This window comes from Excalfactoria chinensis, chromosome 4 (genome assembly GCF_039878825.1).
Source record: "Excalfactoria chinensis isolate bCotChi1 chromosome 4, bCotChi1.hap2, whole genome shotgun sequence".
Lineage (NCBI taxonomy): Eukaryota > Metazoa > Chordata > Aves > Galliformes > Phasianidae > Excalfactoria > Excalfactoria chinensis.
The window spans coordinates 22,046,525-22,190,703 of NC_092828.1; the positions used below are offsets into that span (position 1 = coordinate 22,046,525).

Genomic DNA, 144,179 nt, shown 5'->3' on the forward strand with positions numbered 1-144,179 from the left:
CTTTGTTAGACAGGATGAGGCAAAGGGGCTCACAGCTCTTTTCTTTGTCTTGGGAAGATTCTCATTTTTAGTATTTCTGCTGTGGGAAGGAGCTCCTGGTTCCCAATCCAAAGGAGTGGCACTTATCTGACATGACACAAGAATGGGCTTTTTGGGAGTTGATGTCCAAAGGTATTTTTCTTAATCAATCTCTGTGTGGAGTGCAGGAGTCAACCTACCCTGGGGCTAATCCCATCCTGAAACTGTGAAACCTGGTAGCCCAGAGTTAAGCCACCATTTCACAAAATGGTGCACTGAGGCCATTTTTTTTCTTCCTTTTTTTACATTCAAGACACAATTTCTTCATCAACCCTGCCACTGAAGAGAGGTGATGCTAGTGAAGTGCCTCCTGAGTGATGGCAGCTCCAAGTCCACCTGGAGCCCCACAGAGTGGGACACGAAGGTGCCCTGTAGTCTTGTCCCCCCACTGGAGCTCCTTTTATAGGGAAGTTTGGCTCAATGCTATTTGGGAAGTTTCACATCTCGTGGATTATTTGCACCATTTGCTTCTAAGAAGAGAGTTTCCTGAAGGAAAGTGATCTGATGACAAAAGAGCACTCAAACTATATCCACAGAGCCAAGCAAGTGGTAATTTGCAGATCGTGAAGGCACTGTGCAGACTATTAAACTAATGGAACAGCTGTTTGTGGAAGAGGGGCAAGAGTTACAAGCTTTGAGAAACTCTTTTAGTTACTTGTTAGTTTGGGAGCATTGTTGCAGATGTTGGAAATACAGATACTATCTGTTCAACAACTAAATGCAATACAAAGTTTTTACAAAAGCAACTAATGATTAGATAGGAAAGGATTATCCAGCAGGATGATACAAGAAGTCATTTAGTGATCACTCTGAAAATGATGCCACTTCTTCCTCCCAGGTCACCTGAGAGCTGATATGTCCAACTCATTCTTTTCTGTTGCTAAGAACATGCAGAGATAACTACTTGTCTTTGGAGGTTTTATGGCCTGAAAGAGCACAAAAGCCAGACGGGGGCTCCTTAGCAGTGGTCTCTGATTGTAGTGACAGCATAAGAAGTTGAAGGTCTGGGATCAGCCCAATTCAGCTTAAAGACAAAGCTCTTGCCTAGCAAAACTGATCCAATCCTGTGGCTGTTGCATACAGACTCCTCTTTTCTACCATGATGTAAAAAAGTTGCTCTGTGGGCCTAATTTTGGTGATCCAACATCAAAGAGAGTTGCATTTCACTAGACTAGCCAGGCACTGAGCGGGATTTCTTTAGATTTTAGCAGACTTCTGGTACTTAAAACCACTTTGGTCAGGATAGCAGATCTGGAATGGCTTGGGAAAATGGCATCACTGAAGTACCCTCCTTTTGATCATCAGTATTTCAAGGCAAGCATCAAACTGAATAAAGAAAGTGAAAGGTTTGTGGCTTTTGGGTTTGTAACAGCTGCCATCATGTCTCTGAGAGAGGTTGCTCAGTCCTGTACATAAATTTGCTTCTGTTCTGAAACATTTATTTTCCAGTGCCTCTGGACAGATTCCCATCAGTTTGGATCCTGTGTGAACCCACAGAGTAAACAGCAGGTTGTGATTTTCAGACAGAATGAAGTTCCAGAAACAAAATTCTGATCTTCACATCTAGTGCCTCCCTTACTGAACTTAACAGAAATTTCCAGAACCAATTAGACTTCAATTTATTTCCCTTTTTATTTTAATGACAACAAAAATGCACACATCCAAAGCAAATGCATCAAGGAACTCAGAAGTAGAAAATTAAGAACCGAAGGGCTACATTTATATTGATTCTAGATTTTCTTTCTTTTTTTTTTTTTTCACTTTTGCTAATAATTATATGGTAACAAAATGCTAAACTGATAGTTCCAAATACAAAAGAAAAGGAAAAAAAGTCAATACTTATTATATTCAGCCTCAGAATGGGCAGGTAGATATGACCACTTTTTGACACATTTGCCAATATTTCCTTCTCTCCTCCTGTTAGCAACTGTCTGGTGAAACCTGATGAGTGGACACAAAGGGACAGATCTATCCAGAGCCTAACTTGGGGGCACGTTCAGTCCATTATGGTGTGCAGGGAATGCATGCTGATCGGAATCCCGCCAGCATTACAAGGTTGTCTTTAAAGCTGGAAAAATGACACGAAGCACGCGTTGTTTGCCCCCCAGAATGTATGCACAGCAGCTCACACTGCATTCTCAGGAATCAGATTGCCTTTGAAAGGTAAGCTGCTGGGGTATATTTGTTATTCTTCTGATTTATTGATGGAGTGGTTTCTCTTTGCAGGGGGTGGAAGGTTTTTTATCACTTTGTCTGGGTCTCTTGTAGGAAGTAGCCCATCTATTTCTAATAAGGACAGAGTCTGTAGGGGTTTGATTAACCTAAAGTAGCATCTGAAAGCTGGATCACTTTTTCTCCTTAGAAACACCATTAGATCTGTTTTGATGACACTGATGATCAAACCTAGAAGGTACCTTCTAACTTGGAATCAAACAAACTTATTTACGCATGAACTTCCCAAGGATTATGAACCTTAATACTTCTAAACTGGCAATCTGGAAGGCCAAGAAGCCAGAGAGGGGCCATCCGATTGCTTTGTGGATGTGCAGTGACTCATCCAGAGGGACTGTGACCAGGCCACCAAAGATGGCATCAATAAAGAGGACTTCCCTGTGTCCCGATGAATCCTGTGCTTTACTTTCCTTCCTTTCTTAAAATTGGTTTCTCCAGATAACAGGTGAGTTTGAAGGGTTCTATACACCAAACTTTGCCAAACACAAGCCAGAATTTGTAGAACAGGAAAAGCTGCCAGATCTAAGAGGGTATATCTTCACACCCTTCAAAAGCACAGAGTGAGCTTCAACATGGAGGAGAGCCAGGCCAGTGCTCTGCTGAGGGATAGTGGTGGTTTGTGTGATAATACTAATGATAATGTAACCAGTTGCCCAAAATTCAGTTGTACCAAGGCAATCTGTGTTGTATTATGTCTCCGAGAACTTAGGATGTTGCAAGAAAATGTCCTTGGCAAGCACAACAAGGTATTTTGAAAAGTCTTACTTCTAAGATAAGTGGTGCTGGATTACATCTGGATTTTGTTAGCACTCCCTATTAGGAGTGTGCTTTACTCCCTGTCTATATGCCAGGCCCACCTGCAGGAGGCTGCTAGCAGCAAGTTACAGCCTTTCCTGCTGTCATAGTGCAGATGTGGAACTTCCCACAGCAAGAGGAGTTATTGACACTCACAGAATGATAGAACAGTGTGAATTGGAAGGGATCTTTAAAGGGCATCTAGTCCAATTCCCCTGCAATGAACAGGGCACTTATAGCTAGATTAGGTGCTCAGAGCCCTTCCCAGCCCTGACCTTGGATGTTTCCAGGGATGGGGCACCCACAGCTCTGGCAACCTGTTCCAGTACTCTTATCATACAAAACATTTTTCTTATATCCAGTCTAAATCTCCCTTCTTTACCTTCCCCCTTCTTGCAGTATTACCTGGAGCTCAGACGTTACTGTCCAGAAACAGCTCATGTTATTCCTAAATGCTTTAGGGCTATCAGCTCCCAGTGGGTTTTCCCCAGTGCCCTCCTGGACATGGTACCAGTCTGACAGCGTGTGGGCAACTCCTATATCACCCCAATCTCACCAGCAATTCCGCCTTGCAGGCACAACGAGCGTCAGCATCCTCTCGTTGATGAGGAGCTCTCTCAGGCCAGGCTGCTGTGCGTGGGGTCTTTCAATCCAAGGCTACCGGATTGACGGGGAGAGCATTTCGGCCTGTCCGAACCCCAACGCACCCCTAGAGGGCACTGCCGGATTCCTTTTGGAGCGGGTTGGCTCCGCCGAGCGAGAAGAAAACGCGTCTCTTCCCAACTCATTGGGAAATCACCTGAGGCCCGCGCTTAAAGGCACTGACTTGAACAGCACTTACTGAGGCTATGCAGTGTGCAGGGACCGAGTCCACTCCTGCCAAGGAAAGCTGTTGCACAAACATCAGAAGTTTCGAGGAGGAAGGTTAGTTAATGAGATTTCTCCATGTTTTGAATAGTTCTGAGTGCTGCTGAAAACTCACTTGCTTCGTGCTCTTGTTTTTACCTCTAATTAGAGGAAGTGTGGATGAAATAAAAACCCAAAGGTCTGCCCAGGACTTCACAAAATCCTCCTGAAAGCAGATGTTTCTGGATTAATTGATCAAATGAGATAGATCAGATTTCAGTCTGGATTATTTTCTGTGCTTCTGTATACCAGAGAGTTTGGCAATGGAGATATGGGTAGCATGACCTATATGTTCCGGTCCCGTTATTATCCCATACATCAATACCATGAGGACAGATCTCACTGAGAAGTTCTCCTGTCCTTCAGCTGGCTGTTTGGTTGGCCTCAGATAAACACAGACGCTCCTGTCCTGATGGCAAATACCAAGCCTGCCAAAGTAATAATCAGCTTGTCTGAACACAAAGGCATAGCAAGAAATAGCCTATGGCTTCAGTTTACTCAGACTGCAAACAACGCAGCGTAATGCTGTGGCTGTGATGTGTCACAGTGCTGCAGTTGCCAGTCTGGGTTCTGCAGGCACAGCCCACATCTGTGTGCACACACTGGCAGCAAGCTCTGACGAGGAGCTCTGACAAGGAACAGCAGCTTTACCAGATTCCAGGGATTTGCTCTTGCTGTTTGTTCCAAAAATGAGCACGTCTCCTCCTAATAAATGTTGCATGCAAATACGGCTCAGTCATTTCTATGTGAGATTTTAATTCATTCGTTTAAAGATGTTCATTTTGGAGTGTATGCAAATTTGCATATGTAATTCAGCAAAGGCAGAAGCAATCTTTTATTCTTATCACTTCTGACATTTTAATCAATGATTTATGTCTTATTCTCCCATTTATTAGCCCTCTCTCAGAATGCTAAGGCAGATTATTACTTACTGATATTTCCATACATATACAAAGCTCATTAAGACTCTCTGACAGAGGGATGGCTGAAGTGCAGGAATGGAGGCAGGTGTTGAGGTGCTTGCCTTCCCTCCTCTATGGACTGGTTGCACTCGTGTGACTAACAGCTTCACTGTGCCACTGCCATCCCAGCTGTGCAATAGAGATGGCACCACCCTAATGCAGGGGTGAGGCTAATGGGAGCATCTGAAGCTTTCTGAGCTCCCTGGCTGGTAGCTCCCGTATAAACATTCCTCTGGTCACAAAGAAAATTAATGAGGTACAGACCTACGTAACAGAGATATTATCCATTATTTCTAGTTTTTCTCACTCTTAAAGGCAGCTGAGAAATGGCATTCTCTTATTGCAGAGATTACCCCTTGTAAGTATTCATCATCACACACTCACTGTTTCATTATTTTATTCTTTATTTAGCCCAAAATATGGCTTTCACTGCTGTTTCCTCCCTCTAAGTCTGTTAGCTTAGCAAATCTGAAAGACTAAACTGTATTTTATTACCTCTTAGGCACCACAAGCAGAATAATGTATCCAGTCTCAGTGCTGAGTGGTCAATGTGCTGTGATTCCTTGGAGAACAGTTGAGCTACAGGGTTGAGTGAAAACGGTCTGACTGTGACATAGAATTACTGAGGAGTAATGTAAAGGCCTGGTTTACGTCTGGGAACAATTAGTGACTAAGAAGAAAACAGTTTGGATCACAGATCCCATTTTGAGTCTGAACAAGGTCTCAGTTACTTACAATGAGAGAAAACAATAAGAGATTTTTTAAAAGTATAATTTCAACTTAAAGTGTGCAGTAGTAGGATGAGAGGGTGGTGTTAAACAAAAAGAGGGGAGGTTTTGGTTAGTTATGAAGAGTTTTTTACTTGGACAGTGGGGAGACACTGGCTCAGGCTGCCAGGAGAAGTTGTGGATGCCCCATAGAGTCACAGAATGCTTTCAATTGTAAGGGACCTCTGCGGGCCATCTAGTCCAACTCCACTGCAGTGACCACAGACACTACAGCTAGATCAGGTTGCCCAGGGCCATATTCAGCCTCACCTTGAAAGACTCCAGGGACAGGGCACCAACCACAACTCTAGCATATTCCAGTGCCTCACCAACCTCCATATAAAAGATTTTTTCCTTACATCTAACCTAAATCTATCCTCCATCCCCAATGGTGTTCAAGGCCAGGTTGGAAGGGACCCTAGGCAGCCTGATCTAGTGGGTGACAGCCCTTCCCACAGCAGGGGTGTGGAACTGGGTGGATTGCAAGATCCCTTTCAACTAAAACCACTCAGATACTATGAGTCTATAAATCCAGCCCTGCAATTCTCACAGAGTTAGAGCTGTGCTCATGTGATTTTTGGAAATACATTTGTTTTCATACATGCAATAAAGGCAGCCCTAGTAGAATTCAGTTCCAACTTCCAGAAGAGCAAGTCTGTTGATGGTACTTGTGAATACTCCAAGCATGTTTACACTTAAAAATGGATACTGTAATCTTGTACTTTGTTCATGGAGCTGTGCATTTGATAAATGTCCATCAGGTTCTCAAAGAACAAGTACCTATGTGAGAAACGTTATTTGGTACAAATGCTGTCATATCCATTGCACACTCTAGAAAGAGAAGATTTCTGGAGCAGCCTTTCACAGAATCATAGAATTGGCTTGGGTTGGAAGGGACCTCAAGGATCATCAAACTCCAGCCCCCCTGCTGCAGGCAGGGCCGCCAACATCCATATCTAATACTAGACCAGGATGTGCACAGGGCCCCATCCAACCTGGCCTTGAACACCTCTAGGGATGGGGCATCCACAACCTCTCTGGGCAGCCTGTTCCAGCTTTGAAGCCTCAGTTCAAACTCTTCAACAAAGCAATGTATGAATTGACCATACTCATACTCGATCCTACATCCCTTGTAGGAGCAAATCTAGGTGACTACAATTACCACCACATCTGATAGTTATCCCAAAGTAAGGATGATTGCCATGAAATACCCAAAATATATATCTCAATATCTTCACTGTAAGAAACTCCAGCCTGATGAATAATTCACTCAACTCTTTTTGTGGGTTTTGATGCTGTCAAGCCTAGGTTAATGGGATAAAAATGGATAAACAACCGGCACTGCAACTTTCTAATAACAAGTATTTAGAATGATACTGCTAGCAAGCAGCATAATACTGCAAAAGGGTCACCATTGAATGACTTTCCTGAGCATAGAGAGTGCTTGGTTCTCGCTCTGCAATTTCTCTCATCTGAGAGTTTTGGCCATAAACCTAACATTATTCACTGCACTCTCACTTTGGGATTTGTTTCTCAAGAGCTGGGTAGGTCCTATAGAGTGAACACCAAACTTCCCCTCGATGTGAAAAAGCAAAACAAAAGATTTGGACTACGAGATAGGAAGTGCAGTAAGATTTTGACTTCTTACTATATATATAGTCATATTTTCAGTCAAGTATGCATGTTCCGAGCTTCTAATTTAACCTGAAGTCCCTGAGCAATACACATGAGCAGCACAAAACCTGCTGCTCCCTCAGTTGCTGGCTCACAGACCCCACCGGTCATTCCAGAATCTTATGAATGCTGCATTTTTCAGGTTTGATATGTTTGCCAGCACCCCCACAGGTCCTAGCCATTTTTTTGCTGGTCATAAGTGCTATTTATCCACTGAACTTCAGGGTTTTTTTTTGTGGTTTCAGAAATAATTCCACCAGAGACCAGAGCTGCAGACCCCATAGGCATTTGTTTCACTTAAATCTTAGCTTTAGGTAACATTTTCTTCAGAATGGACAGCTAATTAGTTTAGTTACGTTTGTCTGAGAACATCAGATTCAGTCACATTGTCACTGGTAACCAAGGAAGCTCACAAGTTCTTCTAAACATCAGTAATCACACAAACAGCTTTCAGATATTTTGTTCTTTATATACCAACTCTGCCCCAAAACAGTTATCACAACAAATGAAGTGCCACTCTGTTGTGGGGTGTTTACATATAGGGCATTACCCTACGTGCAGGTAAATCTACACACTGGGTAGGAGAAACAATACAGGCTACAGCCTCAAATACAGGGGGAAGTCATGGTTCAGACACACCTTGAGTACAGTCATCACCTCCGAGGTCTGGCAAGCTTGTACCAGTCAAGTTGCTTACAGTACTCTTGGTAGTTTTGCTTTGAGTCACATCAAGCCTTACTGTTTCATCAAATGGAGATCTTCTTCCCTACAGGTTTTTCAAGTAGGTTTATTTTTGTTTTATGAGTTTTCTTCCAGCATTTGAAGCATCTCATTTCAAAGTGTGATGAGAGTCTGCTGACTTGACAGCTACCAACTACTACTGATCCAATGACCAACTGTTCTCTATTCACTTGCTCCATGCTACTCACAATTTGACTATATAGTCACTGCACTGTTTCTCTGTTCTATGCTACAGAGCTCTGGTCCATCACTACTTCTTACAATGGCGGTACTCAATCACTTTACCTACTCTTGGCCCTAATGCTCTTTGCTTTTCTAGTTGTCCTGTGGTCTTTCCGAGCATCACTTCCAGCACACACTATTTATGTGTCTACACCACACAGTCTGCCAAACTGCTTTGCGTGCTTCACTCAGTAAAAATCTCTCTCCCAGCAGATATTCAAGGAATGTCACTTCTGCACCATCTAATACCCAGATGCCCTGATGATTATCAGAAATGTATAAACCAGCAATAATATCCCAAAGAGATCTCAGTATGCAAGTCAATAAATATACATATTAAGTTCACTGGTCTGTATACAGAGAAATTAAACCTTTTTCTTCTAGAAAGTCTACCATATAAAGTATAATTTCAGCTACTGCACAAGAATATGAGCAAACAAAAGATGTGAGGCTTTATTGCCTTTTTTTATTCAAAGCTGAGGTACAGACTACTGAAAAAAAGTAGACAAAATATTAGACTTTTATCCTGCTACACTTTTCTACCCTCTTTCTCATTACAATTCATTCCAACAGACGGTCAGTAAAAGAAAACAGACATTATGACATCAGTAAATAGCTCATCTAAGCTCAATAGCTCTATTTTTATTATTATTGATTAAAAATTAGTCTGAGGGCTGCTGAAATGTATTTGCATGACAAATTTTGCACTAGGGATGCCAATACTTGCTGTTCAATAGTTCTGCCTTCAGCTTATCTAGTATCCATCCATTAACAAAGGATGCACTCCGTTGCACTCTTGTGAAGCAAAGAAATGCACCTTGGCAGTAGGAACCTCTCACAGTGTGACAAGGATAAGTGAGATTAGAGGAAATGCTAAATCTAACTTAAGGACTGATGATCCAAGAAGGTACATGTTTACAGACTGCTTGTTACGAATATTGTGCTTTGCACATCAGTGCTGTATGGTGATGCTTGTGCTGGAGCACATCACGAAAGGCTTCAAGAATGATCCAATATGGAGGTCTTTATAAAAGTCTGTAAAAATGATTGATAGCTTTTATATCTGGGGTTGTTAGAGCTGTAGTATTGTGTAAAAAATCCATTAGCAATATAACAATTCTTAACTCAATGAACAAATGAGTTGCATCTCAACACATCGTATCTTTTGGAAGCCAGATTCTAGCTAGTAAAAATAAGGTTTCTTTGCTTACCTAAGGCTATGAAGAGCTCTTTCACAGCCTTCTCATAACAGCAGCCTCCAATCTGGGGTCTGTCAGTCAGCCACACTTAACAATCCAGCCCCTACTCCAGCTGAAGCACAAAGTGTGGCTACAGATCTGACAGAGAAGGAGTTCTCATGTAGATCATGGGTGATGGAGTGAACAGAGGAGACGCACATGGAGGAAGGGACCCATGATCCCCAGGACCAGATCACAGTCAGGCTGGCAATGTTGCAGCAGCTCCCAGCAAAGGCGAGGGTTGGTGCTATATCCATGGTAGCTAGCACAGGGACCACCACAATCCAACCTGTAACAAGCAGAAATAATCACCAATGTGATCTTTCTTGGAATCACTGCTTCTTTATGTTTCATGGAACAGTGGTGCCTGTCTTTTTACTTATAAATGCACCAGGAACAAGTAAGCCTGTCTTGGTTTCAGACCCATATCCTTTGGGGCCACAGAACTGATTAGGCTCTAAAGGCTTGCTGTAGTTTAAGACTATCAGGTATTTTTCAGTTGTGCAGTCAGCAAAAGATTAAAAAAAACCAAGAAGACTTGAGTATATACCAAACTTGCCCTGCAAAAGATTTGGTTTCAAAGGACGTCCATTAAAGAAAAACAACTAAGTGGGACTTTAACAGTCAAGCAGGACATGCTCTGTATTTGTGTAACAATTACCTCCCAGTTTCCATTTTGTTCCTCTAGATCATCTTGCTTCAAGTATTCAGTCTCCATGATTTATAGCTAGACCTGCTTTGTCACCATCTGCTCTGCCGTTGCTCAAGAAAGAACAAATCCCCAGAAGACATGACTGTCCAGACTAAGAATCATAGAAGCATCCTCTGCACATTCAGCCAAACACTGACTAATGGAGAGCTAAGCTGTAATCAAAAAATCCCTTATTTCCCGTTCACTGCAGTTCAAATCCATTTAATAAAAATAAACCCCCAAACTTAGTGGAATTCAGCTATCCTCCTTGGGGATATAGGTTACCATCTGTCTGGTTTCCAGTGGTACATTTAAAAAACATTTGTCCCATTTTCATAGAACATCCTGCTGCACAGCAACCACTCTAATATCTAATTACACAGCATTATGCATCACATATGTCACAACGAGAATAATTTGGCCTAAGTTCCTAGTACGTAGTCTAGTCTGTTTTGCTATTTTAAATTAAGTTATCCAAACACCTACAAAACCAACATTATGCTTCTAGCTAATGTAATTAGAAGAAAAAAGTAAACATTGGACCACCCAGGGAATATTTTTGATTTAATTTGTATAAGATTTTCATTTCGAAAACGAGCCAGAATATAATTCAAAGTTTAATGTACTTATTGCATTAAAAAAAAGAAAGAATAAATAAATTCAAGTTCATAAAGGCAAGCAAGAGAACACCAAAAATCTTCTCACATGAAACAATGACATCTACCCACTAATAAAATATGCAAATACCAGAAACGTAGTATGAGGCTGCCCATCCCTGAAGTCTTCCCAGTTGGCCCCAGAGCGTGGGCAGTCCTTCTGTGGCTGGCCAAAGAAGAGCATCTTCCCAAAACACATCTGCTTGGGGTCCTCAGTGTGGAGCTCACCTGGCTCTGCAGGGACCTTCTCATTAACTCCACCAAGCCCAGGCACTTCTGGGAGAACCCAAAGAAGGCCTGGAGAGGCAGGCAGACTGCACAGCAGCCTATTGGCCGTGACTCTGAACACCTTTATAATGAGGATCAGGGCACAGATTCAATGGAAGCATGATGACTGCAAATGCACACAGAACCACCTAATAGCAAAATCCCATGGTGGTGGTGACATTCCTCAGCCTAGACCAGTGGACTGTACCACCTTGCCTGGCTGTGCTGTATTTCTGCCCAGCTCACACATGGACTATGCTCCAGCAGTGGAGCCTCCTCCACAAAGAGGTGCCTGTTTTGTTGGAGTAGAGGACAGTTTAGGTGGCTAAATATATAATAACTTGAGAAGCTAACTCTAATGCCTTGAGCATGAATGGCCTTTACATACAATGTAGACGAAGCAAAGAAAGCTTGCATGCCCTGGTCACACATTACAAGAGTAGTTTTTATGGTAACAACAACCCTAACAATGTGGGCATTGTCCATCCTCAGTCTCAGAGGGAGAGTGCAGGGCTGGAGGCACACAGGTAGTGGGAAATGCCCATTTTCAATCACTTTAATATGTTATTGATGTTAAACTGTAAGGGTTGGGAATTTACCGTAGTAAGTGTCAGGTTTTACATAGAGAATGATGCTATATACAAAATGGACATTAAATTCCCGAGAAGAACTACAACAAAAGGAAAGTTTATAAATCACTTACATTTTAGAGAACTTGGTCTGTTCTACAGGAGTCCCCATAGGACAGAAAACGCTCTTTGTAGGAAAAACTGCACAGCCATCACATAACATTTCATTATACTGCTGAGCTAGTCAATGAGATTTAGGAAATATTCAGACACTGATACCAAAGCCTATCCTCTAACTGTCTCCAGTGGTAATATTGCAGTATCAGGAGCAGTTAGCTGAGAGGAAAATCATCTGGCACCCATGAAAATTTATCTACTGTTTGAGGACAGATTATCTGAAGAAGATCAGTCCGACTCTGAACTTACCTTGGAGAATGGATCCTGAACTGTACAACATTCAAGTCAGCATCTGAACAAGTAAAGTAAGGAGTCTTTTCATTTTAAGTCTATCATCAGTGGACATTTTAGCTCTCCAATTGGAAATAAAGACAAAAGGAAAGTGATCTCTGTGTCTTCCTTCCTGTAACTTTCAACTTTTTGCTGGGTCAGAACTCGCAACTTTATGCCCAGATCTTCATGTAAACAACCACATTTGGGCACAGGATTTAACAGTTCATCCCCCTTCTCATCATGGAATTAGCCAGGACAATGGGTGGCAATGCAGACTTCCCATTTGATAACAAGATAATAGCCATGACTTTCACACACACAAAAACTGTTTTTGATGTCCCTGACCTTCACAGGGAGAAACATCTGCAAAAGAAAACTGAATGTACCTAATATTTCATCCCCAAGCAATGGAAATACTCTGCAACATTCTTTGCTTAAACCTGAAATGTTTACTAAGATATTAGCTCTATTTTATGACTGCTGATCAATGTATGACAGCAAATCCACATATGTAGTCCCAGAAAAGAAATAATAGTATCAATTATAATATCAATAACAACAAAAATAACAGCTGCAATAAATTCAGTGTAAGAATCTGAGATACCATTAAAAAAAACTGGAAAACATAAAGACTTTCAAAAATGATTTTCAAGACAGATAACTTTTTACATGTCTTAGTTTTAACAGAACTTTTCCCAACCAACTAAAATGTCCCTGCTGATACCATTGATAATATCTGCTTGGTTTGTTTATAAGAAGGCATTGGGCTGAGTCTGCAAAACTCGAATGCAACTTTGATTACAAACCGGCAGGATAAAATTAGCTGCATTAGTAAAAATGAAGCTGAGCATTTCCATTTTGAATACACCAAAGACTGTGATTACCCAAAGCACAACTGTAACCCCCAGAGCATGTCTGACAGAGGGTGTGGGAACAAACAAGTCTGAATGAAGAGTATGAAGTCTGAATGGCCCAGCATGTGCTGCTGAGAGCACCTGGTGTAATAGAATAACTTAGTGTAATAGAATAACAACAATTAACCATGCTGCATGCTGAAGAATGAAACAGTTTCAGAGCAATTGGCTGTTCACAGAAACAGGACTTTATAACTCTTACCTAGGTTAACCTACAGAGTGCGCAGCTATTTCACTCCTTGGTATCCTAAATGCTAGGATTTGCAATACTTCTTATTAATGAAAGTGGTGGAAGTATGAAATCCTCGCACTGTGCCAGGAAGACATCAAGTCAATATCAAAATCATAACATTTTTAGTTAAAGCAGTTTATCCGGACTTTGGAAATGTTTAGACTACACAGCTGAAAGTTAGAAACCAAACAATTGAATTAAGCTGATAACAAATGATCATTAATTAAGACTGACATCAACAGTCCTGCAGTGAGGAAATTTCTAGGACACTGAGCCAAAAGTCTAAAGACAGCCAAAGGAAGTTCCGTATCATTCATCGTTAATTTTAACCAAGATAAGATCACTGGAAGGAGCCAAACGTGGGTAATACGAGGGGATGTAGGCTGCCTGTGTGGTAACACTTATTTCACTTCTGAGAGGTAGGCTAGCAGGACTCAGTATGCAGCTTATTTAGGACTGCTTTCTATGACTGGATAAATGATGTTTTAAGGCTGAAGCTGCCATTTATTATTGGTGTTGTCAAATACTGGTTAACTACCAAAACCAGCTGCTGAACTTGGTTGTGCTAGGCTGTGTCTCAGCACATACTGATGCCAGCCCTTGCTCCACCTAGCTTTTAGTCTAAAGCCTCTTTTCCTTTAGTACAGGAAAAGAACAATCATGCTGGGTAATAAAGTACCAAGCAGTGCAACGTGCTCAGTTCATCACCAGTCCAGCAGCAAACACCTCAGCAGCCAGGTTATGAGAAAATGCTCTGCTGAGCCCAGTGGACTTCCAAGGGACAAATGCAGTCTGCAAGGCACAAGCAGAAGCTGTAGGTGTCACTCTGCCTACTTTTGCTTTCTGCAACAGTTACCAATTCATTTCATCAAGGCATCTCATGCAGTACTCCCAGCCCACATTGTGAATGGCAGAGTGAAAGTTCTCTCCTTGGCATCTCTCCTTGACTTTTGCTGGAAAACTACTCAGTGAACAGCAAAGACAACAACATCCGAGACTATATTTGAACATTAGTAGTTTTGTATCCGAGATAGGAGTATTTGTTAAGTGCTTGCTGTGAACTGCAGAGTATCATAAATCCTGTTGATTTTTGTAGGTCAGATCCCAGAAGAAATCTGAGCAAAGAGACTGAAATGCAGATAAGGAGAAAAAAATTTCCTCAGGCTGCTATATGTAAGAATAACAAGTAATACTTAGAAGGAAAGCTGGTAATTCCCCAAACACGACTGCATTCAGCCTATGCAAATATTTCAAGTGAAATTCAAAAGCTAAATATTTTAAGTCAATATTACTGCTCTCCAAAATAAGTAAGGTGCTCGCTAAAACATTCCATGAATGTACACGTAGCTCTTCAAAGATGTGGTCCTTTAGGCCTCCTACATGCAGTCTGTACTCGGTCCACACTCAAAGACATCCTCCTACTCAAGGATAAGAAACGTAAAGAAACCTTAAATTAGGCAAGTGAGCAACAGAGGCAATAAAGTGCAGTTCCCAACAATGCAGTGTAGATTGGTTTAGAAAGGCAATCCAGGCTTCATCTTAGACACTTTCCAGGGCCTATAGTTGACTGTATTATTACAGGAAGAGGGCATTTTGACCAAGACATCTGCTCAATGTTTGGCTGCTGTAAAAAACAAACAAACAAAACTACCAGCAAAGTATTTTGGACAGAGTATTAGTGTGCCTGCTCTCACACTTGAGTTAAAGCCACTCCTCGGTTATTATTGAGCCAGAGTTTAGAACTCTGGCATATCAGGCTCCCTTAGATAAGACTCCTTTCCTGCACATCAATTTTGTTTGGGTAAAACTCAGGGCTGTGCATTTCAGATCAGAAACCACAAATATTCCTTCTGCGTGCCTCACTTACAACTAGAACAAAGAATCTGGTTCTCAGCCTGTTAGCTCACCTCCTTAGGATAATCCAATGCCTGGATTATCCTAAACACAGATCTAATACATCACAACCTACTATCTTCAGACATGGGTTATTTCATGCATTTGAGGAAAACCACTGTATACAGGAAGCATTCAGAAGCCATACCAAAGACAGAAGGAATACAATGAACAAAGCCTAACCATCTTGTACAGACATGCATTTATCTAAATACAGAACAGAAGATGCAGTCTCCAGATGGCAAAGTGTAGCCTGATGGAACAGATGTGGAGCCCATGGGATCAAGGGAAGACATCCACACTCTACGCTGCAAGACTTGTCCTTGCTTTCTAGCAGTGGGTAGTGGCTTTATAACGCTCAGAATACAGTTTTAACATGAGTAAATCAAGTGTTTTTAAACTTTCTGCCTTTATTATTAAAATACTTAATAAAATCATGCAATTGGGGTTTGACTAAATTGCCATGGAGAAATTCAGTGTGTCAGGAATTACTCTTTAAGGTAAAAAGGATTTGTTACAAATGAGCTTTAAGCAAGCTGCTTGTGTAGAACTTTCGCATGTTAAAAACAAACTTCTAAAGGAAGGTGTTTGTATCTTACAGGATTGTTCTCCCATATTTCTGTGAAGGAAGAGTTTTACTTTATGGCTTAGGGCACTCTTATCACATAAGGAAGCTATTTTTACACTATATAATTCACCCATCAAGACAGAAGAATTTTCTACTGATTTAAATAGATTTAATAAAGCTTACTTGTAAATAAGACAGTGATTTAACAAGAATTACAGTGATTGAATATACTCATTATCTACTGTATAGAAGGTAGAGTTGAATGCACTAATTTGGGAGAACTTCCCATTGGGTCACAAGGCTCAGAGAGGACACCCTTCCTTTCTCAACTTGAACCATGAAGGTAAGGAGCCTGAATATGGCTGCATCCACTCTTAGTTCCATACTGAGTTCCATACTTGCTCCATGGCTTATATCTAATGAATCACAATCAATTTAAGACATAACCTTAGCAAAACTAAAAAAGCTGCAGACAATTCATCACCTACCAAGGTTCTGTATCGGCAAGGCATCTTGATGTCAAAGCCCAAGAGATCTCTGAAGCTGTATAACCTTGTCTCGTCCTCTTCAATATCTTTATTGATGACCTCGATGAGGGCATTGAGTGCACCCTCAGTAAGCTCGCAGATGACACTAAATTGGCTGGGAGTGTGGATCTGCCTGGGGGTAGCGAGGCCCTACAGAGGGATCTAGACAGGCTGGAGAGCTGGGCTGAAGCCAATGTGATGAGGTTCAACAAGACCAAATGCCGAGTCCTGCACTTCGGCCACAACAACCCCAGGCAGCGCTATAGGCTTGGGGCGGAGTGGCTGGAGGACTGTGTGGAGGAAATGGACCTGGGGGTACTGATTGATGCACGGCTGAACATGAGCCAAGAGTGTGCCCGGGTGGCCAAGAAGGCCAACGGCATCCTGGCTTGTATCAAGAATGGTGTGGTGAGCAGGACTAAGGAAGTCATCCTGCCCCTGTACTCAGCATTGGTGAGGCCTCACCTCAAGTACTGTGTCCAGTTTTGGGCACCTCAGCACAAGAAAGATATGGAGGTACTGGAGCAGGTCCAGAGAAGGGCAACGAGGCTCGTGAAGGGCTTGGAGAATCAGCCCTATGAGGAGAGGATAAGGAAGCTGGGGCTGCTTAGTCTGAGGAAGAGGAGGCTGAGGGGAGACCTTATTGCCGTCTTCCAGTACCTGAAAGGTTCTTACAGTGAGAGTGGGGCAGGTCTCTTCTCACTATTGACAAGTGACAGGATGAGGGGAAATGGCCTCAAGTTGCGCCAGGGCAAGTTCAGGTTGGATATTAGGAAGAACTTCTTTACAGAAAGGGTAGTTAGGTACTGGAATGGGCTCCCCAGGGAGGAGGTTGAATCGCCATCCCTGGATGTGTTTAAGAGTCGTTTGGATGTGGTACTCAGGGATATGATTTAGCAGAGGTTTTTTTAGAGATGGGGTACTGGTTAGGCTGTGGTTGGACTTGATGATCTTCAAGGTCTTTTCCAACCTGGGTAATTCTATGATTCTATGATTCTATGATTCTATGATTCAAGGGAGACCTCGTCACACAGACAGATGCTACGCAGGAGCTTTCAGGCCCATGGACCACCACTGTTTTTGAGGCAAGATGACTGTCTCACGGCCATAGGCTGGTTTTTAGGCGCATGCTCAGCTGTTGAACCAGGTGTTTGCTACCAGCTCTTTCCGCCCCACTGTCTGAGGATGATGTGTGGTCATTAATCTCCCTTAATGAGGGATAGGGTTATTATCCACACTGTTACTTCTCTACCTGAGCAACGTCCTATGCTCAAAGTCTGGCCCAATGAGGGGTTTGTTGGGAATAAGTGTGTAAGGAGGGAGTGTGATGTCAAAAATCTTTAACCAAGAGATTTCTTTACATTTATTACTTACTCTGGTACTTTAGTTTTGTAATAATCATAACAATTTAAGATTAAAAGTGTTCTCTCCTGTGTAACACTATGTATTTCATGTGTATTTATATGTATTTATTGCATTGGTAATTTCTTGCTCCTGTCTTCTTGGAATGTACAAATGTAATACTTAACTGATGAAAATGAAGGAAGCATTATTGCATCTCCCATAAGGTCACCATTCCTATCTCTTGTAGACATCTGTCCTTGCTGCTCTCCTTCTAGCATCTCAGTCTGCATATGGATGCTGAGAGAGGCCGGCACAGGGAGAAGGAATAATGATTTCTGAGGCCTGAACCCAGCTTGTCCACCAGCTGTGCTGCCAACTTTACTGCTATGAGCTCACACACATACCTGTACACCCCTAACCCAACAACCTGCTCCTGAAGCGAGCCATGTAGCATTGGTGTCATGGTTCATCTTATTTATTTGGTCTGCCATTGGGCTAAGGAAGCTCAAGTTTCATTTTTCTCCCCTCAGATCTGTAATTACCCGATTCAAAAGGTTCGTTCAGTGTGATTGTAAGTGTCCACATCCTGCTCCAGAGTACTTACAGGCCAGTTATAAAGCATAAAATACCGAGTGCCAATACCTGCAGCTGCAGCCCCTGGCTGCATCATAGTGAAAACAGATAAAAACCCCAATCAACAACAAAGCTCCAAAGCCAGAACCCCAGGAATGGTGAGATCATTGGTAGGAGCTGTGAATCTGTGCAAGGAGATTTCAGCGCCTTTTTACAAGCCGTCTGTTTGGTGGAAGTGGACTAATTACTGCAGACATGGCCGCAGTGCTTTCAGAAGTAATTTAAGTTTGATCATCGCACTGAAACTGTGCTGTAATGAGCTCTCCCTGTGAGATAGCTGTGGGGACAGTGAGAAAAGCCTGCTAGGTCATTTTGTCGTCAATTTAAGGTATTATTATCTTTTCTGCTTTTTACAGGGCTGTTTTCCTTCATTAGTTTTAATACTAAAGCCTTATAAACAACAACAGCGATGGGAGCAATAGCCACAAGAGCTGTTAAAATCAGTGCTTTTCATCCAGAATTGGTGACGGCACATTACTTGAGAGCTGGGAAGCTTCAGCTCGGGATAAACAACACGCAAAGACACCGTGGGTACCTCGCAGGGACGTCACCCAACACCACGCGTCTAAATGAGCCACTTGTAGCATCGCGATGAGCCCGAACTGAAGCTGAGGATGCTCAGCAACCGCCTGGAAGACTTTGTTCCCCCTGTGGTCGGTCGTTGGTCCCGCTAGGGGGAGCAGGGAGAGGGGAGCGCCGGCTCCGGGTGTTAAACGGACGCGGAAAATATTTTGCCTTAACACGATGTTTAATCCGCATTTGTTCCTCCTATCCGGTACAACTGAGATAAATCAAAATGAGAGGGTGGGTGGGGGGGACAAATATGTTAGAGAGAGAGAATAACCCGAGAGAACGGCCCGGTTAAGGGGAAACAGACGGAAGTATTTCCCTTGAGGGCTGCGCCCGGGGTCGGCAGGAGGCTCAGCCCCGAGGGACGCAAAACCGAAGCCTGATCGCCCCGATGTCGGGGGTGCATCGCTGTGGGTGGCACACCGGGGACGCATCACTCACAGAGATGCTTCCCTGCTCAAAGCAGCAGCCCAAATCTGCTCGGTTCATTTCCAAGATTACTTCCCCTAGAATAAATAATGGATAAACGGCTCCTTCTGTGGTTGTTGTGATGCTGGCCGACTCGCTATTATGCTGTCGGCGGAAAAAGGCTCAGACGGCCACAGAACAGCCGCGTCGCTCTGCTCGGCCCCGCTCTCCCAGAGGTGCGGTATATCTGCGGGTCCGCGTCTCGCACCAAGTACCCGGGAGAGGAAGCGAGTTCAAAAGCAGAGCCCCAGCGCTAAATCCCACGCTCGCTCGTTTTCCGACTCTCTCAAGGCATTGCCCCCAAGCCTCCTGCCTTGGGAGGAGCGCCGTCTGCTCATGCAGAGCCGATCGAGCCTCGGCCGACGCCTCAGAGCCCCCCCCGAGGGCGCGGGGCCGTGCGGGACGCGGCGGGGCGGCAGGTGAGCGCGGGGCCGGGCGACGGGGGCGGCTCCTCCCGCGGGGCGGCGGCGCGGCGGGGTCGGGCGGAGGGGGCAGCCCCCGGACGAGGCTCCGCACCCGGGGCCGCCCCCTGCGTGCCCCCGCCGGGGCGGGCGGGCAGCGCGGGGCGATGGCGGGGCGGCGGCGGCTGCTGCTGCTGCGCTGCCTCCTGCTGGGGCTGCTGGGCGGCGGCGGCGGGCAGCGCGGCGGAGGAGAGTATTGCCACGGCTGGGTGGACGGGCAAGGCGGCTACCACGACGGCTTCCAGTGCCCCGAGGGCTTTGACACTGCGGCGGCCACCATCTGCTGCGGCTCCTGCGCGCTGCGTTATTGCTGCGCGGCCGCCGAGGCGCGGCTGGAGCAGGGAGGCTGCACCAACCACCGGGAGCCTCCGGAGCCGGCGGTCAGCGCCCGTGAGTGCCGCGGGGCGGGGAGAGAGCGGCCGCGGGCTCCGGAGGGGTGAGGGGGAAAAAGGAGAGCGGGACCGGGGAAGCCCGCACGGAGCGGACGGTGGCGGTGTGGTGAAGGAAACGCGGCGTACGGAGCTTCTGTTGTGAGTTGGTGGAAGAGCTGTCAGCAGAATGGAGCTTTGACCCGTAGCTCTAAGGAACGGACTTTTAATTTAGCTCTGATGAGAGCGGTCAGAGGCTCCGTCTCCTGTGATACTCAGTGCCCACCGGGAGCAAAACAGCAGCGTGGGACTTTGGGAATTCCGTGGGGTTTATTTCTAAGCCAGAGAATGGGTGTTTCCCTTGGCTAACGCAGCTTTTCCTTTTCTTTCCTTGCCAGAACCCATCTATGTCCCGTTCCTCATCGTCGGGTCAATATTTATCGCCTTCATCATCGTGGGCTCCCTGGTGGCTGTTTACTGCTGCACGTGCCTCAGGCCCAAGCAGCCGTCCCAGCCCATCCGCTTCTCCCTCCGGAGCTACCAGACCGAGACTCTGCCCATGATCCTGCCCTCGTCCAGCTGCCGGGCTCCATCCCGGCCGTCCAGCACGGCCACCAGCTCCAGCTCGGCCAGCGGCTCCCTGCGCCGCTTCTCCCTGGCCCGCGCAGAGCCGGGCTGCCTGCTGCCCTCACCACCGCCCCCGTACTCGGCCGGCTGCTTTCCCGCAGCCCACACGGCACACCTGGGCTCACCGCCGGGCTTCCTGCAGGCACCGCCCTACCTGGGCTACCCCGAGCCGGCCCTGGGTGGGAAGGGCTGCGCCGACCTCGCGCAGAGCTGAGCGGAGCATCACGGCCTTCAGCAGTGCGAGGACTGACTGCGGTGCTCCGCTGTGATGGAGGCTGACCTGTGGGTGAGCTGCCATTGAGAAGCGCAAGGCCTCAGAACAGTCCTGAGTTCTTCCCCCAGCTTGGATTACAGCTACAGATGTTTTGTAAAGTATTCCGATCTTAGTTGCCTTAATAACCAACTGCTCCGGTGGTTTGGTCTGAGTTGTGCAGAGCACATTGAGATACAACTAGAAAACCATTCTGGGACAAAGTTACACAGTTCAAGGTGCTGTAAGCGATGTTTTAACCATAAATGATATTAACTTTGCTAACAAGCAGTGGCCTCCCTCCACGGCTCCAATAACCAGCATAGTTCTACCCAGCAGCAGTAAGAAGTAACAGAGAGGTAACAGTACTAAACCAGAGTTCTGCGCACCCTAACCCAGCTGCCTGCTTCCATGGGCAATATGAGGAGGTATGTACTAAAGATACTGAAGGCTGTGGTTTCTAAACGTACTGATAACATACCTGAACTCACATTGCATGTTTGTACTGTTGAACTTAAATAATAGAGATAAAATAGCACAAATTAGGCTAGCTGAAAACATAGCGGTCCCGAGCAGTCAAATAATCCTATGCTAGAAGAACAGAAGGTGTTCGCTAATATTTCCACATAACTGCTTGGCATGGGATCCCAGAGCTGGTGCTGCACTGAGGTGTTTTGGAGAGGGACGTATTTATTGGTGGCCTTTTGCTCGGTGCCGTGGGTACGTTGGACGAACTGATCCCGAAGTTCTGTATGTAAAATTAGCCGTGTATAAATGTAAAGCTTGTAATTTAAGATGTATTTACAGCATTGACAGCACTAATTATTTCGTAGTCACACCGACAGCTTATCAATAAACGGTGGTGGAAATCCGGTGTCAGCTGTGTCTGTGCACATACAGTGCTCCATGAACGCAACTTCACTTTGGCAGTGGGACTATTGTACATATTTTCCTGTCAAAAACAGTATTTTGCATTTGTGAATGCTTTACATCTTTAGCTGTGCACCTGTTGTGCAGCCTTAACGTGACGTGAGTCTCTGCAGCTAATAGACTAATTAATATCTTGTATACGCACCTCACAACGTAATGTGGTCGAAAACGACACTGATTAGTTGGGTACTTTAATCTGAAACAGCCACAGGAATACGTTTTGTTTGCCCCCTACATTCCTTCATCCAAGTAAATCAACAAACCAAATGAAAGAAGAAAAAAAAGGCATCTAAATCAAACACACACAGCAAGCCGAGGGGAAAAGGCACGAGAAAAATGGGCAGTTATTGAAGGGCCTCCTTTATAGTTCATTTTGTGACTAATGTGTGGACTTCCACAGGGAAGCTTCTGCAGTGACAGAGGCTGAACGTCCCTGTTTTGTAAGTCCCAGACTCCGGTGTGTGGGATCAGATGAAGGCGTTGGAGCTGGTCAGTACAACAGGCATCAGCGTATCAGTGCTTATGAGACTCACAGCACTTCTGGTCTGAATTGTGGCAAACCTCACTTTGTATTTTTGAAGAGATACTGATAGTTACTTGTTCTTTCTCAAGAACTGAACAGTGGGCTTTTTTTTTTTTCTTAGCAAAGATCTAACAATGTTTCCTTGCATTTATAAAAAATTAATTCTGACAATATTAGCTTTAATGATGTTTTTCTTTTTGCTGCATCATCATCATCATTACAATCCACGATATTTCTAAGGAAAGCATCACTCCACGGAAAACATGTTGCCTTTTATGTAGAAGGATTTGACTGTTGGAACCCAGACCTAACAGCGTATGTGCTCTACAGCATATAACAACATACAGCAGAAATAAATACTGAACTGTATCGACTTCAGTGTGGTTTGGAAATATGTGATACGTCTTCAGTTGGTAGAAACATTTCTCTTGCAGTAAATACAAGCAAAAGAGATCTCACGGGCAGAAGCATCAATGAGATCCATTTGGGCTGGGAAAGATCAATTTTATTTTCTTTAAACATTGATTTAGGCATCAGAAGCGCTGACAAAGGTGACAGCAAGCTGAAATTTGGCATTGCTCTTGAAGATGTGCCACGCGTGAGCGATTGGGAGTTTGGCACAGTTATTGCCTATTAGCATTTGTCAGTGTACATGAGAGGCCAGGCTCCTGCACAGCTGCAGCAGGCGCTGAAGTCGCACCTACTCATGTATTAACGCAGGGACTGATTTTTGCTGTGCTCGATGACAGTCTTTCAGGTGTGAAGGTTTATTCAGCTTAGGTAGAGGCTCTAAGGTTTGACATGTATGTGAAATTCAGCCTCATAGGGAAGAGCTGCCTGAGCTCATTCCCTTCCTCCTCTGATGCTGAGTTTGGCCTCACGAAATGATGGAAAAATGATACAAAGGAACGGCTCTATTGAATCAGGCCTTGAAGCGTATGCTGTGCTGAGCTGCTGAAGGAGTTCTTGGGAATGATGACACCAGGTGTGGTGGGGATGGCATTGTGCAAACGGGCTGACCAAGAATGGTGCATTACTGTTAAAGTAAGGACAGTGACAGTGAGGCATACAGTGCAAGGGAGAGGAAGAGAGGTTGCCGGAATACAAACCCAGCGGTTGAAGTAGTCATTGCCTATGCTGGTCATTTCCAGCGCAATTGGATTTGGGCTCTGAGTTAGAGAGCTGAATTTTCTTCCCAACAAGAAGGACTCAATGGCAGAGATGCTGCTGTGAGTTACAGAAAACATCCATTCTTTCAAAGCCTTCAGATAGAACACAAACGGCATTTTGGTCAGCAATTTTAATGACTGGTGAAGCAGTTTGAAGGGCAAGATGTTCGCCTGAAAAAGAAAAGACCATTTAGGCAGTACTTGCTCACCATCCACACTTAGCAGAGAAGGTTTACTTCATTTGTTGTGGTGAAACTACTTCATTCTCCCTTTGCTGGAGTGACACTGATGTCAAATAGATCAAAATGAAAGAATAAATCAAAATGATCCACAGTGGGCTGATTACTGCCATTCACACACGTTACGTACAAAATGCCGTGACTGCAATTAGCTGCAATGGCATGTCTGAAACCCGAACCTGTGGGCAAATAGGAACAGTGACATGAATTAGATCAGCCCTTTGTTTTGTTTTCTTGTACTAAGGGTTTCTTCCATACGCATCTCCAAAACACATCAGACCTCCAGTGAGCAAAGGAAAGCATTTGATGTGCTCACAGGATTTACTGAAGGATTTTATATGAAACGAGGTATGCAGCATAGCAAATGGCTAGGTACACTGATGGGCTGCTTGTAGTGCTAATGCCCCCAGAGTATAATAAAATGATATATGACAATTTCAAAATTATTTTGCTGCTACTATTAGCATGCAGGTTGACAGTAACATTAAAGATCTGGAGCCAGCCCTTGATGCTGCCTTTCTGCATGCAGCCATGTGCTGTGCAGGCTGCTTTGAAGAGAACTGCTTCTGAACAGTCTGCTGTACTGCAACATCCAGGCAAAGTTTTTGATTTGCAATTATGCTGAGGCTGCAATTCCATGATATGCAGTCTTTGCTAGCAGAGCCAGGAAGAAATGCCTCTCTTCTTTCTCTTCACCTGACTTACGATAGATTCAGGTCTGTAGTACAGTCGGCTGAATGAAATGGTTTTGCTTATGACTAACATTTCCCATAAGAGAAAAGGGTAAGGACTTGAAAAAGATCCTGTATTGTTATAACCTGGATTATATCCTGAGTAATTTCAATGCCGTTGTGACTGTCAGTGTAACAGAGGATGTGGAATTGCCTTAAAGTAGCTTCACCATTACGGATTTTTATTCAGTGGGTGGACACTGTTAGGGTAAAGAAGAATCCGCTACTATTGCATTCAAAGGATACGGTACTTACCACTGCTGTCTGAAAAATGAGGCAAGATTTCCCTATTCTTGGTTTGCCCTTTCTGTACCGCATACTTCTCTTTCCGAACAGGGTAGCAGCACCAGAACTACCTTAGGGCTGGGCTGCAAATCATTACAGTGCTGACTCGCATCTTCTTTTATGACTTCACGTGAGAGCCAAGTAAGACAGCTGAAAGCATCTACTTTAAAAAAGAAACTACATTATTATACTTTTTCAACTTAACACAGTAGTGTAAGTGGTCTTTGATGCTTGTGAAATGCCATTCCGGATACGTCCCACTTCAGAAGAGAAAAAGAATAAGAATGACGGAGATACGTATTTTACCTTGAAAGCAACCCCTTGCACTTGCAACCATTCACTCACTTCAATAAAACATCTTCATTAATGGCAAAGTTTATTTATTTATTTTTTTAACAATTAAAAGACAAAACATTTAAAATTTGCAGTTCAAAACATGCACATTCACCAAATGCTAAATGACATGTAACACTGCATAGAACCAAATGTGTTACTAAAAGAGAATAACTATAAAACACAGTGCATTTAACATCCAGTTAAAACGAAACCTGAGAAACTACCATAAACACCGATTCAAGAAGTCTTCGTTCATGCAGCTTCATAATTTCCACAACAGTTTCAGCAGTAATGGCTCAGTGGGGCTGTAAAACCTCACTTTGCCTCGAATGCAGATTTTGCTTGTACATAGCGACCACTTTCTGCAGCAGTTCATACATATCAAACACCGAAAGTCTTAATGGAAAATTAAGTTGACGTATAAAAAAAAACAACACAACAATATTAGTGCATTTATGGCTTCAGTTCTACAATAAAGAAACGCAATAAAACATAACTTTAAAAAATAGAAAAAAAACAAACATTCTGGTCACAGCTTTTGCAATTACAAACCACACTATTTAGGGAAATGCTTTCATTTAAGCAATCCTCCAAAAGTACCAACCCTCCTATGCACCCAACTCTGCACGCCGTTACTCAGCTGAGCAGCCCTCATACTTACGAGCAGCCCAATTGAAGCCTATGTGAGTAACGGCTTGCATAAGCAGGAACCAGGTTTGGAATGCTAAAATATTCCTTTGTTTAATGAAGACCTATTAGTTAACAGAGAACAAACTGGGGAAGTGAGGGTGGGGGGGGCGAAGGAGCGACTCATTTGTTGAGTTTGCTACCAGTGAAAACATTCAGTACCAAGAAAATGGAATCAACAAACTCATTTGCTTACACAGCGCTAGCTTCTGGCTATACTATGAGGAGACTTTTAACGAAGGCGGTAAAAATGAGGGCAGAGCAACCACCATGCATTGCCTCAGAACACTGAAAAAATACCACCTCATGCAGACGAAATGACAAATTCATCAGAACTACAAGCGCTCTTACACAACACAGAAGGAAACAGGAAAATAACTTCTCTCCTTAAATTTAACACATGATTCCAAATTACTCATAATTCGAGACAGGTTTAAATGTAATGAAAAGCCCTAAGACACATTATACGCATCTTTGTGACACAGGGAATTTCGTGAATGAGTGTGGGCATACAGGAATTTTCTTCTATCTCCTATTGTTTCAAAATATTTTATCTTCTTATACAAATACAATGATGATCGAGTATAAATCTGTTGAAACTGCCTTGCAAAAATAAGTGTAAAATTAGGAATCCGCAAGAAAAGTTTCCAAATACAAGTTAGCAATAAGTTTGTTAAAATTGTTTCCAGTTACTCTTTTGAATCACTTATATATCTACCTATCTATTTAAAAATAATTAAGCAACAGTATTTATATAAGATATCTGATTTCAAAGTGGCACCGCTCCAACTTTCTGACGTAAATTTTTAACACTAGCTTGTAATTATGCAGCGCACATGGATCAGATGGAAAATTCCATGTGAATTCTGTATTTAGTACAAATCTGAATTGTTAAGCAGTGAGAACAAATGCACTGTTACAAACATTTTTGCCCACACTGTTTTTTTTTACTTCAAACAAACAGCCGCAAAATCCCCTTACCTTAACAAAGAACAAATCAGATGACAACAGATCATATTACTGTGTACTTCACAGGAAAATAAGGCGCATATTGCAGATTTGATTTAAAGAGTGGGCACACATCGGTAGGTTGATCTCATGATTAAAATGAAGTTGTACACAAACGTACAAAAGCGTGGTTAGAGTTGTTACATTTTCTTTTCACTGCCTCTATGAAGCAGTATCTTCCTACCACTAATTCCAGACAATACATAATATGCGGCATGTGGGAAAAGTATAGAGAAAAGAGAAGAACGCTACGACAGAAGTGAAATTTGAGTAAAGATGTAAATATGAAACAGAGACAAAATTATACTATCTCAAACAACTTACGGTCTAATTGAGAGCTGTTTCTGTTACATTTGTAATACAGATAAATGAGGGATATACTACGTGTCATTTTCAACAAGCTGCTGCAATGGGGCGACACTTTAAATATGAAGAATGACTGCTCTGGTAATTCTCTCGCAATATATTATAGTGAATTTATGGTGCTCACATAAGTTCTGCAAGATCTGTAAATAAACCACCTTGAGCAGAAAAATAATAGTTTAGTTAGAAAGAGAGAAGGGCTGGACTGGGGCATTTATAAAAGAAAAACAGCATCATGGTTAATTTCAGAAATGTTTTCAAGTTGGCCATTGTCCTTTCGATGACAGAAAAATAGGGATCCCCATTTCAGGAAAGGGCCATGCCCCCAAATTTTTTCTTCCTGCCTCAGGTCAAGTGATTTGCCCCTCCCATATTGATCCATCTATTTATCTCTGCCTGAAATGGCTTTTCTGAAGGCAGTTCTTGTCTGCATGACTGACTGGCAGTACTGTTTCTAGTGGGATACGTCCCCTTTGTCCTTGTGTCTTGTTTTCTCTTCTGTTTAGAGATCACTCTGAGAAAATGGGAGGAAGACATTGCATAACATGCATGTGAAATGCAGGCTGCCTTCCCATTGATACGCCTCCTGAAATATGTACTTTCATATCGTTTCTGTCACTGGGGTTCTGATTTGTATTTCTAAGCTTCTTTTAGAACAGTGCACAAGAAAACTGGACAGCGCAACGAAGTTACATGTTAAGTGTTTAGTTAGATGAAAGGCAGAGAGATGAAATCACCTCTATTAAGTGATGTTATAAGATTTTTTTAAGACCCACTGAGGACAGCAGAGAAGATGTATAAATATATGGCCTGTTGCTTGGTTAGTTGAAATTGGCTGAACTGGAGAGCAAAAGGAAATTCTTAATGTAGCAGATCATGAAGGATGTCATTGTTCTGCTTTTCTGTTTAGCTGATCTCCATTCAAGGAAATAAAGTATCATTTCTATACAATGCACTGAAATTTAATTAAAAATGAAAGCATCTGTTTCTATGGAAAAATGTATTCTAGATGTAATTACGATGGCATTTAAAATCAGAATTAACACAGACTAAAAAGAGACAAGATTTAACTAAACTCTGACCTTAAAAAAACTTTTTGTTGTTTGAAACCTGATGGCCACTGAATGGCAAGCTGAGAAATACCAACTATAACTACCTAAAAGCAGCATTATCACCATACTCTTACTAAGAGACTTTTAATTTAACTCCTCTTCCATCTTTCTTTTAATTTTTTTTTTTTTTTTTTTTTTTTACTTTTTAATTTCTTTTTAATAAAAATCATAAGTGTATCTTTCTCTGCAGTCACTTCCTCTCTGTTTTTGATTAAAGGTGCATGTATAGGTATTTTGTATGATCAGTATGTTTGAAAGAGACTGCTGAAATGCTATTTCACACCTTTATAGGAAGCAGCTTCAGCGCAAATAAAACAGTACATGCCACATAGTACTGCGGGGCATGCTTTACTCTGTATTTCAATGAATGCATTATTTTAGTATAAAAAGATTGAAAATGCGATTACTTTTTAAAAATAAATTAACAAACTTGCTACTGAACCTACTGTATAAGCAGATACAACTATCAAATCAAACTGCAAAAATAATTAATGTTTGATAGGGGAAGTAAGGCAGTGCAATCCTTTACAGTTTGAACATAAATAATGTGTACTCAGTTTTACAAGGTGGCAGCCATTTTCAACATATGCACTACTAAATGAAAATAAGGGAAAAAATTCTATAAGGCCAAGGGTGCAATACTTGCACTTTTGAAAGCAAATGCCATCAAGGCCACTCACATGAGACGCACTGCACTGTAAATCCTTCTCTGCAAGTGCAAAGACTCAAGCATGCAGTTCTGAGATCAGGACTGGTGTTCATTTCCTTTCAAAGGATTTCTGACAACAGAAAACATTTATGGAACTTCTTTGGCAAGCGTTTTTAGGCTAGTTTGACACAAACAACTATAAACATCTCGACTCAAAATCTTTCTTAAAGAAGGCGAGTGAACACCATTAAGATACTATTTTTTCAGCACTTGTTGAAATCGAAGGCTTGTTGTCAACTGCATTTAAATATGTTACCACTTAAAAACCTTCACAGATGCCAATGTTCTGTCAATGTGAAGTATGTTTAGCGATCTGACCATTACCTTCCAAGTACATAACCAGTATTGATTCAGCTTCATTGTAAAATAAGCAAGCTGGCAAGATACAAGGTAAATTCCCATCTGTTTACAAAGGCTAAGCGAATACCCGGTAAAAAATTTAGAGATGTTGTGTTACAGTATAGTTGCACAGTGCTTATGTCTACTGAATACACAAATCCAAACTGTATGGAACAAGACCATCACAGATCTTAAAATTGCTGATAACTGGGCCATGGTCACAGCTCCAGCAAAGATCTAATAGTCTGTCTCACAAAAGCAACTTATGAGGCCTGAACATTGAGCTGCATTCTGTCACCATTCCTCAGGCCTTTGTTTTGTGGTATCATAAGCTCGTATTACTTCAGACTGGGAAACAATTCCATTTTCATCTTGAGAGAAAGCATAGCCATCTGCAGATAAAGGAAACAGGAACCAATTAAGTTTTTATCACAGTTTGCATATTCCTCAGTATTTTAAAACTTTAATTAAAGCAACTTAGCAAAGGTCAATGAAGGTGAAGAGTACAGGGAGAAAACCTACACCATTCTTACATAATTTTGCAGTTATACAGAACTCTGTGCAAAATCTTAGGAATGAACAGAATATTAACCACAGTTAAAGGATATGGTGTACTGAGTCTACATTCAAACATGAATATGGTCACATACATTCTCAGTTCTTACAAACACAGCATCTAATAATTGCATTCTGTATGTGTCTTCCTTTCTTTTCTTCTTCACAGACTGAATTTAAGCAATGTAAGGATGCTTAAAGTTTAAAAAATTAACTTTAACATTCCCTTGTAATTCAAGAAAATGCATAAAGTAATAATGACGAGATGTTAAAAATGAGTTCTATACAGTCTGTAATACATAATAAAGGCATAAATTTTAAAGGTGAGCGCTACATGTACTAAAAGCCACTGCAACAAGTATAAGGATACTGCATCTGCATCTTTACTACATTAAAAACGAAAAGTGGAGTTTTACTTCTATGCTATCAATGGATATTAGGTTCTTTTTTGTTGTTATTTTTAAGGTGAACACTTACGAAGCAAGTTTTGCTGCAGAGAATCAGAGCGATACAGGTTCACATGGTTCTTCTTAAAAACATTCTTCAGTAGTTGGGCTCTTTCAGTTAAGCTAGAAAGAAAGCAGACATGAAAAAAATTACTAGTTACTGTATTTCTTTCATACTTTGAGTCTGTTTAAAAGGAATCAATTATTAAAAGAAAAAATGTTCATTTTTTTGTTTACTATTTGTGCCTGAATTAATTATTAAACCGATGATTAAAAGCCTGTGCAAGGGCAGATTATGAAGTCCAGATCCTTGGTATTGTTTTTTATTTCTTGCAGTACACGCAAAACATCTGTCTGAAGTACTGCTATGCACTGACAATACAAATAAATGAACAATACTGTAAACATTTGAGCACGATTCCTTTAGAAACATGTGGTGTAAAGGGAAGGTGCTGGCTTTCTAGAAGTAGTATGGGCTGGTTAGTGACAGGCCATATTTCTTACAGAAAGAATGGTTCAGCTTCTACTGAAACAGTACCCTAGAGGGGATAGGAGAGAAGATGGGGGAAAAGTTACACCAGGCTCAGGACACTGTTAATTTTGGTAACATACTGAAGATTCACAGGCTATATTAAAAATAATAATAATAAAATCATAACAAAAACACTGATTTCTCGCTCTGAATTTGCTATTCAGACTGTGAATTAGAGCTTACATTTTACATCTCCAGTGCTCAAAAATCCAGTCCCTCCCAGTGTGAACCGGTCTAAAAACGAATTAGTTTGCTTAAATCTATTCCAAGTTAATAGTGATTTTTTATTTCATTTTGTTAATTCTGCTCGTTTATCAAAGTTGTCTCTCTGTTAGGATATAATAAACATGAGGGATTTACACATACCTAACTCCAGTGAGTTCTGACCAAATTACTCCTCACTACTATTTGTCAATTAGCTAAGCAGTCTACCTTCTTAGACTACCTAACTAGCCTACCTGAGTGGTAAAACTGCAACTAGATTCCTTCCCTTACTAGACTATCATTCAAACCTGTAAATCAGAAATGCTTATTACTCCTTCATTAAGCTCTCCTTTATTGTATATGAAGCTGAAACACTGGCAGAGACTAGAGGTCTGCCTCCCTTTTCTGTTTCCCTACAATCTGGTGGTTAAAGCATATACCAGGAGGTCAGAGCTTGGCAAGAAGGAAGAGAGAAATAAACCCACATCCCCACATCCATAGAGTAAGGCTAACCACAAAATCTACAAGGTAAGTGGATGGGTGGGCTAAACTGCTTTTGGGGCCACGTTTTGGATGGAATGACTCTTCTTTATAAAAAGGAATTAGATACCAACTGCAAGAAAGCAGGCAGCATCTGCTGGCTGAGCCAAAATCCCAAGAAAGGAGGATTTAGAGTACTGAGACACACCCTACCTGCCATGTTTTCAGGAGGTAACTCTTTAGCTCTTTTTGAAAAAGAACAAAAAAAAAAAGAAGAAGAAAAAGAAAATTTCCTTGTCACTGCTCCACCAGGCAGTGTAGGTGCCTTGGTTTTCAGTTTGGAGCTACAAACTGATAATGTGATGAGATTCTGAAAAACTGGAGACTGAGGTTTAAATTACAAGGTGATACACGGGGTGAATAAATGAACACTTTCGCATGCAACGGGAGGGAAGAGAGGTGAAAGTCCATACAGATATTCTGATAGGGACATAATCTGTATCTCCTTTGCAGCACACCTGAGAAACCTTCCTTAGTATTAGCAGAAAACAGAGTATTTCAGTGAATTTTTTTTTTTTTTTTTTTACAGGTGTTATTTTCTAGTACAAAACTAATTTATTAAAAGAACAGTAGACCTATTCTAGTGTTTTAGTACCATCATTATCACTTGCTTATGTTCCAGAATGAAATATTCAAACTGACCAAGAGCTAAGCACTGAAAATACCACTGTAAGTTTTACATGAAGTATGCACATCTGTTTATGTATAATGAAGTTTCCACTGCTTAGAACTGATTGCTGGTACGGAAAACACAAATAAAGTAGGAAGTAATTTTGGAAAACAAAAGTGTTTCCAGCTATTCAGGTATTAAATTCTGCTCTCTTGCTATACTTGATGAAAGAGCACAGGCTCTTTATTATGAATCATCCTTTTGCCATCCAAATATTTAAAAATCTACATGCAAAGTCAGTGAAACATAGTTCCATAATTAACCAATCATAGCAACTAAGTGACTGTGCTCATCATGTATACCTGTATGGAAAATACTAACTAACTAAATACTAGCTGCATTTGAACCTGTTATATTCATTTACAGAAAAACTGTTACTACGTCGTATAATCCTGACCAACCATGGCTGGTTTAAAAATTAAAACTTTCCAAGGTGCTTGAATGAAAAACAATTATTATACAAAGCAGCATTTGTGGCAAATATCTCTAAAGATTGGGTTGTTATTTGTGCTATTGTTGGCCTATGTAGTAGAAATATTTTTAAGGTAAGTAATATTATTGCTGTTTCAGGTTACTTGGCAACTTATGAGATAAAAAATCCCTTTTTCTACTGTAACATAGAAAGGTACTTCTAGAGTTTTTTTGCACACTAGGAAAAAATATTAATTGGTGTCACAACTGTTTGTCACAGTTGTTCAGTCAAGCTTCTGAAGATCACAGAATCACTAAGGTTGGAAAAAACCATTCGGATAATCTAGTCCAATCATTTACCCATCTCCATCATGCCCATAGTCAGGATCACTGCCCAGGCTGCCTTGGAAAAAGATTATGATCCACTCTGGTGCCACAGCTCAGATGCTGGGACCCTGGTGTGTGCAGACAGATGGAGATGGAGCCTCATGTCCTGGGACACCCCTGGGATGCTTTGGGATTAATGGGATGCGGTGAGAGATGCATGTAAGTCACTTCATCAAAACATTACTTTAACAAGGAATACTTCATCCACAAAGAGTGAAGTTTTGTCTCTGCTACCTGAATCAAAAACACCCCCCAAAAAACATCATCGAGGAAACAAATCCTTAAAAGACACTAACATGAATAACATCCATTGATTTGTATGTGAGGCAGACGCTTTTATACACTTCAAAGAATACAGGACCAAAAATGACTTTGAGGAGAATAAAGAAAGATATTCTGGTGGGTAACTGAACTATCTTAGTGAAGCCTTCCTATTTACTTAATTGTGACATAAAGAGATGACTGTAAAACCAGTGGTGAAAACACCAAGTTCCTCTAATCTAAATACGAATGGATGTGGGAGAAATTCTGGAAGTTGATCAGGAGCATACTGTCTACTGAGCATATTGAAATAGCTGAATTTGGGAATGTGTGAGCAACCATGGTAATGAAAGTACAAAAGACTGAACAGATACATCACCTTACTTTCTTCTGCAGCTACAAGATGTCCCCCTTTCAGCACTTCCTAATACTAACTCCTGCTTTCCTTTCTGTAACTTATTCTTCTACCACTCCTTGTGAAATAGCATATAGCATATATTGCTTCTGGCTCACAGGATATACACATTGATATATGAGCTAACTTGCAGGAAGATCCTGCCCTGATGCTGCCTAAGAAAGATTTGCAGCTGGAGTGAGGCATCCAAAGTAATCAGCTTAGATACTCCACCCATAGGAAATGTTGGCCATCATCTTGGTATCCAACATTATTTAGTCTCAACTAGGTAAATTCTAGTAAGATGATTCCCACAGAATTGGAGGAAGGATACCATAAGATTAAAACAGACATGAAAACTGATTATCTTTATGAACAGAATGTGCTTCCTGAAAGAATGTGCTTCCTGAAATTGGAACTATAATAAAAGAAATGGCTCCTTGCATTTTTATGGTCTCTGTACATGCAAACCTTTCTTCCTATAAAGCCTTCTCAGTTTAGCCCTTAACCATGAAAATACCAGAGAAAACAGCAGTAAAAAAATCAAAAAAAGAAGAGGAAAATCAAATATCGACAGCTTTGGCTTTTTAAAATTTCACAGAAGTCATAAAAATGAAGGCAAGGAAAGAAAGTCCCAGTTCAGTCAAATGGCACTAATGTAATGGAAGTGGGTAGTGGGAGGAGAGTACTTCGTTATGGTCAGCAATTATTGGTTACAAGTTATGCACTAATTAAAAAGATGCAAGTATTTCACTAAGCACACACTAAGTTTACATATGAAAATTGTTCAGTTTCTCAGTTTTACCTTCTCCCTTTTCAAATGACCTGCCCTACACATAAAGGAGAATGCAGTAAGAGAATTGTGGAGGGTCAAGTTCAAGTTATTTCTTACCTCATAAAATCTGTTCAAATTTGTTTGCTCTTGACTAGCATTAAATATAGTGCCAGTTTGCTCTACTTAATTTCAACATGTCCCTGACAGATTTTGCTGTTTTTTCCTATGTTACCAAGGTCACTTTATTTTATTTATTTTTATTTTTTACATGCTTAAGCCCAATTTGTAACTATATGACTGAACGTTACAGGTTTAAACTCCCTATGCTTTAATTGTTAGCACAAAGTGACAGGTTTAAAATTTTATCATCTAAGCTCATGGAAAAACATGCAGGCTGAGTAGACCCAAAATCTTTCTACAGACACCGACACAGAATGCTTTTCCCTCTATTTTTTTTCATGGTATTGGAAAGTAATATTTTGCCTTTGATACACATATGAAACTCAATCATCGTTATTATTATTACTGATTTTATTATCATACAGAAGCCATTAATTTGTAGATTTTTACAGTACCTCTTGCCATGTACAACTGCCCCAGGATCCTCAGACTTTGCTTCCAACTCCTGAACTTCATCTACCAGTGTCTTAAAAGTAGCTCTTTTTACTCTGAAAGTAATACAAAATACTGTCAGATTTATGATTTTTGAATCAATCACATTATTTTAACACATATGTGCATTCAATATACAAATCCACTTTCCTAGGTAACTTGAAATTTAGCTTTAAATGAATAAATACGATAAAGCAAGTCTGAATAATATATTTCATCATCTGTTCTTGCAAAGCAGAAACAAAAAACAGGCATTACAATTACTTAAGCATTTAAAATGCTAATAACATTTATAACCGGGTGTCTGAGACTGAACAGGACACCAGGTTTGTCAAAAAAAAAAAGCTGAAAAACAATTTTATAAAATCAACAGAGCTCTATTTGCTTTTCCTACCGTTGTAATTAGAACATGCTATTGCTGTAATTAAGAACATGCTTAAAATTCAGTACTTTTCCCATAAACATCAGTACTTTTATACTCACACTTTGTACACTACATCAAAAAGCAAAGCTGTCATGGGAATACATAAAAGTCCCATCCAAAACACTCCAGAGCTGAACATCATAGCTGCCTGGAAGAAGAAAGCACAAGACATGATCATGTTACAAAGAGAACTAGAAAAAAACCCAACAACTTAGAAACATCAGTGACTTGGTTGAGACAATGAAAATCAAGTTTAAACGAACCGTTCTAGGATGACTAATGTAAAATACAACTTTAACATCTTTCTAAAATCCCTTGACCTGCCACAGTAATGCAGTAGACAGTAAGCACTAATTCATGTGAAGATGACAGTAAAAAGATCATGCTGCTCAGATCTTTTAGAGAAGGGGAATCTACATCTCCGCATCCCTGTTCTATATTACTGCACTGATAGGAGCGTTTTCCATTAAAATTAGATTCAGTGACCCCCCTCAGGCCCATCTCCCAAACTTTGTTAATACATCTCTCATTTGCAATCAATCCTAGCAGCTATAATGATTACTGATCCTTGCTATGGACACTGGATGCTGCTACAGTCATTTTGTACTGTAACTCAGACTGAAGTTGAACTGTCTCCAATAGAACTCTCTCTGCAGCTGCTCTCACACTGCTATAGACTCCTGTGCACAAACTGCTTAAAGATGAGAACTAACAACTAATTTCATAATTACGTAAGTATGTAACATGGCCTTAAATGAACATGTTAATACATAGTGGAATACTTGTAAGATATGTTAATGCTCTCTGCTCTGTTTCTATTCTTATACACCTTCCTCTATTAATACACAGGAATTCCTTCTTTTTGTAACTCGTCTATTAACATACTAAAACTAAATACAAAACAAGCACCAAAACATATGGACTTCAGAAGAAAATCTTTATTCTACCATTATAAGTACAAGCTCAAGTATTTACATTTATAATAGTATGGATGCAAAGAATTAAAAAAGCATATTACTGGAAGATTATTTTACAGCCAGTATTAAGACACCTCTGTAATGAAGTTAGATTGCACAGAGGTTGGAAACAACATTGCTACGCAAGGATAGTCTTTGAAATCCTTGTATCATTATTTGGAGACTAACTCCTCCAAAAAGCTAAATGTTAGTGTCTAAAATAAAAGTTAAAACTCTACCATTATCATTAAGCAGAACAATGTAAGCTTGCTGTGGCTGAAGCCCAACTTCTGAACGCTTATCTCTGAAGATTTTAGAGTTATATGTGGCATGTTACGTGCGTAAAACCAAAGATGAATTATATTTTTCAGAAACAGATCTCATTTTCATACCAGCAAAAGCTCCTTTCACCTCATTTTTGTATCCAAATTTCAACTGATTCTCTGAGAAGCGTAAGAACTGAATATCTGAACTGAAATCTTGGTGAACTTTTGTCAGCTGTGTTGAAAGGACACAGATACTGCCCCGAGATTTTAGTAATTATTTTTGCCAGTGGTTGCTGGAAAAGGTATAAATACTGAGCAATAACGGGTTCAAAAAACCCAAACCAATTCACAGCTTCAATGGGAAGAAAATAAAAAATTCTTTTCTATCAGGACGTGAAGAGTAATGTATTTGTGCAGCCCGTTTATAAGCAAAACATTGACTTTTGACATAGGCGATTAAATACTAATTTCCTAAGAAAACAGCTAATAGGAAATGTTTATCATAACTATATTTTACAGGATACTTTATAATTAAATAGAAATTAGAGAGGATAACAGTTTCCTAAACAAGAACAAAAAGCAGAAAACGTCACAATTTGAAGTAATTGCAACCGTTACTTCCTATCATTAATAAAATTTTTTAATTTATAGGACACAACTAAGAGCTGTCCTTCCATTAGCCACCCCGTATTAAATGTTTGCTGGTGAAACAGCAAAAGTGATAATGTAGGTCTTAGGATGTTAATTCTGACCATTGTAATGCTAACTATGAATGAAGGAACAACTGGCGCCTACTATTCAGTCCATCCAGCCTTTGGCTTTACAAATGAACAACATGAATTGAGGAAAAAAAAAGTTTTTCTGCGTCATATTTGAAAGCCTGTCAGATTTTTTTTTTCTTTTACAGAGTTAATCCAAACCTAAAAGATTTAAAGCCGACATTCGCGTTAAAGACAGAGGGCCTCTTTGTATTTTTTGGATGAAGAGGGGAAAAATAAAATCCCACAGAGGTATTTCCTTCCTTTCTGTACAAGAAAGCTCCCCCCTCACTCTGTAGAAAACATTTTTGTCTCTAACTTTTCACATCTCTCTACACATAGGCAGGTCATCTGGGAAATGGCAAACCAATGCTTTCCAGACAATGGCACTAACAGGAGCAGCCTGTTCTGGGGCCGGACTCTGGCTGCCTCTGTTCGTGGTTTACAAATTGTTCCTAATGTGAGAGATTTGCGGTCTATGCCAAGTTTTCCCCCCTTTAGGCCTTGTGAAACCAAATGGAATCTGCCACAAAAGTGGCTCCCAGGGGAATTCAGAAGTAATCCAAAATGAGAGCTGGAAAGCCTAGTTTATTGTAGGACTAACAAATCCTGCAGGGAAGATAAATAATTTGTCATCTGTACAGCTCATGCTCAATATTAGGACTTTCTAAAATGAATTAACACTGCTTACAAAGCGCTACACGCAGGCTTATATTTTTAAAGAAAAAGGTGGACTGAAAATCACTCCTGGATTAAAAATCCTGGAGGCAAAATGTTTTAAGGGATGGACTATTAGGAAATTACGTGCCAAAATGAACAAAAATATTTCCTTTTTCTTCACTATGAAATGCTCTTCTGAAACAGCTATTAAAGATTTAAAAAACAAGTAGCCTTCAAAAAGTAACAAGTGAAAGACAAAAGAAGACTCATTTCATCTGCCATCTATCGTCTCCCCATAAACCACAGAACGATTAAAATAATATCTCTTCAACACCCACAACGGTTGGTTCAAGCAGTTCAAACCAACAAGTTTTTCCTTCTCAGCTACCTTCAGAGGCAAATTCCTCAGTTTTAGTTATGTGTTTCTTTTCATAGATGTCAAAGTACTTAGCACTGTAATACTAAAACAGATTTGCAATTAATTCCCAGTGCAGCAAAGTCTCCACAAGGAGCTGTGGTCATGCCTGCAGTTTTTCTTTGCTCTTTGCAGTTCAAAAAATAATCCCATAGGTCCTATTAAATAGGAAATTTGCTTATTAGGTGACTTAAAAAGGCAGGCCCCCATTTTTTTAAATGCATTTAAAATAAAAACAGAAGCTAGTAGGCAATTAAGAAGCAGATAAGGGGATATTTGCAGACGGAATTCAGTTCTTACTTCAATGATTCCCCTGTGAGACAAGAAAAATGACTACAATGCCCGCTGTCACTTTTTCCCTTCGTTTCTCTGATTTTCTTCAGCTAAGGAGACTACTAGGCCATTGCATGGTCTTCCCTCATGGCACATAGGTACAAATGAGAAAAGCTATCCCTCAGAGGGATGGTTCCAGTTATATCAACGCAAATAATAAAGAACATTTTAAGTAATAAATGCACACAGCTTACTATAAATCCTAAAGCTTCAAGAAGCATTTCTGTGATGACAGAATCTAAACATTAGTGAAGTCAGTAGAGCAATACAGGTTTGTGAATCATCAGATTAGCATTTATCTGACCACAGTAAGACACTTGAGTCCAGAAAAGGATTAAATGCAAGGATGAACCTTACTACATATTTGCAGGACTGGCTTAGGAGTGTTTGTTCATTCTTCCCTTCTGAGCTACATTTACATTACAGATACTTAACTCTCTCCTTGCATTTTAAGAAAATCTAGATAATTTCAATAGTTATGTAGCCTCTAGAAAAGCAAAAAAAAAAAAAAAGAGCACCAACAACAAGCAGCCACCAAAGAAGTCCACAATGATAAAACAGAAAATATATACAGGAACAGCAATAACTGGCTAAAAAAATATCTAGTACTAAAGACTAAGTACAACTCTATTGTATGGTAGTAAGACTCAAAACAGGGACCAACCAAAGGGAATTAAATGGAGACATTATTGATAAAGTGGAAAAGAAAAACTGCTTATGAAAATTCCTTACTTTTGGATTCCAACAGTAAAAAATTGAAAGCAAACTTTAGGTATAAACATAAACAGTTCTGCAGACACTGAGTTTTTGATTTTAATCTTAATATCATAATTCTTACTTTAGTAAGTTTTATAGTTTTTAGCTACTTCGTGAATCAGAAGGGTGTACAAAAAAAAACAACACCCCCCTAAAAATTCAGAGCATAAAACAGTATCAAGAGACTCAGGATTAGTATGAGTGTAAAACAGACATTAAGTTGCTTATGCTTCCCTCCCAGTTAGATCTTTTCAACTTGAATCACACCCATATTTGTTTCAGAAAAAGAACTTATACTAGCATAGAAATTTAGCATTTTTATCACTTTAATGGAAATAATCTACGAGCATTGGATTCTACTGACACACATTCAAACAGTTACTCTGTTTAGGTGACATAAGTTACAGAAACTTCATTAGTTAATGCATAGTTACTGCAAGAAGATTCCACAGACAAAAATACAGAACAACTTAATTGCAGCATCACTTATTTCTTTCAGGTGCTATATTGCACGGTATGGCAAAACAGAAAAACAAACATTTCTCCCACTAATCCACTCGATGACAGACTGGAGATGTGTTTTGTTCAGCATCACAGAACAGTTTTCTGCATATGGAAGAGTTTATACAAAGTAAATATTGAATAAGAATAGATTTGTAATTTACTTTTAGTTACTTGTACAATATTACATGGCTTTAAAATGAGAAAATACTGTAGGTGTGCTTGAAAATGTATTGAGAGTATACTCCATGTATTCTCTTTGCAAATGCTATATGTGAAAGAATACTCAGTCAGTGCAGAAGAGATTCATGCAACTGGCTTACTCAGATCTACAATGAAAATGTTCTTTTTGTAGTTTTCAGTGGCACCTTTTCCCAAATGAAATGGCTTTCCAGTTTCAGACCAGGTAAAGTCACAGCACTGTGAAATTAAAGAATGAATTTGGATACAGGTTGTTGTCAGCAGTTTTAGCCAATGAGTAAATACTGGAGAAAATAAGCAGTTCACTAATCTAATCCTATGATTTTTACAAAATCTGTCCATTATTAAGGAAAGAAACAAACCGAAAGAGCAACAAAAAAACTCAGACATTCCCTTCAGCATGTTTTGTTCGACCAGGCTGAGGCAAAACAGACAAAAAGCTACTGAAACATTGGTCAGCTTGTTTCTTTAAGTTCTGCTAAACATATCTGGATAGTGCAAGTCTTCAAATGTGACTCACACATTTGAAGGAATCAGATAAGCAGCGTTTGCACAGAAAAGTAGAGATGTCCATGTGCATTTCTTTCTACCACACCATAGTATGTTTCACAGCTGTGAATCTTCTAGTTTGAATACTTATAAGACCCCTGGGACTTTCTTCAGCAAAACCCAGAGAATCTGCCCTGAAGGCCTCCAGGATAGCATACAAAACCCTGGCTCCCGCCTGAGGCACTGTATTTGTCAACAGGACTGTTTTAGTCTATAAAGAATATCGCTCAAAAAGCTAGACGAGTTTTTAAAATGAGCACTTAAGGTCTATAAGAAGTTTAAAAAAGACCATTCCAATGTCACAGGCCTCTAGCTATATTCTTAGAAAGAGAAGCAAAAAGCAACCTCTCCAACAACTGTGTGCATGCTACTCTATATACATAAGCAAACACACCAATTCCTACTAACAGAATAACTAGGTACATTTCAATCACAGACAGATTTTTATCCAAATTCATTTATTTAACTTAGTAACTCATATTACTTTGGTGTCGCATGGAATCCAAACTGCAAGAGTTATTTACGTTTCCTTGGCAGAAACCTCACTTTATGAGCAACTACTTTGCAAAGTTTTTAGGAAATGCATTCCTTCCAGCATCACCTTTTGCTCACAACTTCAGAGACAAAACATGCATTAAGTAAAATATCCAGCTATTTCAACTGTGAAGTAGTGAACTTTATGCCCTACCAAGTGCAACACATCCTGCTACCCACATTGTCCTTATTGCTACAGCCCTTCTTCTCTCTTGAACAAGACAATGTAAAAAAAAAACAAAACAAAAAAACAACCGAATCAAAACCACACACGACAAATTCCAGATATATTCTGAAGTTTCTTCTAAAAATATAGTGTGTATGAAGAAAAACACTTAGGTACAATAGCTATAATTACTTTAATTTAGAAAAATGTACGTAATTTTTTTGAGTAATGGAGGCAACAAGTTAACGTAAAATCTACCTATATACAGGAATATTAGAGGTTATAACAGAAAGGAAAAACAGCAGGAAATTGTATAATTTTCATCCTTTTTCTTTGGTGCCCAAGTACCGAAGAAGTACTTAAGTACTTAAGTCAACTCCTCATGTCTTCCACTGTAATTTAGTACATACATAAATGACTACAAACTAGTTTTCCCATAACAGTTTATGTGGGAGGAGAGATTTGTGGGTCTGATTTAACTCCAAGCAAGGGAAGGATATTCACTACGTTTCGCCCAATGTGCAGGTGTTTTTATATTGCTGAATTACATGACAGAAGCAAAGTTAAGAGCACCTGCTCTCTTACTTGTGTGTGGCTTAATCTTGATGCGCTTTGAGAACAATCAGAAGAGTTATCTTTCTGAAACAGTTATTCTCACCTTCTTATTCCCAACAGCCACACTTAGAAACAGATGCTAGTGTCTATAGAATAAATACTAAACTTCAGATGTTTTTGGAAATGAATGGTTTTGAGAATTTGGGACAGAAGTTCAATTAGAGCAGGACAAGCAGCAATTGCGTATCGTTTGTGGATGTAGTACTATTTGCAATAGTCATAATAGGTTTACACAAGCAGGATAATAGTAAAAGGAAAAACAATATTTACACTTAAGGATTAAAGAAATGGTACACTAATACATTTCAATCACAACACCAATTGAAAAGTAAATGTGTGGATGATGATCAGCTGCTCATGCAATGTTGTGGCAACTCAAATTTCTGAGGTATACTAGTTTCAAAGACAGCTTTAAACAGCACATGTAGTACATTGCTTAAGTATGAAAAGTCTCCAGCCAAGTCAGTGCTGTAATTTTGAGTTCTGAATTCAGTTAAGTCATCTCTTTAGAAAAGTAAAAGTTGCTGTGTACCTGTGATGCAGCTTATTTGTCAACTCTTCCTTGCTAGACCATATAATCACAGCATGTTAGCTAAGACTTTTTTTCAGAAGAGCAAAATTTCATTCTGTTTTCAATAAGCGTGACTTCGACATTGAAGGTATAAAAAGAAGTAAATATCCTACATACCTCAAGCTAAGAGAAGGATCCAATATAAATCAGGCTTGAACTAAAACCTGTAACAGTATTCTTTGCGCACATGTGGAGATTAGTTAAAATATACCTTACCTCTCCTGACATATCAGGTGCCATAGGAATGACTGGCCACAAAGAAGAGTAGATTCCAAAAAACACCACCCAGAGTGCTATGCTGCCCCAAATAGCTATATGGCTGAACTGTTAAAAAACAAAACAAAACAGTCATTGTAGATTTATTATGACATAAAAAAGACCTTTGCTACTTACTGTTTATGATGTATTTCTGATATACCTGATATATAACATTCCCATGCCTACTGTTAACTGTTATAGTCTCTTAAAGGAAGCTTATATTTTCAGCAGCAATGTCATTTACATTTTAAACCATTTTAAGCTCAATTACAAACAATTCAGTCATTTTATTTTTCTAGGATGATTTCAAGCCTTACTCCAAAGTCCTTTTCACTATTCACCATTTATTTAAAGTATGTATTTTCTGTCTTCCCTTGAGTTACCACAATTTGATATTACAGCAAAAGCTAGAAAATTGTAGAGACATAATAAGAAAAAAAATAATTCATCCACCATACTTCACAGTGCACTTGAGAATGTGATAAGGACATTTGCTTACCAAAGTCCAATAAGAGGTCTCTAATCCAGCCTTCAAACACACAGTTAGAACCACAAACTTTAAAGAGAGAGTGAGAGAGGGGGATTGTTATTAAAGATGAGACTCTTATCGAACACATACAGAATTTATTTATATGGTTACTATTTCAGGAGAACACAAAATAAGAGGTTTAACCATTTCTGTAATTTATGTTACGTTTATTCACACAAATAAGAGAAAGGATAACCAATCTTCTCAACTTAAATGATATTTTTTAAAATAATATTCAACAAAGTACTGTCTCTGTGTGACTACACACTGGTCAACACAACAGGTTCCAGTGTTCCAATGCAATAGAAATTAACAAAACGAAATACAGTCATTTCTATACAGAGCTGCAGAAGCTACGGAATGGCCTGTCTGATTTAAAGGGATGTGTTCCAAAAATGTAGAATTCTCAGCAGCTCCAAAATAAAATTATTTTACACTGCTGCTAGCTTTTTCTGTAAGCGTGTGAGTTTAGATCTGAAGTTTAAGTGCCCATTTGAAATCACCACGTAAAAGGAGACTACAAACTTTAAAAGGAAATGCAAGTAATGAGCAAGTAATAAAGTACGGAGGATTATTAGCCTCAAAAGACAGTCTTCATTTGTTCTATCTGGAATACTCTTGTTTTATATTAGGAATCTTAAACATTTCCCTTGCCTCCTAGAATGCTGGAAGTTTGCCTTTAACCAAGTTGCTAGCTTCTCTTTCTATGTTATTTTGGTTAACTGAGAGGTGTGTGAAAAGTGTTCCAACCGTAGTTCACTGCAGTCAGTACGAGATCATAAATGGCCAAAGTATTCCAACCGTACTTCACTGCAGTCAGTAAAAGATCATAAATGGCCTTTAGCTATTGAGAGGATGACTACAACTTTCTACATAAAGAGAGATTCTGAAGCTACAGACACTTGGCTGAAGACTTGCAATTCTTTAAGTTTAATTTAAAAAGTTTGTTAAATTCAGCAGTACTTTGTTCAAGAGTCACCTTCACCAAACTCAGAAAAGCCAGAGCCAATGCTGACAGTCCAAAACCTCTCTTCTGTGTACAAAATAACACACTGAAGCAGTTTTACGTCATTTCCCTTCTTCTTTCTCATTTTTCATCTTTACTTATTTTGACTCATTTTTATGGAGCAATTTGCGAACACATCATGTTATTCTCCTGTATGACATGCTCCATTTTCATTTAGAGATGAGCAGTAGATGAAAATCTACAATCCAACAGCGATGAGCAGTCAATAAAGCTGTTTGTCTCTTTCCTTTGAAATTTACAGAAATAAGTTTTCTATTCACTAAGGAAATAACTGATATAATTTTAGCATGCTTGTGAACAGGTATTAGAAGTTTTGCTTTATCTACAGTCCAAAACACACGAGGCCAAAAAACTGAGCCACAAAGACCAAACTCTAATAGCTACATTTTAGTTTCAGACATTTATGATTTAAAATCCGGTTTATTGGCCACACAGGCAGCTTCAAGGAGCCTCAAAAACTCAGAAGTAATCTCCTTTTATCAGAAGCTGAAAATCACTAGTTAAATATATCTGACAAGTCTTGCACTGTATCTGAAGCACAGAAGGATAAAAAATCTCACTGGAAAGCTTTCACCCTACCTACCGGATTATGCTTTTACTTCTGGAGTATTTCAACTACTGCTGCATCAATAAGGATGACAAAAAACCACCAAAACAATCCTCCCCCCCAAAAAAAAAGAAAACAACAACAACAACAACAAAACAGTGCCACAATTTCATTATTTAAAAATGGTGTGAAATCTCATTAGGAGAAAATTAAGGACCATGATGAGTGTTATAATTAACTTAGTCTATCCAGTCATGGTGCTGTGTTTGGATGCATGAAAAAATGAATTACGGAGAAAAATACTTCTCAGTATTACATGTGCTTGTTACTGTTGAATCTGTCATAAGAAGAGAAACTATCCTTTAGGGTCAGTTTAAGAAGTCTCATTGCATAGACTGTGCAGACAAAACAAAAACAGTGAATGCTGCTGTCAAAGGAGATAATGACTGTGTGAATAAATTCTCTCTTTGCATTACAGTGTTCCTCATCCCCAAACTGAAAGTCTCTCATATCTTCAAGATTACTCAAGATCTGGAATTCCTGTGCAAGGACAGGAATACCGCAATTGCAACACACGCTCCTCCCAAGATTTTCAATGTGAAGGGAAGGGAAGCAAAAGAAAGAGCTGGCTGTCTGGACTTAAAATGGTGAAGTAATAGTTTATTTGGAATACTTGACCATTTTGTAGGATAGTATCCATCAATTAAGACTCTCAAGACAGTGAGGTTTCAGTTCTCTAAGTAGAAAACTAGTTGCAGAAAGTGACCTCTAATGATTCATGAACACAGTCTGACAAACAGTAACCATCAGCTCCACGTTATGATAATGAAAGCATCAGGAATGAAATAATTTTGCAAGGCAGTGGAAAATGCTACTGTAAATCTAAAAAAGCAGGCTTTGATGTTCATGAACCACTGATTTAACAGATAATACTCAGATGTGCTAAGATTTCAAGACTGCCATCAGTTGATGGATGACAGTCCAAATACTGTAAGTAAACCCTAATCCTCTAACCTCTTAGTATAGCATATGTAACTTATTTTCTTCTGGTGTTAAGCCTGGCTTTGAAAAGGAGACACAGAGCAGAACCACTACTAGGATGAAGTTCTGAGACCATTTCAGAACTTCAGCTGTGATTACAGCAGTATGTTGAATAAATGGGGTAAACAATGTTGTACAGTGCTAACCCAACTCTACTGAAAGATAGCCACTGTAAAGATACTTTAAGAGACCCACTCTATAGAATGATGGCCATTAAAGATGTTTTATGAGCAGAAGTGGATGCTGGATGTCAGAATACCTGGCCCAGGTCCTAGGATAAGTGAAGTTACACAAGTCGTATATGCATTTTATAAAATTCACATCAGCTGAACTGAGCCAGGTTGCCACACACAAGTAAACAGCAGGGTCTAAACCTGGTGCAGAAAACCTCTTTCCCTGAGAAGAACCTGTTTCACTTCAAATGACAGGTGGTTCTGGTAGACACTTTCAACTTTGAAGGCCAGATGAGAGTGAGCAGGTCTAATTCTGCTTCTAAGAGTTCTTGGAAAACCAGTATCTGCTAAACAACACTGCTATCTATCCAGTAAGCGAGGAACAGGTATTTAGCTTCATCACTTCATTTTATGAGATGTAACAATTAAAAGAAAAAGCAGAAATAATTAGTAAGTACAAGAGTAGCATAAGGTTACCATTAGGTGTGGCCAAGTTCAAATACTATGGTAGTTTGACTGTCTTGTAAAACAGATCCAGCAAGTCTTAGTTGCATGTCTTTATTTCAAGTTCCTATTACTACTTAAGAGAGGGAGTAGAGACTTAAACTTAAGTCAACAAACCAGTTCCACACACAATTACTAATGATGTCTCCAATGCAGAAACTTACCTAAAATTATGGTAATTATTAATTAGGGAATTACAGTTCCCACTACTTCAAAAACAGACTGCTTTCAGTAAAGGACAAATGAGTCTTCTGCATCTTTATTTGTTTCAAAAACTGGAGTTAAGTTTTTGGAGGTTTCTCAGAGTCATTCAAGCACAATTTCACTTCAAGTCTTCAATACAGAGAATTATAAATGTAAATACAAAAACTATTTCTGGAGGAGTTAAAGATAAAGCCAGTATAGACAAACAGTTGATAGAGCATCAGATAGCTGTAGCAAGACTTACAGTATAAACGGTGTTTCCCAAGAGCAGATAATCTGAAGTTTTACCATTACCAAATACAGTGCCTGTGGAAGGAAGCAAACACTTAAATATACTTAGTAGTACTATACTATACTCTATTTACCATTCATCTCTGGATAGAACACCACACTACAAGGAACAACAAGCAGCAATAAGCTGCCACTCAACTTGCATCCAGTGGCCTCTCAGAGAAAACAGGCTGTTCCCTATTTTCCAGTATACATCAGATGTTACTCAGCATGGAATACTGCAAGAAGTTTTTACCTTAACCTTCTCAGGCACAAACAGTTGTAATTGTCTTACTCTCTTACGTCAACCACCAGAACATTCCTACAGTCCCAGGTAAATGACTGGTTTACGTGGTTGGATAGTGATAAGACAAGGGGGAATAGTTTTAAACTAATGCAGGGGACGTTTAGGTTAGATATTAGGAGGAAGTTTTTCACATAGAGGGTGGTGACACACTGGAACAGGTTGCCCAAGGAGGTTGTGTATGCCCCACCCCTGGAGGCATTCAAGGCCAGGCTGGATGTGGCTCTAGGCAGCCTGGTCTGGTGACTGGCAATCCTGCACATGGCAGGGGGGCTGAAACTACATGAGTGTTATGATCCTTTTCAACTCAGGCCATTCTTTGATTCCAAAATGCCTGTGAAAACATTTCTCCCAATTGTGCTAGAGAAAACTGCCTGGCTGAGAAAGCTGAGATGACTACTAATTTTACAGAAAAAGTACAAGGCACAAGCAATCCTTATGTTTATACTTCCTACAATGTGGAGGCAAAACAACCCAGGCCTACTAGAGATGCCATAAACACAAATATTCCCACAAACTGGAAATAACACTTTCAGTCTTTGACAATTAATATGGTGTGCTTCCCAACCACCCTGTTTCCTTCTACATCTCAGGTGCACATATGACAGCTAAGCGAGAACTGTGACAAGACTGAGCTGTCCAGGATGACCCGCTTTGATCTGTCCCAAGCCTACTGAAATGGATGTAAGCTACAGGGTTTATGTACCCCTGAAGTAACAGGAAAGACTGTATCCACAGGCAATAAAGACTTACAACATAAGAGACAATGCAAAGGACTCTAGTGATTTATGGTGTTTTAAGTATTTTACACAGTAGGTTATTATATAAATATAACAATTAAATAGTAATTTTCTCCATAGTTTAAATTTACTTCAAACATATTTATAGTTTCATATAGACAATACTGCTTCTACTTTTAAACACATTTTAAATAAAACAATTAAAATAGACCGCATTTGTTCCAGTTCTAGAAGTGACACTATTTCACAAAGCTATTAGTATTAATAAAGCATTACTACATTGAAAAGTTACTTAGAAATGCAATGCCTTTTAAGATTTATTTTTTAATTTTTCATCACACTTACCATGCTGGAGGGCTTTTAGTGGAAACCAAAACAGAATGAATGAGTGGAAGAGGCCATTTAAACAATGTACCCAGAAAACCTAAGGGAAAAGAGAAATCCATGAGAACCATTTGCAACAAACTAGCTCTGTGAACCCTGACCTTTCTTTTCATCTGCCTGTTAGATTCACAAAATGTGTTTCTGTCAGGCCACCACTGTGAAGTAACATAACTGACAGGCACTTTCTGCCTCTTAGCCCTTCATGGGTCATTTGTTTATTTTTATGTTTTGAAAAAAAGTATGTATTATCTCCTTCTTTTAATTTCAAATCCGAAGGGCAATTAAAACATACGGGAGTATCATCAGAAGAAAATAAACTAAACCAGACAAGTGGAACAATTGCTACATTCTAAGGAAGGGAAGAAGAAAAGGACTTTAGTTTTTATAATTTGCTTTTTGCATAATGATGTTTACAGCAGAGCAACAAACGACAAGTTTACATAAACTTACCTACATATTTCCACACACAAAGAAATTAAAACAGGACAAATAATATCTTCCTAAGATTTCTCCTTACGTGCTTCGTTCTTGAAGCGGACACCTTTATCACATTGAACTTTCTTTAATGTACTTTCTAAATAATTTGAATTAACTTCCAAATTATTTCCATTATTAAAAACAACAACAACAACAACAAAAAAAAAACAAAACACTTCCAAAACCAACTGTATTAAGTCTAACTAGAAACCACCTTCTGATGCTTTCTGTAATAGGTATCATACATATTCTCAAGTCTTTTTATATCTGTAACCTGTGCCTTCAGGATAGCAATTTTTTCCCCCCCTTTTTTTTGTTTCCTATTAGCAATGTGTTTGTCAATTACGGCCTTCATTAGAACTAACTAATGTGTATTATCAGAGTTCAGATGTTCAGACAATTGAAATAAAGTTGCTTGCCTCGCAACATTTTTCACAATGTCTCAAAGTCTTTTGTTAGATAATACAACTACCCTACGATGTATGATCCAATTTACACTCCAACACTTTGCACATTTGAACTTGTGCTACTCATTAACCTTTGTCTCTCCCTCTTGCTATGTCATTACCAGAAGTTTTTATTTGACAGAAAGCACAGGTGGATGCAAGAAAAATTAGTTCTACTTTTCCATTTTCCTGACCAATTCTTATTGTCACATGCTAATCCTTTAACCTCTGTCATGACCTCATAACCTTTGATCCCTCTTACCATAACAAACATCTGCATCAACATTCAAGACAGTCATGTTTCCAAATCTTTAACAACACCTATTCAACTTATATAGCTGGGAATTTTGTAGACTTTTACTCCTAATGAGTATTGTATGGGAAGAGCCACAGAATTTGAATGAAATTAAGTCAATGACAGAACTGTGCAATAAATATACATGTATAACAGAATTCTCATTTAAAAACTGAACTGTAAATCATGACATACATTACCGTATTAAAACTATCACAACACAGAAGTGCCTGAATTAACAGACCATTAAAAGTCTTACATTCGCAGCGACATAAAGTTAGCTTCCTTATCATTTTCAGGTTTGTGGCTGGAGAGAGTAAGTGAGGCTGACAGAGAAAAACCTCATGCATAGAATAGTCAAAGACAGTTTAGACAAGTAATTCTCTGTACAAGCACTTCAGTTTCATAAGAAAAGTGGCGCAAGAGTAACAGTATCAGCTCCCCACAAACTACAAACCATCACTTAACAGGCATTCAGTGGCAAATTAAAAATATAATCAGCTTCATTATACAATGACATTACTTGATGTCCTAATTATATGTAGAAAAATAAAATCAATAGGAACCCTTAGAATGTCACAATGCTTGCACAGATTCAGGAAACAGTTTAATTATTTCTTGATACAGATCACTGATGGACAAATCTGTAGAAATTGCATGTTTATATGCACTGTGGTTTTTCACTATCTAATCTCCAAGATCAGTGCTGACTATTTTCTGTTACAAGTAACACCAAATTTCTTTTCGTCTCCCATTTTAACTCCTGCATTTTTAACTGTCTTCAAGTATTTTCTTCCAAAACTTAGAATTAAATTGTAAAATCACAACCCCAAATTGACAAAGAATTGAACCATGCCCCTCCCTCTACAAATCTAATGACAGTTTTTATTGTTCTCTGAAACGCTTCTCCACAGGCTTCTGTAGTCCATTTCCATATAACAGTACAAACACATACAAACCAATGACAGAGAAGTTTAATCACTTCTGCCCATAGAAGACAGCTTTATTGCCAGCAGAGGAAAAGAATCAGGGCTGAAAATAAAAGAATGCCTGCTGTCCATTTCCATATTTTAGTAAAAACAGATAAGTATGATTTGTACCATTTACGGATAAGGAGACAACTGGAAACAGTAGCAATAAAAATCCTCTCTTAAAGATAATTGTGTTTTAATTACATTTGATTTTTATCTACCTTGGTATTGAAGTCCAGTGCATTTTGGGAAGTCTTGTACAACTCAGGATATTTCAGCATGTTTTCTTTTCGACAGGATCTCTCAAATATTCCAAGAGTCAGCGGAGGCATTGCTGTAAACATCTAGCATGGGGATTAAAACAACATATTGCAAGAATTGAGAAGTGAAGCCTTGCTTATGGATTATCGAGTTGCTTACTCAAGAAGCCTTTATGATAATGATTGAAAATGGAAACACAAAAAACAACCTTACCACATTGTAAAGGCCTATACACCATCTTTCAAAGAGAATTTGTCCAGAAAAGCCATTGACAAAAGCAAACCAGACCTGAAAAAGAGGAAAATCATACCATTCAAGTGTCTTGCAAAGTGTAGCAAACAGATTTTTCTTCAGCTTTACAAAACGGGGTATTCCTAAAAACATTTACAATACAGTTGAGAATGTTTTGGTTTAAACCTCTATGATAAAAATTATTATAGAAACAACTTGCTTTCAGAACAGATGGGCAATCTGGTCAAATATGTGAGCAATCCCAACTAAATATGAAAACATTTCAGGGATCAGCTATTTTCAGAATCAATTTCGTGATTTTTAATCATTTAAGACTAATTTAGCTCAATGCACTTGCATTTTTTTTTTTTAATGAAACACAGATTCTTAGAAATATGGAAAAAAACACATTTTCTCACATTCTTCAGCAAAGCAAGACCTCTTTCTTATTTTCCTTACCTCAAGCATATATTAGTTGAATGACAGGAGAATAATGTCTGAGGATGTTTTACTACCAAGTTATGCCAAGATACACTGTCTCTGACAAATACTCATTGTAAGGTGTCAGAAGTTGGGATCACCTAAACAATTCTCTAGTTAATTTAAGGCTCATGTCTTTCAAGAGAACTTTTACATGTCACTTTGCAGAGACTTTGCTACAGTTCACATTTTGTTTGACTTCATAATGGAAGCATGAATTGCTATAAATCCCATGTTTATCAATATGCACGCAGGCTGATGTGCAGATGATCAGATCCCATGAACAAACTTCTATTACATGGAGGAATGTCTGAACATTTTTGCAAATACTTTGAGGTAGAAAAAGAATTGAAATTAGCAACTATTAAGACGAAAAACAGAAGTTGATACCCAGATAAAACTGCTACTTATTCAAGCAATAAATAAAATGTATCTATGTCCAATTATAGGAAGAAGATTGTATACAAGAAGCGCAGAAGTTAGATATGCAGTACAAAGTCAGAGAACACAACATGGTTTAGGAAATCTTCAAAGTTTCTTCTGTTGTAACAAACATTCTGTTTTCTAATGTTTTATTCTATTCACTTGAAAAGCAACATTATTTAATGGAATTACAACATAGCTGTTGATTAATCAGTTTTTTATGAAATGTTGTGTATTTTACTTTTGGATTTTTGGAGTGGGTATCATTAAACTGTGATGAAATTAGAAGATCTTTACTAGCAGCAATTTCTCAGTAATTGAGAATGAGAGTAGTATGAGTGTTCAGTACTAAACATGAGCATCATTTTTTTATATGTTACAATTAAGCTTAAAGCATGAATCTAGTCTAGAACTTCATCGCCACTGTTCAAGACAAGTTGTGCTCAACTGACTTCTCTCCTTTCACCTCTTCATTAGGCATAGCTCCAGCATTATCAAACCCCCAAACTGGGAAGATGGCTCTTGGTAGGGGACCAATGGACAGATAACACTACATAATTTGCCCCTTTTAAAAACACTTAATTTGAAATGGTTTAGGGTGGTGTAAAAGCAAAGTATCATCAAGGAATAAGTGACTCTGTAGCCAGGCTTAAGCACATACATCTCTTTGCTGGTAATGTTAGATAGTTTAACAAAAATATAACTCTAGGAAAAAAATTATACCCTTAACCTTACAAGAAAACCAAACTCAGTAGAGCTAAATACAGTATTAATAGCGACAGTGACAAGAAACTCACAGCTTTCTTCACAGTGGGAAATTTAATTACAGAAAATTGTGCTCATTCTGATTATGGGGGAAAATGAATAAAGGCAATTGTACAAGCAAAATATGAGTTTTTATGACTTATTTTACATCATGGTAATTTTGGCACAGATTCAGATACTTAGGGTGTGCATCCTAATCAAACTGCTCAAATTACTGATCAAGCATCCCTGTAATGAGAGGAAAGGAGGGAGGGGTCTGAAAAGTAACTTGGACTGTAAGAGGGAGAAGTGAAAATTCAGACTATTTTGTGGTTCAGTGGCCATGGAATTTCTCTCAAAATAAAAGACGTTGGTTCATAAAATGAGACATATCTCAATGTAGATCCTTACATTGCTACATTTTCAAATCATATAATGCAAAAAAGTGGGCACAAACACTTTTGCTTTCCACTGTCCATTTTTTAAATGGAAGTCAAAACAGTTTATATGCATTATAATTGCACTTCACCACATAGTCTTTACTGCTACGGGGAATAGTTCTACATAAAAGATGAGGTGCATATTTAAATATATATTGAACCACAACACAGAGTGGAGAGAAAAGTTATTACTGACCACTTCTAGTTTCTTTTCAATAGTTTAGACTTTGTTAAACACTATTCAGACCACATGAAGTATCACTATAAACCTTTAGCATTCCTAAACCAAGAAACTTGTAGCACTAATTTCACCTCACCTCACAGCAGTCTACAAACAATGCTGCAGTTTAGATTACATGCAATCCATTACAGTACTTGTTTCTACTGAGCAGACATTTGAGATATAACACGCAGATATTAAGTAATGGTAGGTATTATTAACTATTTTCTGCTAATATATATATATATATATTTTAAACCTTCCAGACATGTTTTTCATATTAATACTTTCTAAATTCCGAGACAAAAAAGGCGTGGTCACAAAAGCCTCACAGACATTTTCCTGATGTAGCATTTCTGCATATTAAGCAGCAGCTTACAAATACTCATTGAGCTCTCTGCTCCCACGCCTGATCTGCAAAAAAAAAAACAACCTGAAAAGAGAGATTCAAGACTGGCAGTTGTCCTTTCCAGAGACATTCAGTGATGAATTTCTGCCCATTCACTCATAGCACTGACAGGAGCCATTAACATCTGTGAAAGATTTTGAGCTGACAAATGTTGAGTATATAGTAATTCAAGTAGAAGTCCTCTAATCAGAGAGGGTGTATATGACAAAATGCTTGTATGCGTGATACGTAAAGGGTCAAAATCCACATAAAAAATGATCTCTTTGCCCTCTGTCTGCTTAGCAGGTAGAGGCTTCAACTACTTCTGGTACTTTACTCTAGGATCTTTGCACCTTGCATTTAAGTTTCTCAGAGAGAATGCAACTAGAGGAATAATTACATCTGATTTAAGTTATACGTTTACAACATGTTTGAAGGTGGTTGAGACAGAAAAAATAGAAGAAAACAATAAGTATGTTCTAAAGCCCAACTTCATAAGTTTCTCTTTAAACAGGTAATACTGTTCTTTAGTAAAAGATTAAAAAATTGTGAAAAACTCTGAAAATTTGAAAAAAATAGAACTGATTTAAGAACTACTAATCCAGAATTATGGAATTCAGATCATTTAATGAGATAATTGGATTTTTGAAATACTGGAACAAAAAAACATCTATAAAGCAAAGAGGATGTTTAATAAATTTGTTTTCTTTTTCTCCTATGGTTTTGTATTTTACAAGTTTTTCTAAAGAGTCCGTATCCTCATTGCTAATTACAAAATAAAACATTTTAAATATTTTCAAATATTGCAACAGTAGAAGATCACTAATATAAACAGCAGAATCAGAAATATTATCCTAATGTTTACATCGAGTCTAATACGAGTATGACATTTTCCTTCAGTTGAAATTTAATACTTACTGTGCAAGTTCAAGACACTAATTTGGCAATGTATTAAAAATTAAAAAGATTTGAAGAATAATTGTTAACCATAAAGCTGCAATGTGATTACAAAAGTTGAAAACTACATCTACATAAATAACACTACAGTACAAATGTGGAAGATTCACTTGTAAAAATTATTGGTGAATCAAAGCTTGAAACATTTTTTCCCATATTTCTAACTCACAACATCACTGTTAATTTAAAGCTCAAATCAAACAAATATTGCTACCAGATACATATTGTAAAACTTCATTAAAAATAGACTCAAAGTTGTAAGGTTGAAATGGTCCTGAAGGTCTTGAGGACTACAGCTACACATGCTGTCTTAGCAACACAAGTGAGTAGACAGATATTTATTACAACACAGTACTACTACTACACAATACTACTGTATTTTTCACAAGATCCCATTCCGCTTAAAATTTCAAGTGAGAATAATAGGTAAGCTACCTTTAAGAAAGTAATTCTGTTTCAAAATAGAGCCTAAAGAGGCATGGCTACCACCTCAATAAGTAAAAATCACACAACAGCATAATTAAGCATATACATAAATAATAATAAGGATTGTTCCAAACAGCACAACGCAGTTCAGTAGAGAGCTGAAAAGAGACTTCAGTTTACAAATCTGGCAGCAAATGACACCAGCTCAACAAAGAGCTTAAACATGTACACCTCTTGGTAAATCAAGGCTATTTATGTACTTACTAGTAAGATTGTTGGTGGGGGTCTTTTAAAAAGTACAATAAAATAAAAAAATCACTAACATTAATGAATTTAATAATGATTTAGCACTAGTATTTACTGACAGTTAAATGCTTCTTAAAAAAAATCATACAGAACAATGAAAAGCTCCAAAATAATGAAGATTTAATTTTATAAAGTAACATTTACTGTAAAATTACCTCAATGATATAAAGGACTATATTCTTGTAGAAACAATATAAGATGCATTTAGCTACTCTGTTATAATTCCAGGCACCATGAACCAACAACAGGTTCTTCAAATACTTGAACTGCAAAAAATGAGAAAAAAACATATAATGAAAATGTGCATATTATTTATATTAATTTGATATTAAATTATATTTTTCTGGTCTTTTACAGTATAATGGCTTACCTGAGCTATTGAGTAGTCTGAAGAATTAGCAGCTTGTAGACCTTCATTTCCACTAATACCAACACCAACATGTGCTGTTTGTATCATACTAACATCATTTGCTCCATCACCAATTGCTAGAGTTACTACTTTAACCTGCTTTTTGACCATTTCTACAACTTCAGATTTTTGAAGTGGAGATACCCTAAGGTGTAACAGAAAAGAAAAACAAATAAATGCAGAACTTTCAAATGAATGATCTTGAAATGATCTTTTCCTTCAAAAGGCACTAAAACCAGACTAACATCCCAGACAATGATATTATCTTGTTGCTGGCCTTCACACTATATACCAAAAGCAAATTCCCATAAAAATTCACAGAAACCTTGGATTTGTTGAAACAAGGCATTAATAGGACTAGAAACACACAAGTCAAACAGAAAGGGGTCCCTAAAATGGAGTAATGGAAGAAAATCCAACATTGCCACTACCAGTAGTAACTTAGAACAACTGTAGGTTGATTTTTATTTTACTTTTATATTTTTTTATTTTCCTCTCTGCTAAAATACTTATTTTATAAATTTGAGAGGCAGACATCAAAGCAAACAGGCAGAAGTAACAAGTGTGGAGCAATAATGCATTAACACAACCTACAGTGCTAAGTTAGAAGATAGAACTTTCAACACTGATTGTTGATCCTCCACTGCTAGTAACTTCTCCTTCATTCTTTCGCATCAACCACCAAGAAATGTGGATGGGGAAGGAACAAACTATTTCATGGATGATTCTCAAAAGATTTGTTGATCAAACTGTATCAGTTTTGGTTACATCTTTCTGTATGTCACATGTGTATGCTTCATTTCAAGTTCACAATGTTCTATTTTGAATGTTGAAATTCAGTCCATATATTTGAGATATCATAACTGAAAATAACTTACAAAAATTACTTGCCAGCACTGGCACGTTTCACAAGGTGAGGAAGGGAAGGAGCAAACTCTAAGAAGTGTGGCGATCCAGTCTAGTGCTTCTTGGTGCTGGAACTGCCAACCAGACCCTTCCTGAATGAGTCATTTAGGGATACTTAGAAGAACAGAAGAAATGCAAAGACCTGAACCCTGCTTTTCTCTGCCTTGCACAGAGGTAACAATCTTTATGGTAACAGCCAGGCTGAATAATCTGCCTTGTCTTGACATTGCTCTTTTGTTTCTCTAACTGAATGTACATTTCCCACATTTCCTCTCCTTGCCTCCTCCAAACAAAGCACTAAAACAGAATAAATACCTCATATCTTTTAAGATAAAGAATGAAATTAACCTCTCCACATTTAACAGCCTTCTTTTTAAATAATGTTGAGCCTGAAGGTAGTAGTATGTCCAGAACTAGCTATGAGATTTTTGAGAAAGGCCACTGGGATGAGCACAACCTTCTGGTGAACTTGAGATAAAAGCTTACGGGCAAGTCCTCCAGAAGAATACCCATGGACCAAGTTATGTTAAGAAGTATTTCTAAGATATTTTAAAATTATTATTATTATTATTTTTAAAATTTGAACACGGCTGATGAGTATGATGTCAAGATTAGCCTTCCTAAACCAAAAAACTTGTGGCACTCGTTTCACCTCATGTCACAGCTGTCTTTGAACAAGTATGATATCGATATTAGCATTAGTCAGCTTCTACAGAAGATTACTGACCTGATTACATTTAAAAAAAAAAACAAAACTTCCAGCTTTCCAGGAACAGTGACTTACTACCCCTTCAGAAAATATTACAGAGGCAGTTGGAAGACGGCATTTGCTTTCACTGCCAAGTGAAAGTAATGTGTTCAGTGGATACATCTAAATTCAAGACACCAATAAAAAAAAAAACACAAAACACCTTCTGTTCAATTTGTTTACTCTGAGCTGTGCATTTTTACTACTAAATAATCAATTTGACATTCTTATTGCACACATTATTCAGAAGCCAATACAGAGCTGGAATTCAGTTTATTTAAGTCTTTAAGCCAAACATCTGCTTGGAATTAGTAACAGATGAAGATTTTTGAAGTAAAATATCTGCTGAATATTTGTCAGCTTCTCATGTTATGGTTACTCTTATTAAGAATTCATTGGTAAGAAATGATTCTGAACAAGTGAATATGGTATGTACATTTCAAAGAAAACAAAGTAATTTGTAGTTTTAAAACAAAGAAATGTTTAAAATTTTTAGTGCATGGATGGAAAAGATATTGATATTTTAATTTCATCACAACAATATATTTAAGTGATTTGTATTAATTAAAATGATAATTTTAAGGATTTTTTCTTCAAGATGAGAAACAAGGAGAAACAATTTTATACACTGAAGATGGAGCATTAACAGCAAAAAGCAATTTGATAGAATTTCTACTTTAGAGAAGTATGTGATATTAAAAATGTACATATTAGAACAGTGAACACTACAAGCAAATATTTAAGTTTTAAACCTCCAGCCAATTTTAAACAACCACAAAATATGCCAGAGCATATGCGTAGATGTGCATTGAAACCATATGACCTGAGTATATTACGGAAATATAGAAATTGGAGAGAAAACGCTGATAGAATGGAAACCTTCATTTTGTACTTCTTGTTGTTTTGTCACATAAATGTTAGCAATACATGACAACTCTATGTACAGAATACCTTACAATAGTTCAACAGTTCCATAGAAAGAGCAATGATGTCTTTTCAAACAGCAGAAAATATAGTTCAGGGAAAGAAAAGAAAGGAACAGTTTTGAAATAAACATTCTACACCCATCTATGACTTGTTATTTGTTATAATGAGCAAAATTGGAAAGGCTTCTGCTGTGCCTTTTCTAAAGCAATTATAATCAGGCATAGTACCCAGCATAAAACAAAATGGAATTGGATGTAACTAATGTACGGAGACCTCTAAAAATCTCAGAAGTATACTAACTGTGAGATCTCATGCTTACAACACTTCTGTACTGAAAAACAGCAGGAAACTGGGACTATAGAATACCCTGAATACTTGTCTCTGAATTGACTACGCCTATATCTGAAAGCTTTCTCCGCACTACTACAAAGGTCAAAACAGCAAAAAATATTTTGAGAGCATTAACTGGCTATACTTATAATAGTTACCTTGGACGCTGGTAACAGTAACAGCTACTTCCACCACTGTGGGATTTTTGATTGCATTTCTAATAGATAATCTATCTGTGTTGTTAGTGATCTTGTAAAGAAAAGTCCTTGCTTCTGCTTTTTCGCACATATATCACTTGGGCTAAGCCAAGCCCTCTGAAAGTTGAGAGGAGCAATTCTCATTTATCTAGGTACTAATGATTTGACTCCCCTTTTAGCTCAATCAGTCAAATATAGAAGAGGTGACGTACTACTCGGGAGGTATTTGTAGGTTTTGTGCTTAAAGCTTTAAAAATGCAATAAAGTCCCAAAACACACATGTGATCAATTATAAAACCCTTTCATACTATAAATACAAGAACATTAAAAAGCAAGCCAAACTGCTTTCGTATTGTGTGTATCTGAAAAAAAATGCACGTGCATCATATTTTGTTTAATCTCAAAAAAGTTTCCCTGTTAAGGCAAGCCTACAGCTCTAATAATGTCTACCTGAAAGGAATAAGCACTTGGTTGTATAAGAGGACATCAAAACAATCAGGAATAATAATAACAATAACATAAAGATGTTTCTGTCAACTTCAGGAAATAAAAATCACTTAGTGCAGTAGCTTTAACATTTCTGTGCACTTATGCAGCATCACCAATGGCTTACAGGAAAGGCAGTGAGATTAAGTTTTGCCTGCAGAGTAAGTTCTATAACAGAAGCCAAGTCGTACTGAAACCTGTAGTTAACTTGAGAATCAATATAAAGTTAAGATCAATCTTTTAACCTTGCTGAGACTATTCTTGATGGATAACACAATTTTCTTGGGTATATGCAATCTCAATTACTTTGTTTGCGAGCTATGCTGCTGTATTAGGCTTCACTACAGAAATATGTTGCTTGAATGACTGCACTTCAGCGTATTACTTACTGCTTTTCTTTATTTAGATTTTATGAGTGGAAGATATGTATATATATAATTTCTCTGTCACAAAAACAGTTTTCTAATTTTTACAATAAAAATACTGTAGAGAAAGAATAATGTAAACCTTACCTGCAACAAATAACAGCTTTACACGACAAAGCCAAATCCAGGAAATACTGCCTCACTCCAAAAGTCAAAGCATACTTCAGAGATTTACCGTCAATAATGAGAGCAAAATCATTTTCCTTCCTTAAAGCATCACCAAGAGTACTGCAATGATGGCTAAGTGTTTCCCTTGTTCCCTGTTGCACAAAGAAAGTGCATATAGTTTTTAGTCTAAGTATTCTTTCAGTAATCAGAAATTGTCACACACTTGAGGAAATTTCCTTTTGATTATGTTAACAAGTAAATAGTATGTTCATCTGTAGTTAGCAAGAAGTATTATGTATTTAGCCCACTTTAGGGAGGTCAAGCACAGCTATGCTAAGGAGTATCATGAAGAGAAAAAGTAATTTCTTGTATTTCTTTCTATGAAGGGTCTTCACAGAGCTACAGTACACTGTCCTTCACAGCTCAGAAGAAATAAGGGCTTTGGAAAAGAAAGGAAGATGAAAAAGGTTTTGCTTATAAAGATTCAAATTTGACCAACTGTCGCATCCTATGAAAACAGCAATATATACATATTAAAACAGGCTTAACAGCCAAACAATTGTGCTCCTTCAGCAATGTCAGGCATACGTATGTAGAATTTGGTGTAACCACCTAAAAAGAAAACTTCAAGAAGTTTTCAGAGTGCCTTTGTCCATTATGCAACACTACAGTGCGCAAGAAAGTATATCAACTTCTCATCTCCACAGACTATTCAGCTACTGACAAAGCTTAAGAAACACAAGAGCCTGTAACTTCCTATTATCCTCATCTATTGTTTCTTCTCATATGCACAGTATCAACTCTTGTTTAAATTGCCCTGTATTTTTTTTTTAATCCCAAACAGACATTCTGCCATGTATTTCCTTTGCGGGTTTATGTGTAGCTGTATGCTGAAATCCAGTGCCTTCAGTGATAAGCAGTGAAACATCCCTCATTTATTTCTACATCATTTCCATGTGGTATTTCTCAGTGAAACTCACTGGTAATCAAACCACTTTCTATTTTTGGTTTTAAGTATTCTTAAGATCACAATCAAAGGAATAAAGCTACATTATGATTTCTGTCCATAATTAGCAGTACTGCGCTGACATTTAGCAGTCCATTAAGTTAATGTGGAGGCAAAAATCAAATAAAATTTCTTTTATGTAAGAACTTTCAAGCAAAAACACATTTTGTTTGTGAAGCTAAGCTGATGTTCCTGTGAGTAGGGCCATAAAACAAGTAATGCTGCAAAAACAGAAATACTGAAATGTTGCCTGGAAGTGATTTCACTTCAACCCCACCTAAGCGATGCTAAAGCTAAAGCAGACATAGTGGAGTTATTTTTTAATGCCATTAAAGAAGGGTATTTATTCATACAAAGACCTTCTAATACAGCATATTTTTTGTAAACTTATTTCCCTAAGATGGGATAAAAGTCTGAAGAATTATTTTTTTTGTCTCTAGTTTCCTTTGTTTTGCACGCTAAGGCTGTATTAATGACCACACTGGGGAGATGTTTGCTTTTCAAAATGTTTTGCATGTCTTAAGGACATGGGACTCTGCCTGTCCCCAAAGGATCAGTGTTGAGATATTTGCATTTCAGAGGCCATTGGTACACAACAGCTATTGTGGTGTCACTGTAACAGCAAGGTCAAGAACAATCTACCACTACCATTCTTTTTTCAGTACAGTCAGCTCCTATAAGTCTTTATCAATCCTTATGAAGCCATGAGGCTATATCAATACTTTGTAGAACCAAGGAGGAGAGAAATATCACAGCAATCATTCTCTAAACACACAGGTCCCACTACACTGTGGGGCAAGGAAGTTCTGTGCATCCCAAGATTCCTACAACATGTTTCTACTTCAAGATTTCATGGTCCTCCTGTACTGTGGGATCTGGCTGCTCAGCAGCCCTCATGGGAGCACAGTTCCACTGCAAGATGGAGCACAGAGTTCCAGTATGAGTGGTGGACCTAAGCTGCTAAGAAGCCAAAGTTTTGGCCACATTAATTAACAGATTATATTCTAGTCGATTATTATTGCCTTCTTGTCAATTGACCTTGGCATGCAGAAGGGAAACTGCATCCACTCTTTCAAGCTGCACTGACTTAAGATTCTATAATCACAGCAATCTACTTCTCTCAAAATCTCCTAAAGCCTGCTCTACTCCCCAGTCTGAGTTTTCAAGGCCAGTTTTGACTCAAGCAGTTGCACTAGAAGTGGAGACTGACTCCCAGATCCAATCATAAAGCAAAGAAAAACCCACAGCAAGAAGACAAGGCATGTATTAACCAAACAGTGAAATCAAAGCCATTAAATGAGGCAGAAAACTTTTAATGTAGTCACTTGCTAAAATATCAGCCCAAAGTTCATTCACTATATTAAAATAATCTGCGCCCCCCAAAGTTGATTGCCACATTTAACTGTTCCTGAAAAAGCAACTTAAGTTATTAGCACAGACAGATATGCAAGCGACCAGTTTGCAAATACAATTTCAGTTGTCATGAAATCTGAGTCCCCAATGTATGTGATTTGAATTTCCTGTGGGTATAGAAATGACCTCTTGATCTCTACACAATAAGAAAAAAATTCACTTTGAAATACTGTTATTCAGTATTAATACTCAGTTTGAATACCATTTCTTCTTAGACTATATTAATGTATGTTCTTTAGAAATATTGCTTAAAATAAGTTTGACTTTTTAGTCATCACACGAAAAATGCTTAATGTGCAATACTTGCTGTTTCCTGAGTTTTTATTGGATTCCCTTTAGTAGTTAAGTAAAACCAACTCATTATTTCATCACATATGAAGAAGTATACAAAATTGTCAAACCTTTGCATTTCAAATCCTTTGATTTAGTTCTGCAGTAGTTCTGTAATCCATCAGTCTGTGTAAGTAATGTAAACGCAGTAAAGGAGCTCTCATGTTATAGAGTGGTTGAGGAATGAAAAACTCAAAAATAAAGAGCTTAAACCAAAAACTTTTTTCTCTCTCCACTCTCTAAAAACAATGATCACAAACTTTCATAAGCTATTCAAATAGATAGACTAAGAACAGAAGAAAACTGCCTTTCTTCACTAATATCACAAGCTATTTGTGAAAGAAGTTATATCAACAGAGTAGTTCCAAACATTAATTGAGAGCTGCTGCCTGTTCTGTTTTCAATTCTGATTTTATTTTCAATTTTATCAGGAAAAATATGTCAGTTAAAATAGTTCACATTTAAGGAGTCACTGTGATGTTCATGTTTCAGCGCTGAAAGCGGGCTATTCTAAATAGCTCAAAACATTTAAATAAGTACTTATTTTTTTAAGAAAAGTATTCCGAATTCATGTTATAGCCTACTTTTACACACTGCCACTGAATCCTTCAGTTAGGTCAATCCCCCCTTGCTGATTCTCATACTTCCCATTCACACTCCCATCCATTCCCTAAGTCCTAATGTAAACTTAGTTTCAGGGTTTTCTCCCAAAGCCTCTTGGACATAGGAAACTCTTCCACTATAAAGCTCATTTAAGATTCCCTGAGTAGACAGCAACAGGATATTTTATCTGGATATTTTTATGCAGAAAATAGTGATGCATTATTACGTATTATTAACTTACAAATTTGCCTGTTTTACTTACATCAAGAGAGCCTTCATTTATAACAATCAGTCCCATGTTCTTTCTAAGAAGTTTACAGGAGTGACCTGCGAAGAACATTTTTTTTCAACAGTCAGTTCCACCAAATCCACTGTAACATAACAGTATCATTTTTTTCTGTAAGCGAGAGAATTAAAATCAGAGCTCCCAGTTGAAAGCACTGGGGAAAAAAAATAGTATTTTACATTCAATAAAAATTAGGGAAAGTCAGTCAGAATAGTTAGAATGTTCATTGTTGCAACTCGTGACAGTTTTTTCTTGTTCCTCTTCTGAGCAACTCCCAGTAAGACACATATTTTCTGTAAATCCCCTTCAGGTATTTGAAAACTGCAAATAGATCTTCCTTAGCACTGGAAATTTTTTGAATTAAAGCTGCATTTCATGTAACACTGCACATGTAAACTTAAGCATTCTTTTGTGTAACATGATGCTTTAAGCAGAGTTTGTGCAATGAGCTAATTATGCCAGGACAGATAAATATATGATATTATACATAATTTAAATGAAAATATTGGTATGACATTTATTTCCACAAACCTCAAGGTTTGAAGAAATGATGAAAATAACTTCAGACCAACCATCTCATGGGCAAATATAGAGATTTTTAACATTAAATAGAGTAATTGTAATAAAGTACATTTATCAAAATTATTTTTAGAATACATTTAGGCTACTGTAAGGAGTACTAAGTCTTCCAATCAGTTTTCATGTATTATCATTTAAAAATACAGGTTTTACTGCTTAGTTTAGTTAATTCATTATTCCCTTTCTCCTTCCCTTAAAATACAAGGAAACAGTAAATCTCTGATTGATGGTAAAGATTACAGTACTTTACTTCACAAACTACGTGCTTTACTTATTTAAGATCATGGTTCCTAACAACATTTCTTGAAAGAATGAAAAATAAAGAAAGGAAATACTTATATTTTGTTAAAATTATGCCTTCTCATTTTTTTCCTCCTCTCTATGATAATATGAGGGTATTTTTTTTTGCTGTTATTATTGTAATGGATCAAAAAAAAAAAAGACTATTACCAACTCTCCTTCTATCAGAGACTGAAAAATAAATTATTATTTAAATTCTGAAATGCCACACAGTAGTATTATTCCACAAAATACCTTTCCATTCTAAAAAACAATTTTACTCCAGCAACTTCTGCAAGTTCTAAATCTATCAACAAAGCCATCAAGTAAGTGCAATTGTGATACCGATGTTAATGGCAGTCTCTTGTTTGTCCCCAGTAAGTATCCAGATTTTTATGTCAGCTTTCATGAGTGTTTCTATGGTCTCAGGCACTTTGTCTTGTAGTTTATCCTCAATTGCTGTTGCTCCAAGCAGCTGAAGATTCTGTGAACGTAAAATATTCAACACATGAAGATTTTCCAGTTTAAATTCAGTTTTAATCTTTTAGTCTCGTTTTGTTTAATATTGTGTATTTATGACAAAATTAATGTTCTTAAAATTCATGATCATGGTATATTTTAAGACTCTTCCACATATCTGCTTAAATTGATCACATATATAAACTCGAGTCCCACAACTGACTGAACATGTATGTTCTCACCTTTCTTTCTGATTGATTAAAAACTCAATCTTTTTTCAGGCTCTAAATTTTAAGCAGTTTCATCAATGGAATCTCACAGTTTTTGAAAACAACAACAAACCATGCCCCCCCAAAAAAAACAATTCAAAAACCAATCCCACCACCCACCCCCATACAGAAAGACAGCCAAACAAAGAACAACAAAAACCCAACAGGAATCCACCAAAAATCAGGGAAAAAAAAAAAAAAAAAAAAAAGCAACCAAATGTCAAAACTTCAAGCAGTATCTTCTCATGAATGCCTTCTGGTTATCTGTTTAAGGGTCACAGGGACCTCTTCTGCTGGGGTAGTGAATTCTAATTCTGTCTTCTGCTAACTGAAGAGGGCTTACAGAAAAGTCATCTTTCTCTGTAACATGCACCGTCTCCAAGAAAAGAAATATAAATTCATAAAAAGGGGAAGAAGAACAGTTTAACTCTATAAAATTCCCTAGTGCAGATAAGAAAATTCACTTAAAATTTTATCACAGTGCTGGGCAATGTGATCTAGCCTTGAATTAGCCGTGCTTTGAGCAGGGGTTACAACTGGATGACCCATTAACCTTAACTTGTATACTGATCATAGAACCAGATAAAACTAAGCAGCTGTTTATTTATTACCTATTTTATTCCACAAAACAGCAACCCTGAAGAACAAACAACAAAAAACCTTTGCAATAGCTCCACTCAAAAATCAGTACTTTGCAGGAAGGAAGCTATCTGCTGTTAAAACTTTGACAAAGCAAAGCTTCCTTTCATTACAGTCACTTCAGTTGCAAGGGCTATACAACATATCCATCAGTACAATGCTAGAGCTTTTTTTATCAAAGCATTATCTGTCAGTCACTCAGATTTCATATTATATAAAGAAATCACCAGAAAACTGCACATACTTTCTCAATTAGTTCATAGCTCTCCTCAAGTTTGAGTGCTCTGTTTTGTATAGCTGTAGAAGCGCGGTGATAGACATCTAACCATTCTTGATAATCACTTTCTGAAATCTCAGCCACAGCAAAACACAAGGTTCTTAAGCCTAAAAAGAAAGCAGATAGTAATTGATTGTTAATTCTTTCCTTGATAGAGATATGAGTAACTACACAAGCGTTTCTTCATTATATTTGCTTATGTCTGATTTTCAGCATACTGCTGCATGTCTTGAAGAAATTTGTTCCATCTAAAGCAAAAAGTATTAGAAACTTAATTAAATGCTGCTACGATGAGAAGCAATAAATCTATAACGAAGGTTAAAATATATCATCATGTTATAATTTCTCCCCTTTCACACCTCCCCAGACGTCCTTAGAAAGTTCTGAGCTGAAATTTGAAATTCACCACATAGAAGCCAAAGCTGAATCTCATCAAATTTTATTACCTCAGATTTTCTCAACATTCCAAATTTGTAAAATAAAACCTTTGTATACAGGCAACGTTTTGGGATTTAATTTAATCTTTGTAATAGTTAATAACAGATTTTTTCCTTCAGCAGAAACCTAGATTGAGCACTACATTGAGAATCTGAAACTGCAAAATTATGAAACAAAACCACCATGTTTTCCCACCACACAGATTTTATTTCAGTTTAAACAAACAGGTACGTCCTAAAGGTTTGTTTTCATGTATCTATTCTATGGCTCTAACACATGAAACTGGATTAACTATAGACGGAGAAGGGCATTGCTCTAGCCAAATGAAGTCATCTCAAAACAGAATTTGATGGCAGGGAAGTTTAGAAGACATATAGGCAGGACTATTGCAGCACACTTGGGGCATTTACTCACTGTCCTCTGGGAGGTGAGGAGCATCTTAACAAGAGGGATAGACAAACACAACACATTTGCAGCACACTGTGAATGTATTTGTCTACAAGTTTCTGTTGTGCACAGATCAGCACTGACAGCAATTCTGAGATGATGAAAGAGGTTTGACATGGCATAAAAACATGCATCTTAAATGAAAGAAAATCAACTAATTTTGTCAAAATGTAAACCATTTACATTCCTAATATGTTGACAACTGAGTAGTGCTACCATCACTGCTTCTTATCACCTAGCTCCAAAGAATCAACAAATGAATTACTATTAATATTTTTGTTTAAAAAGGATATGCTAGCAAGATTTAAATTAATAAATATGAGATAAAGGGGGGGGGGGGGAAGAAAAGAATTAATGACTAATAAAAGTAGTATTTCTGCAATTCCCTCAAAATATTTTATGCAGATGATAAAATAAAGAAATTACCAAAGATGAGCAAACTTGTTTTTCAAGGCTTTTTAAAAAATATATTAATTTTTAATTTCAGAGGTTAATTTTAATTTAAAATAATCTTCCAAGTAGAAAGTGGCAAACAGTATCATTAAGTCTGCTTCGTAACAGACTGGAACAACAACACAGAAAAATCATACACTTTCTCTATTTATCCAAGCAGGCATTAACACTCAAGCTTAGTAAATGCTTAGATATTAATGCCAGCCATGCTAACCACTTCATTTTTGAACACACCAAGAACATGCAGCAAATGCCAAGGACATACTGTACAGCCACATGAAAGGCTACACATGAGAAACTTTGCAACATCATTGGCTGCAATTTAGATCTGATGCAAAAATAAATACCAATTTCATTAATCGATTCCAGAGAGAAGTGCTTTTACTACTTTGCTTTTTTTTTTTTTTTTTCCCCTCCAGAGTGAATTTAGTGTTTCTGAAAGGTTAGCACTCAACTTCTCAACAGTATATCTTTTCATCTGGTGAAAAGGAGGATACAGAAAAGCACTTGAACAAACTTCTTAACATTAATGCACATCTTCCCTGGTTTTAAAGAAGTGCAAAATCTTTCGCTTTTTATTTCACATCAGTCCAACCTGAATGCTAAAGAAACATAGTATCATTTGTACCACTGATCTAATGAGAATACTGTTGAGAACTGGATTTAAATTCTCCTACTAGTTCACACAGGTTAACCGATACTGATTCTACTTTTATCTTTTCTGCAAACAAATGCATAGACAAATGTCTCAAACTAACTTCATCTCTAATTACATTTTCCTTGACTGATCCTGGTTAGGCCATGAAAATACTTCCCCAGATTGGCCAGTCAGCTCACAAAGCTAGATTCTTATGGACAAAGGATGCATCTGAGGCTTCCTGTTGTTCTATCTGTCAAAGTTATTCAGTTTTAGTTCTACTTTCAACTTTCTTGTATAAATGTACTCTAATTCTGCATACCTCTAAGACTTTTTTTTTTTTTCTGTTCATTTTTTTTTACTAAACGTTTCCTGTGGTGATCTTAATATGAAGAATGATCTGTGGTTTGCTTCTGCTGTCACAAACAAAATCAAGAGGCCAAAGTTGCTGACCATGACACTAACCAAAATGCTTAATTACATGATAAATCAAAAGGGAAAAAAATTTTGTAGAGAAGTCATATATTTAACAAGTAGATCATCCTTCCTGATACGATAGCATCCAACCAGACATCACCTATGAAAAGGTAAGCATTACAGAAAGAAAATGTTTTAATAAAGTTTGCCTTCAACTGTAAGCTTATTTCTTAAAAACATGTTGAAGTTCCTTTTAACATCACAGTAAGAGAGCATTAGAAAAAAATGAAGAGGTAAAAAGTTGCACTTCATATTCTCATAACTGTTATAATTCTGCTTCCAGGAATTATTCTTCCAGGAATAAACTATAACACTACAATACTTCACAGCAAACCTCCATAATGCTTGACACACATCCATTTCTGTTACCTTTAGTAAAGGAAGAGCTAGCAGAATTGCTGGGTGAACTTATATCAAAGCACAGAAGTTTCTACAGTCTGCCTTACTTCTCACATGTATATTGTGGAAACCACTTTAATTTAATAACTGGCTGTTTGTATCAAGCATCTTAATTTCATAGCCTTAAATTTTGCTTACTGCTCTTATTAAATAAGCCTTAATGGAACAACTGCTCTGAAAGCGTGGTTGTTAAAAAGTAGCATATGGAAAATCAGTGATTATAATTTCCCTTATTGTGACTGGTGACAGAAATAATATATTGTAAAGCAACCTTAAAAGCACTATGCGAGTCATAACCAAGCATCTTTGCCTTCTCCCATGCACCATCCCTACAGCATTTGTTGTATGAGAGGAGATGAAAGTAATAATGAAAGATGAAACCTACAAAGAAACAAAGAATTGTGCAACATGTTTGTTCTTTGGAAAAACATATTCTGCTTTAGAAGCCTAAAACCACAAGCTTACCACCAAAGATCCTTAGGAAGATTATTGTATTTTAGGGATGCAAAACTAAAATGATTTTCTAAATCACCATTACAGCAACATAAGATTGGAAAACTGAGTTGATCAGTAAGGGAATTCTACATCTGCACTGTGTTACTCACCTTCTGTAGCAAACTGCTCTAAATGTTTTAAGGTGATTTCTTTGTATTTTGAACTTTCAGCAAGGCGGTCATAAATTACAGTATCCTACAACACAAATAAAATGAATGCAAACCAATTTAATAGAAACAACTGTGTTTTGTTGTGTAGACAATAAAAATAATGCAGAAAAAAAAGGCAGAAAAACCATGCAGCAGCGCATTAATTTATTTCAGTATAAAAGACGAATCTCTAAATTTGCAAATTCTACTATGATGTAATTCATCTACTACATGTTTTATTGTTATTTTCCTTCATTTTGAAAAGCACAATATCTCCCTTGTGGAATCTTTTGATCTCTTTAATATTAAGAGGAAGACGGCATTTTAAGCCCCAAATTTAAAATTAGCTTTTCATAATTGCCATTTTAAGGCTTTTGTAACCACCCTGATATACAGAATGTTAATGATAGCATCTTGTCTCCTCTTGAGAAGATATGCAATGTACATTTATATTCAATCACCTTAACCTCTTTGAACCATTCAGGAATTAGATTTGCATCATCCTCTGATCAAACTTGAATCTAGATAATGGACAAAGAACTAATAAGGAACTCTGTCATATCATAATCATATGGGAATGTATATGGGAACCTTCATTCCAGTGCCTGTTTTCAGGAAGACAGGGAATTGGCCTAACACTGATGACAAGTTAAAACTATCGCATAGTCTTACATGGTTGACTACTATTTCCACCGAGTGACTCATGCACAGCTATTCCAGCTAGTAAATGATACATTTAGCAATACCTTCAAACATTTTCTTGGAATACAGAAGAAAATTGTTAGTAAAAAAGCATATAGTAAAGTACAAAGATAAGATGAATGGCTCTCCCTTACCTTAATAGACAGTAAAACAAGAATACATCAGTCCATCACATTAAAAAACTACACAATGAAAACCTGTACACTGAAAACGTTATCAGTTCTCCTCCCACTTCTCTCACCACTTTTCATTGTTTCATTACAGTTCTTCTAACTTTCTGCATGCATATTTGCATTGTTAGCATATGTTCTTTGATACAGAGAAAATATAGTAAAACTCACAGCTCCTTTGCAGTAGAGTCTTAACTTTCCTGCCGGCGTGCGAACTATCACTGACATTCTCTTCCTAGAGCTGAAAGAGAAACAAGTGCCCAGTAAGCAGGTGGTTCATAAACATAAATATTGACCAATGTTTTCCCTAAAGCTATTAATTTAAGTTTTAAATTTAATTTAAACTTAATTAATATTTAAGTTATAAAATACAAAGGAAAAGAAATCAGGCCCATCTTTTCTAAATGGAATTCTCAGGTGACTGGGATGGAAATGTAAGTTTCGCTGTCAATCACTAATGTTAATGTAGTCTTCCTGTGTACTTCTTCTTAGATCTTTTTCCTGTAAAAAGAATTTAAGAACCTTTACTGTCATCTTAATGTTGTCTGCTGATCACAATGAAAGCATCTTATGCCACAAAGCATTTTTGGCAAGGATCAAAAGACTTTCTTTACAAGGTAAACAGAAAGAGTCTCTAGGCCTCTGCACTGTGTTACTATCAACAAATACTTCAGAGTTTAATTTATCATGCAGTGTTCTGAGCACGCTAAGACTTGCAGAGTGCCTTGCTTAATGTTAACTACCCTCTAGCACTCAGTTAGTGACAGAGAAGAACATTTTTTCAGTTCTAATGACTGAGGTCATAGTAAGAATGAGAAGAAAGAGCAGACAAGACAGTCGTCTCTGCTTTCTCTCTGAGGTCCTCCAACAAGCCTACTTTAGATTCAAGTTCAAGTCCAGCCAAAATGTGTATTCATACCACACTTCTATCAAGCTTCAATTTAAAAAAAATAAATCACATAAACTATTTAGGGGACAGAAATAATTTATCATGCACATAGTTCACAGTAAAATGCACAAAACAGATGGAAGCAAATGGTCCATTTATAAGTTCAGTTCCTGTTAGGAATTGGATCTCATTTATAGACCATCAAATAGCATAATTGTTCAGTAGTTCAGACGGCCAAGGAAAACATCCTATAAGTGGAATACATGAAGATAGGTCGAGGAAATAATTTTTAAAATTATTGGTGAAGCAACTGACTGAATATTATCTTCAAGAAAGTATTTTTGGTGCACACTTCGCTTCAACTACAGATTTGAAAAATAATATTTAATTGCATTTCTCCTCTGATTACTGCATAAGAGAGTATAAGAAGATATTCACTGCTGCAACTATTTCTCCTATTTCATCTCTAATCTAAAAAATCTCAGATAGATTCCATAAGTCCTTAGACTCTGTCCAGTTGGGCATCTGCTAAAATAATCATTGAGAAATTCAAATAACCTAAACTGCACTTATTTTGCCTACAATAAAGGCAACTTCTAGATTCACTTCACTTCCTGGCATGACTGTTCAGCCTACAGCTATCTTAATTTATTATATCTACCTGAATGTTAAGACTGTTATTAAGGGCTTGTTTTTTTCTAAAATGTGTATATATGTTTATAATATAAATGTTTATATACATATACACACAAACACACACATTTATAGTTACTAACAAACTAGTCTTGTAATACCAGCATCTGATGTTCTGCATATAAGTGCATGCCTATAAATCTGCCAAAGAGATATAGAGAATAGGTTAGAGAATAACCAAGATTGGACTGTAGCTTTCTGAATGCTGAGCTATGAAGACAGATATTGAACGTGGGCTGAAATACATTTCTCTCAGAAGTGCAAGAAAGCCAATTGGCAGGACTTACTGTCAAAGACTTCTAACGTTTTATGTGAGTTTTCACCGTAGTGACAATATTATTTACTGTTTTGTTATGAAATACAGAAACAAAAAAAATGTGCTATTGTACCTAACTGTCAAAGTGACACCAATTTTTTTTTGCTTTGTTTTCTTCTCTTAGGAGGTAGAATAGCTGGTAAATCCAATGGAATTGCCATGAAATTACAGATGGCCAGAAGCATCACAAGGAGACAGAAGCACTCTTGATGAGCCCCTTGTTAATATATCATGTCAATCTCAAGTTCAAGATAAAAATAAATAAATCAGTTTAACCACACAATCACAGAAAACAAACCCTGCTACCTACCCAGGTTTGACACCTCCTCTGTCAGCCATTTGTTCTTTTTCCAAATTTAGAAGTATTCCTCACCAGTTAGAAAACAAAACAGAGATCCAGTCTCTTATCTGGAGAAGCAGCCAGGCAATGTGTATTATTCATAAAACTGATCAGGTGCGGGACTAGACCTCTTGATGCACTTCAGACAAGTTACAGCCTCTAGATCAGAAGTTTTATCCTGTAGCTAACATGGAAGATATCCACTAGAATGTGGAGATGTGCTCCAGGTGAAAATGAGAAAATTAAATCCATAAATGCTGCATATTCCATATACCGAAATATAATTGTCAATGAAATTAATTATAATGCTAAAATTTTAATTCATTTTACTAATCAAGCAGGTACCATCAAAACCACCATTGGGAACACTGCTGTTGTAGTGTCATGTTGCACTGATGAGAAATTTCTGCACTGATAACGGAAACAGCTTAAACTTACTGAAATGAAGAATCACATGGTCAAATTCACACTGTTTTCCAACTGTCTACCTAGTTATGTGAAAGGACAGTGCATGTATGCAGCACAAGGCAGCAAAGGTCAGACAAAATGGTGCCTGATATGGAAGCGCATATGAAACAAAGGTGTGGAATTGAATGCAAAAAAAACCAAAAAATGGCACTCATTGACATTAATTGACACTTGCTGAACATTTATGGAGTACCAAAGAGTGGATGTGAGCACAGTAAGGTGCTGGGTGGTCTATTTCAGCAGTGGTGATGGTCTCTTCTGCTGGTACAGATTTTTTACAAGCACAGCATACAGGCTCTTTTTCATCACTAGCAAAAAAACCCTGTAGCTAATGGTGGTGACTATGTTGAAAGATATAGTGTTTTGTAGCTGAGAATTTGCTCCATCAAATAGTGTTACTCCACGTATCTGCTGTACCTTCCATGGAAATAAATAGGAGGCATTATTTTTGGAGAGATCAGTACAGTATGTTACTACTGTACATCATTACTATTTTCACAAGCACATACATGATCACTGTAGAAAGAGGATACTGTAAAACAACTCCATGAAGCATTCCCACAAGTTCTACTTCTGTAACTTCTCTGAAGAAGTACTTTATCAAGTGCCGACACTGTTAAACTTTACTTGATGAAGAGCTGTATCTGGCCTGCCTAGGAAGATAGTAAGAAATTTCTTCTGGGGCAAAAATACCCTAGAACACCTAGAAACCCTTTATTCAGGATTGTGAACTGTTACAGACTATTTATTCGAAGGTACATGCTCCCACCCATACAGTCTGTGTTGGGTTTTGGAGCAAAAATTTCTTCTGCTGTGGAACAAGGGTGACCTCTAGTGCTTTCAACAAGTTAATTCCAAGTAAAGCTAAATACAGAAAAAGAACAAAAACAGCCACAGGAATTGAGTGCTTGGTAAATTTGGGTTATTGGTATCCACTGAAAACCTTAATCCTCCAAAGGTTAAGATTCAAAAATCTGTTCTCCATGAAGTATCACTGTTTAAAATACACTTTTAGACTGATTCATTTTTATCCATGATAAATTCAATGTATTTTCACAGATAGACATTAAGCACTTACCTTGTAAATTCTAGCACATTTAGCAGTTCATATCTCTCTTCATGTCCCAGCTGAAAAACAAAAGAAGTGAGAATTAATGCAAAAAAACTTAAAACAGAAGAATCAAGAAAAAACAAACATCTGGATATGTACCATGATGCAGTTATTCAGTAATTATTTAGTATGGCAACAGTAAATCATAGAATCATAGAATCATCAAGGTTGGAAAAGACCAAAAAGATCATCCAGTCCAACCGCTCACCTATTACCAATAGCTCCCACTAAACCATGTCCCTCAACACAACATCCAATTGTTCCTTGTACACCCCCAGGGTCCGTGACTCCACCACCTCCCTGGGCAGTCCATTCCACTGCCTGACCACCCTTTCTGAGAAGCAGTGTTTCCTAATTTCCAGCTTGAATCTCCCCTGGTGTAGCTTGAAACCATTCTCTCTACATATACCACACCGTAATGTTTCTCCAAAGTACTTACAGACTCTATAATTACGGAGTCAGGTGTCCTTCCAGTGAATACAAAATGAAGATGTCTGGCTGCTCTGACCAATGCTCCTTCATCTGCAACAAATCAATTAGCAGTACTTTTCTACAAGATGTACGAAGAAACTGTTAGTTTGCCCCATTATTTAATGGATGCTTTTGATTTTCCTTGCTTTGTTCTCTCCTGAATTCAAAAACTGCCTGTGAACAAGAGTAGGCTTGAACTAGACCTTTTGTGCTATACTTTTTTCTCACTCTCAAAGGATCTTATCATGATTTTATCCTATTGAAAACATTTTTTGTTCATTTTTGATTACAAACTCTTTGTTCAAAATTTCATGGTTACCAAGTACAGAATAAGTTCACAAGCAAGGACATACATTTATGTTCCAGTTAGATTTTCATTTGCATTTGAGCACTTCCTTCAGACATCCACAGCAATCTAACGACAGCTTCGGAATACTACATGGTTAATCATTCTTGGCCCTTACATAACCTGTATGTATTCTCTAAAGTAAATCAGAAAAGTTGAAGTCCCTATTTTTTAGACAAAACAGTCTAGCTGATATCTACTCTTTTCTGAGGGATGGTTTCTTCTTTAATTTCAGAAGATACTTCAAAATAAACAATTCTAAATAATTTTTGCATGTTGAGCATACATGTTTATGTTCTCTGAATTACTTGACTCTCACCTGGAGATGCTGCTTGATAAATAATCTTATCACCTTCTCTTTCTGGAACAGCTGTGTGACACACTGCCATCATTGTCAAAAACTCACATATTATAGGTGCAGTTGGCTACGAAAAACGACAGAAAATGTTTAACAATTTAATTGATAAGTAACTGAAATGTAATACTAGATATGGACAAGCAATAACCAATACCATGTTAATGGAAGATTTCTCTTTTGAACATCAACAGATAAGCCCATCAGACATTATCTGTCTATCAACTTCAACATGCAGAATAACTTCTCACTTGTGTGCTTCAGTATAGACTACGCAGATAGAATTTATATCATTTACAGTCATATAAACAAAATGAAAAACCATAAACAGAGTAATTCAAACAAGCATTTTATAGGAAAGGCAACTCTGAATGATGAAAATGTAAAAGGATTTCACAGTTGATTCTTATTATTCACTCAAGTCTCTTTCAATTCCAGCTTTTTTATTAAAACTACTCCGTCTTGCATTACTTTTGTCTAACACATTATTTATTAACATATATTTTTAAGAACCTTTGGAAAGATGTAGGAACAAAACTTGAAAGTCATGTGCAAAATAACAAGGTCAGGAAACTAGTTCTTAAAGGAACATATTAAGATAAGTGTCTCAGTCCCTTCAAAATCTGCAAAGCTGAAAAAATTTCAAATAGTTTAACCAAGAGAGGGAAAAAGAATGTATCTAAGCAGAAATAGCTGATTGTTTTTTACTAATAAAAACTAAAAATATATATTAGTACAGATTAAGTTTGCAAAACAAATCAACTGAATCCAAAGGAAACTATTGCATTTCTCTAAAGTAAGCTCAAAGCAGTTCTCTCAATCAAGGTTTCTCATAGCATATATACAGTACCTGTGAGCAGTGTCAGAATGTCAACAGTGAAGATGAAATTAATTACTTCATGAAATAATATCTGAAAACTTAACTCCACACTGGAACACTAATGAGTAACTTACAGAACTCAAACAAATTCAAAGTTTTTCATAATCAAACGTGAACAGGTTTGTCCTCTCACACTGTGGGTCCCCCAGATTCTTTACGGCATTTCAAAAGGCTAATAATTAGAAATTCTTCTCCAAATCACTTACAAATACATATATACAAATACATATATATTAAATGTATATTTAATATACATTGTTGAAAGTGGTTTGAAATTTCAAATAATCTTGCTCACATTATATACACTTTACATACACATTATATACTATATATCTACCAGAAAACATTACATATCTATCAGAAAACAGATGCTATTTCCAGATGGATCTAATTAAGATGTATCAGCAATGAATAATATAAAGGTATTCATGAGGGCATGCTGATTCTGTATGAGAACATATTTTCCCTCAGAGGAGAACACTCTGACTTGATGAAAGCAATACCGAACATTCAGAAAACAATAGTAATTATTTCTGTATCACTTACATGATTATTTTGAAGATTCTCCAGTAGTGACGAGTCACTAAACATTTTTTCGTCTCCATTTTGTGAGCCCTGCCTAGAAACAATTTGGTAAAAGACAGATCACCATTAGCATATACTTAATAGTTCGTATGCAAATAATCTACATTACTGTGCTAAGGCCAAACATAAATTTTGGTTTAAGATGTTACAAGAATGGCTGCAGTCACACATGGTGTGAAAATGAAGCAGGAAGGAATTTGTTACATGTCATCAAAGTTAATGTAATTTTAATAAACCTTATATAAATACACTCAAATCCAGGTACGTTTTTCTATTCATTTCAGACAATGCAGGATAAAGTCTTCACCTCACAAGTGGCTTCCTGTTATTCTGTTCTCCACAGAAGGAAATTATTGGAGGGACTCAGAACAACAGATATGTGGAAAAACTTAAATTTCTTAAGAAATTAGCAGCTTTGACGTAGGTTTGCAATACGTATGCAGTCAGTAAAGAAATTCATGGACCTGAAGGAGTAAGCAAACTGAGTTCAGACATTACGGAACAAACATTCTATTTCCCATTACTCATGTCCAAAATAACCTAAACTGAAGACACAGAAGTAAGGATGAAGTAGCAAAGGACTGAAGAGACACTAGGTGGAGACAGTCCTTGAGAAACATAGCCTTACACTAACTTTCACATTGCAGAGGTCTTCTGGCTGAAGTAGCTAATTCTAGAAAGACTTATGTCAACTGATTGCTGGGTAGCAAGGCAATCCAGCTGAGTTTGAATCTCAGCGACACAGAACAGAAACCACCCAGAGGAAAATATTATTTTCATTTACTTTGCATTGTGCTCTACAATGATTTACACTGAAGGATAAGCCACATTTCTCTCAAAGGCAGTCTGAAGATTTCTATGAAAACCAAAAAAGTGAGCTGTTATAGTCTTGAATTACCCCATGAAGGAACACAAAATGACAGTATTCTGTATAACTACTCAAGGACAGCTTTTTCCAAAAGCCTGTTATGAAGTGCGAAATTCAAAGCATCCTCGATCACCAAGATTTATATTTATTTATTTTAAACGCAAAGCAGCTGTGCATAATATTAGTGGTTTCATATACATTCAATTTATTTACAAATTTCAAGCTTTGATTACTTAAAACTTTTAGACAAAGACTTCAGGATATTTTTCAGATCCTCAGTACTAAATCTGAAAAATACTTGTAAGTATAAGCGCTTTCCAGTTAGACAGAAAACATAATTAAAAAATATATATATTTAAAAGCTTTGGAATTTGGTACACTATTCATTTTACATCTAGAAATATTAGTCAAGCAGATTTTTTTAATTACATTGGACTTGCACACAAAGAACAATTTTCCTGAGTATTTAAATTTGTGAATGTTTACACAGCATTCGTACCTTATAAAACACTGTTTGTTTGTTTTTAAACTACTATTCAGGCATTAGTTCACTCATTTTTGCCATTTCAGATGTGATTATAGAAATTCTGATGCGTATTAGACAAAAATAGACTTATTTCACAGGCATGCTTTATTTCATGCTTAATGCAACCTCTCACTTGCACACTCGCTAAGCACAGCAGTACACATTGGTAATAAACAACTTTCTAGAACAAATACAGACATTCAGGTCAAGTAAGATAAATGCATCTTTTTGGAAGAACACGGGTGGAGTTTTTCTTTTCCTTTTTTTTTTCCCCAATTTTAAGAAATAACATTAATTCTAACCTGTGGAACTCTTTAAACGTAAGATGACAACATATTACACAGTCTGGTGTGACATATCTTGCCATAACTTCCAAGAAATACAACAACAGCTTAAAGATTCTAAGTGACTTTTGCCCCTGATTTACCTCAGTTGATTTTGAAAAAGACTGTAAATATTTAGTTTAAGAAAGAGTAATAAAGGAAGCGTTAGGCATCATGCAGAAGGCAACAGAAAGGAAGTCAGGACTCAGTCTTTTCTGAGGGCCTCTGTTAAGAGATTGTTATCTCAGTTTCAGTAAGGAATTAAGTAATGGTAATTCTCTAAAACCATTTGCAGGAAGCAAAATATTAACACTAACTTCTGTATTCTTTACTCTCAAACATTAATTTTCAAACACATTAGGGATTATTACTAAACTGTTTCTGGTAACAGGAGAAAAGTATGAGCAAAGTTACCATAATACCAAGTACCTTTATAAAAGATAAAACTTTATTCAATACACAGTTTGGATTTGTACAGGATTACCAGTAGGATACCTCAGTGACCCTCTTATCAATTCTATTTCAGAGTACAGATCCTAAAGCCACAGAATTCTGATGGCATACTTGGTTGGGCTGCATCAACTTGAAGATAAAATGACTTCTGAGTAAAATATTTTGCAATTAGCTATCTTTCTGAAAAAAAATCTCACTTTTTAAGCTTCAGTTTTAAACAAATGATTCTGAGAGCTTACCAATCGTCTGAAGGAACACTATAGTCCTCAGGTTCAGGGCAATGGCTGCACATGAAGCAAGAGGGGAAGAGAAACAGGGACAGGAAAAAGAATCACAAAGGCTAAAAAAATTGAATTACGTATAAAAGAGAAGGCAGTTAATGAAATTAAATGACTAAAAAAAAGTAAGGCTATCTCAACTGAGTATTCTGCTAGTGCCTAGATAATAATAATAATAAAATACTGCAAAAATACGTTTCTCTTGAGGCTTTACAAAACAAAAGCTATCATTTCCATTCAGCTGGGAGCATGCCTGCTTACTAACTTCTACCAGTTGAACAAATTACAATTCTTACTTTATATTTCAGTATACACTTGAACAATGTTTTGATTGTAAATGAAGGGTAAGTTTTTATTTTTGCTATGATAATGAAACTTATTTGAGTTCACAAAACATTCACGAGCATAGTTAGCCATAGCACATCAGGATTCAGCCCTGTGATGATACACTTGCATATATCATAATTAGCTGACATAGCTGATGTAGAGTTTTGTGTGTACAGGTAGATATATGAAATATCAGGGCTAGAATGGCACTTCATTACAGCTCTTAATTAAAAAACAAACAAACCAACACACAGTATGGTTAAGGATCAAAGTTTCTCAAAAGAGAAAGCTGACATTAGAATCCTCAAAATTACTTTATCCAAATGATAAAGCCCCACTGCTACCCTAAGCCACAAACTTAATCTCACAGACTCTGCTTGGTCTCCGCCCAGTTTCAGAGGTATCTAATTATCAGCTTACTTATCAGACTAGGTCTGGCATCTCATATACTGGGCAGCCATGCTGCCACTTAAAATACAGGTGCTTCTGCTCTATTCTTTGCTCTAATGAATTTATTCTATGTAAACCACTTTGGAAGTTTGAACCCTTTGCAAACTCAGTTGAAGAATTTGGCTGCAACTATTGACTAACTAATAAAATTATTTGTTTGCAATTAACTGGAGAGGTTTCTTAATGCAACACCATGAGTTATGCCATTTAAACAATATTCATAAAAGCCATCTAGATTACATATGACAGCACAGCAATTCAAATTCTTGTTCATCCTCTGTAGTGAAAAAGTATGTATCCATGGAAAACATGAAGCATGGGCTAATAAGGAAGTCCATGCACTTTTGCAAATGTGAGAGCAGACTTTGCGTTTTTATAAAATAAAAGAAACAAATAAACATTAAACAGACACAGTAACAAAAAAAACCCAAGTATACAGAAGTTGTGTCACAGCAGTAAGCATAGCCATACTTTTACATGCAGAAAGAAACATTTCTGCTTAGTAGTAACAGCATTTCATAGTCATGAACAAATTGATCCCTACCTGCATCTACTGCCAGGCACAAAATATAATTTTTAGTATGGTGTTAATTTAACTGTGTGCAGATACACATAGGCGGAGGAAAAGTGTACTAATAAAGAAATAAGTATATCATAAAATACCTACCCATAAGCAACTCCTGCCACAGTACATTTTTTAAACTGCATGACGTTGCATGTCAGAGTACCCGTTTTATCAGAAAATATGTATTTGACCTAAATGAACGATGAAATCATCATATATTAATATTCAGCAGTTACTTATGTTATCTAGTACAATTTTGGCTATTAACATACTAAAATAAATAAATTTTTAAAACTTCCACAATCTTATAGCATCACAGAACAATCTGAGTTGGAACGGACTTTAAAGCCCATCCAAGCTCCTGCTGTGGGCAGGGCTGTAACCCACCAGATTAAATTGTCCAGGGCCCTACCCAACCTGACCTTGAAAGCCTCCAGAGATGGGGCATCCACAGCTTCTCTGGGCAGCCTATTAAAGTGCGTCACCACTCTGAGTGAAGAATGTCTTCTGAGTATCTAATCTCTTTTAAAGCCTTTATCCCATGCCCTATCACTATACTCCCTGATAAAGAATCCTCCCCACACCGAATGCTACAGGCCCCAGATGCAGTTCTACAAAGCCAGACTTTCAGAAAACAAAGAACACAGGACTGAACTCTTGTGAAATGTGACTGCTTTTAGAATATGAAGAGGTAACTCTAAAGCAAAATGCACAATTCATCTTTGTCAAAATTAATAAAAATAAAAATAAAGAAAAAGAAAATATGAATTAAGTAAAATAAAAAGGCTGAAGTACATATATTTTTAAAAATAAACTTTCACTTATTTTTTTAAATAATTTAGATTTTAAAACACTGACTTAGGGCCAGTAATCTTTTCTACCTGTCCAAGTTCTTCATTGAGATTGGAAGTACGAGCCATTGCAGCAGTGTCAGTAGGTTCATAATGCATGTCTATGTCCTACAGGAAAAATGAAAGCATGTGTTTAAAAATTATCTTTCGAGAACTTGTTATGAAAAAAATCTGCTAAGTATCAGAAAAGAAAAACACAGAACAGACTGAACACAAAAACAAGGGATCTACTTCTATTTATTTCAATACGGGAGCCACAGACACAATCAGATCACTTCCAAGTATCTCCAAAAGAAATTACAATTTTTGCTTTAAAATCAGCATCTGTAAGACTAAGATTTTACAGAACACTGGAAGTAATCTGAGTACTAGCAAAACTGTTGCACCCATGCATCTAAAACAGATTTGTCAATAGACAGGAACACTGTAATACTTAGCGTGAAGTAAGTCTTAACTATTCACACTGTACTCGCTTCAAAATACTACGATAACTATTCCTTAAGCTGAAGAAATATAAATTTAAAAGTACACGATAATTTTAGTTATCGTTAATTGTTTTCTACCTTTCCTCCTATCTTTAGTCCCCCCCCAAAACAAACTCAAACAAAAACAGTTCCTTTCAAAATACAATAAAAATATGAAAACATTGTAGAGTATGACAATGCAGTGCTACAAATTGGAGACAACCAAAATCTCTATACTAATACCTTATGTACATACAGAAGGATTATGTTTAAGATAGAAAATGTCCAGAGACCCCTATTAAGATAAAGTAAAATGTGCTACAAAAAGCTTGTGTAAGTATAAAATGGTAAATAAAGCCACATATAAGTACCTTCTTCGATCTCAGTAATAATAAACAGCACTCAAGTATTTACTGTAAGAAAATAAATCTATACATAGATAAGTGTTCAACTTAGTTGTAAGTCACTTAGTTTTAGAAATTAATATATATCATAAAAATATTTACCCAATTTATGAAATATGCTTGGATAAATTTAACAACTTCAAGCGTGACCAACAAACTGATTGGAATTAGATTATTGAAGAGAATGATAAAAGTCAAGAAGTTCAATCCGAAGTTACTTGCTCCACCATCTGCCAAAAAACAAAGCAAGTCAGAAAACATTTAAAACCATATTTAAAAGCAAAGTGTGTACAGTGTATTCAGAGCATTAATTGTTGACTTTAAGAATGTATAAATTACTGCCTTAAAAACTGCATGCAACAGGAAAGGTTCCTTAAATAAAATTAACCACCAGCAATTTAAGAGTTCTGTGAGTGCATTGCACAACAATGAATAACAAGGTCAACATGTTAGCCCATGTTAAGAAGTATTCTTGCGTTAGCCTATATAGGCTTATGACTACTGTTTGGAAATGCATTATCTGGTTTTAGCAGTACCTACAGCCTGACAAAAGAGAGAAGGAAAGAGAAATAGAGCAAAGGTCAGACATTCAGTTTTACAGTGGCTAAGATTTTTCAAAACGGTGGACTGCTGCAGAAGGCTGCCCTCCAGAAAATCAGCAGCTCTCCCAACTGAAAATCTTGGTGATCCTGTTCCAGCCTTTCCATTGTACACAGAGTCCCTTTGCATTTATACTGCATGTAATTCAGAAGTGCTCCAAAAACACATGGTGTTTTATAATTTATTTATTTTTTTATGGCATCATTGTGCTCAGGGTCATCGATTGGTGTGCTTTACAAGCATGCTTAGGGAAGATACGTGGCTGTGGGCCTATGGTACCTGGACCTGCTTGTTACAGTAAATACAGGTTCTGGATACTTTCCTTAATACCAATTCTAGAAACAAATGAAGTACAAATTTGGAAGATCTGGGAGGTAATGCTGTTATTCTAACTAATGGCAACCTAGATTAAGTTAAGTTTGATACAAACTGCTGATTAAAAATAAAAATTACGTTAACAAAATTCCAAAAGCATTCGCCAGAAGAGATGGAACTCTAATAAGAATGTAATTAACAGAAAAATTCAATAAAGGTAAAGGGGAATACATTGCTTCTTACGTATTAGCAGTACCTTGTTCAAGAACAGTTCAAAAGGGCATAATTTAAAGAAACATCGTAAGTCCATTTAATCATGAAACATGTATCAGTAAGCGGATTGATAAGGACTATCACTTGAAAATCCCACTAAGTCTCAGTGGCCACTATTTCAAGTTTTCTTATTTTCAGGAATAAAAAATATAAGCTTCAGAACTGCTTCACTACTGAGCTAACCACTGTCTTCCAAAGACTTCCATAATTATTTATTTGACTACTACATTGGCAGCTTTGTATTCAAGACTTGATGGCGTCAGAAGAAAATCTAGTTCTAGCTTGAAGCTGCAGCTTTTCATGTAACTAATCAGCAATAACTGACAATTGCTTTAGTTTGGTATCATGAAGTCGACTATGTCAGTAGAATGCTGGTACAGATCTTGCTGAGTTGCAGAGATGCAGAAGCTTCAACAACAAAGCTTCCCTTTTTGAATTTAGCAGCAACTCATATTGCACAGTAAGGTAATAGTTAAACTAGCTGTGATATACCTAGACTAACAACTTCAGCAAACAACCAATAAAGAAGGACTGATAGAAGGATGGCAGTCATCCCCCTTTCAAAAAATGAAAGGTTTCAGGACAAGTGAACAGTAAGATATCAATACATTACTTTACAGCTTACAATTTAGATCAAGATACCAATCTCTTTCAGTATGCCTTCGATTCCATACTGCTGAACCAATAGAGCAGACCAAAGACATGGCAATAAGGATGCAGAAAAGAATCAAAATCTGAATATTGGTAATTCGTTCCACATTAGACATTTTAAGAGGTGGACTTGTTGAATTCTGCAAGAGACAAAAAAGCAGTAGCGACCATTAAAAGATGTCCTGAGTTCTAACTTCCAAATTACAGGTTACTTCATTCTTTTCTAAATATTCTCCCAGGTATCATCATGACAAATGTCATCAATGTTTCACTCAAAGGAGAAGAAAGCAAAACAAAACAAATGTAAACACCAAGAGCTAACTGTAAACATTTAATACATATTCTAAATATATGTGCATACATCCTATCAGAGCTATAGAAAGTTATTGGTAATTAATGCAATTGAATTTATTTTGAAATAACAGATTTACAGATCAGAAAAGCAATAAATGAGGCATGCATGACCAAACTGAAAGCATTCTTTTTGTTCAACAAAGACAATTCAATTTTGATACCTCAAACACTACCAGGAAAATAACTTTATAGCTTAAGAATGGTTCTTCTTCCTCCTTATTTTGTAAATCAAGTTTCATTTTATTTTCTGATGAGAATGCTTACCTTAGTACTTGAGAGAAAGCTCCACAAGAGGACAGTTTTAGGAGCAGTCAAAAATAAAAAAGATGAACAGGCAAACTATAACGATCCAACTTACTAATGAAACAGTTTTCATAAACACAAGCTAAAAATAGAATCAAAAAAACACACTCACTAGAGGAAAACTACTCTTTCTAAGCAATCGATAACTGTCTAATAGCTCTAAAAGCAGTTATTTTCTTGAAGTAAAACCAATAAAAACAAAGATGCACTATTACTGACATTTGAACTACTGTACTCGATCTAGTCATGTTTTCTTAAAGTTTTCTTTGGCATGTCCTGTGATGAAGACATATTAAAAGATAACAAGGTAATTATCAGAAAACTTAAAAAAAATAAATCCGAGCCACAAACCTGCATAAGTTTTGTGTCATGTCCTGTATAGACAACTATCCCATGAACCCACTGAGTATTTCTCAACTGAGCTCCTCGCAGAAGAATCTGGTCAGATCCCAATGGAACGGTACTAGAAGGAAGCATTTTTGTATTTTAGCATCAGAACAGTTAATATCAATGCAAGAAGGATAATGCATAATTCATAAGAATAAATGCAAACAGCACTTGTTACAACTTATTAACTCATTTCTCCGAATTTAGATGATTATGGTAAATACACCAGAACCTGATTCTCAGAGTTAAAGTATTTGGTGTGCTGATTTAGAGAAAACCTGACAGTTTAAAGCAAGTCAAATTTGGAACCCAAATATTTAACTTCACAACGGTATTATTTACCACTTAATTTTGATTATTAACATTAAAGATATGGTACTGCATAGTTAAGTGTGCTGAAACCAAGAAATGTTAATTTTCCTTTCTGATTACAAAGTTTTGTCTAATCGTATGCTGCAACATGACATCTCTTACAAAATTGATTTTTCCAAAGCAGCTCTCAAGTTAAATAGTCTTCTCTGAACTCTCAGCTTAATCCTTTCTTCCAGCTGCATGAGGAATTCAGAAAATGCTGGAAACACTTGACTGTCTTAAATTTAGACAACTGACTTTGTCAACATAATGCAGCTTAGCATATTTTTCATAAAATAAAAACTTTTAGATAATTATCACTGTTCCTCATACAATTAATTTCCTGTTTTTGCACTTCTGTCTATATAAATACTAGCTATCAGATTTGACAGTAGTGCTTTAGTGCTTGTCATTCTCCCTTAAACCTATCCTCTCCACAGCCATTGAAAATCAACATGTTAAGATAACATATAAGTTGCTTGATGATAGTAGTTATACCCTCTGATACATAAGCCATAAACAGCCTGAGAAAGCCGTCATATTTAGTAATATTTCTGGCAGTTTCAGGTATTTTCATTTGTTAATTTCTTTTGGACCCTCATTTCACCTTCTATCGTCTCATAAACAAGCTTTTAAAGTGAAAAGATTGAAAGTAAAAATAAAAACAACACATTTTTCCTCCCCTAAAAATAACATCAGCAATAGAGCTTTGTGGAATAAGTTCTCACAGAAACTAGGAAAAAAAAAATATTCTGGAAATAAATGTTTGAATACATTTCCATACAAAACAGGCAAACAGCAAATTTTACATCATTATCTTACTGTCTAGGATACTACCAAAAAACAGCAAAAAAACCTCTAAAAATATGCAAGATATTTAAATTGACTTGAATTGTAGCATTTTCATTTTGTGGTAAAATTAGAAGAAAATTGTTTTCCTTTCAAGTATGAAAGGAACTGAATTGGGTCTGAAATAGCCAATAACCATTAAGAGGGACTCATTCTGTTATCAAATATTATTTCCATTTTTTAAAAACGCATTCCTTTCTCTAAAAGCATCCAAAGTTATGAATTGTCATTCCAAGAGTAGCCAGATTTTTCAAGACTATTAACAAGAATTTCACCTATCAAAGATGAAAGTAATAGCCTTTTTGGTTATATGCCTACATTATCCACAGACAAACTGGAAACTTTTATAACTGTGGACCTTCTGTGGAACGCCAAGACTTTCTGTCCCTTCTGCTAACATGAAGAGTTAAAGGAACTCTAAATATGGTAGTAGTAAAAACTTTCTACTCCTACTTGTACTTGTTAAAGAGTCAGGTTGAGTTCTATGACTCCTGCAACTTCTTAGCCCTCCTGCTTATTTCCCCTCTTAAAAACTCTGACAACTATGCAGTTAAGTCATTTCTACTGCATGAGCCATTGATTTTTAATTTCCCACCTCCACCAAACAGCTCTCAGGTGGGTACAGACACCCCTCCAACCTGGAATGGGATTTGTCTGCAAGGGCCTGTTACTAGGAAGACTATTAAGACTATTAAGGTGAATGCAGCCTGTGGGAATGGGTCTCCAGCAGTACTGCTAGACAGATGAAGATAAACAGCAGAGCAACAGGGGACAGACATAGAAAGTCCCCTTCTACTCTAGGTACCATGCTACTTCTTTCAACATTTGTGACCTTACCCCATTCTGTAACAGTGCTACCACTGGACAGAGCACTCAAGTCTCTTGGCCTAAACCTTCTCAAAACCACCCCAGCTTATCTGATTCCTACTGCACACTGCATGACTAATGGTTTCTCAGCAATATATGTTGCTTATATTCAGTGAAGAATATTCTTAATGGGGAAATATCCCTTCAGCGTACTACCCAGCTAAGGCTACACTCGGATATTTAGAGATATTAATTTCAAGGACATGTTTGAGAGCTTACATAGCAAGGTGATTTCTTTCTTTTTTTTTTTTTTTTAATTTTATCAAGTGAAATTTATTTTTATTCACAATTTCCTCAAGATGGTCTTCAGGAAAATGTTTACTTCAGGTCTTGACAGTCAACGACTGTCCTTGTTTTTAACTTGCTAACCTATTTTTCTCTGAGGAATTTATCTAATCATAACTTCAAATTTACCCAGGCTAAAGAACTTTTCTCCTTTCTCCCGCTAATAGTCTTCAACTCCTAAAAATCATATACATTTTTGAGCATAAAAAAGAGCTGCACCTTTCACACACAGAGTTAACATACTCAAAAACTGAGGATACCATGAAATTCTTTTTGACCTTAAAAGAATTTACAGATCTAGCAAAAAAATTTGTTGTAGAGTTCTACTTTCTTGAATGTTAAGTATTCAAAAGAAGAATCACTGCCTTTTTACAGCTGCTCTCCCATGAAATGAATTAGAAAAGACGGAAAAGATCACCCAGATACAACATTTACAGAGCACAGCATTCTTGTACTCCAATAAGTTATATAAAATGAAAGTTAAGAAATAAAAGGGAGAAGCGTCTTCATTACTCCCTTTCCTTTGCTTTTCCAAAAATGTCAAGATTGTGGATACAGTGGAAAATCTAATTGTGGGATCTTAAACATCTAGAGAAATGCTAGCTAGACTAATCCGTGTTACAGATAATGTGGGCAGAAAGAGAACTCATCTTTGATTTTTTTCTGGTTGGAAATTAGGTCAGGATCCAGAAAAAGTTACTTACCTGCAATTCTTTTTCACTGAAGGTAAATATTATATTAGAACCACACTTTTGGAACTATCCTACTGAACAGCAAATATATCTAAATGTTCCCAGACTGAAATTCCCAAAGGACAATTTGCTTGACCAGCAGATGGCATGCTCCTACACATTCTCGAGGCATACCAGCCTATAATATTTAATATTTCTTTTTTGCTCAAATTTTACAATTAAATAATTCAGTTAAACAAAAAAGTGTGTTTTCTCCCTAGACAGGGAGGAAGGATGGATGTGTGGATCTAGTATAACTATTACCTTCAGAGAAGAATTACAGGTAAATGTTTTTCTCTTCTTAACGACAAGTACAGTGGAATTTTAATAGATCCACACTCTTGCGACTGAAAACTCCCGGAATGCATCTGTAAGAAATCAGTAAATAAAAATGGAATATAAAAAAGGTATTTAAGAATTAGTTAGTAATATATATTATCAGTCTAAAATCACAAACATGGATTACACTGCATATGGAGAAATAAAAGCCTACCAAATAATTAAAAAAATGTAACGTGTATCTTCAGGAATGAAGAACTAAACAATCCTGGATCTAATAACAAATGTAATAGTCCTAATATATCAAATTAGCTTTGAAACCACAAAAAACTCCAAATATTTATTGTGTAAACACTTAAAAATTTTAAGAATTTAAGTAGTTTTGTAAGCACATAATTGTAATTGCACTGAGGCTATCCATTTTTAGAGAAACATACTTTCAGTTAGCTAAGGTATTAAATGTCTTTAGCCTATTTAATTAAGAGTTTGAAGCACACAGTAATGGATTCAGTTCCTCTAATAAAAAAAAACAAAAAACAAACAAGATAATAAAAGAACAAACAAAACAAAAAACCCTGCAAAAACCAACAAAATCAGACAAGAAATTTCTATGTACAGATTCTATAATACAGAATTAATAGACAAGGAATGAGATCCTTACAAAGTGACTTACGTAGTAGCTATAAATCCCCAAACTATTAGAATTTGGTTCATAGACCCTTCTATTAATAGCTATTGGTTTCTGAAGATCAACTAGTATTAAAACTCGATCTGCAGACACCAGAAGATTTTACAGTTGCAATCTTCTGAAGAATAAAGACTAATAAAGAATATATCAGAAATGGTTTTTTTACCTCTCTAGACTACCAAATGAAGATCTTACTGTTTATATTTGGTGTAGCTTAACAACACGTACTTATTAGCTTATTAGTATAGAGTGAAACTACTGAGATCTTTCTCCTCAGATTTACATACCCATGCCCATCCAGTCTGATGTTTCCAACAAAGTCATACAGATGTCGGTTTGGGCTCTCACATTCAATTCTGCCTGAAAGTCTCATCAGGCTTTCTATATCCTTTATATCTGATGTTAGGGGCAAACCCTGTAAAAAAAAAAAAAAAAGTTTGTTATCACATTTAAAACTGCTTTCCAATATACCATTCTATGTATTTCAAATCTGACAGTGCAAGATGTGCAAACCAGTATTCCTACAGGAACAAAATAGGACCGCTACATTTTACTGTGATACTGTAAGTAAAAGTCACCTTGGTATCATAAAATATAATGATGAAGACAGGGTCATAGATTATCATGTAACTCAGCAATAACATCCATGCACAGACACTGCACACTCAGTTAAAAAATGCCATTCCCTACCTGCCCCTCAAGGACAATACCAGCAGCTTCTTTCTGCAGTGTTTTTGTCTCTTTTACCCTCTAAAAGTAAGCACACCTGACAACAAATCCATCCACTTGTTCACTCACAGGAAACCCCTCAATGTGCAAGAAACAGCTTATGGTTTAAGCATTCATTCCTTCCATTTAATGCATGGAACAAAAACATTTATAAGATAGCAATACCCCATAGCTTTTTATTCAAACTACTAAAATTTCACAGCCCTCTAAAATGAGTGCAAATGTCCTAAAATGTTTTATAAGCAATAAAAGACTAAAATATACAAAATATTCTCAAAAATGAAATTCCTACCTGTCGAATTTTTAAGTTTGTCTCACCATCTAAGTTAGATGTCTCGATGTAGCACATAGCTTGTGGTTCACTATTAAGAAAAGAAAAATCCTTAATTTTATATTACAATGTCAAAATCCATGAGCTTTCTTTACTCTTCTAATAGCTGCTTAGGCAATCGGCTTTATTGATTTTTCTTTCCTTATCAAATCTTGAGAACTGAAATAATATATAGCCAAATCTGTGAAATTACCGTCAGTACTTCACATTGTCAGAAAAGTTTGCCAGAAGGTACCTACTCAGATGAAACTCTTCTAAAAATGCAGTATAATTTTACTATCAAGTTTTTACAATAAATTATATATAGGCACTATAATTGTAGTGCTTTCTGGCATATGCAGTGGTTAGTTTAAATATGAAAGATTTTTTGCAAAGAATTTCTCTAAGAGTTTCTATAAAAGTCCATATTATGGACTTTTAAACGTGCATAATCACCCTCTTTATGCAACTTAAAAACACTTCTAAAAAATGTAAACTATTTTTTTTTAAGGTTTATCCAGAAAATCACAGCCTTCATATTTTATTTCTTTGAGAGACAAAATGAGACATGGCTTATTCTTATGCTTTTTTTTTTTCAATACAATTTTTTTACGTATAATACACAGCAGTGATTCTCTATCTTGTACAACACCTCTAGATCTGAAAAATGCACAACCATTATGGAGGTGTTAACCAGGCAAGCAGAAAGAAGAATAAAATTACTTTTCTGCAAGCAGTTAACAAACAAGAACAGGTCAAACAGGTCAGGATTTCTGAATTACTCCACTCAGCGTCCATCTTCTGTATATGAGGACAGAGCACTTATTGTTAATATCTGTGATTAATTAAGATCCTGTAAAGGACCAGTAGAGCCATAAAACAAACTGAAAAAATAACACACCTTACAACTTAGAAAAATACCTACCCTCTATACCACTTTGAAGCCAATATTTCTCTTTCTTTCTAGCATGTCATTCAAAGAGACAAGAGATTTTTTTCAGTTTTTCTTAATACAGCAATAGCTACCGGAAAGTCACAATTTTATTCTGCAATCATTCTAAAACTACATAGGTCATTGTAGCATATTTTTGTGATGCAAAAGCATTAAAATGTACTAAATCGTTGTCATAAACTCTTTTCAGGAGAGTATTTACTTCTTGGCAAACTTTTCTAAAAATGTAAATAACTTCTGTCTACACTGTTTGGCTGGAATCACCTGTGTAAAATACTAGTATGACCCTACCATTCTAATTAGTTAATAGTAAAAAAAAACAAACCAAAAACCCAAACAATATTTTTGTGAAGCACGTTTAAGGAAGACTAGGGCAGCAAAGACATTTCCAGTGAAACACATGCTCAATTGTAATTACTTTAGCAGATAGAAGCGACCTCCAAAGTAAATGAATTACAGCTGGATCAAGGCAGGCCCATTGATTTAGTGAAAAACACAAGTTCAGTAACAGTGCAGACAATAGCATAAAGCTGACATGTCTAGGAAACATGCATTCTGTCACAGTACACAAGAACAGCGCTGCTTTTGCCACTGCATGCAGCAGAGGATGTACAACATTCAAATTTGTGCAGAGGGTCCTCTACCAGTCCTACCAATAATTATCTATATCCTTCACTGAAAATACGAGTTGGTGTTTTACTCTGTGTTTATTTAATGACAACTTGTCTGATAAGATTTCACGAGCACAGTGTAAAATCTTAAAAAGAAGGTCTGGAACAAGTTCTTGCTTCTTGGAGAATTATCATCTGTTTACAGGATCTGCGCTTACATCAACTGTACCTTTTCTAATTTTATAAATGTGTGGGTTTTACTTAAGAAAGATGAATGGCAAAGCAAACACTATCAACACATAAGCATTCTTTATAGTTGGTATATGAGGACCCACATACACATATCCTGTGTAACTGGTTTATTCTAACCTTGACGACAGACTGATGAGATCAGCTGGGAGATGTTCCCCATTGGTCACTTTCACTACTTCCCCTACTGCCACCTACACATCCCAGTTTGAAAATGATTAGAACAGAAATATAAGTGATAGGGGAAAAAAAAAACAAAACAAAACAAAAAAGAAAACAAATGGACAAAGACAAAAAGACAGAGTTTGAAATTATTATACAAACAATATATGTTAATTAAAATGTCTGATGACATTTTTTTCAAAATCTATTTTTATCAGGTCAGAAATAAAATAATTAAAATATTTCCATCTCTATTCAAGTGGATCATTTTACTTTAAGGCACCAGTTTTAGGCTGCAGAGAACGCTGGTATTGAACAGAAAACAGAGAATCTCAACTGACAAAAGATTCTAAACATAAATGGCTTAAAACCACAACAAAAGATTATCCAATCCAGCAATATATCTGGGAAGCTAAGTGAAAAAAAACAAGCTAAAAATGACTTTGTGTTTTCTGATTTTGTCGTTTTACAATCTTCAATTTCCAATTAACTTGCAAGAACAAAACAGATTTTAATTCTTGTAGGACTGTTATTTCCACTGTAATAGACAGCATGATCTTAATTATTTTAGGAAACTGTAATTCTCCAGAAATCACTAGCACTTGTAAAAAGAAACAAATATTAGTTTGAAATAAAATCAGGATGGTAGACTTGCATCACTTCTGAAGCCATCAATTGTAATTGGCCATCAGTAAACAGCTGGAAAACAAAACTGTTGAAATGGTCTTCCTGGGAAGCGTGTCACCATGTCAACATAAGAATTGGAGGAGACTACATGCTGGTGTGCACATAGAATTACAGGTAACGTAGCGGCACAAGGCTCTCTCTACAGGAGGGCAGCAACAGGCCCCTAGTAACTCAAGAAAGAAAGTTGTTTTAGCTGGAAAAAATACCAATCAGTATTCACTTCAGGACTCGCTTTTGCATGTTGGATCCAAGGAGAAAACCTGATAGGAAAATTCAATGTGAATAACAGTCATAGAAGGGGCAATGCATTCTGACAAGAGGGGGCAATGTGATGCAAAGCTGAGGTAAGTCCTGGCAAGTCCAGTAGCAGCTAACTATTATTTCCACTTATTAACACATGATGCAAGATTCCTGTTGAGGAACAAGACTTGGAAAGAAGTATTTGCAGGCAGATGGCAGTCTTCTATGAGTAAAACAGCAGCTGTAGAACACTGCAACGTGAATGTCCTCCAGATTAAAAAGGACAAAACAGTGCAGAAATCTAGGAAAAGAGACAAATTCAGGAGCTTAGTCAGCAGGACTATAAAGAAGATTGTTCTGATGTACCTTGCCTGCAAGACACTGGGGTTTGCATGAAAGAAGATGTTAATAGACAAAATGTTGCTGCTGCATGGTGTGCCATATGTGAAGATCTTGGTGGTGTGGCACCAACAAAACTTACAAATGTTTCTTAGAGTGCAGAAGTAATCCTTTATTAATTCAGAAGATACTGAATAGAAAAGCATCTGAAGTTATGATAAACATGCAGACTGAACAAAGACAGACTGTAGGAGAATTTAAAGAATTATCCGGCAACTATTTGACACTCTGAAAATTTAACAGAAATGTTTTCAAAACTACTACGCTTAATTTTGAGATAAAATAGAAAATGGCATAAACACATGCCGGTGTGCACCACAATCTGTCACAGAAATTCATAGGATCCTAACCTTATTAATTGTACACATGAGTATGTTTGTTCACTTCAGTGGACTTGTAGAAAGGGCTTATGCCTGAACCATAATCATACGTGTCAAAGTAATATTTTCACTTGTACCAGAAAAAAAGATGGATGTAACTGAGTAGTAAACATACAGCAATTAATTAAATTGCAACTGAACATATTTAAATAATCTTAATTTAAAGCTCACAAACAAACAAACAAAAAAAATCAACAACAAAACAAATTCTTAGAATATATTGTCTATTGACCTGATCAAATAGATGTTGAAAAATGTTCATCTTCCACATAGTAAGATGTGGATTTCTTAAATAAGACTGTCCAAGGAAATGATGATAAACAATCTCTGACTGTCCATACAAAAACAATTACACCATTACATGCTATAAAGGCTTGCTTTTGGGGCTCAAATTATTCAAGATATATTTTATAGAATAAAGGAAATGCTCAGCTCAAAGACAATGCCAGTTTGACAGTCCACATGCTATGTTCATGTTTTTGTCCCCAATTCAACTATCACGTACCAATTAAACCTCATTTCTGTTGTCTGCAATATACCAATTTTAATTTATTTATAGAATGCAATTTGTTATGTACGTATCAAAAAGTCAACCAGGTAAAATACAGCAGTTGAGGTCCAAGTTTTAGGCAAAGAATCACCCTCTTTTAAATTAGCATGTAATTTTTTCATTGAGTTTATTTTCTCAGGGGTAAATGAAATGCCAGTATAGTTTGAGAAAAGTTATTGACACAATTTAACGAAACACTGTCAATTATTTAGGAATGACAAAATCCTAAATAAACAAAAGATTACATTTAAGAGTTGCAGCATTTTTGTTTATTCCTTATTTCCTTGGAGCAATCACAAATAAATAAGTAAATAAATAAATGCAGGGTAGAGAAACCAGCCTCTACACTATAAGCATCAGTGGGCATCTCTACCTTGATGAGAGCAGTACAGTGTCAGCAGGTATATACTCTTTGCCTTTTATTATAACTATATCTCCAACATCTACCTGAAAGAAAACTGGGAATTGGTTAATGGTCTCAAACAAAATATGTTATCCCTTTGTTTTAAGCACAGTAAATATTTACCTTGCTGAATTTCCTAGAAACACTACTAGGAACTCAAAACACTTTAGGCATTAGGTACTTAAAGCCCTTGAATTCATTGGAGATCTCTTTAACAGGCCAAATCCTGATATTGGCTTTGCATTCTTTACTTTTGCTAGTTATTGCAACAAATATTTTATTAGAACACTGAAGTCGAATTGAGGAAGAAATGAATCTCCCTAAGGTCATATTTCTGTTGCATCATGCTAAAGACTTTTACCTGGTTTCTGCAAAGATTTCATCAGAATTGTAAACTGAATCTTGCCTCCACATTACTGAAATTTTGTTCAAGTTTTCAGGTGTGGAAACCAATAGAACTAAGAGATAAAATGGACAGTACAACATTTACTCCCCAAAAGTTACTTGTAATAGTCCCCTCCTCTAATTAAGGTTCTTATGCTTTAAGCCAAAGTAATTCTGCAGACATAACAAGTAACTTGTTTCCAGAAGGAAGCTTCTTACTTGGCACTTCAAATAATACTAAGGTATTATCCAAATAATACTAAGGTATTATCCAAATAATACTAAGGTAAGTACAGCTTTGACAGATGGGAAACCTCCCTAGTTAACCATATGAATTAGGTGATTTTTAACTGAACTTAATGGCTGTCATCAAATAGAAGTTTTGGCTGACTCACACCATCAAAAGTACATTATAAGAGATAAATACAACAAGTGGAAAATAAAATTTAGTAGATGATACATTTCCCGATATACTGGTTAATTCTTATCGGTGATACAGATATGAAGAAATAAAGCAAATATTAGATGTGTATTATGCGCTCTAAGTCACTTTGAAAATATGAATACACACCTTTTCCCAGTGGACAATCTCCCATGCACCATTTCGTAGTACTGAAAAAAAAGAAAAAAAGAGAATAATTCTCTGTTTGCACACTAACTGAAGTACACAAGTTTGTCTTGCTTTCCTTTTGAAAAGCCATTCAGACAGAGCACATTTAGAGAACATTTTGAAGCATACCTTGTTCTGTAAATTTTGGTCAAGCATCTAAATTATACAACGCATAGAAACATACTATAAAACGATTAAGAAAATTCTATAGGGCTTGCTCAATCAGATACTGATTGCAAAATAATGTGGGTTTTTTAAGTAAGTTGGAATGAGAAATTTCAAAGTAAAAAACATCACAGGAAAAACATCAATTCAGGAACATATATTTTCTCATTTTAAATAATGACATTCATAGGAAAAAAAAAGTCACCAAAGGCTTCTCAGGATTCAGCTGTCCACATGTCTACACTATTGGCATGTCACAAAACAAGTTAATATTGCAAGCACACTGCACTACTCTGGTTTTAGTACTTTAAAGTGAAGTAATACTTGTTACTACAATTAAACAAATAATAATAATAAAAGAAATTGAGCTAATTTGCCATGGAATTGACAAAATTGTGTTTTCAGGGAATAATAAATATGTTTTGTTTCTTTTTTAACTGTAATTAATTACAAAGCTATTGAAGACTAATATGCAAAAAGTAAATTAAGATAAAGTTTATAGACAGGTATTAATACTAAGAGAGCTACAAGAGACTGCTCTCTTTCAGTACACCTTCCAGCTTTCATACTGCCTGGATTCTCATTCAAGTACCTGATCAAAAAATCCAATTCTTATGAAATATACTTCAAAAGAATTGATCAAAATCTAGGAATGCATACTATCCATACGTCTAAGTCTTCCTTGGGGTTCTACTCAAAATGACCCCTCTTGAATGTCTCTATTTCTGTAAGCCATCAACTAACCTGTTTAATAATTCCTTATTATGAGATTAGTCCCCTTACCCCTCCCCCAAGATTTATTAATCCTGATACATTCGGGCCAATGGTGAATGGAGCATTCTCCATTACAGATATTAAGCATGCTGTTTTCATGACTGTCTCACTAAGAGCTGGGACATAACACCAAATCTTATCAACAAACCATTTCCTTTCACTGGGAAAACTGAAGATCCACAGTGAGGACTGACTGTAATAGCACAGTAAGGAATTTAATACAGTCGTAACTGTGTAACCAGCTACCCTAATCTATCCCCTTGTGTCAGCAGCAGTGTTTGTGGGGCCATGGTATAAAATAGATGAGAGAACTGATAAGGGTTAGAAAACACACACACACACCTTGCAGCAATCCACATGACTAAATTTCAGCAGTAGCATAACTTACAGTGAAGTTCTGCTCACTTGAAATGTAAATAAGCTGCCAGACATAGCTAAGAGCTTCTTAAAAACTAGCTGCAGAAGCACTTTTGCTGCTGAAATAGATCCCAAGGCTGTTTTGCATGCAGCCAAGCTGAACTAACAGACTACTGCTATTGCAAAGGAAAGGTCCTGCTCTGCTCTCACCTAATGTAAAGTGCATAGCTTTATGTGCCCTTAATGCATGCTGCCTTCCCAGACCCACTGATTAGCCAGTTTAAGCTACTAAGTGAAAGGAAATCATCAGCTTTTCTTGACAGGTTTGTTTTCTGCTCTAGCTAGTTAAAATTGGCTCACAAACATAGGAAACAGAATCACAACACAGTGAGAGATCTGAAATCTTAAGAGTTCTCTACCCAAGCTTGCTCCAATAAGGTTTTAAGAGCAATTAACATGCACTAACATTCATTTAGACACCTTTTCTTACGAAGGAGGGGGAAAAAATGGGACTGCTATGAGTTCTTCATGTAATAGATTACTTGCCCCATAAAGTCTTCTGCAGTCTGAATTTCACACTCTTATCTCTCATTTTTCAGCTGTCTCTAACAAGAAGCTTCCAAAAGCATGCTCCATCTGCCCCACAGAAGACTAATTTAATAGAGTGTAGAAATACATTCTTCACAAAACCTGTGTGCATGACTGTGTCCCAGTATTTATACATTTATATATATATATATATATATATTTATATATGTGTTTTGGGGAAATAAAATCATCCCTAATACAGCCTAATAAATCAAAGTCCTCTGTAAAAGGCTTTTTTAAAATACTAATTGAAATTTAGGAAGTTAATTATTTCAGGCTGAGATAATGATGGTCTTTTATGAACAGACAGACAAAGGAAAGTCCATGCACAGAATCCATACATGCACAGGTGATGCATTAACAATTTCCCTTGTTTAAATGACAACTGAAGGTGGAGCTGGATATACAGCATATTATGCACACCACTACTTTTTACGGTTATAGAACTGTTGAATAAATGAAAACAAAATTACAGATTAAATTAACTTTTTAATTACTCTTCTGACGATACACCACTTACATATTGTTTTAATGGTACACTAAGATCAGTGTTATGCTTATGTGAGTTCTGCACTAGCTTAAAGTTCCAACCAACTTAGCCCTGATCACCTCCAGGGATGGGGCATTCGTAACTTCCCTAGGCAACTTGTTCCAGCATCTTAACATCCTCATATTGAAAGACTTCTTACTTTTGCCTAATCTAAATCTGTCCTCTTTCAGCTCAAAACCATTAATCCTGGTCTTGTCATTACATGCCATTGTAAAAAGTCTCTCTACATCTTTCCTATAAGCCCTGATTGATGTACTGGTCTCCCCAAAGTCTTCCGTTCCCCAGGCTGAACAACCCCAGCTCCCTCAGGCTTTCTTCACAGGAGAGGTGCTTCAGCCCTTTGATTGCCATCACAGACTTCCTGCGGACCTGATTTAACCAGCCCATGTTTCATGCTGGGGGTCCCAGAGCTGGGTGTAAGGCTAATCTGTCTGCAAGTTGTTATTTCAACTGTTTAAATCCCAAGTTTAAAAAGAAACAAACTGCATATGTTATTTCCAGCTCATTTCCCTGTGTATTCAGCAGTTTTATTACCAACATTTGCAAAAAACTTCAAAGCAACCAACGAACAACCACAATCAATAAGCTTTAAAAAGTTTCCTACCTTGAGTTTGTTTCTTGTTCACCGCATTATCAGCTTTATGCCTTTTCTGAATCAAAAAAGCATACTGGTTAAAGACTTCTGTTTACATGATAAAACTTTCACACATAAGATGTAACGCTCATTTGTTACTGCTTGCACTCAATCATTTAATGAACAGAACTATGGATTACTTGCATAGTCTTGATCATCAGGAAAGTTACACACTTTATATAATAGGCTAGTAGTATCCTATTAAAATGTCTCTCATCTGAGAATTACTGCAATCAGTAATTCCTTGTACAAAGATGTGATGTAGTTACACTACACCACTTTGTCCTTCCCTGCAACTTGAAAAGTAACAGTTTAATTTTAGTTGCTTTCTGAGTTATGCTGGGCAAAAGAAATCATTAGAAATAGTCAGTAATCTTGCATTGCATGTCACAAGTTTTGCTAGTACTTCTAAAGCATCTATGTATAACATATGCTGTTTGTGAATAATACCTGCTGCTAACATGATCTACTTCTTGTGATTACACTCCAGAAAAGGAAGTGCTTAGTTATTCAGTTGAAAGTACTATTTTAATAAACTGGAAAGCCAATTAAACCTGCTTTAATATCAGGCAAAGATAATTATTTCTCTCACTAAGTAAAGAAATTAAAATATAACTAAAACTAAAGAAAAATGGAAAATATACTAAATATTTTACTATGTAGCTTTCCAAGGAAAAAAGTGCCCTTATCACTGTTGGACAGATATTCCTTCAACACTATAGGAAGTACCTACATGCTGAGGCAATATAAAATTAATAGGAAGAAAAAATAAGTTTTGACTTGCCTTTAGGCAATTCTGTAGCAATTAGTAACAATGCCTTTTATTTTCAAAACTGATATATGTAAAAACAAACAAATAACCCTAGACCTGTGCCGTGGCTTCTGCTTCATGCCAAACTAAACACTTCTAATCACAAAGAGCAAATGATATAAGGAAACAAATGACGTAAAAGAGGAGGGAGATAATTTTAAAAAGGACACTCTGTACAGAAGCAGCAGCCTCAGTTTTATATTTGCATAGACACTGACAGATGGTGCAAGTCTGTAAGCATTAACAGCAGAACAGTTAAAAATATCTGAAAGAGTGTGAATTGATTTTATGGCTTTTTAAAAGGGACTTTGTTTATGTAAATGGAAAGCAACAAAGACACGTAAAGAGAAGCTGCCTAGTGGGCAGCAAATAGTATAAACTCAGAACACAAACTCAGCCACACTCTCTTGTTTCAGGGAAAGGAGGTAGTGAAAAAACCCCTAAAACCTTTGCTGTTACTTCAAGTTTTATAGAAAATGTTATAGTCCAGACCTCATTCAAAGACAAAATTTAAGCCCAGCTCAAACCCATAATTAATGGGAATAAAGGACTAAAGGCAGAAGAAAATACATTTTTTTTTCCTGCCCAAATAATTATTTAAAGCTTATTTTATTCTAAAATAAGTTCAACTTTCTACAGATTCAGTAGCCACCAACATTCCATTAGCTGAGTCTTTGACAAAATTGCAATATTCTGAACATTGTGAGACTGAGAGGCTTCTGTGGAGTTAGTAGAACTTACTAGTTTTGGTTCCAGCTCAGACTTTACCTAAATATGCTAGTACTATATTAATGAGAACTACCTGACTACAATCAATCTATATAATAAGCAGTCACTGATTTCCCATGTTACTGTCACTCCTGTACACATTAAACACACAAATTGTAACACCACATTCTATAAGATTCCATCTTCTGACATCAGTAGCTTCATAAGCTTTCAAGAACATCCAAAAGACAAGAATGGCCCAACAGATAATTATTTAAAAAGGTTTTTTTTTTTTTTTTGTAATATAATCTATAAGAAATTTGATCATTATTTATTAAATATGGCTATCAAATACTTACAATATCTTCTATTATCTCCTTCACTGCAGCTACAGCTAAAATAAATAAGAGAGGGACCAATGTTGTGTAACGGCCTGTTGGTGATACATCTGGAATTTGCTATTAAAAAGAGAGAAAAAAAATTGTGCTTGAATTCTTGGTTAAAAACATTTTTAAACACAGTAAGTAGAACTTTCAACTTTTCTTGAAAAACACAGAGATGACAACTAGGGTTGTTACTCAGACGTGGTACTGATCATTTCCATATGAGGGGTGCTGTCTTAGAATCAAACAAAGCTGATACAACAAACCATCTTATATTGAGCAGTGTTCAGTAGTTACTTTCAGAGGTTTTAATGTCTCCAGAATATTCATTTTCATCTTTTGTGTTTCAAATTAAATTTAAACACATATTCATAAAATACCATCAATTTTTTTCAGTTTAGTCTAAGAGAGTGGACACAACTTCAAGGTATTTTAAATTTCAAGAAGATATTTTGTATTTTACTACTAAACTAATGGACAAGTATAAAAAAGCTACACAACCATAAGAGATCTGTTTGTGCTAAGCAAGTAAGTGCACAGACGATGCAAGTGAATGTATACGTAGAATAAATACTGAGAGGATGCAGCTACTTAATGCGATACATATTCATAACCATCTGTAATTATCTTCATATTGACTAGAGCTGTAAGTGGCAGCAGTGATTTACCACAAGTGTATTCCTGCCATAATACATTTAGAACAGGCAATGCCACCCACATGGCTACAATCAGATTTTGTAGAAAAAGTGGAGTAGTAAGTAGTGCCTCAGTGTAGTTAGAACACATCCTCAATTTATCATAAAAGGTTTACAAAAACAGTCAATGTTATTTATTACAGATTTATTTTTTCTATCACTACACTGTGTATCTGAAAGAAAACACAATGTTATTGCACATATGCTGTGTTTCTTGGAATAAGATGAATGTACATCTATTTTCAACAGCACCCCAGATTATATTTTAAAGCAACTATGTGGTAACCTAGCATTAAGTTAATGGACAACATTCTGTCAGCTACAGGGCAACAGTATCCACCACTTCTCCAGTAATTTCTTCCCTTTCATTTCTAGTCACACATGTGCCTACACATCCCCATTCTAATGGCACATTATTTTCCAGGCAAAATATGAAATCAAAGGGGCACCGTATTGTACTCTGGTGCCAATGCCCTTTATCTGTTACTCCTGCTTGCTTACTGATGCTCTTACCTGAAGTAATGCAATAAAAAGAAAAAATGCATTGGCAGCTCTTCTGAACTGGGAATAAAGGAACCTTGGCAGGAATGTGATAATGTTGTACTTTGCAGTGCTAAGACAAAAAGACAAAACATGTACTATTATTACAATATGAAAAAAATTCAAATGCATTCCTTCCCTCTCAGTTATGCAAGCCCTCAAATATAACAGAATCTTCTCTGATTTCTGTGATAGCAAATGGTTTGGTTTTGCTTAAAAGAGAAACCTGAAGAATTCTACAGACTTCTACAAACTAGCTACCCAAGGAAAGTGCCCATCATCCACAGAAGCCATTCAGTTTTGAGGCAAGAAGTTTCCTTGTCACCTCTGTGGTGAATTTGTTACAGGAAACGAGGAGGAAAAACAAAACAAACAAACAAAAAAAAAAAAAGTAGGAAGCAGGGAAGTGGTTGCCCTGAGGAACTAAGACAGGACCTAAGCTCACAGATCTTACACTCCAGAACATCCAGCTACCTATGGCATACACTTGGTGATCAACTCTGCACCATGACTCAAGTGCGGAAAAATTCTTGGTGAAAGGATTACCAGTTGAGCTACCAGAGCAAGAAGGGCGCTACATCAAAACTGAAGAGTTGTGGAGCTTCTGTTTCATGTAGGAATTTCTGTGACTCAATGCACACTAACGACTAAAAAAAACCCTTACAGGCTTAACAATATTTAAATGGTGTGTTTAAGAAACTAGTAAAACTACAATATTCAATAATGTACAATTTTCCAAGGTGGTCTTTCAATATCTAAACTAAAGGGGTACTGCAGGAAAGAAGGGGACAGACTCTTTAGCAGAGTCTGTGGTGAAAGAACAAGGCAAAACTTCCTCAAGCTTAAAGAGTGTAGATTTAGGCTGCATACAAGGAAAACGCCTTTTACAGTGAGGGTGGTGAAGCACTGGAACAGGTTGCCCCACCCCTGGATACATCCAAAGCAAGGCCAGATCAATCCCTTGGCAACCTGATCTAGCTGTGGTGTCCCTGTTCACTGCAGGGGAGTTGCACTACACAACCTTTAAAGATCCCTTCCAACTCAAAGCATTCTATGATTCTATATTCATTAAAAGAAAAGCTACATCCTTTGTCAAGTGGAAAGTTTACCTTTAAAAGAAAACAAAACGAACAACTCCTGGTCAGTATTGGTTATAAAGTGAAATTCTGAGTGTTGGAATAATGAAATATAGTTAATTCTTGTGTATTTATCTTAGCGAAGCTTTCAACACAAAACTTTTGAACATTCAGCTTTTTGTCTGCCTTACACTTGTTTAAGAACAGAACATCCCCCCAACCTTATGAAGTCCATTGCATTAAGAAAAATATAATTTAATACCTGACATGATTATTACAGAATTTGGTTAACTGGGGCTGATTGATGAATATAGTTCTCAATTCTTCTTGATCAGCCAGAGAAGTTTTCTCTGAAACATCATCTGTCTTCTCATAGCCTGTTTAAAAAAGAAAGAAAAGGATTTTTTTTTAAATATATATATATAAGTAAATGTACACATACACATACATACAAGATTTAGAGCACTTCATGACAAAAAGATCCCACATCTATTCTGAATGTGAACTCAATTTATTTGTGTTTCTTACAGTACCATTTAAAAAATGTTCATTTAAAAAATAGCGTTTTAAAGCACATTAGTGATTAGATATGAGGATAAAATAATACAGTCAAGAAGCCTCAAAAAGCTACAATAATGAACAATAATCTACTGAATTAATGAGTGCACTCAAATAGCTTATGCGGCTTCGTGGAAAAATGGAATGAACTATGGTCTGTGATCAACAACCTCTTTCATTTCTCCTAAAGTGCCCTCGGTACTGAGGCAAACAAATATTCTAAAAAGAAGATATTAAAAGAAATAAACGAACACTAACATATGTAAAGAAGTTCAGTACTATACTGTAATATCACTGATGAAAAAGTAGTGATCTGTCAAATAAGGATCATTAACTCAGAAGATCTCCACATTGCATACAGACCATTCAACAGATTAGTTTCCAGTTTTGCATGCAAAATTTAACACTGCTTGTTGCTGAATTTAAAGAAAAATGAAAAAATTAAAGGGGCATTCATACAACTCATTCAATTCTTGATTGGTTTTCCTGTTATGTTCCCAATAAACATATAGCACCATTTCTCCTATGTGCCTCTTTTAGAACCATTAAACAACTATAGTAGTGCAACCATTAGAGTTTTCATAAGGATAAATACAGAAGTAAACTTCCTATCAAAAGCTTGGAAAAGTTTTACTGTTAATCTCAATGGCAGAAAAAACAGTTCACAGAGAATATGTCTGAAAAATGCAATTAAACACAAAAAGTAGATGTCTAATATAGCTACCTTAAATCAAAGCGACTTGCCAGATCTACTTGCATGAATCATCTGTTCTGAGAAATACCCAGAGAAAATTCATTGTCACAACCTATACAAAAGCAGAAAACCAACACAGCATACCCTACGGTTAAAGGAATTACATTCTTCCAGTCCTCCAGGACCACCCCAGACCAGCACAACCCTTCATAGATAACTGGGGGTGGCCTACTGGTGTGTTCAGCTGGCACCCAGAGATACACCCAAGCACTGCCCTATTTCCTGTTAGGAGTTTCTGAACCTGATCCTCCTCCACCCAGGTAAATCCCTCTTGCTCCAGACTTTCCCACCAATATCAGGGACCTGAAGTTCTTGATATTATTACAAAGGAAATTCCCACTACTGTGTTGACTCACTGGAATTCACTTCCTTCCTTCCACCTCTCCAGCGAAAGGCACACATCCAACAATTCCAGTCAAGCTTCAGTAAACATCTCAAGAACACCCTTTGGGGCAAGTCTAATACACTCGGCCCACCCAAGAGACCTGTACACCACTCTTTGCCTGGAGGAACCTCACAAACGCATACAGCAGACGAAGCAATCCGTTTCCTTCTCCTGTCATTAATGACTCTTAGAGAGGCAACCCCTTCCCCATCACAAAAACAACCGGCTGTGCAGGACCTGCAGCACACAGCTCCGTAAACATGTACAGCCACAACACAACCTGACACAGGCACAACTTAAAGAATGTGAACTTTTCAGTCATCACAACTACACATTGAGTCACATGGTTATACTCGTAAACATCACTAACTTCCTTTCTATTACTTTGAATTTGCATATCGCAATCTGGATTTAAAAAGAAAGTGCTAAGCCTCACAGGTAGCCTTCTGCAGTCTGCAGCTTCAGTGAAAGCATATTAGACTGCCCTGAAAGTTTAACGGTTACTCATCTCCCTCACATCTCTGTCTGAGCTCTAAAATACACTCACCAGAATACGGAGACTACACTGCCACACAAAACTTAAGTATCAAGAAGGTACATCTTCTCTTCCTCATTTGTGTCTATTATTTTCAGAAAGAATGCAAGAGAAAATAAAAGTGCTGAAATCCTAATCCAGCATTTGACAAAGATCTGCTTCATCCTACTCTCCCACACTGTCATCTCTTTACAGCACACCACCCTTGGAACGTTATCATCACCTCTTGCTCTCACTGTCTGCTCAAGAACTTCAATCAAGTGTTAGCACATGCAGGTCTCAGCCCTTTGCAGCTGCTATTTGCCTGGGTTAGCAAGAGATGCCTTGCAGCAGATAAAAAAATGCAGCAAGCTTTTCTTGCCAGGAAGCTGCTCCTTTTCAGAGCTGCCTGAAGCCAAAGAAAACTCTTCGCTGCACATCTGTACGGCAAACAACACGCCAGGCACCATTTCTGTGCTCTCTGTGCACCAAATGTCTTCAGGGATGCTCAGCCCGCATGCTATGCAGGCCAAGTCCAGAACTCCATCTCCTCCCCCCCAAGTCAATACATTATATTTTGTAGGTGAGATTTTTTCACAAATTTCACAAGATATTGGATCTCTGCAACTATCACTTTGAGAGTGAATGGGCATTTCTCTACATGATGCAGCCATTTGAACCACAGCTGGTTTCTATTCTGCACCTTCAGAAAATGATGAGTATTTCCAGTTTCCTCCCCATCTCATCCACACTCATCTAGTATAAACAGATTAAGTCATCAAAAGCTCTACTTAATCACAGCCATTCTTTCAAACACGACCTGCATATCTTCAGTATGTTTTATTTATATTAGGTAAATACAAAATTTGGCAACAGGTTGTTGGCATTCAAATGGCCCCAGATAATGTCAGGCACTAAAATACAAAGTAGGACATCGATCAAACTACACTCACAAACTTGAGTCTAATTGCAATAAATCACACCAGACTTTTAAGAGCTACATTTCTTTGGCATTTTAAAACAAAATTTATGGATTAGAGCTCAGCTGCTGCCTAAGCCTCAGTGCTGCAGGTTTCATAAAAGCTGACTTTTATGTCAAAAGGAAGCCACTAAGTGCTTTATTTCTTCCTCAAGAAGAGCAAGAACCCACTGGCACCAAACCAGTTTGAGTGAAGAAGTCAGCCTACTAATCAGATACGCAGATGCCCATCTCAAAATGTTGTCTGAAAGTAATTACAAGAACAAAGGGAAGCACATCCATCAGATCAACTCTCGGTGAAAGCAGCTATGTTTTTAGCAAAGGTGGTTTTCAAAGATGCAGTTAACAAACCAGCAAAAATTAATGATGGGTGCTCTCCTGTAATTGGTGTAATCACAACAGTGATCCAAATGATCAGAAAGTTGTCAGTGAAGAAGGCATAGAAAAACCAGACAGGTATCCAGACAGGAAAGATAAAAACTACAAAACACACAGTCAGTATCAAAGCATCAAAGTATTAAAGCTGTGACAAATATCTGATAATGAAAAAAATACCGTGAAGATGATGAGTAAGGACCCTAAGATGAGGCAATCGTTCTAATCTCCTTTATTAAAAGTATGCAGTTATTACTGTGTTACAGATGTCAAAACTGACACTGACTGAACTTATTCCTTGTTTGTTCATCATGCTAAGGGTTCAGGGAAGCATCGTCCCAGGGCTTAAAATCAAAGGCAGCATCACTCTTCCTTGGCTCTTATCTAAAGACACAACAAATACTAAGGTAATAATACACAGTAATAATTTTGAGGGCTTACAGTGACCAAGAACAAAGCAGCAATTATCACACTTCAAACAGGAAACGTCACGCTGCTCTATGTAAAACCTGGCATTTAGAAAGAACAAATACACTGTAAGACTCCTCATCTACTTCATCAATCATTAGCTTGTAACACTACTGTTATTTAACCAGAGAACTATCAGACAGATTCTATGACACATGTTCTCATATACCCCCACTGACAGAAAAGCAGCTGACTAGAAAACATTTGCAAGCCAGCACTATTAAAAGAATAACTGGAAATACCAACAACCCATATACTCTGATTTACTATGCAGAAATGGCATGTTTTAAAACTAATTTCCATTTCATAATCAGAACCAGATTTTCTGATAATATATTTTGATTCTTTTTTTTTAATTTAAATTTATGACCCAGCAGCATCAAAAACTACAAAGATGTGCTTCAATATCGAAGGAAAGTAATTATTACTCCAATTTAAAGGTTGGTTTGCAAAACTGCTGCATTAACTAAAATTAGTGTTTTGTTCTGCACTCCAAAGCAAAACGCAGAATGCGGAAGCTATTGATGAATAAACACAAAACTATAAATTTCATTCAAAGTTGCTTAAATAACAGATTTTAATGGAGGATTTCCTTTCAAGAACCTGAAGTAAAATACACACGACAGTGGGAAAAGGCAAGAAAAATCAGAGACAGTCATTGGGAATTACGAGAATATGGAGACATAGCTGTCCTCTGTCAGGGTATAAGCAATACCTGAAAGAAGTTCATAGTAAGAAGTGTAAGGAATAAATATCTTAAGTTTTTCCAGTCAATGACAACATCTTCAACAACAACAAAAAAAAACAAATAAATAACCAATGAAATAACAACAAAAAAGCCTAACAATCAACTTGACCTTTCTCCACTAAGAGGACCACGTTCTGCTTCGAACAAAACTTCACAAGGGACAACTACGTTTTGCAACACCATATTTGCAGGGCCTCTTTCTAAACCACATTTGGAAGTAAAGTCTCTAAATCAGCAGTTAAAACATCAACAATAAATTCTAAACTCTGTACAAAAAAAAAGCATGTGCCTCCAATTTTTCCTTCACATAAATGAAGAAATAGATGGAAGGTAAGCAAAGACAGATTGTGCCATGGAAAGAAAGGGAAGGAAAATAACCTGACCACCTCACTGAAATCAAAAGAACTATTTTGATACACTTATTGACTAAAAACATTATTTTATTCTCAAAGTAAGGCATTCTAAAGCTTTGAAAGCTTGGTTCTTTAGCCAAGAACTCTTATATTAGCAAGTACACTAACTCACATTCCCAGAGAACACAGCACAGTTCAAAGAGAGCCAGTGAGACTGAAAAAGTGTGTCACAGTGCCACAATAAAACTTTGATAAGAGAACTAGCACTGAGAACCTGACCTCTGCACCTCTGAGGAGTCAAAGAACAGAAGGGAACCGCAACTGCAATGAGCTGCTCTGACCTACTGCTGCTGAGGCTGCCAAGGCTGCACTGCAACTGGAACCAAATTTTCCACTTGTGAAGCAGTGGGAATTTCAACGTAGACTGCAAACCACGCTTGTCAGGAAAAAGTACCAACAACAAGCATTAGGTCTGTTAAAATGCTACGCAATCACATAGTCCAGAAGTAGAAACACCTGAAGACATATTAGGTATCACAAGAACAGAAAGAGTGCTGAGTATGATCTGATGACTACTATGTAATTTCAAAATAAAGGTGCTTTTCATACATAAGTCATCACATCTTACACAAGTTCAGCTTCACCTGGCTCTCATGTGGGCATTAGCCTTTCCTAATACAAAACTGCTATTAACGTTGTTGGCAGGCAGCACAACAGCACCTCAAAAATTTCTGCGCTTTTCCTACCATCCAAGGTAGTTCACTGAAATTCATCAATGCACAAAGCAAAGCATTAGTGCTTCTATGTAGGTTGCTCTGAAAGTAATGCATCCTATTTATTGCCATGGAAACTACAACAGATACAAAGGGTGTGCTAACATTATTTGACAGAGCAAATTCTTTGCTACAAAACACTATTTTTCAACACAGTCACAAACATTAGCTATGCATTTTCACCAGTGATGAACAAGAGTCTGCACACTGTACTCATTAAAATCTGCACCAGCGAAGGAGATCCGCTGTTTCCACTGTTGCTACAATGGCATAATTGCTAAGAAAATGTTACACAGACTTCAAACTGGTATGAGGGCTGGCATTACTGTGCTGCAAGAGAAAAGTTATCTTCTTTTCTGGCCTGACTCTGCAAGTTCAGTTTAGTCAGCAGCATGATGAAGCAATCAGATGTTTTGTCTGGGTTCCAAGAAATCTAGATCCTTTCCTATCCTAAAAGCATGCACAACTTTATCCAATAAGGGTCGTGCCATCTCTCCATAGACTGCCATTTTGACTTTAGCTCCTAGAGGTGACATCATGTCTTGTGACCAGTAATGATGAGATCCAGGAAAATGTCACCTCCAGCCTCATAGTGGTACAACAGATACTGACAAATTTGCATACAGTGCTCTCTCAGCTCTTGTGCGAGCACTCATGGGACTCACCTTGTGCAAACTTTGCAGTATTTCAAACTACCATCACCATTCACAACCAGCTGACACTCAGCTCCATACCCAGTTCCCTGGTTGTAATCTGCTGATTCAAGCAGATAACCAGATCAAGATGCTCTTCATTTTGTGATGCGACAGTTGTGCATGGACGTCCAGGACATCCTTCATGTCATTGTTGCTACTGCTGAAACACACCACCCTCTGCCTCACAGTGCTCACATCCAATGTTTGGTCTCCATAAGCATTCAGTAAGTGTCAATGAATGTCAGCGGGTGCCAATTTCTCCGCATGGAGGAATTCGGCAACACATCTTTGCTTCATATGCACTTCCATGTATGATGCTATTTGTCAGACTCCTCCTCTGCTGCCATCTGTCACACATCAATAAAATGTAATGGAATATTGGCAGAAAGGTTCAAACTGTACTGCTACACCACCAACATCTGCCTCTGACGCTGTGGGCCAACATAATAAAATAGGAAGCATTACTTTCGGAGCAACGTTTGTATTTTCAGAAGATTAGAGACACCTAATAAAAACTGTTGACACCAACCCCGTTCTCCCAGAGAGTACACATTTATTAATATATACATCTATATCTCCGAATTATTACATTTCATATTATTTAACAGATGCATATATTAACTGCATGGCTGTAAGTACACTCAAAGATTTCCCCACGTGTTTTGCAACTGCAGAATACAAGACACAGATGTTGTTTCTGTCATACCAAACACCTGAAGCCCAGCTAAGATTCTGAGTTACTTTTATTGGTGGTGAAAAACCATTTAGGAAATCTCTGCAATGTGTTTAGGAGGACCAGATCTTCTATATCTTGAACGAGACTTCACTGGTACACGAACCAATTCTGCACAAGTGCAGCATGGCCTAATGTGAATCACAGGTTTCCTTTACAAGAGGGACACTAGACACAGAATTTATTAAAAAAGAGATTGTAAACTTGCCTGCTTTTCAGGATCTATTATCAGGCTGATAAGGTATGGAAGAATACCACCAAAACATTAGCTGTGCTTTAACCAAATTCTGTTCTCCATGCAAATTACATGTTGTCTTACAGATGTTAAAATACCTGTAGTTTTTATCTTGTAGTAATATACAGACCATAGCATTACATCTTCTATAACTGGGAATGGCACACGTGCATTATTCTGACAGGTCTGAGTTCTTTTCATCTTGGCACAGCAGCCAATTTTTTCTAATAGCAATATTATTATCCCTTCATGCCAGAGTGAGCTCAGTTCTGAGATGATGTCAAGGCAGTCCAGACTGATAAGGTAACTCATGATCCATGGAAAAGGTCTCTGAGGCAGAAATTACTTGCTGCAGTGACAGGAGAGGAAAATGAGGTTTTAACATACAACAAAGAAATTCTAGAACAAAGGAAGCAATATTAGCTTGTCTACCACATCCCCTCAAGTCTTTGACTATTCTAAGGCACGGCCTGTGCTGTAACAGCACTTAGGAAAACTGCTCTTTGTGAATGCAGTATAAGCAGAGCGTTACACAGAATGGACAGCAACTTTTGTCATTAACCAAGCACTTCCTACTCCATGCTGCAGGTAAAGCTTTGGGGTAGGACTCAGAAGGCAGCCTTGTCTCTACTCTGCATAGTGCTTATCTAAACAGACTCCTGCCATGGGCAGAGTTTGGATTGTAAGGCTACTTTATGTCACTTTCAAGAGGCAAGGATGACACCCACATTGTAGAACTCAGAAGTCTCTTAAGAAATGGTAACATTTCTTTATGCATCACTGTTTACAAACACAGGCCACACAGTCCAAGAACATCAAGTCTGGAAAAGGAGGAAAAAATAAACTAAAAGACCCGCTGACATTGTGAATGAACTGAATAGAAACAAAATGTTCTAGTAAGGTTCACATTAATCTCAGATCAGAAGCACAGATTTTAAATGACAATCAGCACTTCTACATGACCTTTCTTTGAGTAATGTCCCATACATTAAAGCACAGAATAAGATAGAAATGCATCTGCTATGATGAAAAGCCATCACATCATCTCCCAAAAGTTATGTTTCTTAAAAGAAATGCCATACATATTTACAGACCAAACAAAGGTATTTTGGAGAAACCTATTAATCCCTGTATTCAGCTGTCTTGCAGTCATCCAACCATGAACAATATTCAAATGAGCAGGATTTCTTTTTCCCTTTGACTGCACCCGTACTTCTTAAACAAACACTCGCTTTTAGGGACCACATTTGGTCATTTAACAATCCTTACACACTGCTGTAGTTTTGCCACCTTAAAGCAAGCGCTAATAAACTGGGAACTCTGATTCTAAGCTTTCAGTGGAAAAGCAATTGACTTGAAAAGAAGAACTGGAAATGGACTGAAACTCAGCACTGAGTGTATACTCTGCCAGTATCACTGTATGCATCTTCTAATTACTGTAGGTACAGCACCGCAGCCACTCTGCTTGTAAGCACATTTCTAAAGTGCCCCTGGAGGCATGCATCTTTTCCAGTGCTTCTCAGAAGGCTACATTCTTCTGCTCTCTTGGCCAGCTCACACTGCCTAGGAAGTAAGAGGTAAGCTCCTACAAACAAAAGCAAGCTCTCCCTGAAAAGCAGAGGAGAAAGGCACGCAAGATGGTTAGAACAGAAAAGACTGAGAAGGGAACAGCCTATTTCCAATATTTATTCTTCACACTTTTGCTGGGGCACAAACACACAGACACACACACATCGAACAAAAAGAAGTAATCTGCTTGGAAGAAGGAAGGAAGGAATATGCAGGGAGAAAGCTGCTACTTCCCCTCACGGCCTCCACCAGCTGCAATGGCCTGATTTATCTTCAGTTGACTCCAACACAGCCCCTAGAACTAAGGGCAGCACACCTGCCTCAGGAGGTACGGGTCACCGCGGTGACTAATGTCCTTAGCCACAGCCATCAGCTGTCCCAACGTTCTGCTGCTTCCTTCTGCACTGTTATTTCACACTCGCACGGGAAGCGGTTACTTCTGACGATCAGCGCACACAGATACTACCCATAAGGGAGGCGTTCCCGCTGAACCCCAGGACAGAAGCGCCGGTGCACGGCAGCGCAGCGAGGCACAGGGCACGCCGCGCTCCCCGCGGTCACGCAGGCAGCTCTGCCGGAGGCAGACAATGACAAGCACACAACGCGACACCGCCCGGAAAGCACGGCGGCAGCACCGCGCCCCAACGCTCGGCCGCGGCCCGCGACCACCACCGCAGCCGGGCGGCCCCGCCGCCCGCCTCCGCCACCCAATCCCGGCTTCAGGCGGCCGCAAGCCGGGCGAGCCGAGCGCCGTCCCTCCCTGAGGCCGGGAGAAGGCGGGCGCCGGGCGGCACTTACCCTCCGCGCGGGAGCGGATCTCCGACACCGTTTTCTGCACCGCCGGCATCGCCGCGGAGCGCGGGGCGGCGGCACGGCCGCGCTGCACCTGCCCCCGTCTCCGCCGCCCGTCGGAGAGCCGCGGCGAGAGCCGGGCCCCGGGCCGCGCTCAGCGGCGGGGCTGCGGCGCCGAAGGCGGAGGGCTCGCGCCTCCCTCCGCTCGCGCCGCCGCTGCTTTCCGACAGCCGCGACGCCAGCGCAGATCACCCGCCGGCCCCTCAGGAACCTACTAACTCCGCCCCGTCTTCTCCCGCCTCCTCTGCCAGCGGTCCCCCACCACCGCCTGCCGCCCCCGCGGGGTCGGCCGTGCCGGCTCGCTGCGCCCAAGCGAGGAGCGGAGCAACGAGCCGCTTCGCGCTCCCTTCTCCGACGAGTGCAGGGGTTCTGGAGCGCAACCCCCCGCGCCGCGAGAGGAATGGAACGTGCCGAGCCTTGGGCCGCTGCCCGCGCTCCGGGGTGGCTCCGTCCTGCCCCCGGGGCTCGGCCTTGGAGCGGGTCGGGGGGCGGTGTTGCTGCGGGTCAGCTGCCAGAAGGACAGTTCTGTGGGGCGAGGTGCCGGACCGACCGGTTCCCTGAGAGATCACCGGGGCTTCTCGCCCAGCTCTGTATTTTTTTTATCACCGTTCGCCATGCCGCAGTTTGACAGCGAACTGCGCGAACTGAAGCTCTCTGCCTGCGTGGGTTGGCGAAAAGGAGCTCCCAGCTGCAGGTGCCTCGGGCTGAAGCCGCATCTTCGCTGTCAGGCTGTTAACGTGACATTCGTTTTGTGCGACCGCAACAGGCAGGGGAATGTGTCTGCGGCGCGTCGTGCCTTGCCTCAGTGCGAGCTGCCGCCCGCGCTGCGTGAGCACGGAGAAAATAGGAACGATGGTAGGGCTTGGAACCGTGGGTCTCGGCACGCTTATGTTTTGCATCCATCACAGCTGGGCGTGATAAATAGCTCAGACATAAGGAAAGGGGGATGATGCCTTTCATAGGAGACTGCACTGGGAAATAAACGTTGTTTTTCAAAAGGCTGTCAAGTCTGCTGGAGGCTGTTCATAAAAGACAATAATCTTCTGCATCATCCTCTGCAGCAGCGTGATTGATTTGTGTTTTTGCTTTTCTTTCCCTGAACCGTGAACAAAGATTGTAGGGATATTTCTTTTCACACTTCTTTACTGGAAAAATAAAACACATGGAGAGAGCACACTCATCCAGTTTGAAGGAATACCCTACAGTCAGCCGTAGGTAGATACGTAGCCATAAAACTCAGCATAAATAGGGCAAAGAACCTGGCAAAGGTCCTTGTGTTTTTTAATTTCACAATTCATAGCAGATACGCAGTTGTTAAAAGGCTGCAACCAGACTGAATCTCACTAAACTCATACAGAAACATAGAAGGGCTTGGATTGGAAGGAATCTCAAGGATCACCAAGTTCCAACCCCACTACCACAGGCAGGATTGCCAGCTGCTGTATCAGTTAGCCCAGGGCCCCATCCAACCTGGCCTTGAACACCACCAGGGATGGGGCATCCACAGCCTCTCTGGGCAGCCTGTTCCAGCACCTCACCACCCTCTCAGTGAAAAACTTCAGCCAACATCTAATTCAAATCTTCATTTAGTTTAAAACCAGTCCCCCTTTTCCTACTACTGTGTAAAAAAGTTGATTTTCCTCCTATTTATAATCTCCCTTTAAGTACTGGAAAGTAATGTGGTCTCCCTGCAGCCTTCTCTCTTCTGGGCTGAATAACCCCAGTTCCTTCAGTCTGTCTTCATAAGGGTGGCTCCCTCCTAGACCTTCCTCAAAAGCTGTACATCTTCAAATTGAGGGACCCACACCAGGTCACAGTACTCCAAGTGAGGCTTTACAAGGGCAGAGTAGGGAGAGACAATCACCTCCCTTGCCCTGCTGGCCATTCCTCTTCTGATGCAGCCCATGATACCATTGGCCTCCATTCATTCTCCCTAAAATCACTGTAGTGATGATGACAAATAGGCTTGTCATTAAAATCCACTTTTAAATTCAATTTTGTCTAAATTTTTTTTCATTATTCTTTCTATAAATTCCCTGTCAAGCAAAGCTTATTACTCATACCTTTGGGCAACTGGAAATTTACCCAGTCAAGTACATGAAGTACTAAAACAATGCTGCCAAGTGTAATAGAGAATTCATTTAGATGTCTTCCAAATGTAGAAACCCTCAGCTCCTTTCTTTTTTAACAGTCCCATCACCTATAGCTTTACTCCAGGAGAAGCCTAGCATGCCCTGCACTTTCTGTCTCTCCCATACAAGATCTGCAGGCAAAACAAGCCGGTCCTTGTACACCTTCCATTCCTTTGTGAAATGAAGGTATGAGCTCATCTAGGGTAAATATACTGTGTCACTAAAGAAGCTTCTATCTCTGCATGTCACCATTCTTGTTTTGATAGAAACAGGTCAAAAGATGCTTGTACATCTTTTTAAGCAGAGAGTGTGTTCTATATTTAAGGAATTCAGTATTTGTTTCTGGATCTTCACTTGTTTGTAATATACACAACAGGGGTGCAAAAAGGAAGCAAGCCAGTCACCTTCCCAGTTGAGGCGTACATCAGGCCCTATGCTAATACTATGCTTGGAAAATTAGATGGCAATCTGCATCACGGGATTATAGAATCATTAAGGTTGGAAAAGGGTTTTAAGATCACCTGTTCTAGTTGTCAGCCCATCCCCACATTGTTCACTGACCACGTCCCTGAGTGCCCCGTTACACATTTCTTCAACACCTCCAGGAGTGGTGACTCTACCGCCTTCCCAGGCAGCCTGTTCCTATATGTCACTCCTGTGAGACAAAAGTTTTCTTCGTATCTAACCCAAACCTCCACTAGTAAAACTTACAGCCATTTTCTCTCATCCTATTGCTATTATCTAGCAGAAGAGGCCAACACCCCTGTCACCAGAACCTCCTTTCAGGCAGCTTTAGATAAGGTTTCCCCTGAGCCTCCTCTTCTCCTGACTGAACAATCCCAGTTCCCTCAGTTGCTTCCCCATAAGACTCGTGCTCCTCTTGTGCTTCCTCTTTGATTTAAGATGTATATTTTGAAATATGCTGAAGCTCTGGTGGAACTAATTATTACTTTCCTATCAGACTACATTTGGGCACAAAAGATGACAAACTTCATTCCTTAATGAAACTCCATTCCTCCTTACAGCAGAATAGCATATCCACAAAGAACAAGTTGTTTCGGATAGAAAAAAAGGCAGTACAGTGACAGCTGAAATGCTGAGCTAATAAAAAAAAATAAATTGCAAAATATTACAAGTCTACTCATAGGACAGAAATTTATACTACTTTATTGTTTAATGGATTAAAATGCTCTGTGACATGCCATTCTTTCTTGATCACTTCATGTTTTCTGTTACGAACTACTAAACCTAGCTGAAATCTGTTCCTGTGAATGGTATAAATACTTACTTTATTAGAACTTTAAAGATACACGCTTCCATTAAGATAAACCATCTCCCCTGTAGTAATGCTGCAGAATAAGATCCACTGACTTTCAATGGAATGGTTGGACAGAGAAAGTGAGGGCCGTACACTTGATAATGAGATCTGTGCATTTGAAGTTGTAACAAATTTGACATGTATAAAAAATTTAATCCAGTATTTTCCTGTAATGCTATTAGTGCTTATGAAGTAGTGCAGTTTTCCTTTCTGGACATACTTTCCATACTTTCAAAAAATAGACGCTAGTTTTCATACAATAGTGGAAAATTAATACTGTAAGTACTGCTTCTTTTCCAGCATGGTCTGGACAGAAGTTACATTTCACTGCTGACTTCCATCATACATCAGCGTGTGCTTTGTAAGATATTGCAGCAAACAGAGGCTGTGCAGCTGATCACAAACTCTTCAAATATTTTAAGAAATACTCAGTTTAACAAATAAAATGCTCTGATGGCATGGGGAGTTTGTAGTGAAATTTTATGAATAGGCATATCTGCAATTTAAAGAGTTACAGGAAAGCAACCCAAGATTTTACTTTGCTGATATTTGAGGTACTCCCAGTGGAACTGACGGCAGTTCTCTATGTATTTTAACAGAAACCAATATATCTGCTTAAATACAACATCAAATTTAAGAGATATAAATTCTAAAAGGAAGAATATGTTATGTTAGTATCAACTCCTACATAAACAGAGGCATACTTACATCAGCTAGACTTATACTCCCAGCTAAGCTGCAGCAAACATTTAGAGACGTCCAGTCTGCGCACTGCTAAATCAATTGCTGTAGCAGTGCCTGCAGTTCTGAGTGTATAAACACAGCACTGGAGAGCAAAATAGAACCAAGTAAACAGAAACAAACCAGACCCAAAGAGCGTAAATTTCCCCTACCTATATTTCCTTTACGCACTGTTAAATTCACATCCAGAGCACTGAGGGAAAAAAGGCTTAGGGATACATAATCCTATAGCATGGACCCAGACTCACATTTGGTTGCTGTGGAAATCTGCAAAGATCTGTTTTCTGACGTGCATCATGTATTACCTCGTGGTACAAGTGAAAGGCCATCAGACCTGCTAGCCTCTGACAAGACATGGTCTCACATGCAAGAAGGAATCTTGGTAGTTATAAGAAGCCCATGATGGTGCAATGCACGTATGGTCAGCTCTTAGCCTGTTTCATAGCTTGGCTTGGAAAGTCAGTATAGATGATATAAAGTGAACCATCAGGAACATTCATTCTGGTAAAAGAAACTGAATGTGTCAGTACATTTTAAAATCCTCATTATCCTTTTCTAAGAAATGTGTGGGATTCATATCTTTTTTTATTATTATTGTAAATGTGAAGGAAGTTGAAGTTCTTTCTTTTCCTAAAACAGGCTTTGCCATAATAAAGTTTGGATACAATAATAATGAAATAGGTGCAGGCAGAGAGGGGCAAGAAGAAAACCTTGTGGATCTCTGCTGTTGGTGATTATGGTCTCTGTGACTGTACCATATATAGTTGTCACCTCAGTTTCCAAATTCTCAATTTTAGAAGCATACTTCTACATTTGGAGCTCATTTTAGGGTAACTTTGTTACATATTTACAGATTATGTTCTAATTAATGCTACTAGCGCTTCAGGGTTGTGCAAAGGTGAGACAACTGCATTCTCTTACTGAACCTACCAGGGCACAGTTTTATGATCTTGAATAAGCACCCACTGGCTATTAAGTACCATTTCTTTGGCCTTGGATCTGTTTGCAATGAACTTTTTCATTTGGGTAGTTCCAGTCCCATTTGAGTGGGCTCCTAACATCAGTGCTTAGCCTCTTACAGCCTCAACAGCATGCAAGACTAAGCCAAAGCAACTGTCATCTCAGAGACCGCTTCTTACGAGGTTGCTGGTACCACAGGGCCTGTATAGTACAACAAGGATAAATAAGAGCAAAGTAATACAAAAGCAAACAGCTAAAGGGTAATGTGAAAATAAAGGTCTGCGTGCACCTCATTTTACAGAGGCTCTTATTTTAAAGGTGTCATAACACAATAAACATGGAATAAATGGATAGTGAACTGGGCCCTGAAGTCTAGATCTAAAACAGCTGCAGATACTTTCCTGATAGAATTAGTAAAAAGTTGATATCCGATTAGGTACATCTCTAAGGGAACGAGGAGGGAAAATAGGGAGAGCCTCCATCACAATAAATGATTTCAGTTTTCTAGGCAGGCAGCTACCAGAAACAATGTTAAGAGGTTTAAATATCCACATAGATACCTCCCAGAGATGAAATCGCAGGAATATTCAAAGTAGAGAAAGAAATCCTAAAGGTATCATCAATCTGAAATCCACCCAAACCAGGATAAATTCTGTTAAACAAAGCAGTTCCCAGCATAAGCCAGCTCTGTGTGCTACAGTAAGCAAGTAGGTATCACTTGCTTCATAATATCAGAGCAGTACAATGTGTGCTGCCTGTTATCTTAAGGTGCTGTAGCTTGACAACAGAGCTGCAAGCTTTTTTATCTCTCCCAGTTTTACTGTACCTCAATAAAAACAGAAGACCTTGTAAGAGAGAGAAAAAAAAGTGCATGGCATGCAAATTCCTTCATTAAAGATATTAATTAATTACTTAATTGAGAAACTTCTGAGCCTTTTCAGGCGCAGGTGGCACACCTGGTCATCAGATTAACATTTTATGACACTTCTCAGAAAAAAAACCCAACATTGAAAAATAATGCCACTAAAATTGGGCAGGTCATGCCTTTGAAATTCTAAACCTGTGTATGTGCAGGCTTGTGGAAAACCTGGTATTTGGACTTAAGGTAATGAATCAAACTCTAAGTTTCAACTGCTAAGCATTGAAACTCATGACAAACCTAGTAGTTTCAATGAAAGTGAATATAGCTTGCACTTTGGATTTTTGTTTATTTTGGTCTTGGTTCTTGAACAGCTTTAAAGCTGTAGCCAGTCTCACTGTAGGACTTACAGAGCCAATGTGCTACAAGCCAGAAGTCACAGAATGGCTGCTTACTGAACTGCATAGACAGGAGGTTTCAGAATAGATGATCTTCAAGTTCCCTCCCAAACCGAGCCATTCTATGACTCTGATTTTTGCAGTGATACTGTGAAAGCTTTCTTTTAACATCTTCCACATCTCAATAAAATAAAAGTTCAGAAAGAAATCCTGAACTGAACATAACAGGAATTTTTACTATTGAATATGAGTACAAGAAAACTACCCAGTATTTTTAAGCCTGTCATATTAGTAAATTAAAAAAGAAGAACTCACTTCTAACGAAACAAAAACAAGCATTCCCATATAATTTTTAAAACAACATAGCATAATGCAACAGAAAGTTCAGCAATGACAACAGAGCAGTAAGGTCATAGGCTACAGCAAGTAAGGATTAGCACAAAATCAGCAGCCACAAAAATAAAGGAAAGGAACTGCCTACTTTCAGAAAAGCTCAGATATACAGAGATATCCAGCAAAATAACTTGAGCTCTACTGCCAACCCTTAAATGAGATCTTGGAAGGGATGGATCTTGATTTCACCATGTCTGGTCACTCAGGTACATTGCATGCACCTGAGCTCCCATGGGTTGGCCCTGTCATCCCAGCAGGTGCTCAATCACTGTTTCAAGCCACGACTTAGCATCTCTGCTACATGTAGTTACTAAATCAGCCATTTGGTTGTCTGTAGTCTATGCTGAATGTATATCACCTTGTATTTTACTTTGTAATGCAGTAAAAGTCTGTCTGGATCATTCATTTAGCTTTGCGGTATCACAGGAAAGAGAGTTACAAGACTACTTAGATGGGAAAGGCAGCCATTATGCATTTAATAAAGAACTTTCAGACCTATTTCATTTCAGGAGCTTATGAACAACTGATGTAATGAACAAAAATATCCCACTTTCTGTGTAGTTTGTATGTATGCACTGGGTTCAGTGTATCCCTAGGTGCCCACAGCTAATATTTGCTGTAATAAAACAGCATTATTTTAGATGGACTGGTCTGTTATGTTGATGTAAGTATAAGCATTTGCAACATGTGTGCTTTTACAGAAGTAATAAATATAGACAAATCTGAGGAATTAGGTCATTGGTTCTGAACTCAAAGCCTTGCAACATTGGGCCCTTTTGAAATATTCTAACCATGTGCATTTACACAATTGTTTTCTTGAAGGGTGGACTCAGCTAATGTTTTGCATGACCTTTAAAATAAATAATGTCCTTGTATTGGGCTCTTATAGAATGAAAACATACCCCATGGTAGGAGCCTCTGAATAGCCTTGAAAATTTCTAACATAGATAGAGGGAATGCAACATGACAGATGCCCATTCTTCTGTGTTAGGGAGGTGAGAATTCATGTTTTATTTTTGATATGTTTGACATGCCAAAAAATCTCTATCAGTCTGGGTAGTCAACACTGCAACAAATGATTTGACTCATTCTCCTCTGTTCCCTTTTTATGTATTTTTGCACTATAGCAATTAGATGTTTTTGTTTTTCAGAAAAGTAATTTGTTACATGACTAGCCTGTCACAGCCCTGCACCTCCTTTATCACTGTGTTTACATTGTAATAGGCCAGATTCATTTCGGATATACTCTGATAAAACCAGTGGAATGAAATCAAATGAAATGAGCATTGGCTGGCAAGTTGAGTTTTAGAAAGGTGTATGTGGAGCCAGCTATAGATTTTCTATTAGTCCCAGAGAATGCCTTCTATCCAATTGGATGACTTGGCAAGAAACAAGATGATCACAGCTCATGCTTACCAAGCACTTTGGACAAAGTGGCTGTGCTTTATGAATCTATTCCTGGGACAGCCAATATCTCCTCTAAATATGAATTTAAATCTGAGTTTAGCATGTAGGATCTTAGGGATAAAGATGGGCAGACTGTTTCTGTAGACATGGCATTACTGAAAGCTCAGAGCTTGGCTGAGTTCTTGATGTGGCAATTAGAATAGCCAAGGTTTTTCTGTGTCTATGCATGTGGTAACTTTTCCCCAGGAGTCAGAAACTATCACTTTTAAATAGTGTTGGGAATGTAAGATACACTCTGATCCTCAGCAGACATCTAGCTAAACTGCTGACAAAGTTTTTTGTATCATATTGGGCCTATTTTTGAACGGATTTTCTTCTGTAGTGTGAGTGCATGGTTTTTCAGTGCGGCCTCTATACTTTCTGTTGGACTTTAATGGACCTGAGTGGGTCTGCAAGTTTATTTCTTACTGTGTATGAGAAAGCTTTTTTTTCCCCCCTTTGTTTTACTATGAGCAGTTTCAGACTTCTGAATGGAGGATTTCCTCATCTTCAGTGATTTTCTATATAAATGCTGAAAAAGAAAAAAAAAAACAAAAACAAAAAAACCCAACAACTTGTGAAGTGCATTATGTGTTTAGGATATGCTCAGCACCAAAATTGCAGTGATACTTTCCTGTCATCTACATTGAGTGTCTTCCCTGATGTAGACATCACTAAGTCTACAGCCACAGTGCTCCACTGCAACATCTCCCTGTGAGTCACAGCCTAATGGCATTACAAGGTTTGCAACAGCTGCTGCAGAGACATATTTGTGAGTCATCTGGAATCCTACTATGAATAAAGCTCTAATCCAGCATCATGGCCTATTCTGCTAAGAAAGAATGCTAAATATAAATAGATTTGTAACAGAATGCAAATAGAGTGGAAGGTTGGTAAGATTTGGGAGGAGTGAAAACACTCCATTACCCTAGAAAAGGAAAAATGAAGGGGAAGTGAAAATGTATTTCCCTCTAAGTGTTGCTTTTCCATTTCTCTTTTAGTTCTCTAGAGGTACCAGCATCCTTTTAGAGGCCATGAGATGGATTTAATATTTATCTGTGAGAAAATAATCAGAAATGTAGATTACCGATTGAAACAACTTGCTATTACACCAGATGTCTGGAAATTAAAGCAGATTATTCAGGGTTTGAAGCACAGCTATGAAGTACTGTATATACAGTTCAGTACATATCTATATATTGAAATACAGTATACATGGATGAAGTTAAACTAGCTTATTGATTGTGAGATGCAAAAGCACCACCAGCTTCAGTAATGCTAGTTTTTCATTTTGGGTCTCTTTCCAAGAGGATTTGATGCATATTTATATTAATGGACATAATGATTCAACTTCCACTAGACCAAAAAATACTGCCTTATATAATATACATCTATATCTATATATTAATTGTCAAACATTAGTCTGCTGAAAATAACTCTATTTTCATAGGAACATGCTGTGAACTGAAGTCCAGAGAGATGAGTTTCACTATCACTTTCTTTTCCCTGCAGTGCTCTACACTGAGCTGAATTCAGTGTTAGTGAACACAAAGATCAGAATTAATAGACTGAAAGTGGTTTGTGCAATGTCTCAGCTTTAATAAGCTTAGTTGTTACTTTAAAACCTGCTGAGATCTAATCTATTTATATTTCAGCAATACTAGGCACAGCTGTAGCATGCTTAGGACCCGAAGAGCAGAGTAGTCCTAAAAGAAACGGAACTGTGCAGAGCTGATTAAAGGGTAAAGTATATGTTGATCAAGACAAATGCAGGAAACATGGGAAGAAAAATTTGGCTGCACTGAGTGTTTTCCTAGGAAAAGGGAGGGGAAAAGGAGAAGCTTTGCACCCTCCAATATAGAAGAACTGCATGCCCTGCTCCAATGACAGCGTCCCCTTTTTATTTATTTGTTTTCTTCATTAAGCTGGAAAGCAGGCATGAATTTAGCTCCAGATAATTCCTCTCATTTCCTGTAGTGATTTCCACAATTGTTCTTCACCAGTAAAATGTAGCTGTTAGTAGCTTTTGGTGACATTTAGAAAACTCTCAGTTTAGAATAGATGAAGAGTGCTACTAATTTTTCATTACTCTCCATTATAAGGGTAAATATAAAAAACTAAGTAGAACAAGTATTTAAAATAACAATTTATAAAAATCTGTATTATTTTTACAATCATTCTAAGCACTTCATGCATGTTTGTAGAGAACCAAGTTAGTGTGGATATCAGTTTAATGACTGGTAATGTTGCATCGTTACCCAGCGTGCAGTGATGAAACAGCAACAGCCTCATAAATCAAAGCAATGACTCAGCATTCAGCACATGATCCCTGCCTTACTTTCCTTTCCTAAATAAAATGTGTCAGTGAAAAGAAACTGATTTCTTTTTCTTGTAGAGGAGAAACAAGGAGGAATAGAAACCTGTTCATGCTGCTGCAGGCTGATCCCCCTGGTCTCAGTTCTCTGTTGGAGTGTGGCCAGCTTTGTTTACATCCCTTTTCTCTGTCTTCTTCCTCCTGATAGGAGCTGTGCTGCCACCTGGGAGAAAGCTATGGGTCCTGCTACAAGTGACATGGGGTATCAAGTATATTTGAGCAATATGATCACAGGCCACCTATCAACAACAGATTCTAAAAATGGAAGCTGTAGAGTCATGCAAATGCATAGCATGATACAAGTGTGTTATCTGTGTCAGTCGATGCTAAACGCCACCATTTCATGAATTCTTTTCTTTCTCAGAAGCTGACAGAGGATGTCAAAGCTGGAGTTTTTTTCATGCATCAAGTGTCAAGATAAAACCAAGGAGATACATACACTAATTGGATTCTTACTGGTTACATGAGAAGATTATCTTTACTTGGCTTTGTGATTAAATCATTCTTGGAGATGTGATGCTGTCACTGATAAAGGATGTATTATGAATTGTATTTGACAGGTCATAAAATTCATATTATTGGTTGAAATTCCTGCCTTTGCACATGTAGCTCTGAGTAAAAAATGTTCATGAGTTTATCCTTGCAGTCTGACCCAGACAGCAATTCTAGTGCACTTTTTTTTTTTCTTTTTTCTTTTTTTCCCCCAACAATCATTTCATTATAATACGTAATAATGGAACAGAAAGAAAAAAGCAACCATGAGTGGTCATTTACAGAACTGAAGTAGGACATTCATTCATAGCATAACAGAGAATAGTGAGAACCCCCGTGAGATGCTGGTAATCTCTTTTACAAGAACTAATATAGAAGATCCATTCATTCCCTATTCTGTAGCATTTATGAATTATTCAGTTAATCTTGTCTCAGGAGATAAACGTTGCATGCTATAGGAATTTATACTATGCTATTTATTAATTTAGCTCAGTATCAAACGGTCTTCAAGTTTGCTTTTCCAAAATGCCAGCTATTATTGTTTTAGTTCTCATAGTCAGTTTCTTATCACTGAGATTACAAGAACCACCTCCATCTGTCTTTCTGCTTGACAAGTTTTCTGAAATGAATCAATTAAAAATATTCGATGTTGTTAAAATGTATAGCAGACATTTTGTCTCAGATATTAACAGCATCTGTCAGGGACTAAATAAATACAGCCTGTCTGGTTCTTCTTATGCCTTTGGAGACTTTTATGATGTTTTAAACTTTATTTTTGATCCAGGTCTTATGTTGACCACGTTGTAAAATTCAAACTGTTCTACACATTTGGCTGAAAAAAATATGGCAGACTTCAGGTTACTTGCTGGAGTGCACTGGATGTCTCCTGGCACAGGCTGCTGCTACCTTGTGCTTTCCTCAGGGCTGCAGTCTTTGCAGCTCTGTGATTCTGCAGACTTCAGGTGCATTTGGTATTCCTTTTTTAAATGACTCATAGTTTTTAAAGATGGTCCACTTCTCCTCTTATTTCACCGTGAAATACACTGTACATTTGTTCAGAACCAGTATTTATATGGTTAAAGTGAAGATGACACTAGTCTGGTGAGTGCCTTACTAAAATTGTGACTAGAAACAGTAGGAGCATAAGGAATGCAACGAAGAGATTATTTCTTGTATTACACTGTGAAATGGGACATGAGCTTTACCTGACACAGCTTTCATTTTGCACTCCCTTATCCCTGCAGCAGAGTGCAGAGTGGCCAAAGAATAACTTTGCTTCATTGGGAACTCCTCCATGTCACTGCAGCCTTGCAACTGTGCTACCCAGACAAAGCAGCAGCAGGCAGGCCTAATGCCCTGCTCAGCACACTGACAATATACTGGTGGTTTTCATAGGCTATTGCTTTCCAGGAAGTAGCTGACCTTTTCTACCGCTGCTAGAAATGTCTTTCATTCTCTGCATGTGCTTAATCTGCCATTACCCTCATGCTGACAACCTGAGGCTTGCTTGGTCTGACACGAACCCTGTCCCTGGGAAAACAGAGCGAGCTGCCTGAGAGAGTCCCTGTCAGAAATATTATCACAATGGCATCACAATATGAATGTGACTATTCTGAAGCTACACTGATGAACACATATATGTGGGCACTGGCTGATAATTCAGCTTTAGATATAACCATGTAAAAGAATGTGGCATCTGATGATTCACCTGAAAACTGGCCAGAATGAATGAATCAATACGCAACAACCAGTTTTAGTGATCAGAGATGACACTGCGTTAATAGAGGATTAACACTGTTTATGCACAGGCTTGGTGCTGAGGGCACCTGCACAGCAAGGATAGCTGTCATCCTCGGTAAGCATCTCACGTTTACAGCACAGACCCTGACAGGCCATCGAGGCCCTATTTCCAGGTTGACATTTTCTGAGAGCTTTTTCTGTCATGCTACAATAAAAACAGCAAACACTGAACTCTCAAAATACTGCATAAAATGGCTTTTGTGTGTATGCATGTATGTATAAGGAGGGACTAGAGATAGGTCTTTATTTCTTGAAAGCGAGAAAGGAGTTTCAGGTGTTGATCATTACTGGGAAAAGAAAAAAAGCCTTCAGCTTCAAATAAAATAGGGTTTCTTTGAATATACTTTGTAACAAGCCATCTTCTGAACTGTGTGTACAGCTGTGATACTAGAATTGTGCATTATTTGCTGTGAATTCTCATTTTGATGGAGAACTGGAGGGAAACGATGGATGCTGTAATACAGGGATAGTTTTCCCTTCATGTTTATGAGCAGGCCTTGAATTATCCTTCTGGGTTTTACATCATTACATTTCCACTTGACCTGAATTTCTTCTGCACTTTGATTTTATGACACCATTAAATTTATTTGGCAATGGAGTTATGGAGTTATTTTCAACCTGATTACTTTTCTTGTCTGTATTTGTTATTTTCATAATGTGAGATAGAGATCGGGAAGAAAAGAGAATGAAATGAGCCACAGAAGTATCAATAATTGCCTAATGTTTTACTTTGGTTAGCCTAGAAATTTACACTGTAAGATTTGCTGGTAATCAATGCTTGACATACCTGGAAAAAATTGGGTTAACAAGCAACAAAACTGTTGGAAGATGGAAGATGGGATGGAAGAGTGCAAGACTGCATAGGATTGGGCTTCACTAAACTTAAAATTTAAGAATTTTTGGTCAAACTTTATTTTCTATGGAAGGATTGAAATCTAGGCTTTCCTCTGATTGATCACTTTTTCCCCACCAGCACACAAACGCTGTGCTGAATGTGCTCTTTCTACTTGAACTGCATTGCTTCAGATACCGTTTGGCTTTTCCTCTCATCATTGAAGGATATCGACTAACAATTTCTAAGAGGAAGTTAAGCATGCATTTTCTGACTTTGCCAGGTCCCTATTTTTCTGTGTTTCTTCCTTTTATCTGCTGTTGTTTGGTGGTTTAATTTAATTAACTCACCTTATGGAGTAGCTCTCAAATGATTTCTACTGACAGGCATAATAATTCTTCTGGATAAGCTTTCTCATGTTGATTAGAAAAGCTTAAAGACTTCACCTTTAACAGTAGAAGATACACTGGTTTCTTCCTTTGCCATCCCAACTCATCAGTTCCAACTCAATAAAAACTATTAACTTCAATTTTTAAGACACTTTGCATTTGAATGACCCAGAACACCATAAGAAAAGCTGGTCAAAAGTGTCAGACTTTTTGCTTTGAATGCTGATGCTTTGACTTTTGAATTACACATTTAAAATATTAATAATGCTATACCTTTCTTTTCCCATTTCCAGTTGCTATTTTACTTTGGAACTTTTATTTTTTTCTCGTCTGAATTTTTTTCTACTTTATGTGTGATCCTTCTTTCCCAAAGAACTCTATATTGCATTATATGTATATAACATTCACTATACCGCAGAAGAAGCAAACAAAGATAAGCAAAGAAAAGAAGTCTCAGCCTAGAAATTTAAGATCTGTCTACATTTCAGGAGAAGTGATTTTGCCTTGTCTCAGGCTTTGCCTGTGTAGCATTTCTGTGCCCTGAGAAGCTAAGATAATAGAATAACATTAGCCTGTCTCTCAAGTTGGGAGATGTTAATGTTAGGAGCCATAACACTGAAGTCTTTTTCTACTTTGTTGTTTTTGTTTTGTTTTTGTTTTCAATTTAAACCAACTGCTAAGTGACCTTAGAAAAGCAATGTCCAGAAAGGAGCAGAGATCTGATTGAATGAAGATTGACTGAGCTAGCTTGTCACTTCCAGTTTGAAGCATTTGCTGCTTCTCCTCTCCCTTCTTAACCACCTATTCTCCCTTTCTTGCTCTTCCCTTAGCATTTCAAAATCTGGTATATCTTTGAGCATTCAACATAAAGGATTTTGGGTAGAGACAATAAAAACTGAATCTGAGATTTTCTTCTCCCACTTCTAAAAATACATTCTCTTTTCCACTCCTTTTCTCTGAAATGTTTAGCAGATGATTATTTCATTGCCTCATATTTTGAAAGGGAATAGTATATAATTTAAATGCTATTGTACAATGTTCTCTCAAATGATATTCCAATTTATAGCTTAATTTGGCAATTGTCAGTATGAAATAAGAAAAAGATACACTTTCAGACAGTTTTAAAGATCTGATTAGACTATTTTTCAAAAAATAGCTTATGTGTCATGAGAGGAAAGTACTATTTGACCTGCTCTTCTATTTTGGGCTGACAAGTTCCTAAATATATGAATCACAGAATCACAGAATTGACAAACTCTCTGACAAACTCTCCTGACAAAATGATAAAAAAAACTGCAGTTAGTTACATTTTAACGCCAACCTTGAAAATATCTGGGGGTTTCTGTTGTATGAAGAAAGCTAAACCTTCATTTTAGTGGCCAATTTAATTGGTTGTTCAGATTGACATTATTTACCCTGTTGCAATTATATCTGTGGCATTATCCACAGGCAGAATATTTGCTTTGTTACAAGCTGTGATGACTTACTCTGCTGGTTCAATGTATAGTCAATGCACAGTAACCACCACAATTCATGCTAATGTTGCACTCATTATGCAGTCCAAAATCCTGTTATGTGAATTAACTGAAAACAAATTATGATTATATAAGTTGAGGCCATAGTGATACTGCCCTTACCTTCTGAGCCAGCATTGAGATCTATCACATTCGATTGAATAGCTAACTTTCAAGGCAGTAGTTGTCTGTGCAATCTATTTCTTAGGTCAAGGGAGGTGATCCTCCTCTTCTACTCTGCCCTGGTGAGGCCTCATCTGGAATACTGTGTCCAGTTCTGGGCTCCCCAGTACAAAAAAGACAGGGATCTCTTGGAAAGAGCCCAGAGGAGGGCCACAAAGATGGTGAAGGGCCTGGAGCATCTCCCCTGTGAGGAGAGTGAGCTAAGTGAACTGGGTCTGTTTAGCCTTGAGAAAAGAAGGCTGAGAGGGGATTTGATCCAGGTTTATAAATACCTGAAGTGTGGGGGCCATAGTGGCGAGGCTGGTCTCTTTTCAGTAGTGCGTGGGGACAGGACTAGGGGAAATGGGCTGAAACTTCAGCATAGGAAGTTCCTCACAAATGTGAGCAAGAACTTCTTTACGGTGAGGGTGACGGAGCACTGGAACAGGCTGCCCAGGGGGGTGGTGGAGTCTCCTTCTCTGGAGATATTCAAGACCCGCCTGGATGCCTATCTGTGCAACATGGTGTAGGGAACCTGCTTTGGTAGGAGGGTTGGACTTGATGATCTCTAGAGGTCCCTTCCAACCCCTACAATTCTGTGATTCTGTAATAAGCACAGTTGCTAGAAGCTCAGTTTTATGTATTGCTTTAACTTTCTAGATTAGCTGTTTCATCTTAACTGCCCAACCATCCTTTCTTAGTGCTACATTGACACTTCCCCCTCCTCCTTCCTTTCCCTAAAGAGAGCTATATAAGTATTAAATTAGTGTTAAGTGAGGAATAATTTGAAATGTCTAAGAAATTAAATTTTAAGCACTGATCTAAGTTGTTCCCCCTTGTCAGGTATTACACATTATCTGAAGCAATACTATGCCATCTCACACCATGTACTGTCAGAGATTACTGGCTTGAATGCGTGGTCATAAAAGACAAGATGATAGGAGAGAGAGAGTACTTATAATGTTTTTTTCATCTGTCAATTTTGTCACCAACCTGGTATAGGAACTGCAGGCTACTATGCACCAGCTGCTATGGGTCTGTTGTCAGCCTTGTATGACTGTCTATGGTATTTTACTATCTGTTTTCCCACCATTTACCATCAGTGTGCAACTTTAGGCCTAATATTGTTGGTTTAAATGATTTTATTTTTTCCGGAAGAGTTATGAAAACAACAACTCCTGTAGACATGGTTTCTGAAGAAAAGATCAAATATGAAACATAGCTTCCCAGAACAGGTTTTGCTGGATGCTGTTGATAGGGTCAGAATGCAGCAAAAGCCTTATTTATGCTACTGCAAGGACTGGAAAAGCTTGTGTGGTAGAAATGTTACAACCATACTAAACATGAATATCCTGAGTCCTTCTTAAACTATTAATGGTGATTATGCACCATTTGCTGTAAATATTGATATCTTTTTACTGAGCAGCTACTTTTAAAACCTCAACTTGTTTTACGCTGATCATTGTCTATCAGCCAGATGACAATAAAGTTAAGATCTGCTGTATACTTATAGTTATCCTCCTGTCATTTACTTGAGAGGAGGATTTATGATTGCAGCACGATGGCCATAAGTTATAGAGATGAGATCTGAGCCAGCCGATAGGCAGTTAAGAGCACTACTAGAAACCTGACCCATTTTCGAAGTACTTTTCAGAGCTTGGCAGGAAGATCTGAGCAAAAGAGGCAGCATGATTTCCTTCCGCTTAAACTTGTTTTCTATTCTAGCTATTCAGAATAGCTGTTTTTCCTTGTAATTAGCAGCACAATGCTAGAGCTACTTCTTTGCTGAGAAAGAGAGCCTTGAATAGCAGGTGCTGAAAGGTTGTATGAGTTACTGAGTGCCATTGAGAAGGAGCATGCCACCTTGTTAAGATAACAGTTACATCCTCTTCTCTGGTCTGAAAAGATTTTTATTTCCAGGTTATTTCTCTAGTTTCAAGTTGAAGGCCATCCTAGGCTGTTAAAAATGTTTTCAGACCTTTCATCAGACCTGTGTGTGCTCTGCTGATCAGTTTGTAAGTCAGAGTATAGCTTTTGCATTAGGCTACTTCTATACTACTGTAATCACGCAGACAACCCAAGATTCAGTGATGCAAAGAGAGACCAGGATCTGGACAGATTTTGCTGCAGAGAGAAAAAGTTTTGATCAACAAACAGCAGATTAAAAAGCTGCACTGCTGTGAAGTGACTTAGTTTCTCAATTGTACAGTGGAAAAATGCAAGAACAGTTATGTATAGTTAGAACAATACAAGAACATTAATGTACAGTTGGAATAATACAAGAATAGTTGTAAATAGATAGCCAGAGAGTATCTATAGGAAAAACTCACCAACTCTGAGGTCCTCAGTCAAGATGGAAAATGTTGAGGCTTGCCACCAGAACTCCACAAAGGAGCAATCTCCAGAAAGAGATGCTGCCTTATTGGTGGACACCCCTTAAATGAAATCTAGGAGAGGTGGAGTCAAGCTCCACCCCTTCTGGGAGCACAGCTGAATTACCTTCACTCCTGCAGCTGACCCGACACTTGCCTTGGATGGTTTAATCAGAGGTTCAGGCTATGATTAACAGTTTCCCATACACTCGATGATTCCCATTTTGCAATTTCTAGCAATGTTTGTTTAAAGAGTCTCTGGGGCAGACTTGTTTTGCTCTGTTGGTGGTCAGAAATATGCACTGTGTGATAGCCTAGAAGAAACTTTACTGCTTTACTCTCAGATACAAGGTAATGACACCTTCCAAACAAACTCTGCACAAGATTGAGAGCAGCTTACTTTCAAAATGCTGTGAGCAGCAGAACTGCATGGGCTGCTTCCTAAAGAGATGGCTTTCACCCTAGGCAGAAGCTTCCTGAAACAACTCGGAAGCAAAAGGGCACGCTAGGGATTATGTGAAGCTGCATCCCTCATTACTGGGTTTATACAAAATTCACAATGCAATTTGTAAACTTCGTGATGAACAACATATAAGAGTACTGACAGAGATTATCCATTGCATTGTATAGTAAGAAGTTTTGAGTTTGCGGACTGTGGATCACATTCAGAGGAATGCTTCTGTTTCTAGGCTTTAGTGAATGGTGTTCCTCTTATGCATAATTCAGAATGTGCCCTTGATAAACACACAAAAAAGTTAGACATTACAAAATTTCTGAACTTTTATTGAGAAAAACCTGATGTTTACTTCCACACACATACATGTTAATTCAATCTTTTTCTGTTATTTCCTCTGCTTTTCCTCTTGTACAACAGCAAAAAGAAGGAATGAATGCATAACTAACTAGCTCTCTTCAGTTTGTAAATATCTTTTGTAAGGATCTTCACAGAGAAAATAATATTTTAACTTTGCTTGGTAATCATTGTACTGTGTGTGCTAAGGAAAAAAAATTGATGGCTGTTTATTATTGTCAGAATTGATGATCTTGAAAGTCTTTTCCAAACTAAGTGATTCTGTGGTTCTGTGTTTCTATTAAAGCTAATAAAGGTAGTTTCATTGTTGATTTAAGTCATTATGATATTCTGCTCACCTAAATTTCATCAGATTCATTTCAGCCCCTAACTAGGTTTGTGATTTGTATGACTAAAAGACACAATCTTCATTCTCTGTTGCATAGTAAACCATTTTGCCACTGTGTCTAGGCACACAGTAAAGCACTTAAGATAAGTGCCTTGCTACTGCCAGTTCGTGCTTTAGAGAGGACTGTCTTTCACTGTGGGTTTTGAGAGTGTGGAAAACAATTGTGCACATCACAGAAATGATATTTTGCCTATTTTTTTTTTCCCAAAAATGTTCTTCCCAATCCAGATCTCCATTCTTTTCTAGGTCGTATATTTGTATTTAAGAGTTAAAAGTCTGTCACCCATGGCTCATGCAACTGAGGCCTTTGCAGAGAATCTCTGGATATTGCAGTGGAAGAATTAATCTTCCTGTAAAACAACAAAACAACTGCAATCCCAGAATAGCAACGAGCTCCAGGAAGCTCTTTCACAGTTGCCAGAATTATTTGCCTTACTATCTGAGTCTACAGCCATGTGTCATCTTGTACTCCAGTGATGCTGCCTATAGAGTCAAAAAGGGTCCTTCCTTGATTGAGGATGGATGGCTAAGCTTCACACCCAAGTAATAAATTAAGGGAGGAGTTTTTAAAAAGCTGCATTTCAATCATTAACTACACCTCGTAACGAATGATCTGCAAAATCCTATCAGCAGCTTATCATGACTCTGGTTCTGGTTGGAAAAATAAATATATCACTTAAAGGGAATAAAGTGCTTTTCTCCAGTAATCATTCTAGTCCAGGCTTTATTGTCACATTGCCTGGCAGAGTCTCACTGTTGTTTTCTCCTGTAGCTGCTGGAAATGATCTTCTCTTCATTGAAGAGAAATATGCCCAAAGCAGAGATGGGAATTATTTGTAGTATTCCGTTGTATTTTTCCATTTATCGTTAGCTGACTTTTTTAGCTCTCACTCTATTTCATGTACACTGAACATCATTTATGTCAAAACTTGTACAGTGCTGCAGGTGGCTGTTGATATGCCACAAAATATGCATGCTGTTACTGCATTTGTATTGTTAAATCTTTGATAAGCACACTAGATCTGAATCACACTTGCAACTGTTCATTTCAACAGTGCAAACCTGTCTGCACAAACAAAGCCAGTGGAGGACAGACAGTAGGTCTTAGTGTGGTTGGGTCTCACATAAAGGAGAGTTATTACTTAGTTAAGGAAGAAAAATATCCAAGGTAACTGCTTTTGATTTTAAGCCTGATGAAAGAGAGCAGCAGGCATTTGGATATGAACTGTCTGGCTAGTCTATGCTCAGAAAGATCTTTCTCCCCTCCTCCAGTCCTTTCTCTTGGTATTCAAAGAGCAGCAGCTCACTGCCTCCCTCTGAGGCTTCTCTCTCAGCATCATGCTGTGCTGTGGCCAGATGGCTTGTCCCCCCTGCCTGTCTGGCATGCCACCTCAGAGACACTACATCCCCACCTGCACAAGGCCTGTGTGTTGGACAACAGCCTGGAAATTGCTGGAGATTTCACAATGATTCAAATGCTTATCACTATATATATATTTAATAGCCAGAGTAACTGCAAAACACGCTTCCTTGAGAGCTAGCGGGGAAATGATGAGCCTGAAGCCTGACTAAGTGGTTTGTCTCTGACTAGCATCCTTTATTTGAAGAAAGATATCACATGTGAAGTTAGTAGTACTGTCTGTTTTCCTCCCAACACCTGTTATAGCTCAGCATGAGCTTGAAACAATTTCAGAAATGGGTTTTCTGACTCTTCACCATTTCCCACCCCACCACAGAAAAGTTTTGGGGTTTTTTTTACTTATGTTCTTTCGTGTCTGTGATTTCAGTGGATTTCTGTGTGCACGACATTCTCTGTGCTTGTGATACATTATCTTGCTTACAGGTATTCAGAGACTGGAATCCTCCTGTACAATGTGATTTGTAAATATGTCTTCCATATTGAATAGTGAGGAGGAGGGAGCTCTAAGCACTTCACTGCCTGCTGCGCTGAAAAAATATAAAGGCAGGAAATAAAGAATCTGTCCAAAGTAATCTGTTCTCTGCTGGAAGAGCTTAAAATGGAAGATTAATATTAATAGCAATGGTAAATTATGTATATGTACATGCAATCAACAGTAAGGTTACCCTCTGCTTAGTTTTAAATAACAGATGCCAAACCAAATCTCTTGTTTCTTTTAAGTTAGAGAGTGAGATGAACTGACAGTGCATGATATTGGGAAGATGGCTCAGACCACTCCTCTGAGCTCCTTTACCCATTATGGACCACTGCTCAGTGTTTCTCTCAGTGCAAAGTGTATAAGCAGAATTCAACAACCAAATGCTGCTAAATGCAGTCCTGTGTGAGATGTAGTGGGAAACAGTCAGTTTTTAATCTAGTTTTTCTGCAACTTTGATGTCATTGGCTGCAACTGCATGTATGCCTTTTTTTCCTGCAGATTTCCTAGATTTAACCATTCCAAGAACTGAGGAAACCAGCACTGCCATAGAAAACTCATACCACCACAGCAGGGTCACTGAACATTACCGAACATTTTAAATCAAATACACAAATCTCTTAGCTGTCACTGGGTGAATCAACAGTTTGTCACTGCTTGCAGAGCTGCAAACCATATGATGGGAACAAGATGAGCTTCTGCTAACAGATGAAGGCTGAGGGATCTCATGTTTCCATCAGACTCTGAGAGGAAAATACAGTTCTGTGCAATCCCAAGGGTTTCTCCTTCCTACCCCTTTGCCCTCTTCCACTTTTAAGTGTGAGTTCTTTCCATCTCATCCCAATACTCTCCTCCTCCTCTCTTTTGAGACACCGACTTCTCTCAGCCTACTATTTTAGCTGGGAATAATCTTCCTGAAACTAGTGCTTTACTCAACCATTGATAACAACTGCATCCTCCAGTATTCTGTTTTTTTTTCCCCATTGTCATTTAGATCCAGCCCCTTGATCAACAGCATCACCTCAATGGCAAGTTGATTCCTATCCATTTAATTGAACTGCTTCATTAATGTGGAAAAAGCAGTGCATTCCCCTCCTCCACCAGCTCTGTTCTCAGACACGACAGAGAATATTTTTACACATGCTGCTTCCAATAAAACTAAGCCTGAGGCAGAAAACCTGGCACAGAAAAATTTTAGTCTAAACAGTTACAAGAGAGATATAAGCAACCAGAAAAGGATCTTGCAATGGAAACTGCTAAGCATCTGCCTATAGGTTATATTACTGGCTCTGTCTACCACCACATATACTCACCCCTTCTGTACACAGCATATATATGAGGCATGCTTAAAGGAAATGTATCCTTGAACAAGTGGGTTCGAATTGTTCTCTTTAACTTACCTACAGCTGTTCAGATACTGTCTGTTTTATCAGTATCCTTGACATGGTATAGTATAATATATACTTAAGTATTATTAAAGAGTTAGCAATAGAAGCCAGCTGAGTGACATTGCTGGATTTTAGACTACTGACTACTAAATGTGTGACACTCACATATTAGTAACTAATTAAATACTCTGCTGGTTCCAAGACCACCTTGTGAAATAAGTGCCATTTTAAAGACAGTAAAAGAGTGCTGTAAAATGCTTAAATGAAAAAAGGAGGAAGTAGAGAAAGACAGTTCTCAAGAAGACAAGGAAAAGCATATACCCATGATCTGCATCTCAGAAGATACTGATGTAGCATAATGCAATTAAAAATTACAGCTTCATCAATACTTGATAGGAAACATAATTACCCTTCTAACTCAACCCAGGAAGAAAACTCTAATGTTTTTACTGAAATAAAATTTATTCTAGAGTTCTCATACTTTCAGAGGTTAATCACATATGTACCTCCAACTTGTGGCCAAGTAAAACTGGCTTTCTGTACAGACCAAGTGGCAAATTACCCCTCCCACTTTCTAGTCAATCAAATCTGCCATTCTCTCCACAGCCTCATCTCTCTATGCTGCCTGTTGGTTGCACATTTTTGAGAACACCCTGCAAAGTGAGTGGGACTGCCTAGAGATCTTCTGGGAGCTCATCATCCTTTCTCAGTTATATTAGACTGTCTGTGCCACAAAAAGCTCTCAGAGAAGTCACGAGCTTACCAGTTTTAATCCAGCAGCTGAACTGACTGTGGATCCATAATGGGAGAGTACGAGCAAGGTTTCACTGCCTGGTGGAGACCTGTGGGAGTTGCTGCTTTGCAACTGCAGCTCTTCACAAATTCTGGGAAGCCTGGACTCTGATGGCTCTGCCTTGCACAGCTGTACAAAGCAGATGAATTGTCCAAACTACTTCCAGCTAACTTAGAACAGACTTACCTGAGAGTGTTTCACATAGACTTCATGGCAGAGGGTTTCTAACCTTGATTGCAGGGAGGCAGGCTGTGATTGATGAGTCCAATAGAATGAGCCCTCAGAACATTTCAGCATGCTGACAATCAGAGAGATTAAACTGGAAATCTAATTGTGTTTCTTCAGTACTGCTAGTCTAAGGAAGTTTGGCGTTTGTGTTGCACTTCTGTGTATACATGTCACTTGTCACCTGTGACCTGCTTGAAGTCATTTTTAAAGCCAAACCAATCCAGATGGGATAATGTTTTTTGAATGCTGGATTCAGCTGGTTCTTCTAGAGGCACCTTAGCTGTTCCTCCTTCAGGAAGGAGTTTTACAACCAGCAGAACAATAGAAGAAGGAAAGCAAAGACCTTGAAAACTATTCACATTTCCTATTGCTATGGAAACTGAATGTTTCTTTCCACACACCAGTACATGCTATTATGCTTTATTATGAAACTCTGATAAGTCTTATCTTCTTATAATGAAGAACTTTATGTAACTTGAGTAACCTCTCTTGAATTGATTAAAGAGTTGTAAGTCTAGACTATGAAGTAATGCTTTGTGGTATGATTTTATCCTGAGATATTTTATGTATTAGCCTGAGTGGTCAAAATAACAAAGGCTTCCCTGCTTTCCCAAAAGAAGCAGGGATGGGTTATTCTAAGGTAGCTGAGAATGATGTCTCCATGCATACACTGAAGGTAAAAAAACAAACAAGGCAAACAAACAAACAAACTAAAAGAGATCTAAAAGACATCTCACTGTATTCAGTGAATAAACAGATGAGTATCCCCTTAGATGCAGACATCTCTGTAGAGATTCTTACATGCTGTTAGATTTACTTCCAGTATCTGCCAAATAAACCTCTTTTATGCTATGCTGGGGGAATCCATTAATTCATTTCCTAGGCTTCTCTGCCTTTGCTCTGTTTTCAGTGCCCATAACTAGACCAGCTGTAGAAACAAAACACTCTTTTTCCTTAGGGAGTCTGGGACAGGCTTCATGTCTTGTCACATACTCTGTAAATTGTCAGAGATTTCTGAAAAGTTGAAGCAATCCATGTGTTCTCCGTACTGTATGTGTCAACTTTATTCAGGTCCTACAGAGGACATCATTTTGACAAGCACGTTACCTTTGTGTACTTTCCTCATATGCCCAAGACCAACTACTGACTAGATATTTGTCTGCACCCTTCTTTCCTGCCCAAGTTTCCACCTGCGCGCCCCATACCGGAGCCCAAGGGACTGGCTGGAGAGTTATCTCCAGCCCTACTTTCCCAAAGATCATTCTCCTAGGACATTTTCTGGGAGGTTCTCTCATTTAGACTTTTCTCTCATTTAGCCTTTGTAAATGGCAAAGAATAGGATCGGGCCTAATGGTCCTGACAAATACCTCTTGCAGCTGCTGCCCATCCAGCTTCTCTCACGGCTCATAAACTAGAAACTACTGTTGCTGAGAGGCTGCCTGCTGAGGAAGAACTATTTTCCACTCCTGGCTCTGATCTCTGCTACTAGTGCCAGTGATGCTGAGTCAGTGCCCTATTCTTCTGGGCCAGTGTCTGCTGCTCCTGGCTTTGCAACACCTGCAGTGTCAGATTATTGATTTTCCAGCACCATCAAGTAAGGAGTGGGGTCAAAACCAGAGATAAAGAAGGTCATTGGTATTAGATGAGAAACAGGAACAAAAAGAGACAAACTCTTCCTGGACCTCATGCAGAAACTACCACACAACCCAACCATGCTGATGTAGGCTGACAGGGGAACTGTCAAATGCTGACCAGTTCTGAGGTAGGATAGGAAAGAGCTGTGTATAGTACCATGAAGGTGTAAGCCTGGCCAGAATGGGGAAGAATACCTGATCCAGACCGCCATGCTGTAATCTTAGGGAAGAACTGGAATGGAATTTGAACATGCAGTAAGGGTTTTAAGGAGCTGATGTAAATTTCTGTTTAAATTTCTCTCATTTTGTTCAGTGGGGACAAGATCAGGCCATTAAAAACACTGGAAAATTTCTAATAATAGTTGATGGCTAATTTTAAAGTATTAAAAATTTGTGATGCTACTGAAGTATAGAACTTTGAACACTAACCATTTGCTTTGTCAAAATATTGTAATTTCGCTGCCTTTGATTTAAATGTAGTTCCTTAAAGCTCAGCTACATGAGAAGTGAGTCATGAATTTAAATGGCACAGATTAAAGTCTAACCCAAAACATTTATCATTAATCTTGTGCGTGATTTATAATGCAGCTATACATAATATAGAATGGCTACTACTGTCAACAGGGGATACTCACATGTAAGGGGATTGATTACAGTAAAACTACAGTGGGTGTCTAATTGAATGCCCTTCTTCTTGAAGAGCATGTGTTCTTTTAAAAATATCTGATTGCAGCTCTCCTGTTTTCTGTTCTCCCTTCTAGAAATAAGGCACTTTGTTTCTGTGCTTCTACCTAACACACACTTCAAGTATTTTACTTAAAAGAATCTTTCACAACTACATAGGTTATGTACAGTGAGCAAAGAATGCAAACGTAAGTGGTTTTTTTATATTTATTTTCCCTAAATGGGAAAAAAAAACAAACCCTAACTATCAGAAATGATATATTTATTTGGGCACACAGAGTACCCACAAAAATACCATCACTGTCCTGCAAAGGAGCTATTTTATAGATCTTCCACTGACTTAATGTTGATAGGTAGCTACGTGTTGCATGGTTTTGTCCAGTCACAACAACTGCTTTTTATACATGTAAATATACGTATGTCCCATGTATATCTACGTAAAATTACATGTATATATGCAGACATGTATTTAACTATATTGCAGAATCCAGCCTCATAAAGATTTCAGGAGCACACTGCCAGGACACTGAATGTGGGGAAAGAGATTTGAGAGTACTGTGGGGATGCTTATCAACAGTCTCATACTTGCAGTTTTTCTTGCACAGTGCATGATCTGCTCTTGAGCTAGACAGTCTCCAGGCCCTGCATGTGTGCTCACTGAGTTGCAATAGGTAAGAGTTTCAGTTACACCAGGCTGTTAAGTGGACCTTGCAACACGGAAGGAAATTACTTGCATCTTCATTCCTATCCTTCCTTTTTTTTTTTTTTCTCTCTTTTTTTTTTCTTTTTAAATGCCTGCTATGTTACAGAAACACTTACATATAAATTGTTACCTCACTTAACTCCCCTGTTCTTCCCCCAGGTCTGCTTTTCCATGTTTGCACAGTGTTTCTATATGTATGATTTATTGTTGAGCTCTGGCCTGTGTCTTCCACATTCCATATAGTGAATCACAAGCTTGGTTTCTCTAAATAAGCAGGGATTGAGTCACTTGATTTTCCAGGATTGTTGTCACCCTGCAACTATCAGCTTGCAAATTATCATTGCAGTTTTGCCCCTGACCTTTTGCCATCTTAAGATCCTTACACTGTAAATACTTTGTTTTCCTCACACAAATCTATTGCTTTTACCAGAAGAGTGATGTCAGCACATGCCAGTGAGCTTTTGGCGGTTTGACTCCTATTATCTGTTTTCATTTTGTGGCCTTTTAAAATTTTTCTCTTACACTGTCCTTTCTCTGGGCTTTTTCCTCCTTAATTTGTGTAATTTTTACAGGTTTAGTTGAATCTTCACAAAGATTCTCTAATTCTCCTTTTGTTTCCTGGATGTATTGACCTTTAACTGGTACTTTTGACTGGGCAGCTTTTCTCTTGTCAGCCTGAGACGCTATGTAGGCAAACAAGCCTTAAGAAAATGAAGAACGATTATCATGAAAGGGCATAGCTAAAGCTGGTTGGAATAAAGCGCAGTCGAGAGGAAAGAAAAGATAAGGATCTGAATATGTGGCAAAGACAGTGAAGATTCACTGCTTCTGGAACAAAACAATGTAGGAGAAGATGAAATCATCTGGAAAAGAGCTATAACTCTCTAAGGCAATCTCCTACTAGGTAAAGATATCAAGATGAACAACTTGAAAACATATGAGAAAAGCCTGCTGTGCTTTTTCACTTCAAGACACGAAGCACATTACTGTAGAATATCCAACTGTTGTTGTTTTGTTTTAAATGTTAATTTCCTTTTCTGTTTCTCTTTTATGGCTCATACCCACTATAACATAGATATACTTGTACAACTTTCTCCCACCACATGTAGACAATGAAGAAAGGAAAGTGATAAAATGTAAAGCAGCCCAGAGATCCCATAGAAGGTAACTAAAGATGAATCCACAGTAAGCTGTAAGGAGACAGTCAGGAAGCCAATGAAGCAATGCGATTAGCACAGTGCTCTAAGAAGGAAGCAATACTGCTAGAGATATGGGTGATGTTTATTTGGCCTGAAGTAAGGCTTGTTCTTTATGATGCTTTTTTGTTTTTTTAATTAAATAGAAGGAAAGGGAGAGCATTAGCTTTCCATAAGGCAGGCAGTTCAGTGAAGGAAAGGTAGCTAACTGTAATGCTGAGAAACATCACATGGAGTGAATGTAAAGTATCAAATAGAATCAGAAAGATACCAAGTAGAGTGAGTTATTCAGTTAAAACACCAGTTTAACAGTGATCTGTTTAACACTTTTATTTGCATTAGAAGTGTTGAATGATGTGGTCTTACAATCCTGCCTTTTCCTAAGGCATGGCCCCATCCATCTCTACCTTGCTTATGCTATGTGCTATAAAGTGATCTCTCTGTTTTTGTGCACATGCATTCTTATGAAAAACAGGATTACTTCATGGAGGACATATCCTAGTACCCCAGTGAACAGGACAGCTGTACTTTAAAGTCAGAGTAATAGCCAGTATCATTCACATTACTAATGACTCCAGAACACCTACATTAGCGACCAGAAGTTAGCTGAGATTTTTTCCAGGGTAGCCACCATATTACCTTGTGCATGCAGTGTTGCATGAGACCAAGGTTCTGGTTTACCTTTGACAGCCTTACAGCAAGGATCTTCAGGGCCAGAAGGCAACAGAAGACAAAAGGATATACATTCATTTTCTTTGGGTACATCTGTGCTCACTCATGTCACCACTGCATTCTTGCAGAGCTAGTACTGGGCTGTCTGACCCTACTGAACTCAGCATTTCATTGCCCTGATAACTGGGTTGCTGTGGATGATTGTACCTGGAAGGGACCTGAAGGAGGATCTCTGAGGTACATACACAGCCTGGTACAGCAGCAGTCAACTTGCTGTGGCATGGAGAATGTGCAGTATTGCAGAGGCAATAGTAAGCTGTCTGCTGTTATATCTGTATTGCACATGTGATGCCTGCGCTAGTTTGAGCACTGCTGGTGGCAGAAAAGCTGATACATTCATTGACATAGTTGGAGGTCTATCTGGGACTTCCTGATATTGCTTATCAAGTGCTGCCAAAGGGAGTACTTTAGTACTTTACAGGGACACCAGGATTGGTATAGGCAATAGTTGGTTATAGACAGAGAAAGCCTATTCATTCCTCTGCTGTGTGATGGACAGGAGGGAATGAGCCAAGCTGCTCCATTTTCCCAATGAGGAAGAAGGCACATGCCATTTGGTCATGCGTCACAGTCTCAAGCCATGTCTAACTAACCTAACCTGTCTAACCCTGATCAGCAGGTAGAGTGTCTGCAAAACTAGTTCAGTGTGCTTTAATGGGTGAGGAACTATAGCCTCTCATGTGAAACATGCTGAGGTCCTCAGTGACATGCAGTGAGCACAGAGCTGGGACACAGGGTGTGTGCTAAAAAGGTGGAAGGAACAAGATGAGAAAGTGTCTAAATCTTGTGTCCCTTGCAACATTTCTTGCCAAAGTGTGATAACTGAAGCCTTACCAGTGACAGTCCAGCTGGGGTAAGTGAGAGAGCATTGCTGAGACAAAGAATATTGCCAGGAGGATGCAATTCTCCCCAGTGGAAATAAAGACAGAGCCTATGACTGGTTCAGTTGCCTTAATGGGTTATTGTCTCAAAGGAAGTTGATTTGTAATGCACACCATCCTTGAACTTCTAATAGGAAACTGAATGCAGTGGTCAAGTAAAATGATAAATTAAAAAAAATAAGCGCAGTGCTGCTGGCAAAGAAAACAAAACCAGGTAAAAAGTGCTACAAATATTTTTCATGAAATACATGATACAAACAAACAAAAACATATATATTAGTTATTAGTACAAATTATTATTGCAATATGTTCCATTGCACACTTAAGAATGTATCTTAAGCTTTAGAAAACAAGTTATTGCCTGAAGAAACAATGAAACAAAGTCCCTAAATTAGACAATTGAGGCATTGTTTTCTTGAAGGAAAAATCTCACAGATTGCTCTCAGTGCCAGAAAGAGAAGCAATGGCTTGAGAACTGATGGGTTATTGTTGTGAGAAGTCACCTTTTGTCTGAATTTACCCTTTAGAATCATCCTTGCCTTCTATGATTATTAACACAAAAGAATCTCTTTAATTTGGTAGCAGGCCAAAGCTTTGCCTATCCAGCCTTGCATCAAAGGCTTAAAAGATAAACATTCCATAACTGGTTTTGAATTTTGAATTGTTTTTGAACACAGAATTCATCTTTAGAACATCCTTCAAACAGTAACAGTAG

At 37.9% G+C, this 144,179-nt stretch overlaps 2 protein-coding genes across 3 annotated transcripts; one reads left to right on the top strand and one right to left on the bottom strand.

The window, feature by feature from the left end:
- The first annotated feature begins 19,943 nt into the window (after positions 1–19,943).
- On the top strand, positions 19,944–21,972 carry SHISA3 (shisa family member 3). Its single transcript, XM_072335418.1, has 2 exons — positions 19,944–20,248; positions 20,625–21,972. The coding sequence occupies exons 1-2, from the start codon at positions 19,966–19,968 to the stop codon at positions 21,065–21,067; spliced, it is 726 nt and encodes a 241-aa protein (XP_072191519.1). The 5' UTR covers positions 19,944–19,965; the 3' UTR covers positions 21,068–21,972.
- A 3,367-nt stretch (positions 21,973–25,339) lies between these two features.
- ATP8A1 (ATPase phospholipid transporting 8A1) lies at positions 25,340–114,092 on the bottom strand. 2 transcript variants are annotated; one of them, XM_072336723.1, is made up of 37 exons: positions 113,896–114,092; positions 104,221–104,335; positions 102,856–102,955; positions 101,624–101,722; positions 99,716–99,761; positions 96,639–96,679; positions 92,983–93,056; positions 91,033–91,102; positions 90,299–90,426; positions 85,926–86,037; positions 84,892–85,057; positions 83,181–83,308; positions 82,241–82,318; positions 81,462–81,550; positions 79,979–80,023; positions 77,531–77,603; positions 76,069–76,174; positions 75,372–75,454; positions 74,900–74,949; positions 71,287–71,356; positions 70,205–70,289; positions 66,716–66,855; positions 65,450–65,588; positions 64,223–64,287; positions 60,588–60,760; positions 56,443–56,626; positions 56,228–56,338; positions 51,671–51,745; positions 51,418–51,540; positions 48,969–49,047; positions 47,554–47,615; positions 43,784–43,840; positions 43,243–43,350; positions 35,805–35,893; positions 35,285–35,377; positions 30,567–30,658; positions 25,340–29,926 (listed from the first exon to the last, which is right to left on the bottom strand). In XM_072336723.1, exons 1-37 carry the CDS (start codon positions 113,942–113,944, stop codon positions 29,829–29,831), a joined length of 3,495 nt encoding a protein of 1,164 aa, XP_072192824.1. In that variant the 5' UTR covers positions 113,945–114,092; the 3' UTR covers positions 25,340–29,828. The 2 variants fall into 2 exon arrangements, with proteins under 2 accessions (XP_072192824.1, XP_072192825.1); XM_072336724.1 differs by lacking the exon at positions 92,983–93,056 and adding an exon at positions 95,654–95,727.
- Positions 114,093–144,179: the final 30,087 nt, after the last annotated feature.

Coding starts and splice junctions, on each gene's coding strand:
- SHISA3 (XM_072335418.1), top strand. CDS start 19,966: ATGGCGGGGCGGCGGCGGCTGCTGCTGCTGCGCTGCCTCCTGCTGGGG. Junction 20,249..20,624: donor GGAGCCGGCGGTCAGCGCCC/GTGAGTGCCGCG, acceptor TTTCCTTGCCAG/AACCCATCTATGTCCCGTTC.
- ATP8A1 (XM_072336723.1), bottom strand. CDS start 113,944: ATGCCGGCGGTGCAGAAAACGGTGTCGGAGATCCGCTCCCGCGCGGAG. Junction 64,288..65,449: donor AGAGACTGCCATTAACATCG/GTATCACAATTG, acceptor TGTTCTTCGCAG/GTCACTCCTGTAAACTTCTT. Junction 43,351..43,783: donor AGACCTCTTATTGGACTTTG/GTAAGCAAATGT, acceptor GTTTTTTAACAG/TTCAGCCATATAGCTATTTG.